The sequence below is a fragment of the Spermophilus citellus genome (genome assembly GCF_964194105.1).
Source record: "Spermophilus citellus genome assembly, chromosome: 13".
Taxonomy (NCBI): Eukaryota; Metazoa; Chordata; class Mammalia; order Rodentia; family Sciuridae; genus Spermophilus; species Spermophilus citellus.
The window spans coordinates 35254394-35398572 of record NC_138193.1 but is presented as its reverse complement, the minus strand read 5'-3'; positions in this window follow the sequence as shown (position 1 = coordinate 35398572).

The window sequence follows — 144179 nt, the reverse complement described above, 5'->3', positions numbered from 1 at the left end:
TGCTAGCTTCTTGAAACTTGACACAATAAAGTAGTTTCACGTTCTATCTCTACGTTTTGTTTCCTCTTGCTGTAGCCCTAAGCAGTGACTGGTGAGAAACACTTTCATGGAAAGGGGTTACCAAGCTTCCAAAAATTACGAATCTCCAGAAATCTCAGCAAATATTTTTCACCCAAACTGGATGATACTTTCAGGTAATGATCAGTACACTAAGGCGACTTGGTTCCCAAAATTTCGTTCTTCTATGTTGAAGCGTTCGTTTCCAGTAACAGTTTGAATTTTTAGGTTTCACTCTGTTTTCTCCTATATTGATACATGTATTTGGAACTCTAAATACAACACGGTTTGTGCTAGCTTCTTGAAACTTGACACAATAAAGTAGTTTCACGTTCTATCTCTATGTTTTGTTTCCTCTTGATGTAGCCCTAAGCAGTGACTGGCGAGAAACACTTTCATGGAAAGGGGTTGCCAAGCTTCCAAAATTTACGAATCTCCAGAAATCTCAGCAAATACTTTTTCACCCAAACTGGATGATACTTTCAGGTAATGATCAGTACACTAAGGCGACTTGGTTCCCCAAATTTAGTTCTTCTATGTTGAAGCATTCGTTTCCAGTAACAGTTTGAATTTTTAGGTTTCACTCTGTTTTCTCCTATATTGATAGATGTATTTGGAACTCTAATTCCAACAAGGTTTCTGCTAGCTTCTTGAAACTTGACAAAATAAAGTAGTTTTACATTCTGTCTCTATGTTTTGTTTCCTCTTGATGTAGCCCTAAGCAGTGACTGGCGAGAAACACTTTCATGGAAAGGGGTTGCCAAGCTTCCAAAAATTACGAATCTCCAGAAATCTCAGCAAATACTTTTTCACCCAAACTGGATGATTCTTTCAGGTAATGATCAGTAAACTAAGGCGACTTGGTTCCCAAAATTTCGTTCTTCTATGTTGAAGCATTCGTTTCCAGTAACAGTTTGAATTTTTAGGTTTCACTCTGTTTACTCCTATATTGATAGATGTATTTGGAACTCTAAATCCAACACGGTTTGTGCTAGCTTCTTGAAACTTGACACAATAAAGTAGTTTCACGTTCTATCTCTATGTTTTGTTTCCTCTTGCTGTAGCCCTAAGCAGTGACTGGCGAGAAACACTTTCATGGAAAGGGGTTGCCAAGCTTCCAAAATTTACGAATCTCCAGAAATCTCAGCAAATACTTTTTCACCCAAACTGGATGATACTTTCAGGTAATGATCAGTACACTAAGCCCACTTGCTTCAGCAAATTTCGTTCTTCTATGTTGAAGCCTTCGTTTCCAGTAACAGTTTGAATTTTTAGGTTTCTCGCTGTTTAGTCCTATATTGATAGATGTATTTGGAACTCTAAATCCAACACGGTTTATGCTAGCTTCTTGAAACTTGACACAGTACAGTAGTTTCACGTTCTATCTCTATGTTTTGTTTCCTCTTGCTGTAGCCCTAAGCAGTGACTGGCGAGAAACACTTTCATGGAAAGGGGTTGCCAAGCTTATAAAAATTACGAATCTCCAGAAATTTCAGCAAATACTTTTTCACCCAAACTGGATGATACTTTCAGGTAATGATCAGTACACTAAGGAGAATTGGTTTCCCAAATTTCGTTCTTCTATGTTGAAGCGTTCGTTTCCAGTAACAGTTTGAATTTTTAGGTTTCACTCTGTTTTCTCCTATATTGATAGATGTATTTGGAACTCTAAATCCAACACGGTTTGTGCTAGCTTCTTGAAACTTGACACAATAAAGTAGTTTCACGTTCTATCTCTATGTTTTGTTTCCTCTTGCTGTAGCCCTAAGCAGTGACTGGTGAGAAACACTTTCATGGAAAGGGGTTACCAAGCTTCCAAAAATTACGAATCTCCAGAAATCTCAGCAAATATTTTTCACCCAAACTGGATGATACTTTCAGGTAATGATCAGTACACTAAGGCGACTTGGTTCCCAAAATTTCGTTCTTCTATGTTGAAGCGTTCGTTTCCAGTAACAGTTTGAATTTTTAGGTTTCACTCTGTTTTCTCCTATATTGATACATGTATTTGGAACTCTAAATACAACACGGTTTGTGCTAGCTTCTTGAAACTTGACACAATAAAGTAGTTTCACGTTCTATCTCTATGTTTTGTTTCCTCTTGATGTAGCCCTAAGCAGTGACTGGCGAGAAACACTTTCATGGAAAGGGGTTGCCAAGCTTCCAAAATTTACGAATCTCCAGAAATCTCAGCAAATACTTTTTCACCCAAACTGGATGATACTTTCAGGTAATGATCAGTACACTAAGGCGACTTGGTTCCCCAAATTTAGTTCTTCTATGTTGAAGCATTCGTTTCCAGTAACAGTTTGAATTTTTAGGTTTCACTCTGTTTTCTCCTATATTGATAGATGTATTTGGAACTCTAATTCCAACAAGGTTTCTGCTAGCTTCTTGAAACTTGACAAAATAAAGTAGTTTTACATTCTGTCTCTATGTTTTGTTTCCTCTTGATGTAGCCCTAAGCAGTGACTGGCGAGAAACACTTTCATGGAAAGGGGTTGCCAAGCTTCCAAAAATTACGAATCTCCAGAAATCTCAGCAAATACTTTTTCACCCAAACTGGATGATTCTTTCAGGTAATGATCAGTAAACTAAGGCGACTTGGTTCCCAAAATTTCGTTCTTCTATGTTGAAGCATTCGTTTCCAGTAACAGTTTGAATTTTTAGGTTTCACTCTGTTTACTCCTATATTGATAGATGTATTTGGAACTCTAAATCCAACACGGTTTGTGCTAGCTTCTTGAAACTTGACACAATAAAGTAGTTTCACGTTCTATCTCTATGTTTTGTTTCCTCTTGCTGTAGCCCTAAGCAGTGACTGGCGAGAAACACTTTCATGGAAAGGGGTTGCCAAGCTTCCAAAATTTACGAATCTCCAGAAATCTCAGCAAATACTTTTTCACCCAAACTGGATGATACTTTCAGGTAATGATCAGTACACTAAGCCCACTTGCTTCAGCAAATTTCGTTCTTCTATGTTGAAGCCTTCGTTTCCAGTAACAGTTTGAATTTTTAGGTTTCTCGCTGTTTACTCCTATATTGATAGATGTATTTGGAACTCTAAATCCAACACGGTTTATGCTAGCTTCTTGAAACTTGACACAGTACAGTAGTTTCACGTTCTATCTCTATGTTTTGTTTCCTCTTGATGTAGCCCTAAGCAGTGACTGGCGAGAAACACTTTCATGGAAAGGGGTTGCCAAGCTTATAAAAATTACGAAACTCCAGAAATCTCAGCAAATACTTTTTCACCCAAACTGGAAGATACTTTCAGGTAATGATCAGTACACTAAGGCGACTTGGTTTCCCAAATTTCGTTCTTCTATGTTGAAGCGTTCATTTCCAGTAACAGTTTGAATTTTTAGGTTTCACTCTGTTTACTCCTATATTGATAGATGTATTTGGAACTCTAAATCCAACACGGTTTGTGCTAGCTTCTTGAAACTTGACACAATAAAGTAGTTTCACGTTCTATCTCTATGTTTTGTTTCCTCTTGCTGTAGCCCTAAGCAGTGACTGGCGAGAAACACTTTCATGGAAAGGGGTTGCCAAGCTTCCAAAATTTACGAATCTCCAGAAATCTCAGCAAATACTTTTTCACCCAAACTGGATGATACTTTCAGGTAATGATCAGTACACTAAGCCCACTTGCTTCAGCAAATTTCGTTCTTCTATGTTGAAGCCTTCGTTTCCAGTAACAGTTTGAATTTTTAGGTTTCACTCTGTTTTCTCCTATATTGATAGATGTATTTGGAACTCTAAATCCAACACGGTTTGTGCTAGCTTCTTGAAACTTGACACAATAAAGTAGTTTCACGTTCTATCTCTATGTTTTGTTTCCTCTTGCTGTAGCCCTAAGCAGTGACTGGTGAGAAACACTTTCATGGAAAGGGGTTGCCAAGCTTCCAAAAACTACGAATCTCCAGAAAACTCAGCAAATATTTTTCACCCAAACTGGATGATACTTTCAGGTAATGATCAGTACACTAAGGCGACTTGGTTCCCAAAATTTCGTTCTTCTATGTTGAAGCGTTCGTTTCCAGTAACAGTTTGAATTTTTAGGTTTCACTCTGTTTTCTCCTATATTGATAGATGTATTTGGAACTCTAAATACAACACGGTTTGTGCTAGCTTCTTGAAACTTGACACAATAAAGTAGTTTCACGTTCTATCTCTATGTTTTGTTTCCTCTTGATGTAGCCCTAAGCAGTGACTGGCGAGAAACACTTTCATGGAAAGGGGTTGCCAAGCTTCCAAAAATTACGAAACTCCAGAAATCTCAGCAAATACTTTTTCACCCAAACTGGAAGATACTTTCAGGTAATGATCAGTACACTAAGGCGACTTGGTTTCCCAAATTTCGTTCTTCTATGTTGAAGCGTTCATTTCCAGTAACAGTTTGAATTTTTAGGTTTCACTCTGTTTACTCCTATATTGATAGATGTATTTGGAACTCTAAATCCAACACGGTTTGTGCTATCTTCTTGAAACTTGACACAGTAAATTAGTTTCACGTTCTATCTCTATGTTTTGTTTCCTCTTGATGTAGCCCTAAGCAGTGACTGGCGAGAAACACTTTCATGGAAAGGGGTTGCCAAGCTTCCAAAAATTACGAATCTCCAGAAATCTCAGCAAATATTTTTTCACCCAAACTGGATGATACTTTCAGGTAATGATCAGTACACTAAGGCGACTTGGTTCCCCAAATTTAGTTCTTCTATGTTGAAGCATTCGTTTCCAGTAACAGTTTGAATTTTTAGGTTTCACTCTGTTTTCTCCTATATTGATAGATGTATTTGGAACTCTAATTCCAACAAGGTTTCTGCTAGCTTCTTGAAACTTGACAAAATAAAGTAGTTTTACATTCTGTCTCTATGTTTTGTTTCCTCTTGATGTATCCCTAAGCAGTGACTGGCGAGAAACACTTTCATGGAAAGGGGTTGCCAAGCTTCCAAAAATTACGAATCTCCAGAAATCTCAGCAAATACTTTTTCACCCAAACTGGATGATTCTTTCAGGTAATGATCAGTAAACTAAGGCGACTTGGTTCCCAAAATTTCGTTCTTCTATGTTGAAGCATTCGTTTCCAGTAACAGTTTGAATTTTTAGGTTTCACTCTGTTTTCTCCTATATTGATAGATGTATTTGGAACTCTAAATCCAACACGGTTTGTGCTAGCTTCTTGAAACTTGACACAATAAAGTAGTTTCACGTTCTATCTCTATGTTTTGTTTCCTCTTGCTGTAGCCCTAAGCAGTGACTGGCGAGAAACACTTTCATGGAAAGGGGTTGCCAAGCTTCCAAAATTTACGAATCTCCAGAAATCTCAGCAAATACTTTTTCACCCAAACTGGATGATACTTTCAGGTAATGATCAGTACACTAAGCCCACTTGCTTCAGCAAATTTCGTTCTTCTATGTTGAAGCCTTCGTTTCCAGTAACAGTTTGAATTTTTAGGTTTCACTCTGTTTTCTCCTATATTGATAGATGTATTTGGAACTCTAAATCCAACACGGTTTGTGCTAGCTTCTTGAAACTTGACACAATAAAGTAGTTTCACGTTCTATCTCTATGTTTTGTTTCCTCTTGCTGTAGCCCTAAGCAGTGACTGGTGAGAAACACTTTCATGGAAAGGGGTTGCCAAGCTTCCAAAAACTACGAATCTCCAGAAATCTCAGCAAATATTTTTCACCCAAACTGGATGATACTTTCAGGTAATGATCAGTACACTAAGGCGACTTGGTTCCCAAAATTTCGTTCTTCTATGTTGAAGCGTTCGTTTCCAGTAACAGTTTGAATTTTTAGGTTTCACTCTGTTTTCTCCTATATTGATAGATGTATTTGGAACTCTAAATACAACACGGTTTGTGCTAGCTTCTTGAAACTTGACACAATAAAGTAGTTTCACGTTCTATCTCTATGTTTTGTTTCCTCTTGATGTAGCCCTAAGCAGTGACTGGCGAGAAACACTTTCATGGAAAGGGGTTGCCAAGCTTCCAAAAATTACGAAACTCCAGAAATCTCAGCAAATACTTTTTCACCCAAACTGGAAGATACTTTCAGGTAATGATCAGTACACTAAGGCGACTTGGTTTCCCAAATTTCGTTCTTCTATGTTGAAGCGTTCATTTCCAGTAACAGTTTGAATTTTTAGGTTTCACTCTGTTTACTCCTATATTGATAGATGTATTTGGAACTCTAAATCCAACACGGTTTGTGCTATCTTCTTGAAACTTGACACAGTAAATTAGTTTCACGTTCTATCTCTATGTTTTGTTTCCTCTTGATGTAGCCCTAAGCAGTGACTGGCGAGAAACACTTTCATGGAAAGGGGTTGCCAAGCTTCCAAAAATTACGAATCTCCAGAAATCTCAGCAAATATTTTTTCACCCAAACTGGATGATACTTTCAGGTAATGATCAGTACACTAAGGCGACTTGGTTCCCCAAATTTAGTTCTTCTATGTTGAAGCATTCGTTTCCAGTAACAGTTTGAATTTTTAGGTTTCACTCTGTTTTCTCCTATATTGATAGATGTATTTGGAACTCTAAATCCAACACGGTTTGTGCTAGCTTCTTGAAACTTGACACAATAAAGTAGTTTCACGTTCTATCTCTATGTTTTGTTTCCTCTTGATGTAGCCCTAAGCAGTGACTGGCGAGAAACACTTTCATGGAAAGGGGTTGCCAAGCTTATAAAAATTACGAATCTCCAGAAATTTCAGCAAATACTTTTTGACCCAAACTGGATGATACTTTCAGGTAATGATCAGTACACTAAGGAGAATTGGTTTCCCAAATTTCGTTCTTCTATGTTGAAGCGTTCGTTTCCAGTAACAGTTTGAATTTTTAGGTTTCACTCTGTTTTCTCCTATATTGATAGATGTATTTGGAACTCTAAATCCAACACGGTTTGTGCTAGCTTCTTGAAACTTGACACAATAAAGTAGTTTCACGTTCTATCTCTATGTTTTGTTTCCTCTTGCTGTAGCCCTAAGCAGTGACTGGTGAGAAACACTTTCATGGAAAGGGGTTGCCAAGCTTCCAAAAATAACGAATCTCCAGAAATCTCAGCAAATATTTTTCACCCAAACTGGATGATACTTTCAGGTAATGATCAGTACACTAAGGCGACTTGGTTCCCCAAATTTCGTTCTTCTATGTTGAAGCGTTCGTTTCCAGTAACAGTTTGAATTTTTAGGTTTCACTCTGTTTTCTCCTATATTGATAGATGTATTTGGAACTCTAAATACAACACGGTTTGTGCTAGCTTCTTGAAACTTGACACAATAATGTAGTTTCACGTTCTATCTGTATGTTTTGTTTCCTCTTGATGTAGCCCTAAGCAGTGACTGGCGAGAAACACTTTCATGGAAAGGGGTTGCCAAGCTTCCAAAAATTACGAATCTCCAGAAATCTCAGCAAATACTTTTTCACCCAAACTGGATGATTCTTTCAGGTAATGATCTGTAAACTAAGGCGACTTGGTTCCCAAAATTTCGTTCTTCTATGTTAAAGCATTCGTTTCCAGTAACAGTTTGAATTTTTAGGTTTCACTCTGTTTACTCCTATATTGATAGATGTATTTGGAACTCTAAATCCAACACGGTTTGTGCTAGCTTCTTGAAACTTGACACAATAAAGTAGTTTCACGTTCTATCTCTATGTTTTGTTTCCTCTTGCTGTAGCCCTAAGCAGTGACTGGTGAGAAACACTTTCATGGAAAGGGGTTGCCAAGCTTCCAAAATTTACGAATCTCCAGAAATCTCAGCAAATACTTTTTCACCCAAACTGGATGATACTTTCAGGTAATGATCAGTACACTAAGCCCACTTGCTTCAGCAAATTTCGTTCTTCTATGTTGAAGCGTTCGTTTCCAGTAACAGTTTGAATTTTTAGGTTTCTCGCTGTTTACTCCTATATTGATAGATGTATTTGGAACTCTAAATCCAACACGGTTTATGCTAGCTTCTTGAAACTTGACACAGTACAGTAGTTTCACGTTCTATCTCTATGTATTGTTTCCTCTTGATGTAGCCCTAAGCAGTGACTGGCGAGAAACACTTTCATGGAAAGGGGTTGCCAAGCTTATAAAAATTACGAATCTCCAGAAATCTCAGCAAATACTTTTTCACCCAAACAGGATGATACTTTCAGGTAATGATCAGTACACTAAGGCGACTTGGTTTCCCAAATTTCGTTCTTCTATGTTGAAGCGTTCGTTTCCAGTAACAGTTTGAATTTTTAGGTTTCACTCTGTTTTCTCCTATATTGATAGATGTATTTGGAACTCTAAATTAAACACGGTTTGTGCTAGCTTCTTGAAACTTGACACAATAAAGTAGTTTCATGTTCTATCTCTATGTTTTGTTTCCTCTTGCTGTAGCCCTAAGAAGTGACTGGCGAGAAACACTTTCATGGAAAGGCGTTGCCAAGCTTCCAAAAATTACGAATCTCCAGAAATCTCAGCAAATATTTTTTCACCCAAACTGGATGATACTTTCAGGTAATGATCAGTACACTAAGGCGACTTGGTTCCCCACATTTCGTTCTTCTATGTTAAAGCGTTCGTTTCCAGTAACAGTTTGAATTTTTAGGTTTCACTCTGTTTTCTCCTATATTGATAGATGTATTTGGAACTCTAAATCCAACACGGTTTGTGCTAGCTTCTTGAAACTTGACACAATAAAGTAGTTTCACGTTCTATCTCTATGTTTTGTTTCCTCTTGATGTAGCCCTAAGCAGTGACTGGCGAGAAACACTTTCATGGAAAGGGGTTGCCAAGCTTCCAAAAATTACGAATCTCCAGAAATCTCAGCAAATACTTTTTCACCCAAACTGGATGATACTTTCAGGTAATGATCAGTACACTAAGGCGACTTGGTTTCCCAAATTTCGTTCTTCTATGTTGAAGCGTTCGTTTCCAGTAACAGTTTGAATTTTTAAGTTTCACTCTGTTTACTCCTATATTGATAGATGTATTTGGAACTCTAAATCCAACACAGTTTATGCTAGCTTCTTGAAACTTGACACAGTACAGTAGTTTCACGTTCTATCTCTATGTATTGTTTCCTCTTGATGTAGCCCTAAGCAGTGACTGGCGAGAAACACTTTCATGGAAAGGGGTTGCCAAGCTTCCAAAAATTACGAATCTCCAGAAATCTCAGCAAATACTTTTTCACCCAAACTGGATGATACTTTCTGGTAATGATCAGTACACTAAGCCGACTTGGTTCCCAAAATTTCGTTCTTCTATGTTGAAGCATTCGTTTCCAGTAACAGTTTGAATTTTTAGGTTTCACTCTGTTTTCTCCTATATTGATAGATGTATTTGGAACTCTAAATCCAACACGGTTTGTGCTAGCTTCTTGAAACTTGACAAAATAAAGTAGTTTTACATTCTGTCTCTATGTTTTGTTTCCTCTTGATGTAGCCCTAAGCAGTGACTGGCGAGAAACACTTTCATGGAAAGGGGTTGCCAAGCTTCCAAAAATTACGAATCTCCAGAAATCTCAGCAAATACTTTTTCACCCAAACTGGATGATTCTTTCAGGTAATGATCAGTAAACGAAGGCGACTTGGTTCCCAAAATTTCGTTCTTCTATGTTGAAGCATTCGTTTCCAGTAACAGTTTGAATTTTTAGGTTTCACTCTGTTTACTCCTATATTGATAGATGTATTTGGAACTCTAAATCCAACACGGTTTGTGCTAGCTTCTTGAAACTTGACACAATAAAGTAGTTTCACGTTCTATCTCTATGTTTTGTTTCCTCTTGCTGTAGCCCTAAGCAGTGACTGGCGAGAAACACTTTCATGGAAAGGGGTTGCCAAGCTTCCAAAATTTACGAATCTCCAGAAATCTCAGCAAATACTTTTTCACCCAAACTGGATGATACTTTCAGGTAATGATCAGTACACTAAGCCCACTTGCTTCAGCAAATTTCGTTCTTCTATGTTGAAGCCTTCGTTTCCAGTAACAGTTTGAATTTTTAGGTTTCTCGCTGTTTAGTCCTATATTGATAGATGTATTTGGAACTCTAAATCCAACACGGTTTATGCTAGCTTCTTGAAACTTGACACAGTACAGTAGTTTCACGTTCTATCTCTATGTTTTGTTTCCTCTTGCTGTAGCCCTAAGCAGTGACTGGCGAGAAACACTTTCATGGAAAGGGGTTGCCAAGCTTATAAAAATTACGAATCTCCAGAAATTTCAGCAAATACTTTTTCACCCAAACTGGATGATACTTTCAGGTAATGATCAGTACACTAAGGAGAATTGGTTTCCCAAATTTCGTTCTTCTATGTTGAAGCGTTCGTTTCCAGTAACAGTTTGAATTTTTAGGTTTCACTCTGTTTTCTCCTATATTGATAGATGTATTTGGAACTCTAAATCCAACACGGTTTGTGCTAGCTTCTTGAAACTTGACACAATAAAGTAGTTTCACGTTCTATCTCTATGTTTTGTTTCCTCTTGCTGTAGCCCTAAGCAGTGACTGGTGAGAAACACTTTCATGGAAAGGGGTTACCAAGCTTCCAAAAATTACGAATCTCCAGAAATCTCAGCAAATATTTTTCACCCAAACTGGATGATACTTTCAGGTAATGATCAGTACACTAAGGCGACTTGGTTCCCAAAATTTCGTTCTTCTATGTTGAAGCGTTCGTTTCCAGTAACAGTTTGAATTTTTAGGTTTCACTCTGTTTTCTCCTATATTGATACATGTATTTGGAACTCTAAATACAACACGGTTTGTGCTAGCTTCTTGAAACTTGACACAATAAAGTAGTTTCACGTTCTATCTCTATGTTTTGTTTCCTCTTGATGTAGCCCTAAGCAGTGACTGGCGAGAAACACTTTCATGGAAAGGGGTTGCCAAGCTTCCAAAATTTACGAATCTCCAGAAATCTCAGCAAATACTTTTTCACCCAAACTGGATGATACTTTCAGGTAATGATCAGTACACTAAGGCGACTTGGTTCCCCAAATTTAGTTCTTCTATGTTGAAGCATTCGTTTCCAGTAACAGTTTGAATTTTTAGGTTTCACTCTGTTTTCTCCTATATTGATAGATGTATTTGGAACTCTAATTCCAACAAGGTTTCTGCTAGCTTCTTGAAACTTGACAAAATAAAGTAGTTTTACATTCTGTTTCTATGTTTTGTTTCCTTTTGATGTAGCCCTAAGCAGTGACTGGCGAGAAACACTTTCATGGAAAGGGGTTGCCAAGCTTCCAAAAATTACGAATCTCCAGAAATCTCAGCAAATACTTTTTCACCCAAACTGGATGATTCTTTCAGGTAATGATCAGTAAACTAAGGCGACTTGGTTCCCAAAATTTCGTTCTTCTATGTTGAAGCATTCGTTTCCAGTAACAGTTTGAATTTTTAGGTTTCACTCTGTTTACTCCTATATTGATAGATGTATTTGGAACTCTAAATCCAACACGGTTTGTGCTAGCTTCTTGAAACTTGACACAATAAAGTAGTTTCACGTTCTATCTCTATGTTTTGTTTCCTCTTGCTGTAGCCCTAAGCAGTGACTGGCGAGAAACACTTTCATGGAAAGGGGTTGCCAAGCTTCCAAAATTTACGAATCTCCAGAAATCTCAGCAAATACTTTTTCACCCAAACTGGATGATACTTTCAGGTAATGATCAGTACACTATGCCCACTTGCTTCAGCAAATTTCGTTCTTCTATGTTGAAGCCTTCGTTTCCAGTAACAGTTTGAATTTTTAGGTTTCTCGCTGTTTACTCCTATATTGATAGATGTATTTGGAACTCTAAATCCAACACGGTTTATGCTAGCTTCTTGAAACTTGACACAGTACAGTAGTTTCACGTTCTATCTCTATGTTTTGTTTCCTCTTGATGTAGCCCTAAGCAGTGACTGGCGAGAAACACTTTCATGGAAAGGGGTTGCCAAGCTTATAAAAATTACGAAACTCCAGAAATCTCAGCAAATACTTTTTCACCCAAACTGGAAGATACTTTCAGGTAATGATCAGTACACTAAGGCGACTTGGTTTCCCAAATTTCGTTCTTCTATGTTGAAGCGTTCATTTCCAGTAACAGTTTGAATTTTTAGGTTTCACTCTGTTTACTCCTATATTGATAGATGTATTTGGAACTCTAAATCCAACACGGTTTGTGCTAGCTTCTTGAAACTTGACACAATAAAGTAGTTTCACGTTCTATCTCTATGTTTTGTTTCCTCTTGCTGTAGCCCTAAGCAGTGACTGGCGAGAAACACTTTCATGGAAAGGGGTTGCCAAGCTTCCAAAATTTACGAATCTCCAGAAATCTCAGCAAATACTTTTTCACCCAAACTGGATGATACTTTCAGGTAATGATCAGTACACTAAGCCCACTTGCTTCAGCAAATTTCGTTCTTCTATGTTGAAGCCTTCGTTTCCAGTAACAGTTTGAATTTTTAGGTTTCACTCTGTTTTCTCCTATATTGATAGATGTATTTGGAACTCTAAATCCAACACGGTTTGTGCTAGCTTCTTGAAACTTGACACAATAAAGTAGTTTCACGTTCTATCTCTATGTTTTGTTTCCTCTTGCTGTAGCCCTAAGCAGTGACTGGTGAGAAACACTTTCATGGAAAGGGGTTGCCAAGCTTCCAAAAACTACGAATCTCCAGAAATCTCAGCAAATATTTTTCACCCAAACTGGATGATACTTTCAGGTAATGATCAGTACACTAAGGCGACTTGGTTCCCAAAATTTCGTTCTTCTATGTTGAAGCGTTCGTTTCCAGTAACAGTTTGAATTTTTAGGTTTCACTCTGTTTTCTCCTATATTGATAGATGTATTTGGAACTCTAAATACAACACGGTTTGTGCTAGCTTCTTGAAACTTGACACAATAAAGTAGTTTCACGTTCTATCTCTATGTTTTGTTTCCTCTTGATGTAGCCCTAAGCAGTGACTGGCGAGAAACACTTTCATGGAAAGGGGTTGCCAAGCTTCCAAAAATTACGAAACTCCAGAAATCTCAGCAAATACTTTTTCACCCAAACTGGAAGATACTTTCAGGTAATGATCAGTACACTAAGGCAACTTGGTTTCCCAAATTTCGTTCTTCTATGTTGAAGCGTTCATTTCCAGTAACAGTTTGAATTTTTAGGTTTCACTCTGTTTACTCCTATATTGATAGATGTATTTGGAACTCTAAATCCAACACGGTTTGTGCTATCTTCTTGAAACTTGACACAGTAAATTAGTTTCACGTTCTATCTCTATGTTTTGTTTCCTCTTGATGTAGCCCTAAGCAGTGACTGGCGAGAAACACTTTCATGGAAAGGGGTTGCCAAGCTTCCAAAAATTACGAATCTCCAGAAATCTCAGCAAATATTTTTTCACCCAAACTGGATGATACTTTCAGGTAATGATCAGTACACTAAGGCGACTTGGTTCCCCAAATTTAGTTCTTCTATGTTGAAGCATTCGTTTCCAGTAACAGTTTGAATTTTTAGGTTTCACTCTGTTTTCTCCTATATTGATAGATGTATTTGGAACTCTAATTCCAACAAGGTTTCTGCTAGCTTCTTGAAACTTGACAAAATAAAGTAGTTTTACATTCTGTCTCTATGTTTTGTTTCCTCTTGATGTAGCCCTAAGCAGTGACTGGCGAGAAACACTTTCATGGAAAGGGGTTGCCAAGCTTCCAAAAATTACGAATCTCCAGAAATCTCAGCAAATACTTTTTCACCCAAACTGGATGATTCTTTCAGGTAATGATCAGTAAACTAAGGCGACTTGGTTCCCAAAATTTCGTTCTTCTATGTTGAAGCATTCGTTTCCAGTAACAGTTTGAATTTTTAGGTTTCACTCTGTTTACTCCTATATTGATAGATGTATTTGGAACTCTAAATCCAACACGGTTTGTGCTAGCTTCTTGAAACTTGACACAATAAAGTAGTTTCACGTTCTATCTCTATGTTTTGTTTCCTCTTGCTGTAGCCCTAAGCAGTGACTGGCGAGAAACACTTTCATGGAAAGGGGTTGCCAAGCTTCCAAAATTTACGAATCTCCAGAAATCTCAGCAAATACTTTTTCACCCAAACTGGATGATACTTTCAGGTAATGATCAGTACACTAAGCCCACTTGCTTCAGCAAATTTCGTTCTTCTATGTTGAAGCCTTCGTTTCCAGTAACAGTTTGAATTTTTAGGTTTCTCGCTGTTTAGTCCTATATTGATAGATGTATTTGGAACTCTAAATCCAACACGGTTTATGCTAGCTTCTTGAAACTTGACACAGTACAGTAGTTTCACGTTCTATCTCTATGTTTTGTTTCCTCTTGATGTAGCCCTAAGCAGTGACTGGCGAGAAACACTTTCATGGAAAGGGGTTGCCAAGCTTATAAAAATTACGAATCTCCAGAAATTTCAGCAAATACTTTTTCACCCAAACTGGATGATACTTTCAGGTAATGATCAGTACACTAAGGAGAATTGGTTTCCCAAATTTCGTTCTTCTATGTTGAAGCGTTCGTTTCCAGTAACAGTTTGAATTTTTAGGTTTCACTCTGTTTTCTCCTATATTGATAGATGTATTTGGAACTCTAAATCCAACACGGTTTGTGCTAGCTTCTTGAAACTTGACACAATAAAGTAGTTTCACGTTCTATCTCTATGTTTTGTTTCCTCTTGCTGTAGCCCTAAGCAGTGACTGGTGAGAAACACTTTCATGGAAAGGGGTTACCAAGCTTCCAAAAATTACGAATCTCCAGAAATCTCAGCAAATATTTTTCACCCAAACTGGATGATACTTTCAGGTAATGATCAGTACACTAAGGCGACTTGGTTCCCAAAATTTCGTTCTTCTATGTTGAAGCGTTCGTTTCCAGTAACAGTTTGAATTTTTAGGTTTCACTCTGTTTTCTCCTATATTGATACATGTATTTGGAACTCTAAATACAACACGGTTTGTGCTAGCTTCTTGAAACTTGACACAATAAAGTAGTTTCACGTTCTATCTCTATGTTTTGTTTCCTCTTGATGTAGCCCTAAGCAGTGACTGGCGAGAAACACTTTCATGGAAAGGGGTTGCCAAGCTTCCAAAATTTACGAATCTCCAGAAATCTCAGCAAATACTTTTTCACCCAAACTGGATGATACTTTCAGGTAATGATCAGTACACTAAGGCGACTTGGTTCCCCAAATTTAGTTCTTCTATGTTGAAGCATTCGTTTCCAGTAACAGTTTGAATTTTTAGGTTTCACTCTGTTTTCTCCTATATTGATAGATGTATTTGGAACTCTAATTCCAACAAGGTTTCTGCTAGCTTCTTGAAACTTGACAAAATAAAGTAGTTTTACATTCTGTCTCTATGTTTTGTTTCCTCTTGATGTAGCCCTAAGCAGTGACTGGCGAGAAACACTTTCATGGAAAGGGGTTGCCAAGCTTCCAAAAATTACGAATCTCCAGAAATCTCAGCAAATACTTTTTCACCCAAACTGGATGATTCTTTCAGGTAATGATCAGTAAACTAAGGCGACTTGGTTCCCAAAATTTCGTTCTTCTATGTTGAAGCATTCGTTTCCAGTAACAGTTTGAATTTTTAGGTTTCACTCTGTTTACTCCTATATTGATAGATGTATTTGGAACTCTAAATCCAACACGGTTTGTGCTAGCTTCTTGAAACTTGACACAATAAAGTAGTTTCACGTTCTATCTCTATGTTTTGTTTCCTCTTGCTGTAGCCCTAAGCAGTGACTGGCGAGAAACACTTTCATGGAAAGGGGTTGCCAAGCTTCCAAAATTTACGAATCTCCAGAAATCTCAGCAAATACTTTTTCACCCAAACTGGATGATACTTTCAGGTAATGATCAGTACACTAAGCCCACTTGCTTCAGCAAATTTCGTTCTTCTATGTTGAAGCCTTCGTTTCCAGTAACAGTTTGAATTTTTAGGTTTCTCGCTGTTTACTCCTATATTGATAGATGTATTTGGAACTCTAAATCCAACACGGTTTATGCTAGCTTCTTGAAACTTGACACAGTACAGTAGTTTCACGTTCTATCTCTATGTTTTCTTTCCTCTTGATGTAGCCCTAAGCAGTGACTGGCGAGAAACACTTTCATGGAAAGGGGTTGCCAAGCTTATAAAAATTACGAAACTCCAGAAATCTCAGCAAATACTTTTTCACCCAAACTGGAAGATACTTTCAGGTAATGATCAGTACACTAAGGCGACTTGGTTTCCCAAATTTCGTTCTTCTATGTTGAAGCGTTCATTTCCAGTAACAGTTTGAATTTTTAGGTTTCACTCTGTTTACTCCTATATTGATAGATGTATTTGGAACTCTAAATCCAACACGGTTTGTGCTAGCTTCTTGAAACTTGACACAATAAAGTAGTTTCACGTTCTCTCTCTATGTTTTGTTTCCTCTTGATGTAGCCCTAAGCAGTGACTGGCGAGAAACACTTTCATGGAAAGGGGTTGCCAAGCTTCCAAAATTTACGAATCTCCAGAAATCTCAGCAAATACTTTTTCACCCAAACTGGATGATACTTTCAGGTAATGATCAGTACACTAAGCCCACTTGCTTCAGCAAATTTCGTTCTTCTATGTTGAAGCCTTCGTTTCCAGTAACAGTTTGAATTTTTAGGTTTCACTCTGTTTTCTCCTATATTGATAGATGTATTTGGAACTCTAAATCCAACACGGTTTGTGCTAGCTTCTTGAAACTTGACACAATAAAGTAGTTTCACGTTCTATCTCTATGTTTTGTTTCCTCTTGCTGTAGCCCTAAGCAGTGACTGGTGAGAAACACTTTCATGGAAAGGGGTTGCCAAGCTTCCAAAAACTACGAATCTCCAGAAATCTCAGCAAATATTTTTCACCCAAACTGGATGATACTTTCAGGTAATGATCAGTACACTAAGGCGACTTGGTTCCCAAAATTTCGTTCTTCTATGTTGAAGCGTTCGTTTCCAGTAACAGTTTGAATTTTTAGGTTTCACTCTGTTTTCTCCTATATTGATAGATGTATTTGGAACTCTAAATACAACACGGTTTGTGCTAGCTTCTTGAAACTTGACACAATAAAGTAGTTTCACGTTCTATCTCTATGTTTTGTTTCCTCTTGATGTAGCCCTAAGCAGTGACTGGCGAGAAACACTTTCATGGAAAGGGGTTGCCAAGCTTCCAAAAATTACGAAACTCCAGAAATCTCAGCAAATACTTTTTCACCCAAACTGGAAGATACTTTCAGGTAATGATCAGTACACTAAGGCGACTTGGTTTCCCAAATTTCGTTCTTCTATGTTGAAGCGTTCATTTCCAGTAACAGTTTGAATTTTTAGGTTTCACTCTGTTTACTCCTATATTGATAGATGTATTTGGAACTCTAAATCCAACACGGTTTGTGCTATCTTCTTGAAACTTGACACAGTAAATTAGTTTCACGTTCTATCTCTATGTTTTGTTTCCTCTTGATGTAGCCCTAAGCAGTGACTGGCGAGAAACACTTTCATGGAAAGGGGTTGCCAAGCTTCCAAAAATTACGAATCTCCAGAAATCTCAGCAAATATTTTTTCACCCAAACTGGATGATACTTTCAGGTAATGATCAGTACACTAAGGCGACTTGGTTCCCCAAATTTAGTTCTTCTATGTTGAAGCATTCGTTTCCAGTAACAGTTTGAATTTTTAGGTTTCACTCTGTTTTCTCCTATATTGATAGATGTATTTGGAACTCTAATTCCAACAAGGTTTCTGCTAGCTTCTTGAAACTTGACAAAATAAAGTAGTTTTACATTCTGTCTCTATGTTTTGTTTCCTCTTGATGTAGCCCTAAGCAGTGACTGGCGAGAAACACTTTCATGGAAAGGGGTTGCCAAGCTTCCAAAAATTACGAATCTCCAGAAATCTCAGCAAATACTTTTTCACCCAAACTGGATGATTCTTTCAGGTAATGATCAGTAAACTAAGGCGACTTGGTTCCCAAAATTTCGTTCTTCTATGTTGAAGCATTCGTTTCCAGTAACAGTTTGAATTTTTAGGTTTCACTCTGTTTACTCCTATATTGATAGATGTATTTGGAACTCTAAATCCAACACGGTTTGTGCTAGCTTCTTGAAACTTGACACAATAAAGTAGTTTCACGTTCTATCTCTATGTTTTGTTTCCTCTTGCTGTAGCCCTAAGCAGTGACTGGCGAGAAACACTTTCATGGAAAGGGGTTGCCAAGCTTCCAAAATTTACGAATCTCCAGAAATCTCAGCAAATACTTTTTCACCCAAACTGGATGATACTTTCAGGTAATGATCAGTACACTAAGCCCACTTGCTTCAGCAAATTTCGTTCTTCTATGTTGAAGCCTTCGTTTCCAGTAACAGTTTGAATTTTTAGGTTTCTCGCTGTTTAGTCCTATATTGATAGATGTATTTGGAACTCTAAATCCAACACGGTTTATGCTAGCTTCTTGAAACTTGACACAGTACAGTAGTTTCACGTTCTATCTCTATGTTTTGTTTCCTCTTGATGTAGCCCTAAGCAGTGACTGGCGAGAAACACTTTCATGGAAAGGGGTTGCCAAGCTTATAAAAATTACGAATCTCCAGAAATTTCAGCAAATACTTTTTCACCCAAACTGGATGATACTTTCAGGTAATGATCAGTACACTAAGGAGAATTGGTTTCCCAAATTTCGTTCTTCTATGTTGAAGCGTTCGTTTCCAGTAACAGTTTGAATTTTTAGGTTTCACTCTGTTTTCTCCTATATTGATAGATGTATTTGGAACTCTAAATCCAACACGGTTTGTGCTAGCTTCTTGAAACTTGACACAATAAAGTAGTTTCACGTTCTATCTCTATGTTTTGTTTCCTCTTGCTGTAGCCCTAAGCAGTGACTGGTGAGAAACACTTTCATGGAAAGGGGTTACCAAGCTTCCAAAAATTACGAATCTCCAGAAATCTCAGCAAATATTTTTCACCCAAACTGGATGATACTTTCAGGTAATGATCAGTACACTAAGGCGACTTGGTTCCCAAAATTTCGTTCTTCTATGTTGAAGCGTTCGTTTCCAGTAACAGTTTGAATTTTTAGGTTTCACTCTGTTTTCTCCTATATTGATAGATGTATTTGGAACTCTAAATACAACACGGTTTGTGCTAGCTTCTTGAAACTTGACACAATAAAGTAGTTTCACGTTCTATCTCTATGTTTTGTTTCCTCTTGATGTAGCCCTAAGCAGTGACTGGCGAGAAACACTTTCATGGAAAGGGGTTGCCAAGCTTCCAAAAATTACGAAACTCCAGAAATCTCAGCAAATACTTTTTCACCCAAACTGGAAGATACTTTCAGGTAATGATCAGTACACTAAGGCGACTTGGTTTCCCAAATTTCGTTCTTCTATGTTGAAGCGTTCATTTCCAGTAACAGTTTGAATTTTTAGGTTTCACTCTGTTTACTCCTATATTGATAGATGTATTTGGAACTCTAAATCCAACACGGTTTGTGCTATCTTCTTGAAACTTGACACAGTAAATTAGTTTCACGTTCTATCTCTATGTTTTGTTTCCTCTTGATGTAGCCCTAAGCAGTGACTGGCGAGAAACACTTTCATGGAAAGGGGTTGCCAAGCTTCCAAAAATTACGAATCTCCAGAAATCTCAGCAAATACTTTTTCACCCAAACTGGATGATACTTTCAGGTAATGATCAGTACACTAAGGCGACTTGGTTCCCCAAATTTAGTTCTTCTATGCTGAAGCATTCGTTTCCAGTAACAGTTTGAATTTTTAGGTTTCACTCTGTTTTCTCCTATATTGATAGATGTATTTGGAACTCTAATTCCAACAAGGTTTCTGCTAGCTTCTTGAAACTTGACAAAATAAAGTAGTTTTACATTCTGTCTCTATGTTTTGTTTCCTCTTGATGTAGCCCTAAGCAGTGACTGGCGAGAAACACTTTCATGGAAAGGGGTTGCCAAGCTTCCAAAAATTACGAATCTCCAGAAATCTCAGCAAATACTTTTTCACCCAAACTGGATGATTCTTTCAGGTAATGATCAGTAAACTAAGGCGACTTGGTTCCCAAAATTTCGTTCTTCTATGTTGAAGCATTCGTTTCCAGTAACAGTTTGAATTTTTAGGTTTCACTCTGTTTACTCCTATATTGATAGATGTATTTGGAACTCTAAATCCAACACGGTTTGTGCTAGCTTCTTGAAACTTGACACAATAAAGTAGATTCACGTTCTATCTCTATGTTTTGTTTCCTCTTGCTGTAGCCCTAAGCAGTGACTGGCGAGAAACACTTTCATGGAAAGGGGTTGCCAAGCTTCCAAAATTTACGAATCTCCAGAAATCTCAGCAAATACTTTTTCACCCAAACTGGATGATACTTTCAGGTAATGATCAGTACACTAAGCCCACTTGCTTCAGCAAATTTCGTTCTTCTATGTTGAAGCCTTCGTTTCCAGTAACAGTTTGAATTTTTAGGTTTCTCGCTGTTTACTCCTATATTGATAGATGTATTTGGAACTCTAAATCCAACACGGTTTATGCTAGCTTCTTGAAACTTGACACAGTACAGTAGTTTCACGTTCTATCTCTATGTTTTGTTTCCTCTTGATGTAGCCCTAAGCAGTGACTGGCGAGAAACACTTTCATGGAAAGGGGTTGCCAAGCTTATAAAAATTACGAAACTCCAGAAATCTCAGCAAATACTTTTTCACCCAAACTGGAAGATACTTTCAGGTAATGATCAGTACACTAAGGCGACTTGGTTTCCCAAATTTCGTTCTTCTATGTTGAAGCGTTCATTTCCAGTAACAGTTTGAATTTTTAGGTTTCACTCTGTTTACTCCTATATTGATAGATGTATTTGGAACTCTAAATCCAACACGGTTTGTGCTATCTTCTTGAAACTTGACACAGTAAATTAGTTTCACGTTCTATCTCTATGTTTTGTTTCCTCTTGATGTAGCCCTAAGCAGTGACTGGCGAGAAACACTTTCATGGAAAGGGGTTGCCAAGCTTCCAAAAATTACGAATCTCCAGAAATCTCAGCAAATATTTTTTCACCCAAACTGGATGATACTTTCAGGTAATGATCAGTACACTAAGGCGACTTGGTTCCCCAAATTTAGTTCTTCTATGTTGAAGCATTCGTTTCCAGTAACAGTTTGAATTTTTAGGTTTCACTCTGTTTTCTCCTATATTGATAGATGTATTTGGAACTCTAATTCCAACAAGGTTTCTGCTAGCTTCTTGAAACTTGACAAAATAAAGTAGTTTTACATTCTGTCTCTATGTTTTGTTTCCTCTTGATGTAGCCCTAAGCAGTGACTGGCGAGAAACACTTTCATGGAAAGGGGTTGCCAAGCTTCCAAAAATTACGAATCTCCAGAAATCTCAGCAAATACTTTTTCACCCAAACTGGATGATTCTTTCAGGTAATGATCAGTAAACTAAGGCGACATGGTTCCCAAAATTTCGTTCTTCTATGTTGAAGCATTCGTTTCCAGGAACAGTTTGAATTTTTAGGTTTCACTCTGTTTACTCCTATATTGATAGATGTATTTGGAACTCTAAATCCAACACGGTTTGTGCTAGCTTCTTGAAACTTGACACAATAAAGTAGTTTCACGTTCTATCTCTATGTTTTGTTTCCTCTTGCTGTAGCCCTAAGCAGTGACTGGCGAGAAACACTTTCATGGAAAGGGGTTGCCAAGCTTCCAAAATTTACGAATCTCCAGAAATCTCAGCAAATACTTTTTCACCCAAACTGGATGATACTTTCAGGTAATGATCAGTACACTAAGCCCACTTGCTTCAGCAAATTTCGTTCTTCTATGTTGAAGCCTTCGTTTCCAGTAACAGTTTGAATTTTTAGGTTTCTCGCTGTTTACTCCTATATTGATAGATGTATTTGGAACTCTAAATCCAACACGGTTTATGCTAGCTTCTTGAAACTTGACACAGTACAGTAGTTTCACGTTCTATCTCTATGTTTTGTTTCCTCTTGATGTAGCCCTAAGTAGTGACTGGCGAGAAACACTTTCATGGAAAGGGGTTGCCAAGCTTATAAAAATTACGAATCTCCAGAAATCTCAGCAAATACTTTTTCACCCAAACTGGATGATACTTTCAGGTAATGATCAGTACACTAAGGAGAATTGGTTTCCCAAATTTCGTTCTTCTATGTTGAAGCGTTCGTTTCCAGTAACAGTTTGAATTTTTAGGTTTCACTCTGTTTTCTCCTATATTGATAGATGTATTTGGAACTCTAAATCCAACACGGTTTGTGCTAGCTTCTTGAAACTTGACACAATAAAGTAGTTTCACGTTCTATCTCTATGTTTTGTTTCCTCTTGCTGTAGCCCTAAGCAGTGACTGGTGAGAAACACTTTCATGGAAAGGGGTTGCCAAGCTTCCAAAAATTACGAAATCTCCAGAAATCTCAGCAAATACTTTTTCACCCAAACTGGAAGATACTTTCAGGTAATGATCAGTACACTAAGGCGACTTGGTTTCCCAAATTTCGTTCTTCTATGTTGAAGCGTTCATTTCCAGTAACAGTTTGAATTTTTAGGTTTCACTCTGTTTACTCCTATATTGATAGATGTATTTGGAACTCTAAATCCAACACGGTTTGTGCTATCTTCTTGAAACTTGACACAGTAAATTAGTTTCACGTTCTATCTCTATGTTTTGTTTCCTCTTGATGTAGCCCTAAGCAGTGACTGGCGAGAAACACTTTCATGGAAAGGGGTTGCCAAGCTTCCAAAAATTACGAATCTCCAGAAATTTCAGCAAATATTTTTTCACCCAAACTGGATGATACTTTCAGGTAATGATCAGTACACTAAGGCGACTTGGTTCCCCAAATTTAGTTCTTCTATGTTGAAGCATTCGTTTCCAGTAACAGTTTGAATTTTTAGGTTTCACTCTGTTTTCTCCTATATTGATAGATGTATTTGGAACTCTAATTCCAACAAGGTTTCTGCTAGCTTCTTGAAACTTGACAAAATAAAGTAGTTTTACATTCTGTCTCTATGTTTTGTTTCCTCTTGATGTAGCCCTAAGCAGTGACTGGCGAGAAACACTTTCATGGAAAGGGGTTGCCAAGCTTCCAAAAATTACGAATCTCCAGAAATCTCAGCAAATACTTTTTCACCCAAACTGGATGATTCTTTCAGGTAATGATCAGTAAACTAAGGCGACTTGGTTCCCAAAATTTCGTTCTTCTATGTTGAAGCATTCGTTTCCAGTAACAGTTTGAATTTTTAGGTTTCACTCTGTTTACTCCTATATTGATAGATGTATTTGGAACTCTAAATCCAACACGGTTTGTGCTAGCTTCTTGAAACTTGACACAATAAAGTAGATTCACGTTCTATCTCTATGTTTTGTTTCCTCTTGCTGTAGCCCTAAGCAGTGACTGGCGAGAAACACTTTCATGGAAAGGGGTTGCCAAGCTTCCAAAATTTACGAATCTCCAGAAATCTCAGCAAATACTTTTTCACCCAAACTGGATGATACTTTCAGGTAATGATCAGTACACTAAGCCCACTTGCTTCAGCAAATTTCGTTCTTCTATGTTGAAGCCTTCGTTTCCAGTAACAGTTTGAATTTTTAGGTTTCTCGCTGTTTACTCCTATATTGATAGATGTATTTGGAACTCTAAATCCAACACGGTTTATGCTAGCTTCTTGAAACTTGACACAGTACAGTAGTTTCACGTTCTATCTCTATGTTTTGTTTCCTCTTGATGTAGCCCTAAGCAGTGACTGGCGAGAAACACTTTCATGGAAAGGGGTTGCCAAGCTTATAAAAATTACGAAACTCCAGAAATCTCAGCAAATACTTTTTCACCCAAACTGGAAGATACTTTCAGGTAATGATCAGTACACTAAGGCGACTTGGTTTCCCAAATTTCGTTCTTCTATGTTGAAGCGTTCATTTCCAGTAACAGTTTGAATTTTTAGGTTTCACTCTGTTTACTCCTATATTGATAGATGTATTTGGAACTCTAAATCCAACACGGTTTGTGCTATCTTCTTGAAACTTGACACAGTAAATTAGTTTCACGTTCTATCTCTATGTTTTGTTTCCTCTTGATGTAGCCCTAAGCAGTGACTGGCGAGAAACACTTTCATGGAAAGGGGTTGCCAAGCTTCCAAAAATTACGAATCTCCAGAAATCTCAGCAAATATTTTTTCACCCAAACTGGATGATACTTTCAGGTAATGATCAGTACACTAAGGCGACTTGGTTCCCCAAATTTAGTTCTTCTATGTTGAAGCATTCGTTTCCAGTAACAGTTTGAATTTTTAGGTTTCACTCTGTTTTCTCCTATATTGATAGATGTATTTGGAACTCTAATTCCAACAAGGTTTCTGCTAGCTTCTTGAAACTTGACAAAATAAAGTAGTTTTACATTCTGTCTCTATGTTTTGTTTCCTCTTGATGTAGCCCTAAGCAGTGACTGGCGAGAAACACTTTCATGGAAAGGGGTTGCCAAGCTTCCAAAAATTACGAATCTCCAGAAATCTCAGCAAATACTTTTTCACCCAAACTGGATGATTCTTTCAGGTAATGATCAGTAAACTAAGGCGACATGGTTCCCAAAATTTCGTTCTTCTATGTTGAAGCATTCGTTTCCAGGAACAGTTTGAATTTTTAGGTTTCACTCTGTTTACTCCTATATTGATAGATGTATTTGGAACTCTAAATCCAACACGGTTTGTGCTAGCTTCTTGAAACTTGACACAATAAAGTAGTTTCACGTTCTATCTCTATGTTTTGTTTCCTCTTGCTGTAGCCCTAAGCAGTGACTGGCGAGAAACACTTTCATGGAAAGGGGTTGCCAAGCTTCCAAAATTTACGAATCTCCAGAAATCTCAGCAAATACTTTTTCACCCAAACTGGATGATACTTTCAGGTAATGATCAGTACACTAAGCCCACTTGCTTCAGCAAATTTCGTTCTTCTATGTTGAAGCCTTCGTTTCCAGTAACAGTTTGAATTTTTAGGTTTCTCGCTGTTTACTCCTATATTGATAGATGTATTTGGAACTCTAAATCCAACACGGTTTATGCTAGCTTCTTGAAACTTGACACAGTACAGTAGTTTCACGTTCTATCTCTATGTTTTGTTTCCTCTTGATGTAGCCCTAAGTAGTGACTGGCGAGAAACACTTTCATGGAAAGGGGTTGCCAAGCTTATAAAAATTACGAATCTCCAGAAATCTCAGCAAATACTTTTTCACCCAAACTGGATGATACTTTCAGGTAATGATCAGTACACTAAGGAGAATTGGTTTCCCAAATTTCGTTCTTCTATGTTGAAGCGTTCGTTTCCAGTAACAGTTTGAATTTTTAGGTTTCACTCTGTTTTCTCCTATATTGATAGATGTATTTGGAACTCTAAATCCAACACGGTTTGTGCTAGCTTCTTGAAACTTGACACAATAAAGTAGTTTCACGTTCTATCTCTATGTTTTGTTTCCTCTTGCTGTAGCCCTAAGCAGTGACTGGTGAGAAACACTTTCATGGAAAGGGGTTGCCAAGCTTCCAAAAATTACGAAATCTCCAGAAATCTCAGCAAATACTTTTTCACCCAAACTGGAAGATACTTTCAGGTAATGATCAGTACACTAAGGCGACTTGGTTTCCCAAATTTCGTTCTTCTATGTTGAAGCGTTCATTTCCAGTAACAGTTTGAATTTTTAGGTTTCACTCTGTTTACTCCTATATTGATAGATGTATTTGGAACTCTAAATCCAACACGGTTTGTGCTATCTTCTTGAAACTTGACACAGTAAATTAGTTTCACGTTCTATCTCTATGTTTTGTTTCCTCTTGATGTAGCCCTAAGCAGTGACTGGCGAGAAACACTTTCATGGAAAGGGGTTGCCAAGCTTCCAAAAATTACGAATCTCCAGAAATTTCAGCAAATATTTTTTCACCCAAACTGGATGATACTTTCAGGTAATGATCAGTACACTAAGGCGACTTGGTTCCCCAAATTTAGTTCTTCTATGTTGAAGCATTCGTTTCCAGTAACAGTTTGAATTTTTAGGTTTCACTCTGTTTTCTCCTATATTGATAGATGTATTTGGAACTCTAATTCCAACAAGGTTTCTGCTAGCTTCTTGAAACTTGACAAAATAAAGTAGTTTTACATTCTGTCTCTATGTTTTGTTTCCTCTTGATGTAGCCCTAAGCAGTGACTGGCGAGAAACACTTTCATGGAAAGGGGTTGCCAAGCTTCCAAAAATTACGAATCTCCAGAAATCTCAGCAAATACTTTTTCACCCAAACTGGATGATTCTTTCAGGTAATGATCAGTAAACTAAGGCGACTTGGTTCCCAAAATTTCGTTCTTCTATGTTGAAGCATTCGTTTCCAGTAACAGTTTGAATTTTTAGGTTTCACTCTGTTTACTCCTATATTGATAGATGTATTTGGAACTCTAAATCCAACACGGTTTGTGCTAGCTTCTTGAAACTTGACACAATAAAGTAGTTTCACGTTCTATCTCTATGTTTTGTTTCCTCTTGCTGTAGCCCTAAGCAGTGACTGGCGAGAAACACTTTCATGGAAAGGGGTTGCCAAGCTTCCAAAATTTACGAATCTCCAGAAATCTCAGCAAATACTTTTTCACCCAAACTGGATGATACTTTCAGGTAATGATCAGTACACTAAGCCCACTTGCTTCAGCAAATTTCGTTCTTCTATGTTGAAGCCTTCGTTTCCAGTAACAGTTTGAATTTTTAGGTTTCTCGCTGTTTACTCCTATATTGATAGATGTATTTGGAACTCTAAATCCAACACGGTTTATGCTAGCTTCTTGAAACTTGACACAGTACAGTAGTTTCACGTTCTATCTCTATGTTTTGTTTCCTCTTGATGTAGCCCTAAGCAGTGACTGGCGAGAAACACTTTCATGGAAAGGGGTTGCCAAGCTTATAAAAATTACGAAACTCCAGAAATCTCAGCAAATACTTTTTCACCCAAACTGGAAGATACTTTCAGGTAATGATCAGTACACTAAGGCGACTTGGTTTCCCAAATTTCGTTCTTCTATGTTGAAGCGTTCATTTCCAGTAACAGTTTGAATTTTTAGGTTTCACTCTGTTTACTCCTATATTGATAGATGTATTTGGAACTCTAAATCCAACACGGTTTGTGCTAGCTTCTTGAAACTTGACACAATAAAGTAGTTTCACGTTCTATCTCTATGTTTTGTTTCCTCTTGCTGTAGCCCTAAGCAGTGACTGGCGAGAAACACTTTCATGGAAAGGGGTTGCCAAGCTTCCAAAATTTACGAATCTCCAGAAATCTCAGCAAATACTTTTTCACCCAAACTGGATGATACTTTCAGGTAATGATCAGTACACTAAGCCCACTTGCTTCAGCAAATTTCGTTCTTCTATGTTGAAGCCTTCGTTTCCAGTAACAGTTTGAATTTTTAGGTTTCTCGCTGTTTACTCCTATATTGATAGATGTATTTGGAACTCTAAATCCAACACGGTTTGTGCTATCTTCTTGAAACTTGACACAGTAAATTAGTTTCACGTTCTATCTCTATGTTTTGTTTCCTCTTGATGTAGCCCTAAGCAGTGACTGGCGAGAAACACTTTCATGGAAAGGGGTTGCCAAGCTTCCAAAAATTACGAATCTCCAGAAATCTCAGCAAATATTTTTTCACCCAAACTGGATGATACTTTCAGGTAATGATCAGTACACTAAGGCGACTTGGTTCCCCAAATTTAGTTCTTCTATGTTGAAGCATTAGTTTCCAGTAACAGTTTGAATTTTTAGGTTTCACTCTGTTTTCTCCTATATTGATAGATGTATTTGGAACTCTAATTCCAACAAGGTTTCTGCTAGCTTCTTGAAACTTGACAAAATAAAGTAGTTTTACATTCTGTCTCTATGTTTTGTTTCCTCTTGATGTAGCCCTAAGCAGTGACTGGCGAGAAACACTTTCATGGAAAGGGGTTGCCAAGCTTCCAAAAATTACGAATCTCCAGAAATCTCAGCAAATACTTTTTCACCCAAACTGGATGATTCTTTCAGGTAATGATCAGTAAACTAAGGCGACATGGTTCCCAAAATTTCGTTCTTCTATGTTGAAGCATTCGTTTCCAGGAACAGTTTGAATTTTTAGGTTTCACTCTGTTTACTCCTATATTGATAGATGTATTTGGAACTCTAAATCCAACACGGTTTGTGCTAGCTTCTTGAAACTTGACACAATAAAGTAGTTTCACGTTCTATCTCTATGTTTTGTTTCCTCTTGCTGTAGCCCTAAGCAGTGACTGGCGAGAAACACTTTCATGGAAAGGGGTTGCCAAGCTTCCAAAATTTACGAATCTCCAGAAATCTCAGCAAATACTTTTTCACCCAAACTGGATGATACTTTCAGGTAATGATCAGTACACTAAGCCCACTTGCTTCAGCAAATTTCGTTCTTCTATGTTGAAGCCTTCGTTTCCAGTAACAGTTTGAATTTTTAGGTTTCTCGCTGTTTACTCCTATATTGATAGATGTATTTGGAACTCTAAATCCAACACGGTTTATGCTAGCTTCTTGAAACTTGACACAGTACAGTAGTTTCACGTTCTATCTCTATGTTTTGTTTCCTCTTGATGTAGCCCTAAGTAGTGACTGGCGAGAAACACTTTCATGGAAAGGGGTTGCCAAGCTTATAAAAATTACGAATCTCCAGAAATCTCAGCAAATACTTTTTCACCCAAACTGGATGATACTTTCAGGTAATGATCAGTACACTAAGGAGAATTGGTTTCCCAAATTTCGTTCTTCTATATTGAAGCGTTCGTTTCCAGTAACAGTTTGAATTTTTAGGTTTCACTCTGTTTTCTCCTATATTGATAGATGTATTTGGAACTCTAAATCCAACACGGTTTGTGCTAGCTTCTTGAAACTTGACACAATAAAGTAGTTTCACGTTCTATCTCTATGTTTTGTTTCCTCTTGCTGTAGCCCTAAGCAGTGACTGGTGAGAAACACTTTCATGGAAAGGGGTTGCCAAGCTTCCAAAAATTACGAAATCTCCAGAAATCTCAGCAAATACTTTTTCACCCAAACTGGATGATACTTTCAGGTAATGATCAGTACACTAAGGCGACTTGGTTCCCAAAATTTCGTTCTTCTATGTTGAAGCGTTCGTTTCCAGTAACAGTTTGAATTTTTAGGTTTCACTCTGTTTTCTCCTATATTGATAGATGTATTTGGAACTCTAAATACAACACGGTTTGTGCTAGCTTCTTGAAACTTGACACAATAAAGTAGTTTCACGTTCTATCTCTATGTTTTGTTTCCTCTTGATGTAGCCCTAAGCAGTGACTGGCGAGAAACACTTTCATGGAAAGGGGTTGCCAAGCTTCCAAAAATTACGAAACTCCAGAAATCTCAGCAAATACTTTTTCACCCAAACTGGAAGATACTTTCAGGTAATGATCAGTACACTAAGGCGACTTGGTTTCCCAAATTTCGTTCTTCTATGTTGAAGCGTTCATTTCCAGTAACAGTTTGAATTTTTAGGTTTCACTCTGTTTACTCCTATATTGATAGATGTATTTGGAACTCTAAATCCAACACGGTTTGTGCTATCTTCTTGAAACTTGACACAGTAAATTAGTTTCACGTTCTATCTCTATGTTTTGTTTCCTCTTGATGTAGCCCTAAGCAGTGACTGGCGAGAAACACTTTCATGGAAAGGGGTTGCCAAGCTTCCAAAAATTACGAATCTCCAGAAATTTCAGCAAATATTTTTTCACCCAAACTGGATGATACTTTCAGGTAATGATCAGTACACTAAGGCGACTTGGTTCCCCAAATTTAGTTCTTCTATGTTGAAGCATTCGTTTCCAGTAACAGTTTGAATTTTTAGGTTTCACTCTGTTTTCTCCTATATTGATAGATGTATTTGGAACTCTAATTCCAACAAGGTTTCTGCTAGCTTCTTGAAACTTGACAAAATAAAGTAGTTTTACATTCTGTCTCTATGTTTTGTTTCCTCTTGATGTAGCCCTAAGCAGTGACTGGCGAGAAACACTTTCATGGAAAGGGGTTGCCAAGCTTCCAAAAATTACGAATCTCCAGAAATCTCAGCAAATACTTTTTCACCCAAACTGGATGATTCTTTCAGGTAATGATCAGTAAACTAAGGCGACTTGGTTCCCAAAATTTCGTTCTTCTATGTTGAAGCATTCGTTTCCAGTAACAGTTTGAATTTTTAGGTTTCACTCTGTTTACTCCTATATTGATAGATGTATTTGGAACTCTAAATCCAACACGGTTTGTGCTAGCTTCTTGAAACTTGACACAATAAAGTAGTTTCACGTTCTATCTCTATGTTTTGTTTCCTCTTGCTGTAGCCCTAAGCAGTGACTGGCGAGAAACACTTTCATGGAAAGGGGTTGCCAAGCTTCCAAAATTTACGAATCTCCAGAAATCTCAGCAAATACTTTTTCACCCAAACTGGATGATACTTTCAGGTAATGATCAGTACACTAAGCCCACTTGCTTCAGCAAATTTCGTTCTTCTATGTTGAAGCCTTCGTTTCCAGTAACAGTTTGAATTTTTAGGTTTCTCGCTGTTTACTCCTATATTGATAGATGTATTTGGAACTCTAAATCCAACACGGTTTATGCTAGCTTCTTGAAACTTGACACAGTACAGTAGTTTCACGTTCTATCTCTATGTTTTGTTTCCTCTTGATGTAGCCCTAAGCAGTGACTGGCAAGAAACACTTTCATGGAAAGGGGTTGCCAAGCTTATAAAAATTACGAAACTCCAGAAATCTCAGCAAATACTTTTTCACCCAAACTGGAAGATACTTTCAGGTAATGATCAGTACACTAAGGCGACTTGGTTTCCCAAATTTCGTTCTTCTATGTTGAAGCGTTCATTTCCAGTAACAGTTTGAATTTTTAGGTTTCACTCTGTTTACTCCTATATTGATAGATGTATTTGGAACTCTAAATCCAACACGGTTTGTGCTAGCTTCTTGAAACTTGACACAATAAAGTAGTTTCACGTTCTATCTCTATGTTTTGTTTCCTCTTGCTGTAGCCCTAAGCAGTGACTGGCGAGAAACACTTTCATGGAAAGGGGTTGCCAAGCTTCCAAAATTTACGAATCTCCAGAAATCTCAGCAAATACTTTTTCACCCAAACTGGATGATACTTTCAGGTAATGATCAGTACACTAAGCCCACTTGCTTCAGCAAATTTCGTTCTTCTATGTTGAAGCCTTCGTTTCCAGTAACAGTTTGAATTTTTAGGTTTCTCGCTGTTTACTCCTATATTGATAGATGTATTTGGAACTCTAAATCCAACACGGTTTATGCTAGCTTCTTGAAACTTGACACAGTACAGTAGTTTCACGTTCTATCTCTATGTTTTGTTTCCTCTTGATGTAGCCCTAAGCAGTGACTGGCGAGAAACACTTTCATGGAAAGGGGTTGCCAAGCTTATAAAAATTACGAATCTCCAGAAATTTCAGCAAATACTTTTTCACCCAAACTGGATGATACTTTCAGGTAATGATCAGTACACTAAGGAGAATTGGTTTCCCAAATTTCGTTCTTCTATGTTGAAGCGTTCGTTTCCAGTAACAGTTTGAATTTTTAGGTTTCACTCTGTTTTCTCCTATATTGATAGATGTATTTGGAACTCTAAATCCAACACGGTTTGTGCTAGCTTCTTGAAACTTGACACAATAAAGTAGTTTCACGTTCTATCTCTATGTTTTGTTTCCTCTTGCTGTAGCCCTAAGCAGTGACTGGTGAGAAACACTTTCATGGAAAGGGGTTACCAAGCTTCCAAAAATTACGAATCTCCAGAAATCTCAGCAAATATTTTTCACCCAAACTGGATGATACTTTCAGGTAATGATCAGTACACTAAGGCGACTTGGTTCCCAAAATTTCGTTCTTCTATGTTGAAGCGTTCGTTTCCAGTAACAGTTTGAATTTTTAGGTTTCACTCTGTTTTCTCCTCTATTGATAGATGTATTTGGAACTCTAAATACAACACGGTTTGTGCTAGCTTCTTGAAACTTGACACAATAAAGTAGTTTCACGTTCTATCTCTATGTTTTGTTTCCTCTTGATGTAGCCCTAAGCAGTGACTGGCGAGAAACACTTTCATGGAAAGGGGTTGCCAAGCTTCCAAAAATTACGAAACTCCAGAAATCTCAGCAAATACTTTTTCACCCAAACTGGAAGATACTTTCAGGTAATGATCAGTACACTAAGGCGACTTGGTTTCCCAAATTTCGTTCTTCTATGTTGAAGCGTTCATTTCCAGTAACAGTTTGAATTTTTAGGTTTCACTCTGTTTACTCCTATATTGATAGATGTATTTGGAACTCTAAATCCAACACGGTTTGTGCTATCTTCTTGAAACTTGACACAGTAAATTAATTTCACGTTCTATCTCTATGTTTTGTTTCCTCTTGATGTAGCCCTAAGCAGTGACTGGCGAGAAACACTTTCATGGAAAGGGGTTGCCAAGCTTCCAAAAATTACGAATCTCCAGAAATCTCAGCAAATATTTTTTCACCCAAACTGGATGATACTTTCAGGTAATGATCAGTACACTAAGGCGACTTGGTTCCCCAAATTTAGTTCTTCTATGTGGAAGCATTCGTTTCCAGTAACAGTTTGAATTTTTAGGTTTCACTCTGTTTTCTCCTATATTGATAGATGTATTTGGAACTCTAATTCCAACAAGGTTTCTGCTAGCTTCTTGAAACTTGACAAAATAAAGTAGTTTTACATTCTGTCTCTATGTTTTGTTTCCTCTTGATGTAGCCCTAAGCAGTGACTGGCGAGAAACACTTTCATGGAAAGGGGTTGCCAAGCTTCCAAAAATTACGAATCTCCAGAAATCTCAGCAAATACTTTTTCACCCAAACTGGATGATTCTTTCAGGTAATGATCAGTAAACTAAGGCGACTTGGTTCCCAAAATTTCGTTCTTCTATGTTGAAGCATTCGTTTCCAGTAACAGTTTGAATTTTTAGGTTTCACTCTGTTTACTCCTATATTGATAGATGTATTTGGAACTCTAAATCCAACACGGTTTGTGCTAGCTTCTTGAAACTTGACACAATAAAGTAGTTTCACGTTCTATCTCTATGTTTTGTTTCCTCTTGCTGTAGCCCTAAGCAGTGACTGGCGAGAAACACTTTCATGGAAAGGGGTTGCCAAGCTTCCAAAATTTACGAATCTCCAGAAATCTCAGCAAATACTTTTTCACCCAAACTGGATGATACTTTCAGGTAATGATCAGTACACTAAGCCCACTTGCTTCAGCAAATTTCGTTCTTCTATGTTGAAGCCTTCGTTTCCAGTAACAGTTTGAATTTTTAGGTTTCTCGCTGTTTACTCCTATATTGATAGATGTATTTGGAACTCTAAATCCAACACGGTTTGTGCTATCTTCTTGAAACTTGACACAGTAAATTAGTTTCACGTTCTATCTCTATGTTTTGTTTCCTCTTGATGTAGCCCTAAGCAGTGACTGGCGAGAAACACTTTCATGGAAAGGGGTTGCCAAGCTTCCAAAAATTACGAATCTCCAGAAATCTCAGCAAATATTTTTTCACCCAAACTGGATGATACTTTCAGGTAATGATCAGTACACTAAGGCGACTTGGTTCCCCAAATTTAGTTCTTCTATGTTGAAGCATTCGTTTCCAGTAACAGTTTGAATTTTTAGGTTTCACTCTGTTTACTCCTATATTGATAGATGTATTTGGAACTCTAAATCCAACACGGTTTGTGCTAGCTTCTTGAAACTTGACACAATAAAGTAGTTTCACGTTCTATCTCTATGTTTTGTTTCCTCTTGCTGTAGCCCTAAGCAGTGACTGGCGAGAAACACTTTCATGGAAAGGGGTTGCCAAGCTTCCAAAATTTACGAATCTCCAGAAATCTCAGCAAATACTTTTTCACCCAAACTGGATGATACTTTCAGGTAATGATCAGTACACTAAGCCCACTTGCTTCAGCAAATTTCGTTCTTCTATGTTGAAGCCTTCGTTTCCAGTAACAGTTTGAATTTTTAGGTTTCTCGCTGTTTACTCCTATATTGATAGATGTATTTGGAACTCTAAATCCAACACGGTTTATGCTAGCTTCTTGAAACTTGACACAATAAAGTAGTTTTACATTCTGTCTCTATGTTTTGTTTCCTCTTGATGTAGCCCTAAGCAGTGACTGGCGAGAAACACTTTCATGGAAAGGGGTTGCCAAGCTTCCAAAAATTACGAATCTCCAGAAATCTCAGCAAATACTTTTTCACCCAAACTGGATGATTCTTTCAGGTAATGATCAGTACACTAAGGCGACTTGGTTCCCAAAATTTCGTTCTTCTATGTTGAAGCGTTCGTTTCCAGTAACAGTTTGAATTTTTAGGTTTCACTCTGTTTTCTCCTATATTGATAGATGTATTTGGAACTCTAAATACAACACGGTTTGTGCTAGCTTCTTGAAACTTGACACAATAAAGTAGTTTCACGTTCTATCTCTATGTTTTGTTTCCTCTTGATGTAGCCCTAAGCAGTGACTGGCGAGAAACACTTTCATGGAAAGGGGTTGCCAAGCTTCCAAAAATTACGAAACTCCAGAAATCTCAGCAAATACTTTTTCACCCAAACTGGAAGATACTTTCAGGTAATGATCAGTACACTAAGGCGACTTGGTTTCCCAAATTTCGTTCTTCTATGTTGAAGCGTTCATTTCCAGTAACAGTTTGAATTTTTAGGTTTCACTCTGTTTACTCCTATATTGATAGATGTATTTGGAACTCTAAATCCAACACGGTTTGTGCTATCTTCTTGAAACTTGACATAGTAAATTAGTTTCACGTTCTATCTCTATGTTTTGTTTCCTCTTGATGTAGCCCTAAGCAGTGACTGGCGAGAAACACTTTCATGGAAAGGGGTTGCCAAGCTTCCAAAAATTACGAATCTCCAGAAATTTCAGCAAATATTTTTTCACCCAAACTGGATGATACTTTCAGGTAATGATCAGTACACTAAGGCGACTTGGTTCCCCAAATTTAGTTCTTCTATGTTGAAGCATTCGTTTCCAGTAACAGTTTGAATTTTTAGGTTTCACTCTGTTTTCTCCTATATTGATAGATGTATTTGGAACTCTAATTCCAACAAGGTTTCTGCTAGCTTCTTGAAACTTGACAAAATAAAGTAGTTTTACATTCTGTCTCTATGTTTTGTTTCCTCTTGATGTAGCCCTAAGCAGTGACTGGCGAGAAACACTTTCATGGAAAGGGGTTGCCAAGCTTCCAAAATTTACGAATCTCCAGAAATCTCAGCAAATACTTTTTCACCCAAACTGGATGATACTTTCAGGTAATGATCAGTACACTAAGCCCACTTGCTTCAGCAAATTTCGTTCTTCTATGTTGAAGCGTTCGTTTCCAGTAACAGTTTGAATTTTAGGTTTCTCGCTGTTTACTCCTATATTGATAGATATATTTGGAACTCTAAATCCAACACGGTTTATGCTAGCTTCTTGAAACTTGACACAGTACAGTAGTTTCACGTTCTATCTCTATGTATTGTTTCCTCTTGATGTAGCCCTAAGCAGTGACTGGCGAGAAACACTTTCATGGAAAGGGGTTGCCAAGCTTATAAAAATTACGAATCTCCAGAAATCTCAGCAAATACTTTTTCACCCAAACTGGATGATACTTCCAGGTAATGATCAGTACACTAAGGAGAATTGGTTTCCCAAATTTAGTTCTTCTATGTTGAAGCGTTCGTTTCCAGTAACAGTTTGAATTTTTAGGTTTCACTCTGTTTTCTCCTATATTGATAGATATATTTTGAACTCTAAATCCAACACGGTTTGTGCTAGCTTCTTGAAACTTGACACAATAAAGTAGTTTCACGTTCTATCTCTATGTTTTGTTTCCTCTTGCTGTAGCCCTAAGCAGTGACTGGTGAGAAACACTTTCATGGAAAGGGGTTGCCAAGCTTCCAAAAATTACGAATCTCCAGAAATCTCAGCAAATATTTTTCACCCAAACTGGATGATACTTTCAGGTAATGATCAGTACACTAAGGCGACTTGGTTCCCAAAATTTCGTTCTTCTATGTTGAAGCGTTCGTTTCCAGTAACAGTTTGAATTTTTAGGTTTCACTCTGTTTTCTCCTATATTGATAGATGTATTTGGAACTCTAAATACAACACGGTTTGTGCTAGCTTCTTGAAACTTGACACAATAAAGTAGTTTCACGTTCTATCTCTATGTTTTGTTTCCTCTTGATGTAGCCCTAAGCAGTGACTGGCGAGAAACACTTTCATGGAAAGGGGTTGCCAAGCTTCCAAAAATTACGAAACTCCAGAAATCTCAGCAAATACTTTTTCACCCAAACTGGAAGATACTTTCAGGTAATGATCAGTACACTAAGGCGACTTGGTTTCCCAAATTTCGTTCTTCTATGTTGAAGCGTTCATTTCCAGTAACAGTTTGAATTTTTAGGTTTCACTCTGTTTACTCCTATATTGATAGATGTATTTGGAACTCTAAATCCAACACGGTTTGTGCTATCTTCTTGAAACTGGACACAGTAAATTAGTTTCACGTTCTATCTCTATGTTTTGTTTCCTCTTGATGTAGCCCTAAGCAGTGACTGGCGAGAAACACTTTCATGGAAAGGGGTTGCCAAGCTTCCAAAAATTACGAATCTCCAGAAATTTCAGCAAATATTTTTTCACCCAAACTGGATGATACTTTCAGGTAATGATCAGTACACTAAGGCGACTTGGTTCCCCAAATTTAGTTCTTCTATGTTGAAGCATTCGTTTCCAGTAACAGTTTGAATTTTTAGGTTTCACTCTGTTTTCTCCTATATTGATAGATGTATTTGGAACTCTAAATCCAACACGGTTTATGCTAGCTTCTTGAAACTTGACAAAATAAAGTAGTTTTACATTCTGTCTCTATGTTTTGTTTCCTCTTGATGTAGCCCTAAGCAGTGACTGGCGAGAAACACTTTCATGGAAAGGGGTTGCCAAGCTTCCAAAAATTACGAATCTCCAGAAATCTCAGCAAATACTTTTTCACCCAAACTGGATGATTCTTTCAGGTAATGATCAGTACACTAAGCCCACTTGCTTCAGCAAATTTCGTTCTTCTATGTTGAAGCCTTCGTTTCCAGTAACAGTTTGAATTTTTAGGTTTCTCGCTGTTTACTCCTATATTGATAGATGTATTTGGAACTCTAAATCCAACACGGTTTATGCTAGCTTCTTGAAACTTGACACAGTACAGTAGTTTCACGTTCTATCTCTATGTTTTGTTTCCTCTTGATGTAGCCCTAAGCAGTGACTGGCGAGAAACACTTTCATGGAAAGGGGTTGCCAAGCTTATAAAAATTACGAAACTCCAGAAATCTCAGCAAATACTTTTTCACCCAAACTGGAAGATACTTTCAGGTAATGATCAGTACACTAAGGCGACTTGGTTTCCCAAATTTCGTTCTTCTATGTTGAAGCGTTCATTTCCAGTAACAGTTTGAATTTTTAGGTTTCACTCTGTTTACTCCTATATTGATAGATGTATTTGGAACTCTAAATCCAACACGGTTTGTGCTATCTTCTTGAAACTTGACACAGTAAATTAGTTTCACGTTCTATCTCTATGTTTTGTTTCCTCTTGATGTAGCCCTAAGCAGTGACTGGCGAGAAACACTTTCATGGAAAGGGGTTGCCAAGCTTCCAAAAATTACGAATCTCCAGAAATCTCAGCAAATATTTTTTCACCCAAACTGGATGATACTTTCAGGTAATGATCAGGACACTAAGGCGACTTGGTTCCCCAAATTTAGTTCTTCTATGTTGAAGCATTCGTTTCCAGTAACAGTTTGAATTTTTAGGTTTCACTCTGTTTTCTCCTATATTGATAGATGTATTTGGAACTCTAATTCCAACAAGGTTTCTGCTAGCTTCTTGAAACTTGACAAAATAAAGTAGTTTTACATTCTGTCTCTATGTTTTGTTTCCTCTTGATGTAGCCCTAAGCAGTGACTGGCGAGAAACACTTTCATGGAAAGGGGTTGCCAAGCTTCCAAAAATTACGAATCTCCAGAAATCTCAGCAAATACTTTTTCACCCAAACTGGATGATTCTTTCAGGTAATGATCAGTAAACTAAGGCGACTTGGTTCCCAAAATTTCGTTCTTCTATGTTGAAGCATTCGTTTCCAGGAACAGTTTGAATTTTTAGGTTTCACTCTGTTTACTCCTATATTGATAGATGTATTTGGAACTCTAAATCCAACACGGTTTGTGCTAGCTTCTTGAAACTTGACACAATAAAGTAGTTTCACGTTCTATCTCTATGTTTTGTTTCCTCTTGCTGTAGCCCTAAGCAGTGACTGGCGAGAAACACTTTCATGGAAAGGGGTTGCCAAGCTTCCAAAAATTACGAAATCTCCAGAAATCTCAGCAAATACTTTTTCACCCAAACTGGATGATACTTTCAGGTAATGATCAGTACACTAAGGCGACTTGGTTCCCAAAATTTCGTTCTTCTATGTTGAAGCGTTCGTTTCCAGTAACAGTTTGAATTTTTAGGTTTCACTCTGTTTTCTCCTATATTGATAGATGTATTTGGAACTCTAAATACAACACGGTTTGTGCTAGCTTCTTGAAACTTGACACAATAAAGTAGTTTCACGTTCTATCTCTATGTTTTGTTTCCTCTTGATGTAGCCCTAAGCAGTGACTGGCGAGAAACACTTTCATGGAAAGGGGTTGCCAAGCTTCCAAAAATTACGAAACTCCAGAAATCTCAGCAAATACTTTTTCACCCAAACTGGAAGATACTTTCAGGTAATGATCAGTACACTAAGGCGACTTGGTTTCCCAAATTTCGTTCTTCTATGTTGAAGCGTTCATTTCCAGTAACAGTTTGAATTTTTAGGTTTCACTCTGTTTACTCCTATATTGATAGATGTATTTGGAACTCTAAATCCAACACGGTTTGTGCTATCTTCTTGAAACTTGACACAGTAAATTAGTTTCACGTTCTATCTCTATGTTTTGTTTCCTCTTGATGTAGCCCTAAGCAGTGACTGGCGAGAAACACTTTCATGGAAAGGGGTTGCCAAGCTTCCAAAAATTACGAATCTCCAGAAATTTCAGCAAATATTTTTTCACCCAAACTGGATGATACTTTCAGGTAATGATCAGTACACTAAGGCGACTTGGTTCCCCAAATTTAGTTCTTCTATGTTGAAGCATTCGTTTCCAGTAACAGTTTGAATTTTTAGGTTTCACTCTGTTTTCTCCTATATTGATAGATGTATTTGGAACTCTAATTCCAACAAGGTTTCTGCTAGCTTCTTGAAACTTGACAAAATAAAGTAGTTTTACATTCTGTCTCTATGTTTTGTTTCCTCTTGCTGTAGCCCTAAGCAGTGACTGGCGAGAAACACTTTCATGGAAAGGGGTTGCCAAGCTTCCAAAATTTACGAATCTCCAGAAATCTCAGCAAATACTTTTTCACCCAAACTGGATGATACTTTCAGGTAATGATCAGTACACTAAGCCCACTTGCTTCAGCAAATTTCGTTCTTCTATGTTGAAGCGTTCGTTTCCAGTAACAGTTTGAATTTTTAGGTTTCTCGCTGTTTACTCCTATATTGATAGATGTATTTGGAACTCTAAATCCAACACGGTTTATGCTAGCTTCTTGAAACTTGACACAGTACAGTAGTTTCACGTTCTATCTCTATGTATTGTTTCCTCTTGATGTAGCCCTAAGCAGTGACTGGCGAGAAACACTTTCATGGAAAGGGGTTGCCAAGCTTATAAAAATTACGAATCTCCAGAAATCTCAGCAAATACTTTTTCACCCAAACTGGATGATACTTCCAGGTAATGATCAGTACACTAAGGAGAATTGGTTTCCCAAATTTAGTTCTTCTATGTTGAAGCGTTCGTTTCCAGTAACAGTTTGAATTTTTAGGTTTCACTCTGTTTTCTCCTATATTGATAGATATATTTTGAACTCTAAATCCAACACGGTTTGTGCTAGCTTCTTGAAACTTGACACAATAAAGTAGTTTCACGTTCTATCTCTATGTTTTGTTTCCTCTTGATGTAGCCCTAAGCAGTGACTGGCGAGAAACACTTTCATGGAAAGGGGTTGCCAAGCTTCCAAAAATTACGAAACTCCAGAAATCTCAGCAAATACTTTTTCACCCAAACTGGAAGATACTTTCAGGTAATGATCAGTACACTAAGGCGACTTGGTTTCCCAAATTTCGTTCTTCTATGTTGAAGCGTTCATTTCCAGTAACAGTTTGAATTTTTAGGTTTCACTCTGTTTACTCCTATATTGATAGATGTATTTGGAACTCTAAATCCAACACGGTTTGTGCTATCTTCTTGAAACTTGACACAGTAAATTAGTTTCACATTCGATCTCTATGTTTTGTTTCCTCTTGATGTAGCCCTAAGCAGTGACTGGCGAGAAACACTTTCATGGAAAGGGGTTGCCAAGCTTCCAAAAATTACGAATCTCCAGAAATCTCAGCAAATATTTTTTCACCCAAACTGGATGATACTTTCAGGTAATGATCAGTACACTAAGGCGACTTGGTTCCCCAAATTTAGTTCTTCTATGTTGAAGCATTCGTTTCCAGTAACAGTTTGAATTTTTAGGTTTCTCGCTGTTTACTCCTATATTGATAGATGTATTTGGAACTCTAAATCCAACACGGTTTATGCTAGCTTCTTGAAACTTGACACAGTACAGTAGTTTCACGTTCTATCTCTATGTATTGTTTCCTCTTGATGTAGCCCTAAGCAGTGACTGGCGAGAAACACTTTCATGGAAAGGGGTTGCCAAGCTTATAAAAATTACGAATCTCCAGAAATCTCAGCAAATACTTTTTCACCCAAACTGGATGATACTTCCAGGTAATGATCAGTACACTAAGGAGAATTGGTTTCCCAAATTTAGTTCTTCTATGTTGAAGCGTTCGTTTCCAGTAACAGTTTGAATTTTCAGGTTTCACTCTGTTTTCTCCTATATTGATAGATGTATTTTGAACTCTAAATCCAACACGGTTTGTGCTAGCTTCTTGAAACTTGACACAATAAAGTAGTTTCACGTTCTATCTCTATGTTTTGTTTCCTCTTGCTGTAGCCCTAAGCAGTGACTGGTGAGAAACACTTTCATGGAAAGGGGTTGCCAAGCTTCCAAAAATTACGAATCTCCAGAAATCTCAGCAAATATTTTTCACCCAAACTGGATGATACTTTCAGGTAATGATCAGTACACTAAGGCGACTTGGTTCCCAAAATTTCGTTCTTCTATGTTGAAGCGTTCGTTTCCAGTAACAGTTTGAATTTTTAGGTTTCACTCTGTTTTCTCCTATATTGATAGATGTATTTGGAACTCTAAATACAACACGGTTTGTGCTAGCTTCTTGAAACTTGACACAATAAAGTAGTTTCACGTTCTATCTCTATGTTTTGTTTCCTCTTGATGTAGCCCTAAGCAGTGACTGGCGAGAAACACTTTCATGGAAAGGGGTTGCCAAGCTTCCAAAAATTACGAAACTCCAGAAATCTCAGCAAATACTTTTTCACCCAAACTGGAAGATACTTTCAGGTAATGATCAGTACACTAAGGCGACTTGGTTTCCCAAATTTCGTTCTTCTATGTTGAAGCGTTCATTTCCAGTAACAGTTTGAATTTTTAGGTTTCACTCTGTTTACTCCTATATTGATAGATGTATTTGGAACTCTAAATCCAACACGGTTTGTGCTATCTTCTTGAAACTTGACACAGTAAATTAGTTTCACGTTCTATCTCTATGTTTTGTTTCCTCTTGATGTAGCCCTAAGCAGTGACTGGCGAGAAACACTTTCATGGAAAGGGGTTGCCAAGCTTCCAAAAATTACGAATCTCCAGAAATCTCAGCAAATATTTTTTCACCCAAACTGGATGATACTTTCAGGTAATGATCAGTACACTAAGGCGACTTGGTTCCCCAAATTTAGTTCTTCTATGTTGAAGCATTCGTTTCCAGTAACAGTTTGAATTTTTAGGTTTCACTCTGTTTTCTCCTATATTGATAGATGTATTTGGAACTCTAATTCCAACAAGGTTTCTGCTAGCTTCTTGAAACTTGACAAAATAAAGTAGTTTTACATTCTGTCTCTATGTTTTGTTTCCTCTTGATGTAGCCCTAAGCAGTGACTGGCGAGAAACACTTTCATGGAAAGGGGTTGCCAAGCTTCCAAAAATTACGAATCTCCAGAAATCTCAGCAAATACTTTTTCACCCAAACTGGATGATTCTTTCAGGTAATGATCAGTAAACTAAGGCGACTTGGTTCCCAAAATTTCGTTCTTCTATGTTGAAGCATTCGTTTCCAGTAACAGTTTGAATTTTTAGGTTTCACTCTGTTTACTCCTATATTGATAGATGTATTTGGAACTCTAAATCCAACACGGTTTGTGCTAGCTTCTTGAAACTTGACACAATAAAGTAGTTTCACGTTCTATCTCTATGTTTTGTTTCCTCTTGCTGTAGCCCTAAGCAGTGACTGGTGAGAAACACTTTCATGGAAAGGGGTTGCCAAGCTTCCAAAATTTACGAATCTCCAGAAATCTCAGCAAATACTTTTTCACCCAAACTGGATGATACTTTCAGGTAATGATCAGTACACTAAGCCCACTTGCTTCAGCAAATTTCGTTCTTCTATGTTGAAGCGTTCGTTTCCAGTAACAGTTTGAATTTTTAGGTTTCTCGCTGTTTACTCCTATATTGATAGATGTATTTGGAACTCTAAATCCAACACGGTTTATGCTAGCTTCTTGAAACTTGACACAGTACAGTAGTTTCACGTTCTATCTCTATGTATTGTTTCCTTTGATGTAGCCCTAAGCAGTGACTGGCGAGAAACACTTTCATGGAAAGGGGTTGCCAAGCTTATAAAAATTACGAATCTCCAGAAATCTCAGCAAATACTTTTTCACCCAAACTGGATGATACTTTCAGGTAATGATCAGTACACTAAGGAGAATTGGTTTCCCAAATTTAGTTCTTCTATGTTGAAGCGTTCGTTTCCAGTAACAGTTTGAATTTTTAGGTTTCACTCTGTTTTCTCCTATATTGATAGACGTATTTGGAACTCTAAATCCAACACGGTTTGTGCTAGCTTCTTGAAACTTGACACAATAAAGTAGTTTCACGTTCTATCTCTATGTTTTGTTTCCTCTTGCTGTAGCCCTAAGCAGTGACTGGTGAGAAACACTTTCATGGAAAGGAGTTGCCAAGCTTCCAAAAATTACGAATCTCCAGAAATCTCAGCAAATATTTTTCACCCAAACTGGATGATACTTTCAGGTAATGATCAGTACACTAAGGCGACTTGGTTCCCAAAATTTCGTTCTTCTATGTTGAAGCGTTCGTTTCCAGTAACAGTTTGAATTTTTAGGTTTCACTCTGTTTTCTCCTATATTGATAGATGTATTTGGAACTCTAAATAAAACACGGTTTGTGCTAGCTTCTTGAAACTTGACACAATAAAGTAGTTTCACGTTCTATCTCTATGTTTTGTTTCCTCTTGCTGTAGCCCTAAGCAGTGACTGGTGAGAAACACTTTCATGGAAAGGGGTTGCCAAGCTTCCAAAATTTACGAATCTCCAGAAATCTCAGCAAATATTTTTTCACCCAAACTGGATGATACTTTCAGGTAATGATCAGTACACTAAGACGACTTGGTTCCCCACATTTCGTTTTTCTACGTTGAAGCGTTCGTTTCCAGTAACAGTTTGAATTTTTAGGTTTCACTCTGTTTTCTCCTATATTGATAGATGTATTTGGAACTCTAAATCCAACACGGTTTGTGCTAGCTTCTTGAAACTTGACACAATAAAGTAGTTTCACGTTCTATCTCTATGTTTTGTTTCCTCTTGATGTAGCCCTAAGCAGTGACTGGCGAGAAACCCTTTCATGGAAAGGGGTTGCCAAGCTTCCAAAAATTACGAATCTCCAGAAATCTCAGCAAATACTTTTTCACCCAAACTGGATGATACTTTCAGGTAATGATCAGTACACTAAGGTGACTTGGTTTCCCAAATTTCGTTCTTCTATGTTGAAGCGTTCGTTTCCAGTAACAGTTTGAATTTTTAGGTTTCACTCTGTTTACTCCTATATTGATAGATGTATTTGGAACTCTAAATCCAACACGGTTTGTGCTATCTTCTTGAAACTTGACACAGTAAATTAGTTTCACGTTCTATCTCTATGTTTTGTTTCCTCTTGATGTAGCCCTAAGCAGTGACTGGCGAGAAACACTTTCATGGAAAGGGGTTGCCAAGCTTCCAAAAATTACGAATCTCCAGAAATCTCAGCAAATATTTTTTCACCCAAACTGGATGATACTTTCAGGTAATGATCAGTACACTAAGGCGACTTGGTTCCCCAAATTTAGTTCTTCTATGTTGAAGCATTCGTTTCCAGTAACAGTTTGAATTTTTAGGTTTCACTCTGTTTTCTCCTATATTGATAGATGTATTTGGAACTCTAATTCCAACAAGGTTTCTGCTAGCTTCTTGAAACTTGACAAAATAAAGTAGTTTTACATTCTGTCTCTATGTTTTGTTTCCTCTTGATGTAGCCCTAAGCAGTGACTGGCGAGAAACACTTTCATGGAAAGGGGTTGCCAAGCTTCCAAAAATTACGAATCTCCAGAAATCTCAGCAAATACTTTTTCACCCAAACTGGATGATTCTTTCAGGTAATGATCAGTAAACTAAGGCGACTTGGTTCCCAAAATTTCGTTCTTCTATGTTGAAGCATTCGTTTCCAGTAACAGTTTGAATTTTTAGGTTTCACTCTGTTTACTCCTATATTGATAGATGTATTTGGAACTCTAAATCCAACACGGTTTGTGCTAGCTTCTTGAAACTTGACACAATAAAGTAGTTTCACGTTCTATCTCTATGTTTTGTTTCCTCTTGCTGTAGCCCTAAGCAGTGACTGGTGAGAAACACTTTCATGGAAAGGGGTTGCCAAGCTTCCAAAATTTACGAATCTCCAGAAATCTCAGCAAATACTTTTTCACCCAAACTGGATGATACTTTCAGGTAATGATCAGTACACTAAGGCGACTTGGTTCCCAAAATTTCGTTCTTCTATGTTGAAGCGTTCGTTTCCAGTAACAGTTTGAATTTTTAGGTTTCTCGCTGTTTACTCCTATATTGATAGATGTATTTGGAACTCTAAATCCAACACGGTTTATGCTAGCTTCTTGAAACTTGACACAGTACAGTAGTTTCACGTTCTATCTCTATGTATTGTTTCCTTTGATGTAGCCCTAAGCAGTGACTGGCGAGAAACACTTTCATGGAAAGGGGTTGCCAAGCTTATAAAAATTACGAATCTCCAGAAATCTCAGCAAATACTTTTTCACCCAAACTGGATGATACTTTCAGGTAATGATCAGTACACTAAGGAGAATTGGTTTCCCAAATTTAGTTCTTCTATGTTGAAGCGTTCGTTTCCAGTAACAGTTTGAATTTTTAGGTTTCACTCTGTTTTCTCCTATATTGATAGACGTATTTGGAACTCTAAATCCAACACGGTTTGTGCTAGCTTCTTGAAACTTGACACAATAAAGTAGTTTCACGTTCTATCTCTATGTTTTGTTTCCTCTTGCTGTAGCCCTAAGCAGTGACTGGTGAGAAACACTTTCATGGAAAGGAGTTGCCAAGCTTCCAAAAATTACGAATCTCCAGAAATCTCAGCAAATATTTTTCACCCAAACTGGATGATACTTTCAGGTAATGATCAGTACACTAAGGCGACTTGGTTCCCAAAATTTCGTTCTTCTATGTTGAAGCGTTCGTTTCCAGTAACAGTTTGAATTTTTAGGTTTCACTCTGTTTTCTCCTATATTGATAGATGTATTTGGAACTCTAAATAAAACACGGTTTGTGCTAGCTTCTTGAAACTTGACACAATAAAGTAGTTTCACGTTCTATCTCTATGTTTTGTTTCCTCTTGCTGTAGCCCTAAGCAGTGACTGGTGAGAAACACTTTCATGGAAAGGGGTTGCCAAGCTTCCAAAATTTACGAATCTCCAGAAATCTCAGCAAATATTTTTTCACCCAAACTGGATGATACTTTCAGGTAATGATCAGTACACTAAGACGACTTGGTTCCCCACATTTCGTTTTTCTACGTTGAAGCGTTCGTTTCCAGTAACAGTTTGAATTTTTAGGTTTCACTCTGTTTTCTCCTATATTGATAGATGTATTTGGAACTCTAAATCCAACACGGTTTGTGCTAGCTTCTTGAAACTTGACACAATAAAGTAGTTTCACGTTCTATCTCTATGTTTTGTTTCCTCTTGATGTAGCCCTAAGCAGTGACTGGCGAGAAACCCTTTCATGGAAAGGGGTTGCCAAGCTTCCAAAAATTACGAATCTCCAGAAATCTCAGCAAATACTTTTTCACCCAAACTGGATGATACTTTCAGGTAATGATCAGTACACTAAGGTGACTTGGTTTCCCAAATTTCGTTCTTCTATGTTGAAGCGTTCGTTTCCAGTAACAGTTTGAATTTTTAGGTTTCACTCTGTTTACTCCTATATTGATAGATGTATTTGGAACTCTAAATCCAACACGGTTTGTGCTAGCTTCTTGAAATTTGACACAGTACAGTAGTTTCACGTTCTATCTCTATGTTTTGTTTCCTCTTGATGTAGCCCTAAGCAGTGACTGGCGAGAAACACTTTCATGGAAAGGGGTTGCCAAGCTTCCAAAAATTACGAATCTCCAGAAATCTCAGCAAATACTTTTTCACCCAAACTGGATGATACTTTCAGGTAATGATCAGTACACTAAGGCGACTTGGTTCCCAAAATTTCGTTCTTCTATGTTGAAGCGTTCGTTTCCAGTAACAGTTTGAATTTTTAGGTTTCACTCTGTTTTCTCCTATATTGATAGATGTATTTGGAACTCTAAATCCAACACGGTTTGTGCTAGCTTCTTGAAACTTGACACAATAAAGTAGTTTCACGTTCTATCTCTATGTTTTGTTTCCTCTTGCTGTAGCCCTAAGCAGTGACTGGTGAGAAACACTTTCATGGAAAGGGGTTGCCAAGCTTCCAAAAATTACGAATCTCCAGAAATCTCAGCAAATATTTTTCACCCAAACTGGATGATACTTTCAGGTAATGATCAGTACACTAAGGCGACTTGGTTCCCAAAATTTCGTTCTTCTATGTTGAAGCGTTCGTTTCCAGTAACAGTTTGAATTTTTAGGTTTCACTCTGTTTTCTCCTATATTGATAGATGTATTTGGAACTCTAAATAAAACACGGTTTGTGCTAGCTTCTTGAAACTTGACACAATAAAGTAGTTTCACGTTCTATCTCTATGTTTTGTTTCCTCTTGATGTAGCCCTAAGCAGTGACTGGCGAGAAACACTTTCATGGAAAGGGGTTGCCAAGCTTCCAAAAATTACGAATCTCCAGAAATCTCAGCAAATACTTTTTCACCCAAACAGGATGATACTTTCAGGTAATGATCAGTACACTAAGGCGACTTGGTTTCCCAAATTTCGTTCTTCTATGTTGAAGCGTTCGTTTCCAGTAACAGTTTGAATTTTTAGGTTTCACTCTGTTTACTCCTATATTGATAGATGTATTTGGAACTCTAAATCCAACACGGTTTGTGCTAGCTTCTTGAAACTTGACACAATAAATTAGTTTCACGTTCTATCTCTATGTTTTGTTTCCTCTTGATGTAGCCCTAAGCAGTGACTGGCGAGAAACACTTTCATGGAAAGGGGTTGCCAAGCTTCCAAAAATTACGAATCTCCAGAAATCTCAGCAAATACTTTTTCACCCAAACTGGATGATACTTTCAGGTAATGATCAGTACACTAAGGCGACTTGGTTTCCCAAATTTCGTTCTTCTATGTTGAAGCGTTCGTTTCCAGTAACAGTTTGAATTTTTAGGTTTCACTCTGTTTACTCCTATATTGATAGATGTATTTGGAACTCTAAATCCAACACGGTTTGTGCTAGCTTCTTGAAATTTGACACAGTACAGTAGTTTCACGTTCTCTCTCTATGTTTTGTTTCCTCTTGATGTAGCCCTAAGCAGTGACTGGCGAGAAACACTTTCATGGAAAGGGGTTGCCAAGCTTCCAAAAATTACGAATCTCCAGAAATCTCAGCAAATACTTTTTCACCCAAACTGGATGATACTTTCAGGTAATGATCAGTACACTAAGCCCACTTGCTTCAGCAAATTTCGTTCTTCTATGTTGAAGCCTTCGTTTCCAGTAACAGTTTGAATTTTTAGGTTTCTCGCTGTTTACTCCTATATTGATAGATGTATTTGGAACTCTAAATCCAACACGGTTTATGCTAGCTTCTTGAAACTTGACACAATAAAGTAGTTTTACATTCTGTCTCTATGTTTTGTTTCCTCTTGATGTAGCCCTAAGCAGTGACTGGCGAGAAACACTTTCATGGAAAGGGGTTGCCAAGCTTCCAAAAATTACGAATCTCCAGAAATCTCAGCAAATACTTTTTCACCCAAACTGGATGATTCTTTCAGGTAATGATCAGTACACTAAGGCGACTTGGTTCCCAAAATTTCGTTCTTCTATGTTGAAGCGTTCGTTTCCAGTAACAGTTTGAATTTTTAGGTTTCACTCTGTTTTCTCCTATATTGATAGATGTATTTGGAACTCTAAATACAACACGGTTTGTGCTAGCTTCTTGAAACTTGACACAATAAAGTAGTTTCACGTTCTATCTCTATGTTTTGTTTCCTCTTGATGTAGCCCTAAGCAGTGACTGGCGAGAAACACTTTCATGGAAAGGGGTTGCCAAGCTTCCAAAAATTACGAAACTCCAGAAATCTCAGCATATACTTTTTCACCCAAACTGGAAGATACTTTCAGGTAATGATCAGTACACTAAGGCGACTTGGTTTCCCAAATTTCGTTCTTCTATGTTGAAGCGTTCATTTCCAGTAACAGTTTGAATTTTTAGGTTTCACTCTGTTTACTCCTATATTGATAGATGTATTTGGAACTCTAAATCCAACACGGTTTGTGCTATCTTCTTGAAACTTGACACAGTAAATTAGTTTCACGTTCTATCTCTATGTTTTGTTTCCTCTTGATGTAGCCCTAAGCAGTGACTGGCGAGAAACACTTTCATGGAAAGGGGTTGCCAAGCTTCCAAAAATTACGAATCTCCAGAAATTTCAGCAAATATTTTTTCACCCAAACTGGATGATACTTTCAGGTAATGATCAGTACACTAAGGCGACTTGGTTCCCCAAATTTAGTTCTTCTATGTTGAAGCATTCGTTTCCAGTAACAGTTTGAATTTTTAGGTTTCACTCTGTTTTCTCCTATATTGATAGATGTATTTGGAACTCTAATTCCAACAAGGTTTCTGCTAGCTTCTTGAAACTTGACAAAATAAAGTAGTTTTACATTCTGTCTCTATGTTTTGTTTCCTCTTGATGTAGCCCTAAGCAGTGACTGGCGAGAAACACTTTCATGGAAAGGGGTTGCCAAGCTTCCAAAATTTACGAATCTCCAGAAATCTCAGCAAATACTTTTTCACCCAAACTGGATGATACTTTCAGGTAATGATCAGTACACTAAGCCCACTTGCTTCAGCAAATTTCGTTCTTCTATGTTGAAGCGTTCGTTTCCAGTAACAGTTTGAATTTTAGGTTTCTCGCTGTTTACTCCTATATTGATAGATGTATTTGGAACTCTAAATCCAACACGGTTTATGCTAGCTTCTTGAAACTTGACACAGTACAGTAGTTTCACGTTCTATCTCTATGTATTGTTTCCTCTTGATGTAGCCCTAAGCAGTGACTGGCGAGAAACACTTTCATGGAAAGGGGTTGCCAAGCTTATAAAAATTACGAATCTCCAGAAATCTCAGCAAATACTTTTTCACCCAAACTGGATGATACTTCCAGGTAATGATCAGTACACTAAGGAGAATTGGTTTCCCAAATTTAGTTCTTCTATGTTGAAGCGTTCGTTTCCAGTAACAGTTTGAATTTTTAGGTTTCACTCTGTTTTCTCCTATATTGATAGATATATTTTGAACTCTAAATCCAACACGGTTTGTGCTAGCTTCTTGAAACTTGACACAATAAAGTAGTTTCACGTTCTATCTCTATGTTTTGTTTCCTCTTGCTGTAGCCCTAAGCAGTGACTGGTGAGAAACACTTTCATGGAAAGGGGTTGCCAAGCTTCCAAAAATTACGAATCTCCAGAAATCTCAGCAAATATTTTTCACCCAAACTGGATGATACTTTCAGGTAATGATCAGTACACTAAGGCGACTTGGTTCCCAAAATTTCGTTCTTCTATGTTGAAGCGTTCGTTTCCAGTAACAGTTTGAATTTTTAGGTTTCACTCTGTTTTCTCCTATATTGATAGATGTATTTGGAACTCTAAATACAACACGGTTTGTGCTAGCTTCTTGAAACTTGACACAATAAAGTAGTTTCACGTTCTATCTCTATGTTTTGTTTCCTCTTGATGTAGCCCTAAGCAGTGACTGGCGAGAAACACTTTCATGGAAAGGGGTTGCCAAGCTTCCAAAAATTACGAAACTCCAGAAATCTCAGCAAATACTTTTTCACCCAAACTGGAAGATACTTTCAGGTAATGATCAGTACACTAAGGCGACTTGGTTTCCCAAATTTCGTTCTTCTATGTTGAAGCGTTCATTTCCAGTAACAGTTTGAATTTTTAGGTTTCACTCTGTTTACTCCTATATTGATAGATGTATTTGGAACTCTAAATCCAACACGGTTTGTGCTATCTTCTTGAAACTGGACACAGTAAATTAGTTTCACGTTCTATCTCTATGTTTTGTTTCCTCTTGATGTAGCCCTAAGCAGTGACTGGCGAGAAACACTTTCATGGAAAGGGGTTGCCAAGCTTCCAAAAATTACGAATCTCCAGAAATTTCAGCAAATATTTTTTCACCCAAACTGGATGATACTTTCAGGTAATGATCAGTACACTAAGGCGACTTGGTTCCCCAAATTTAGTTCTTCTATGTTGAAGCATTCGTTTCCAGTAACAGTTTGAATTTTTAGGTTTCACTCTGTTTTCTCCTATATTGATAGATGTATTTGGAACTCTAAATCCAACACGGTTTATGCTAGCTTCTTGAAACTTGACAAAATAAAGTAGTTTTACATTCTGTCTCTATGTTTTGTTTCCTCTTGATGTAGCCCTAAGCAGTGACTGGCGAGAAACACTTTCATGGAAAGGGGTTGCCAAGCTTCCAAAAATTACGAATCTCCAGAAATCTCAGCAAATACTTTTTCACCCAAACTGGATGATTCTTTCAGGTAATGATCAGTACACTAAGCCCACTTGCTTCAGCAAATTTCGTTCTTCTATGTTGAAGCCTTCGTTTCCAGTAACAGTTTGAATTTTTAGGTTTCTCGCTGTTTACTCCTATATTGATAGATGTATTTGGAACTCTAAATCCAACACGGTTTATGCTAGCTTCTTGAAACTTGACACAGTACAGTAGTTTCACGTTCTATCTCTATGTTTTGTTTCCTCTTGATGTAGCCCTAAGCAGTGACTGGCGAGAAACACTTTCATGGAAAGGGGTTGCCAAGCTTATAAAAATTACGAAACTCCAGAAATCTCAGCAAATACTTTTTCACCCAAACTGGAAGATACTTTCAGGTAATGATCAGTACACTAAGGCGACTTGGTTTCCCAAATTTCGTTCTTCTATGTTGAAGCGTTCATTTCCAGTAACAGTTTGAATTTTTAGGTTTCACTCTGTTTACTCCTATATTGATAGATGTATTTGGAACTCTAAATCCAACACGGTTTGTGCTATCTTCTTGAAACTTGACACAGTAAATTAGTTTCACGTTCTATCTCTATGTTTTGTTTCCTCTTGATGTAGCCCTAAGCAGTGACTGGCGAGAAACACTTTCATGGAAAGGGGTTGCCAAGCTTCCAAAAATTACGAATCTCCAGAAATCTCAGCAAATATTTTTTCACCCAAACTGGATGATACTTTCAGGTAATGATCAGGACACTAAGGCGACTTGGTTCCCCAAATTTAGTTCTTCTATGTTGAAGCATTCGTTTCCAGTAACAGTTTGAATTTTTAGGTTTCACTCTGTTTTCTCCTATATTGATAGATGTATTTGGAACTCTAATTCCAACAAGGTTTCTGCTAGCTTCTTGAAACTTGACAAAATAAAGTAGTTTTACATTCTGTCTCTATGTTTTGTTTCCTCTTGATGTAGCCCTAAGCAGTGACTGGCGAGAAACACTTTCATGGAAAGGGGTTGCCAAGCTTCCAAAAATTACGAATCTCCAGAAATCTCAGCAAATACTTTTTCACCCAAACTGGATGATTCTTTCAGGTAATGATCAGTAAACTAAGGCGACTTGGTTCCCAAAATTTCGTTCTTCTATGTTGAAGCATTCGTTTCCAGGAACAGTTTGAATTTTTAGGTTTCACTCTGTTTACTCCTATATTGATAGATGTATTTGGAACTCTAAATCCAACACGGTTTGTGCTAGCTTCTTGAAACTTGACACAATAAAGTAGTTTCACGTTCTATCTCTATGTTTTGTTTCCTCTTGCTGTAGCCCTAAGCAGTGACTGGCGAGAAACACTTTCATGGAAAGGGGTTGCCAAGCTTCCAAAATTTACGAATCTCCAGAAATCTCAGCAAATACTTTTTCACCCAAACTGGATGATACTTTCAGGTAATGATCAGTACACTAAGCCCACTTGCTTCAGCAAATTTCGTTCTTCTATGTTGAAGCCTTCGTTTCCAGTAACAGTTTGAATTTTTAGGTTTCTCGCTGTTTACTCCTATATTGATAGATGTATTTGGAACTCTAAATCCAACACGGTTTATGCTAGCTTCTTGAAACTTGACACAGTACAGTAGTTTCACGTTCTATCTCTATGTTTTGTTTCCTCTTGATGTAGCCCTAAGTAGTGACTGGCGAGAAACACTTTCATGGAAAGGGGTTGCCAAGCTTATAAAAATTACGAATCTCCAGAAATCTCAGCAAATACTTTTTCACCCAAACTGGATGATACTTTCAGGTAATGATCAGTACACTAAGGAGAATTGGTTTCCCAAATTTCGTTCTTCTATGTTGAAGCGTTCGTTTCCAGTAACAGTTTGAATTTTTAGGTTTCACTCTGTTTTCTCCTATATTGATAGATGTATTTGGAACTCTAAATCCAACACGGTTTGTGCTAGCTTCTTGAAACTTGACACAATAAAGTAGTTTCACGTTCTATCTCTATGTTTTGTTTCCTCTTGCTGTAGCCCTAAGCAGTGACTGGTGAGAAACACTTTCATGGAAAGGGGTTGCCAAGCTTCCAAAAATTACGAAATCTCCAGAAATCTCAGCAAATACTTTTTCACCCAAACTGGATGATACTTTCAGGTAATGATCAGTACACTAAGGCGACTTGGTTCCCAAAATTTCGTTCTTCTATGTTGAAGCGTTCGTTTCCAGTAACAGTTTGAATTTTTAGGTTTCACTCTGTTTTCTCCTATATTGATAGATGTATTTGGAACTCTAAATACAACACGGTTTGTGCTAGCTTCTTGAAACTTGACACAATAAAGTAGTTTCACGTTCTATCTCTATGTTTTGTTTCCTCTTGATGTAGCCCTAAGCAGTGACTGGCGAGAAACACTTTCATGGAAAGGGGTTGCCAAGCTTCCAAAAATTACGAAACTCCAGAAATCTCAGCAAATACTTTTTCACCCAAACTGGAAGATACTTTCAGGTAATGATCAGTACACTAAGGCGACTTGGTTTCCCAAATTTCGTTCTTCTATGTTGAAGCGTTCATTTCCAGTAACAGTTTGAATTTTTAGGTTTCACTCTGTTTACTCCTATATTGATAGATGTATTTGGAACTCTAAATCCAACACGGTTTGTGCTATCTTCTTGAAACTTGACACAGTAAATTAGTTTCACGTTCTATCTCTATGTTTTGTTTCCTCTTGATGTAGCCCTAAGCAGTGACTGGCGAGAAACACTTTCATGGAAAGGGGTTGCCAAGCTTCCAAAAATTACGAATCTCCAGAAATTTCAGCAAATATTTTTTCACCCAAACTGGATGATACTTTCAGGTAATGATCAGTACACTAAGGCGACTTGGTTCCCCAAATTTAGTTCTTCTATGTTGAAGCATTCGTTTCCAGTAACAGTTTGAATTTTTAGGTTTCACTCTGTTTTCTCCTATATTGATAGATGTATTTGGAACTCTAATTCCAACAAGGTTTCTGCTAGCTTCTTGAAACTTGACAAAATAAAGTAGTTTTACATTCTGTCTCTATGTTTTGTTTCCTCTTGCTGTAGCCCTAAGCAGTGACTGGCGAGAAACACTTTCATGGAAAGGGGTTGCCAAGCTTCCAAAATTTACGAATCTCCAGAAATCTCAGCAAATACTTTTTCACCCAAACTGGATGATACTTTCAGGTAATGATCAGTACACTAAGCCCACTTGCTTCAGCAAATTTCGTTCTTCTATGTTGAAGCGTTCGTTTCCAGTAACAGTTTGAATTTTTAGGTTTCTCGCTGTTTACTCCTATATTGATAGATGTATTTGGAACTCTAAATCCAACACGGTTTATGCTAGCTTCTTGAAACTTGACACAGTACAGTAGTTTCACGTTCTATCTCTATGTATTGTTTCCTCTTGATGTAGCCCTAAGCAGTGACTGGCGAGAAACACTTTCATGGAAAGGGGTTGCCAAGCTTATAAAAATTACGAATCTCCAGAAATCTCAGCAAATACTTTTTCACCCAAACTGGATGATACTTCCAGGTAATGATCAGTACACTAAGGAGAATTGGTTTCCCAAATTTAGTTCTTCTATGTTGAAGCGTTCGTTTCCAGTAACAGTTTGAATTTTTAGGTTTCACTCTGTTTTCTCCTATATTGATAGATATATTTTGAACTCTAAATCCAACACGGTTTGTGCTAGCTTCTTGAAACTTGACACAATAAAGTAGTTTCACGTTCTATCTCTATGTTTTGTTTCCTCTTGCTGTAGCCCTAAGCAGTGACTGGTGAGAAACACTTTCATGGAAAGGGGTTGCCAAGCTTCCAAAAATTACGAATCTCCAGAAATCTCAGCAAATATTTTTCACCCAAACTGGATGATACTTTCAGGTAATGATCAGTACACTAAGGCGACTTGGTTCCCAAAATTTCGTTCTTCTATGTTGAAGCGTTCGTTTCCAGTAACAGTTTGAATTTTTAGGTTTCACTCTGTTTTCTCCTATATTGATAGATGTATTTGGAACTCTAAATACAACACGGTTTGTGCTAGCTTCTTGAAACTTGACACAATAAAGTAGTTTCACGTTCTATCTCTATGTTTTGTTTCCTCTTGATGTAGCCCTAAGCAGTGACTGGCGAGAAACACTTTCATGGAAAGGGGTTGCCAAGCTTCCAAAAATTACGAAACTCCAGAAATCTCAGCAAATACTTTTTCACCCAAACTGGAAGATACTTTCAGGTAATGATCAGTACACTAAGGCGACTTGGTTTCCCAAATTTCGTTCTTCTATGTTGAAGCGTTCATTTCCAGTAACAGTTTGAATTTTTAGGTTTCACTCTGTTTACTCCTATATTGATAGATGTATTTGGAACTCTAAATCCAACACGGTTTGTGCTATCTTCTTGAAACTTGACACAGTAAATTAGTTTCACATTCGATCTCTATGTTTTGTTTCCTCTTGATGTAGCCCTAAGCAGTGACTGGCGAGAAACACTTTCATGGAAAGGGGTTGCCAAGCTTCCAAAAATTACGAATCTCCAGAAATCTCAGCAAATATTTTTTCACCCAAACTGGATGATACTTTCAGGTAATGATCAGTACACTAAGGCGACTTGGTTCCCCAAATTTAGTTCTTCTATGTTGAAGCATTCGTTTCCAGTAACAGTTTGAATTTTTAGGTTTCTCGCTGTTTACTCCTATATTGATAGATGTATTTGGAACTCTAAATCCAACACGGTTTATGCTAGCTTCTTGAAACTTGACACAGTACAGTAGTTTCACGTTCTATCTCTATGTATTGTTTCCTCTTGATGTAGCCCTAAGCAGTGACTGGCGAGAAACACTTTCATGGAAAGGGGTTGCCAAGCTTATAAAAATTACGAATCTCCAGAAATCTCAGCAAATACTTTTTCACCCAAACTGGATGATACTTCCAGGTAATGATCAGTACACTAAGGAGAATTGGTTTCCCAAATTTAGTTCTTCTATGTTGAAGCGTTCGTTTCCAGTAACAGTTTGAATTTTCAGGTTTCACTCTGTTTTCTCCTATATTGATAGATGTATTTTGAACTCTAAATCCAACACGGTTTGTGCTAGCTTCTTGAAACTTGACACAATAAAGTAGTTTCACGTTCTATCTCTATGTTTTGTTTCCTCTTGCTGTAGCCCTAAGCAGTGACTGGTGAGAAACACTTTCATGGAAAGGGGTTGCCAAGCTTCCAAAAATTACGAATCTCCAGAAATCTCAGCAAATATTTTTCACCCAAACTGGATGATACTTTCAGGTAATGATCAGTACACTAAGGCGACTTGGTTCCCAAAATTTCGTTCTTCTATGTTGAAGCGTTCGTTTCCAGTAACAGTTTGAATTTTTAGGTTTCACTCTGTTTTCTCCTATATTGATAGATGTATTTGGAACTCTAAATACAACACGGTTTGTGCTAGCTTCTTGAAACTTGACACAATAAAGTAGTTTCACGTTCTATCTCTATGTTTTGTTTCCTCTTGATGTAGCCCTAAGCAGTGACTGGCGAGAAACACTTTCATGGAAAGGGGTTGCCAAGCTTCCAAAAATTACGAAACTCCAGAAATCTCAGCAAATACTTTTTCACCCAAACTGGAAGATACTTTCAGGTAATGATCAGTACACTAAGGCGACTTGGTTTCCCAAATTTCGTTCTTCTATGTTGAAGCGTTCATTTCCAGTAACAGTTTGAATTTTTAGGTTTCACTCTGTTTACTCCTATATTGATAGATGTATTTGGAACTCTAAATCCAACACGGTTTGTGCTATCTTCTTGAAACTTGACACAGTAAATTAGTTTCACGTTCTATCTCTATGTTTTGTTTCCTCTTGATGTAGCCCTAAGCAGTGACTGGCGAGAAACACTTTCATGGAAAGGGGTTGCCAAGCTTCCAAAAATTACGAATCTCCAGAAATCTCAGCAAATATTTTTTCACCCAAACTGGATGATACTTTCAGGTAATGATCAGTACACTAAGGCGACTTGGTTCCCCAAATTTAGTTCTTCTATGTTGAAGCATTCGTTTCCAGTAACAGTTTGAATTTTTAGGTTTCACTCTGTTTTCTCCTATATTGATAGATGTATTTGGAACTCTAATTCCAACAAGGTTTCTGCTAGCTTCTTGAAACTTGACAAAATAAAGTAGTTTTACATTCTGTCTCTATGTTTTGTTTCCTCTTGATGTAGCCCTAAGCAGTGACTGGCGAGAAACACTTTCATGGAAAGGGGTTGCCAAGCTTCCAAAAATTACGAATCTCCAGAAATCTCAGCAAATACTTTTTCACCCAAACTGGATGATTCTTTCAGGTAATGATCAGTAAACTAAGGCGACTTGGTTCCCAAAATTTCGTTCTTCTATGTTGAAGCATTCGTTTCCAGTAACAGTTTGAATTTTTAGGTTTCACTCTGTTTACTCCTATATTGATAGATGTATTTGGAACTCTAAATCCAACACGGTTTGTGCTAGCTTCTTGAAACTTGACACAATAAAGTAGTTTCACGTTCTATCTCTATGTTTTGTTTCCTCTTGCTGTAGCCCTAAGCAGTGACTGGTGAGAAACACTTTCATGGAAAGGGGTTGCCAAGCTTCCAAAATTTACGAATCTCCAGAAATCTCAGCAAATACTTTTTCACCCAAACTGGATGATACTTTCAGGTAATGATCAGTACACTAAGCCCACTTGCTTCAGCAAATTTCGTTCTTCTATGTTGAAGCGTTCGTTTCCAGTAACAGTTTGAATTTTTAGGTTTCTCGCTGTTTACTCCTATATTGATAGATGTATTTGGAACTCTAAATCCAACACGGTTTATGCTAGCTTCTTGAAACTTGACACAGTACAGTAGTTTCACGTTCTATCTCTATGTATTGTTTCCTTTGATGTAGCCCTAAGCAGTGACTGGCGAGAAACACTTTCATGGAAAGGGGTTGCCAAGCTTATAAAAATTACGAATCTCCAGAAATCTCAGCAAATACTTTTTCACCCAAACTGGATGATACTTTCAGGTAATGATCAGTACACTAAGGAGAATTGGTTTCCCAAATTTAGTTCTTCTATGTTGAAGCGTTCGTTTCCAGTAACAGTTTGAATTTTCAGGTTTCACTCTGTTTTCTCCTATATTGATAGATGTATTTTGAACTCTAAATCCAACACGGTTTGTGCTAGCTTCTTGAAACTTGACACAATAAAGTAGTTTCACGTTCTATCTCTATGTTTTGTTTCCTCTTGCTGTAGCCCTAAGCAGTGACTGGTGAGAAACACTTTCATGGAAAGGGGTTGCCAAGCTTCCAAAAATTACGAAACTCCAGAAATCTCAGCAAATACTTTTTCACCCAAACTGGAAGATACTTTCAGGTAATGATCAGTACACTAAGGCGACTTGGTTTCCCAAATTTCGTTCTTCTATGTTGAAGCGTTCATTTCCAGTAACAGTTTGAATTTTTAGGTTTCACTCTGTTTACTCCTATATTGATAGATGTATTTGGAACTCTAAATCCAACACGGTTTGTGCTATCTTCTTGAAACTTGACACAGTAAATTAGTTTCACGTTCTATCTCTATGTTTTGTTTCCTCTTGATGTAGCCCTAAGCAGTGACTGGCGAGAAACACTTTCATGGAAAGGGGTTGCCAAGCTTCCAAAAATTACGAATCTCCAGAAATCTCAGCAAATATTTTTTCACCCAAACTGGATGATACTTTCAGGTAATGATCAGTACACTAAGGCGACTTGGTTCCCCAAATTTAGTTCTTCTATGTTGAAGCATTCGTTTCCAGTAACAGTTTGAATTTTTAGGTTTCACTCTGTTTTCTCCTATATTGATAGATGTATTTGGAACTCTAATTCCAACAAGGTTTCTGCTAGCTTCTTGAAACTTGACAAAATAAAGTAGTTTTACATTCTGTCTCTATGTTTTGTTTCCTCTTGATGTAGCCCTAAGCAGTGACTGGCGAGAAACACTTTCATGGAAAGGGGTTGCCAAGCTTCCAAAAATTACGAATCTCCAGAAATCTCAGCAAATACTTTTTCACCCAAACTGGATGATTCTTTCAGGTAATGATCAGTAAACTAAGGCGACTTGGTTCCCAAAATTTCGTTCTTCTATGTTGAAGCATTCGTTTCCAGTAACAGTTTGAATTTTTAGGTTTCACTCTGTTTACTCCTATATTGATAGATGTATTTGGAACTCTAAATCCAACACGGTTTGTGCTAGCTTCTTGAAACTTGACACAATAAAGTAGTTTCACGTTCTATCTCTATGTTTTGTTTCCTCTTGCTGTAGCCCTAAGCAGTGACTGGTGAGAAACACTTTCATGGAAAGGGGTTGCCAAGCTTCCAAAATTTACGAATCTCCAGAAATCTCAGCAAATACTTTTTCACCCAAACTGGATGATACTTTCAGGTAATGATCAGTACACTAAGCCCACTTGCTTCAGCAAATTTCGTTCTTCTATGTTGAAGCGTTCGTTTCCAGTAACAGTTTGAATTTTTAGGTTTCTCGCTGTTTACTCCTATATTGATAGATGTATTTGGAACTCTAAATCCAACACGGTTTATGCTAGCTTCTTGAAACTTGACACAGTACAGTAGTTTCACGTTCTATCTCTATGTATTGTTTCCTTTGATGTAGCCCTAAGCAGTGACTGGCGAGAAACACTTTCATGGAAAGGGGTTGCCAAGCTTATAAAAATTACGAATCTCCAGAAATCTCAGCAAATACTTTTTCACCCAAACTGGATGATACTTTCAGGTAATGATCAGTACACTAAGGAGAATTGGTTTCCCAAATTTAGTTCTTCTATGTTGAAGCGTTCGTTTCCAGTAACAGTTTGAATTTTTAGGTTTCACTCTGTTTTCTCCTATATTGATAGACGTATTTGGAACTCTAAATCCAACACGGTTTGTGCTAGCTTCTTGAAACTTGACACAATAAAGTAGTTTCACGTTCTATCTCTATGTTTTGTTTCCTCTTGCTGTAGCCCTAAGCAGTGACTGGTGAGAAACACTTTCATGGAAAGGAGTTGCCAAGCTTCCAAAAATTACGAATCTCCAGAAATCTCAGCAAATATTTTTCACCCAAACTGGATGATACTTTCAGGTAATGATCAGTACACTAAGGCGACTTGGTTCCCAAAATTTCGTTCTTCTATGTTGAAGCGTTCGTTTCCAGTAACAGTTTGAATTTTTAGGTTTCACTCTGTTTTCTCCTATATTGATAGATGTATTTGGAACTCTAAATAAAACACGGTTTGTGCTAGCTTCTTGAAACTTGACACAATAAAGTAGTTTCACGTTCTATCTCTATGTTTTGTTTCCTCTTGCTGTAGCCCTAAGCAGTGACTGGTGAGAAACACTTTCATGGAAAGGGGTTGCCAAGCTTCCAAAATTTACGAATCTCCAGAAATCTCAGCAAATATTTTTTCACCCAAACTGGATGATACTTTCAGGTAATGATCAGTACACTAAGACGACTTGGTTCCCCACATTTCGTTTTTCTACGTTGAAGCGTTCGTTTCCAGTAACAGTTTGAATTTTTAGGTTTCACTCTGTTTTCTCCTATATTGATAGATGTATTTGGAACTCTAAATCCAACACGGTTTGTGCTAGCTTCTTGAAACTTGACACAATAAAGTAGTTTCACGTTCTATCTCTATGTTTTGTTTCCTCTTGATGTAGCCCTAAGCAGTGACTGGCGAGAAACCCTTTCATGGAAAGGGGTTGCCAAGCTTCCAAAAATTACGAATCTCCAGAAATCTCAGCAAATACTTTTTCACCCAAACTGGATGATACTTTCAGGTAATGATCAGTACACTAAGGCGACTTGGTTCCCAAAATTTCGTTCTTCTATGTTGAAGCGTTCGTTTCCAGTAACAGTTTGAATTTTTAGGTTTCACTCTGTTTTCTCCTATATTGATAGATGTATTTGGAACTCTAAATAAAACACGGTTTGTGCTAGCTTCTTGAAACTTGACACAATAAAGTAGTTTCACGTTCTATCTCTATGTTTTGTTTCCTCTTGATGTAGCCCTAAGCAGTGACTGGCGAGAAACACTTTCATGGAAAGGGGTTGCCAAGCTTCCAAAAATTACGAATCTCCAGAAATCTCAGCAAATACTTTTTCACCCAAACAGGATGATACTTTCAGGTAATGATCAGTACACTAAGGCGACTTGGTTTCCCAAATTTCGTTCTTCTATGTTGAAGCGTTCGTTTCCAGTAACAGTTTGAATTTTTAGGTTTCACTCTGTTTACTCCTATATTGATAGATGTATTTGGAACTCTAAATCCAACACGGTTTGTGCTAGCTTCTTGAAACTTGACACAATAAATTAGTTTCACGTTCTATCTCTATGTTTTGTTTCCTCTTGATGTAGCCCTAAGCAGTGACTGGCGAGAAACACTTTCATGGAAAGGGGTTGCCAAGCTTCCAAAAATTACGAATCTCCAGAAATCTCAGCAAATACTTTTTCACCCAAACTGGATGATACTTTCAGGTAATGATCAGTACACTAAGGCGACTTGGTTTCCCAAATTTCGTTCTTCTATGTTGAAGCGTTCGTTTCCAGTAACAGTTTGAATTTTTAGGTTTCACTCTGTTTACTCCTATATTGATAGATGTATTTGGAACTCTAAATCCAACACGGTTTGTGCTAGCTTCTTGAAATTTGACACAGTACAGTAGTTTCACGTTCTCTCTCTATGTTTTGTTTCCTCTTGATGTAGCCCTAAGCAGTGACTGGCGAGAAACACTTTCATGGAAAGGGGTTGCCAAGCTTCCAAAAATTACGAATCTCCAGAAATCTCAGCAAATACTTTTTCACCCAAACTGGATGATACTTTCAGGTAATGATCAGTACACTAAGGCGACTTGGTTGCCAAAATTTCGTTCTTCTATGTTGAAGCGTTCGTTTCCAGTAACAGTTTGAATTTTTAGGTTTCACTCTGTTTTCTCCTATATTGATAGATGTATTTGGAACTCTAAATCCAACACGGTTTGTGCTAGCTTCTTGAAACTTGACACAATAAAGTAGTTTCACGTTCTATCTCTATGTTTTGTTTCCTCTTGCTGTAGCCCTAAGCAGTGACTGGTGAGAAACACTTTCATGGAAAGGGGTTGCCAAGCTTCCAAAAATTACGAATCTCCAGAAATCTCAGCAAATATTTTTCACCCAAACTGGATGATACTTTCAGGTAATGATCAGTACACTAAGGCGACTTGGTTCCCAAAATTTCGTTCTTCTATGTTGAAGCGTTCGTTTCCAGTAACAGTTTGAATTTTTAGGTTTCACTCTGTTTTCTCCTATATTGATAGATGTATTTGGAACTCTAAATACAACACGGTTTGTGCTAGCTTCTTGAAACTTGACACAATAAAGTAGTTTCACGTTCTATCTCTATGTTTTGTTTCCTCTTGATGTAGCCCTAAGCAGTGACTGGCGAGAAACACTTTCATGGAAAGGGGTTGCCAAGCTTCCAAAAATTACGAAACTCCAGAAATCTCAGCAAATACTTTTTCACCCAAACTGGAAGATACTTTCAGGTAATGATCAGTACACTAAGGCGACTTGGTTTCCCAAATTTCGTTCTTCTATGTTGAAGCGTTCATTTCCAGTAACAGTTTGAATTTTTAGGTTTCACTCTGTTTACTCCTATATTGATAGATGTATTTGGAACTCTAAATCCAACACGGTTTGTGCTATCTTCTTGAAACTGGACACAGTAAATTAGTTTCACGTTCTATCTCTATGTTTTGTTTCCTCTTGATGTAGCCCTAAGCAGTGACTGGCGAGAAACACTTTCATGGAAAGGGGTTGCCAAGCTTCCAAAAATTACGAATCTCCAGAAATTTCAGCAAATATTTTTTCACCCAAACTGGATGATACTTTCAGGTAATGATCAGTACACTAAGGCGACTTGGTTCCCCAAATTTAGTTCTTCTATGTTGAAGCATTCGTTTCCAGTAACAGTTTGAATTTTTAGGTTTCACTCTGTTTTCTCCTATATTGATAGATGTATTTGGAACTCTAATTCCAACAAGGTTTCTGCTAGCTTCTTGAAACTTGACAAAATAAAGTAGTTTTACATTCTGTCTCTATGTTTTGTTTCCTCTTGATGTAGCCCTAAGCAGTGACTGGCGAGAAACACTTTCATGGAAAGGGGTTGCCAAGCTTCCAAAAATTACGAATCTCCAGAAATCTCAGCAAATACTTTTTCACCCAAACTGGATGATTCTTTCAGGTAATGATCAGTAAACTAAGGCGACTTGGTTCCCAAAATTTCGTTCTTCTATGTTGAAGCATTCGTTTCCAGTAACAGTTTGAATTTTTAGGTTTCACTCTGTTTACTCCTATATTGATAGATGTATTTGGAACTCTAAATCCAACACGGTTTGTGCTAGCTTCTTGAAACTTGACACAATAGTTTCACGTTCTATCTCTATGTTTTGTTTCCTCTTGCTGTAGCCCTAAGCAGTGACTGGCGAGAAACACTTTCATGGAAAGGGGTTGCCAAGCTTCCAAAATTTACGAATCTCCAGAAATCTCAGCAAATACTTTTTCACCCAAACTGGATGATACTTTCAGGTAATGATCAGTACACTAAGCCCACTTGCTTCAGCAAATTTCGTTCTTCTATGTTGAAGCGTTCGTTTCCAGTAACAGTTTGAATTTTTAGGTTTCTCGCTGTTTACTCCTATATTGATAGATGTATTTGGAACTCTAAATCCAACACGGTTTATGCTAGCTTCTTGAAACTTGACACAGTACAGTAGTTTCACGTTCTATCTCTATGTATTGTTTCCTCTTGATGTAGCCCTAAGCAGTGACTGGCGAGAAACACTTTCATGGAAAGGGGTTGCCAAGCTTATAAAAATTACGAATCTCCAGAAATCTCAGCAAATACTTTTTCACCCAAACTGGATGATACTTCCAGGTAATGATCAGTACACTAAGGAGAATTGGTTTCCCAAATTTAGTTCTTCTATGTTGAAGCGTTCGTTTCCAGTAACAGTTTGAATTTTTAGGTTTCACTCTGTTTTCTCCTATATTGATAGATGTATTTTGAACTCTAAATCCAACACGGTTTGTGCTAGCTTCTTGAAACTTGACACAATAAAGTAGTTTCACGTTCTATCTCTATGTTTTGTTTCCTCTTGCTGTAGCCCTAAGCAGTGACTGGTGAGAAACACTTTCATGGAAAGGGGTTGCCAAGCTTCCAAAAATTACGAATCTCCAGAAATCTCAGCAAATATTTTTCACCCAAACTGGATGATACTTTCAGGTAATGATCAGTACACTAAGGCGACTTGGTTCCCAAAATTTCGTTCTTCTATGTTGAAGCGTTCGTTTCCAGTAACAGTTTGAATTTTTAGGTTTCACTCTGTTTTCTCCTATATTGATAGATGTATTTGGAACTCTAAATACAACACGGTTTGTGCTAGCTTCTTGAAACTTGACACAATAAAGTAGTTTCACGTTCTATCTCTATGTTTTGTTTCCTCTTGATGTAGCCCTAAGCAGTGACTGGCGAGAAACACTTTCATGGAAAGGGGTTGCCAAGCTTCCAAAAATTACGAAACTCCAGAAATCTCAGCAAATACTTTTTCACCCAAACTGGAAGATACTTTCAGGTAATGATCAGTACACTAAGGCGACTTGGTTTCCCAAATTTCGTTCTTCTATGTTGAAGCGTTCATTTCCAGTAACAGTTTGAATTTTTAGGTTTCACTCTGTTTACTCCTATATTGATAGATGTATTTGGAACTCTAAATACAACACGGTTTGTGCTATCTTCTTGAAACTTGACACAGTAAATTAGTTTCACATTCTATCTCTATGTTTTGTTTCCTCTTGATGTAGCCCTAAGCAGTGACTGGCGAGAAACACTTTCATGGAAAGGGGTTGCCAAGCTTCCAAAAATTACGAATCTCCAGAAATCTCAGCAAATATTTTTTCACCCAAACTGGATGATACTTTCAGGTAATGATCAGTACACTAAGGCGACTTGGTTCCCCAAATTTAGTTCTTCTATGTTGAAGCATTCGTTTCCAGTAACAGTTTGAATTTTTAGGTTTCACTCTGTTTTCTCCTATATTGATAGATGTATTTGGAACTCTAATTCCAACAAGGTTTCTGCTAGCTTCTTGAAACTTGACAAAATAAAGTAGTTTTACATTCTGTCTCTATGTTTTGTTTCCTCTTGATGTAGCCCTAAGCAGTGACTGGCGAGAAACACTTTCATGGAAAGGGGTTGCCAAGCTTCCAAAAATTACGAATCTCCAGAAATCTCAGCAAATACTTTTTCACCCAAACTGGATGATTCTTTCAGGTAATGATCAGTAAACTAAGGCGACTTGGTTCCCAAAATTTCGTTCTTCTATGTTGAAGCATTCGTTTCCAGTAACAGTTTGAATTTTTAGGTTTCACTCTGTTTACTCCTATATTGATAGATGTATTTGGAACTCTAAATCCAACACGGTTTGTGCTAGCTTCTTGAAACTTGACACAATAAAGTAGTTTCACGTTCTATCTCTATGTTTTGTTTCCTCTTGCTGTAGCCCTAAGCAGTGACTGGCGAGAAACACTTTCATGGAAAGGGGTTGCCAAGCTTCCAAAATTTACGAATCTCCAGAAATCTCAGCAAATACTTTTTCACCCAAACTGGATGATACTTTCAGGTAATGATCAGTACACTAAGCCCACTTGCTTCAGCAAATTTCGTTCTTCTATGTTGAAGCGTTCGTTTCCAGTAACAGTTTGAATTTTTAGGTTTCTCGCTGTTTACTCCTATATTGATAGATGTATTTGGAACTCTAAATCCAACACGGTTTATGCTAGCTTCTTGAAACTTGACACAGTACAGTAGTTTCACGTTCTATCTCTATGTATTGTTTCTTCTTGATGTAGCCCTAAGCAGTGACTGGCGAGAAACACTTTCATGGAAAGGGGTTGCCAAGCTTATAAAAATTACGAATCTCCAGAAATCTCAGCAAATACTTTTTCACCCAAACTGGATGATACTTCCAGGTAATGATCAGTACACTAAGGAGAATTGGTTTCCCAAATTTAGTTCTTCTATGTTGAAGCGTTCGTTTCCAGTAACAGTTTGAATTTTCAGGTTTCACTCTGTTTTCTCCTATATTGATAGATGTATTTTGAACTCTAAATCCAACACGGTTTGTGCTAGCTTCTTGAAACTTGACACAATAAAGTAGTTTCACGTTCTATCTCTATGTTTTGTTTCCTCTTGCTGTAGCCCTAAGCAGTGACTGGTGAGAAACACTTTCATGGAAAGGGGTTGCCAAGCTTCCAAAAATTACGAATCTCCAGAAATCTCAGCAAATATTTTTCACCCAAACTGGATGATACTTTCAGGTAATGATCAGTACACTAAGGCGACTTGGTTCCCAAAATTTCGTTCTTCTATGTTGAAGCGTTCGTTTCCAGTAACAGTTTGAATTTTTAGGTTTCACTCTGTTTTCTCCTATATTGATAGATGTATTTGGAACTCTAAATACAACACGGTTTGTGCTAGCTTCTTGAAACTTGACACAATAAAGTAGTTTCACGTTCTATCTCTATGTTTTGTTTCCTCTTGATGTAGCCCTAAGCAGTGACTGGTGAGAAACACTTTCATGGAAAGGGGTTGCCAAGCTTCCAAAAATTACGAATCTCCAGAAATCTCAGCAAATATTTTTCACCCAAACTGGATGATACTTTCAGGTAATGATCAGTACACTAAGGCGACTTGGTTCCCAAAATTTCGTTCTTCTATGTTGAAGCGTTCGTTTCCAGTAACAGTTTGAATTTTTAGGTTTCACTCTGTTTTCTCCTATATTGATAGATGTATTTGGAACTCTAAATACAACACGGTTTGTGCTAGCTTCTTGAAACTTGACACAATAAAGTAGTTTCACGTTCTATCTCTATGTTTTGTTTCCTCTTGATGTAGCCCTAAGCAGTGACTGGCGAGAAACACTTTCATGGAAAGGGGTTGCCAAGCTTCCAAAAATTACGAAACTCCAGAAATCTCAGCAAATACTTTTTCACCCAAACTGGAAGATACTTTCAGGTAATGATCAGTACACTAAGGCGACTTGGTTTCCCAAATTTCGTTCTTCTATGTTGAAGCGTTCATTTCCAGTAACAGTTTGAATTTTTAGGTTTCACTCTGTTTACTCCTATATTGATAGATGTATTTGGAACTCTAATTCCAACAAGGTTTCTGCTAGCTTCTTGAAACTTGACAAAATAAAGTAGTTTTACATTCTGTCTCTATGTTTTGTTTCCTCTTGATGTAGCCCTAAGCAGTGACTGGCGAGAAACACTTTCATGGAAAGGGGTTGCCAAGCTTCCAAAAATTACGAATCTCCAGAAATCTCAGCAAATATTTTTTCACCCAAACTGGATGATACTTTCAGGTAATGATCAGTACACTAAGGCGACTTGGTTCCCCAAATTTAGTTCTTCTATGTTGAAGCATTCGTTTCCAGTAACAGTTTGAATTTTTAGGTTTCACTCTGTTTTCTCCTATATTGATAGATGTATTTGGAACTCTAATTCCAACAAGGTTTCTGCTAGCTTCTTGAAACTTGACAAAATAAAGTAGTTTTACATTCTGTCTCTATGTTTTGTTTCCTCTTGATGTAGCCCTAAGCAGTGACTGGCGAGAAACACTTTCATGGAAAGGGGTTGCCAAGCTTCCAAAAATTACGAATCTCCAGAAATCTCAGCAAATACTTTTTCACCCAAACTGGATGATTCTTTCAGGTAATGATCAGTAAACTAAGGCGACTTGGTTCCCAAAATTTCGTTCTTCTATGTTGAAGCATTCGTTTCCAGTAACAGTTTGAATTTTTAGGTTTCACTCTGTTTACTCCTATATTGATAGATGTATTTGGAACTCTAAATCCAACACGGTTTGTGCTAGCTTCTTGAAACTTGACACAATAAAGTAGTTTCACGTTCTATCTCTATGTTTTGTTTCCTCTTGCTGTAGCCCTAAGCAGTGACTGGCGAGAAACACTTTCATGGAAAGGGGTTGCCAAGCTTCCAAAATTTACGAATCTCCAGAAATCTCAGCAAATACTTTTTCACCCAAACTGGATGATACTTTCAGGTAATGATCAGTACACTAAGCCCACTTGCTTCAGCAAATTTCGTTCTTCTATGTTGAAGCCTTCGTTTCCAGTAACAGTTTGAATTTTTAGGTTTCTCGCTGTTTACTCCTATATTGATAGATGTATTTGGAACTCTAAATCCAACACGGTTTGTGCTATCTTCTTGAAACTTGACACAGTAAATTAGTTTCACGTTCTATCTCTATGTTTTGTTTCCTCTTGATGTAGCCCTAAGCAGTGACTGGCGAGAAACACTTTCATGGAAAGGGGTTGCCAAGCTTCCAAAAATTACGAATCTCCAGAAATCTCAGCAAATATTTTTTCACCCAAACTGGATGATACTTTCAGGTAATGATCAGTACACTAAGGCGACTTGGTTCCCCAAATTTAGTTCTTCTATGTTGAAGCATTCGTTTCCAGTAACAGTTTGAATTTTTAGGTTTCACTCTGTTTACTCCTATATTGATAGATGTATTTGGAACTCTAAATCCAACACGGTTTGTGCTAGCTTCTTGAAACTTGACACAATAAAGTAGTTTCACGTTCTATCTCTATGTTTTGTTTCCTCTTGCTGTAGCCCTAAGCAGTGACTGGCGAGAAACACTTTCATGGAAAGGGGTTGCCAAGCTTCCAAAATTTACGAATCTCCAGAAATCTCAGCAAATACTTTTTCACCCAAACTGGATGATACTTTCAGGTAATGATCAGTACACTAAGCCCACTTGCTTCAGCAAATTTCGTTCTTCTATGTTGAAGCCTTCGTTTCCAGTAACAGTTTGAATTTTTAGGTTTCTCGCTGTTTACTCCTATATTGATAGATGTATTTGGAACTCTAAATCCAACACGGTTTGTGCTATCTTCTTGAAACTTGACACAGTAAATTAGTTTCACGTTCTATCTCTATGTTTTGTTTCCTCTTGATGTAGCCCTAAGCAGTGACTGGCGAGAAACACTTTCATGGAAAGGGGTTGCCAAGCTTCCAAAAATTACGAATCTCCAGAAATTTCAGCAAATATTTTTTCACCCAAACTGGATGATACTTTCAGGTAATGATCAGTACACTAAGGCGACTTGGTTCCCCAAATTTAGTTCTTCTATGTTGAAGCATTCGTTTCCAGTAACAGTTTGAATTTTTAGGTTTCACTCTGTTTTCTCCTATATTGATAGATGTATTTGGAACTCTAATTCCAACAAGGTTTCTGCTAGCTTCTTGAAACTTGACAAAATAAAGTAGTTTTACATTCTGTCTCTATGTTTTGTTTCCTCTTGATGTAGCCCTAAGCAGTGACTGGCGAGAAACACTTTCATGGAAAGGGGTTGCCAAGCTTCCAAAATTTACGAATCTCCAGAAATCTCAGCAAATACTTTTTCACCCAAACTGGATGATACTTTCAGGTAATGATCAGTACACTAAGCCCACTTGCTTCAGCAAATTTCGTTCTTCTATGTTGAAGCGTTCGTTTCCAGTAACAGTTTGAATTTTAGGTTTCTCGCTGTTTACTCCTATATTGATAGATGTATTTGGAACTCTAAATCCAACACGGTTTATGCTAGCTTCTTGAAACTTGACACAGTACAGTAGTTTCACGTTCTATCTCTATGTATTGTTTCCTCTTGATGTAGCCCTAAGCAGTGACTGGCGAGAAACACTTTCATGGAAAGGGGTTGCCAAGCTTATAAAAATTACGAATCTCCAGAAATCTCAGCAAATACTTTTTCACCCAAACTGGATGATACTTCCAGGTAATGATCAGTACACTAAGGAGAATTGGTTTCCCAAATTTAGTTCTTCTATGTTGAAGCGTTCGTTTCCAGTAACAGTTTGAATTTTTAGGTTTCACTCTGTTTTCTCCTATATTGATAGATATATTTTGAACTCTAAATCCAACACGGTTTGTGCTAGCTTCTTGAAACTTGACACAATAAAGTAGTTTCACGTTCTATCTCTATGTTTTGTTTCCTCTTGCTGTAGCCCTAAGCAGTGACTGGTGAGAAACACTTTCATGGAAAGGGGTTGCCAAGCTTCCAAAAATTACGAATCTCCAGAAATCTCAGCAAATATTTTTCACCCAAACTGGATGATACTTTCAGGTAATGATCAGTACACTAAGGCGACTTGGTTCCCAAAATTTCGTTCTTCTATGTTGAAGCGTTCGTTTCCAGTAACAGTTTGAATTTTTAGGTTTCACTCTGTTTTCTCCTATATTGATAGATGTATTTGGAACTCTAAATACAACACGGTTTGTGCTAGCTTCTTGAAACTTCACACAATAAAGTAGTTTCACGTTCTAACTCTATGTTTTGTTTCCTCTTGATGTAGCCCTAAGCAGTGACTGGCGAGAAACACTTTCATGGAAAGGGGTTGCCAAGCTTCCAAAAATTACGAAACTCCAGAAATCTCAGCAAATACTTTTTCACCCAAACTGGAAGATACTTTCAGGTAATGATCAGTACACTAAGGCGACTTGGTTTCCCAAATTTCGTTCTTCTATGTTGAAGCGTTCATTTCCAGTAACAGTTTGAATTTTTAGGTTTCACTCTGTTTACTCCTATATTGATAGATGTATTTGGAACTCTAAATCCAACACGGTTTGTGCTATCTTCTTGAAACTGGACACAGTAAATTAGTTTCACGTTCTATCTCTATGTTTTGTTTCCTCTTGATGTAGCCCTAAGCAGTGACTGGCGAGAAACACTTTCATGGAAAGGGGTTGCCAAGCTTCCAAAAATTACGAATCTCCAGAAATTTCAGCAAATATTTTTTCACCCAAACTGGATGATACTTTCAGGTAATGATCAGTACACTAAGGCGACTTGGTTCCCCAAATTTAGTTCTTCTATGTTGAAGCATTCGTTTCCAGTAACAGTTTGAATTTTTAGGTTTCACTCTGTTTTCTCCTATATTGATAGATGTATTTGGAACTCTAAATCCAACACGGTTTATGCTAGCTTCTTGAAACTTGACAAAATAAAGTAGTTTTACATTCTGTCTCTATGTTTTGTTTCCTCTTGATGTAGCCCTAAGCAGTGACTGGCGAGAAACACTTTCATGGAAAGGGGTTGCCAAGCTTCCAAAAATTACGAATCTCCAGAAATCTCAGCAAATACTTTTTCACCCAAACTGGATGATACTTTCAGGTAATGATCAGTACACTAAGCCCACTTGCTTCAGCAAATTTCGTTCTTCTATGTTGAAGCCTTCGTTTCCAGTAACAGTTTGAATTTTTAGGTTTCTCGCTGTTTACTCCTATATTGATAGATGTATTTGGAACTCTAAATCCAACACGGTTTATGCTAGCTTCTTGAAACTTGACACAGTACAGTAGTTTCACGTTCTATCTCTATGTTTTGTTTCCTCTTGATGTAGCCCTAAGCAGTGACTGGCGAGAAACACTTTCATGGAAAGGGGTTGCCAAGCTTATAAAAATTACGAAACTCCAGAAATCTCAGCAAATACTTTTTCACCCAAACTGGAAGATACTTTCAGGTAATGATCAGTACACTAAGGCGACTTGGTTTCCCAAATTTCGTTCTTCTATGTTGAAGCGTTCATTTCCAGTAACAGTTTGAATTTTTAGGTTTCACTCTGTTTACTCCTATATTGATAGATGTATTTGGAACTCTAAATCCAACACGGTTTGTGCTATCTTCTTGAAACTTGACACAGTAAATTAGTTTCACGTTCTATCTCTATGTTTTGTTTCCTCTTGATGTAGCCCTAAGCAGTGACTGGCGAGAAACACTTTCATGGAAAGGGGTTGCCAAGCTTCCAAAAATTACGAATCTCCAGAAATCTCAGCAAATATTTTTTCACCCAAACTGGATGATACTTTCAGGTAATGATCAGGACACTAAGGCGACTTGGTTCCCCAAATTTAGTTCTTCTATGTTGAAGCATTCGTTTCCAGTAACAGTTTGAATTTTTAGGTTTCACTCTGTTTTCTCCTATATTGATAGATGTATTTGGAACTCTAATTCCAACAAGGTTTCTGCTAGCTTCTTGAAACTTGACAAAATAAAGTAGTTTTACATTCTGTCTCTATGTTTTGTTTCCTCTTGCTGTAGCCCTAAGCAGTGACTGGCGAGAAACACTTTCATGGAAAGGGGTTGCCAAGCTTCCAAAATTTACGAATCTCCAGAAATCTCAGCAAATACTTTTTCACCCAAACTGGATGATACTTTCAGGTAATGATCAGTACACTAAGCCCACTTGCTTCAGCAAATTTCGTTCTTCTATGTTGAAGCGTTCGTTTCCAGTAACAGTTTGAATTTTTAGGTTTCTCGCTGTTTACTCCTATATTGATAGATGTATTTGGAACTCTAAATCCAACACGGTTTATGCTAGCTTCTTGAAACTTGACACAGTACAGTAGTTTCACGTTCTATCTCTATGTATTGTTTCCTCTTGATGTAGCCCTAAGCAGTGACTGGCGAGAAACACTTTCATGGAAAGGGGTTGCCAAGCTTATAAAAATTACGAATCTCCAGAAATCTCAGCAAATACTTTTTCACCCAAACTGGATGATACTTCCAGGTAATGATCAGTACACTAAGGAGAATTGGTTTCCCAAATTTAGTTCTTCTATGTTGAAGCGTTCGTTTCCAGTAACAGTTTGAATTTTTAGGTTTCACTCTGTTTTCTCCTATATTGATAGATATATTTTGAACTCTAAATCCAACACGGTTTGTGCTAGCTTCTTGAAACTTGACACAATAAAGTAGTTTCACGTTCTATCTCTATGTTTTGTTTCCTCTTGCTGTAGCCCTAAGCAGTGACTGGTGAGAAACACTTTCATGGAAAGGGGTTGCCAAGCTTCCAAAAATTACGAATCTCCAGAAATCTCAGCAAATATTTTTCACCCAAACTGGATGATACTTTCAGGTAATGATCAGTACACTAAGGCGACTTGGTTCCCAAAATTTCGTTCTTCTATGTTGAAGCGTTCGTTTCCAGTAACAGTTTGAATTTTTAGGTTTCACTCTGTTTTCTCCTATATTGATAGATGTATTTGGAACTCTAAATACAACACGGTTTGTGCTAGCTTCTTGAAACTTGACACAATAAAGTAGTTTCACGTTCTATCTCTATGTTTTGTTTCCTCTTGATGTAGCCCTAAGCAGTGACTGGCGAGAAACACTTTCATGGAAAGGGGTTGCCAAGCTTCCAAAAATTACGAAACTCCAGAAATCTCAGCAAATACTTTTTCACCCAAACTGGAAGATACTTTCAGGTAATGATCAGTACACTAAGGCGACTTGGTTTCCCAAATTTCGTTCTTCTATGTTGAAGCGTTCATTTCCAGTAACAGTTTGAATTTTTAGGTTTCACTCTGTTTACTCCTATATTGATAGATGTATTTGGAACTCTAAATCCAACACGGTTTGTGCTATCTTCTTGAAACTTGACACAGTAAATTAGTTTCACATTCGATCTCTATGTTTTGTTTCCTCTTGATGTAGCCCTAAGCAGTGACTGGCGAGAAACACTTTCATGGAAAGGGGTTGCCAAGCTTCCAAAAATTACGAATCTCCAGAAATCTCAGCAAATATTTTTTCACCCAAACTGGATGATACTTTCAGGTAATGATCAGTACACTAAGGCGACTTGGTTCCCCAAATTTAGTTCTTCTATGTTGAAGCATTCGTTTCCAGTAACAGTTTGAATTTTTAGGTTTCTCGCTGTTTACTCCTATATTGATAGATGTATTTGGAACTCTAAATCCAACACGGTTTATGCTAGCTTCTTGAAACTTGACACAGTACAGTAGTTTCACGTTCTATCTCTATGTATTGTTTCCTCTTGATGTAGCCCTAAGCAGTGACTGGCGAGAAACACTTTCATGGAAAGGGGTTGCCAAGCTTATAAAAATTACGAATCTCCAGAAATCTCAGCAAATACTTTTTCACCCAAACTGGATGATACTTCCAGGTAATGATCAGTACACTAAGGAGAATTGGTTTCCCAAATTTAGTTCTTCTATGTTGAAGCGTTCGTTTCCAGTAACAGTTTGAATTTTCAGGTTTCACTCTGTTTTCTCCTATATTGATAGATGTATTTTGAACTCTAAATCCAACACGGTTTGTGCTAGCTTCTTGAAACTTGACACAATAAAGTAGTTTCACGTTCTATCTCTATGTTTTGTTTCCTCTTGCTGTAGCCCTAAGCAGTGACTGGTGAGAAACACTTTCATGGAAAGGGGTTGCCAAGCTTCCAAAAATTACGAATCTCCAGAAATCTCAGCAAATATTTTTCACCCAAACTGGATGATACTTTCAGGTAATGATCAGTACACTAAGGCGACTTGGTTCCCAAAATTTCGTTCTTCTATGTTGAAGCGTTCGTTTCCAGTAACAGTTTGAATTTTTAGGTTTCACTCTGTTTTCTCCTATATTGATAGATGTATTTGGAACTCTAAATACAACACGGTTTGTGCTAGCTTCTTGAAACTTGACACAATAAAGTAGTTTCACGTTCTATCTCTATGTTTTGTTTCCTCTTGATGTAGCCCTAAGCAGTGACTGGCGAGAAACACTTTCATGGAAAGGGGTTGCCAAGCTTCCAAAAATTACGAAACTCCAGAAATCTCAGCAAATACTTTTTCACCCAAACTGGAAGATACTTTCAGGTAATGATCAGTACACTAAGGCGACTTGGTTTCCCAAATTTCGTTCTTCTATGTTGAAGCGTTCATTTCCAGTAACAGTTTGAATTTTTAGGTTTCACTCTGTTTACTCCTATATTGATAGATGTATTTGGAACTCTAAATCCAACACGGTTTGTGCTATCTTCTTGAAACTTGACACAGTAAATTAGTTTCACGTTCTATCTCTATGTTTTGTTTCCTCTTGATGTAGCCCTAAGCAGTGACTGGCGAGAAACACTTTCATGGAAAGGGGTTGCCAAGCTTCCAAAAATTACGAATCTCCAGAAATCTCAGCAAATATTTTTTCACCCAAACTGGATGATACTTTCAGGTAATGATCAGTACACTAAGGCGACTTGGTTCCCCAAATTTAGTTCTTCTATGTTGAAGCATTCGTTTCCAGTAACAGTTTGAATTTTTAGGTTTCACTCTGTTTTCTCCTATATTGATAGATGTATTTGGAACTCTAATTCCAACAAGGTTTCTGCTAGCTTCTTGAAACTTGACAAAATAAAGTAGTTTTACATTCTGTCTCTATGTTTTGTTTCCTCTTGATGTAGCCCTAAGCAGTGACTGGCGAGAAACACTTTCATGGAAAGGGGTTGCCAAGCTTCCAAAAATTACGAATCTCCAGAAATCTCAGCAAATACTTTTTCACCCAAACTGGATGATTCTTTCAGGTAATGATCAGTAAACTAAGGCGACTTGGTTCCCAAAATTTCGTTCTTCTATGTTGAAGCATTCGTTTCCAGTAACAGTTTGAATTTTTAGGTTTCACTCTGTTTACTCCTATATTGATAGATGTATTTGGAACTCTAAATCCAACACGGTTTGTGCTAGCTTCTTGAAACTTGACACAATAAAGTAGTTTCACGTTCTATCTCTATGTTTTGTTTCCTCTTGCTGTAGCCCTAAGCAGTGACTGGTGAGAAACACTTTCATGGAAAGGGGTTGCCAAGCTTCCAAAATTTACGAATCTCCAGAAATCTCAGCAAATACTTTTTCACCCAAACTGGATGATACTTTCAGGTAATGATCAGTACACTAAGCCCACTTGCTTCAGCAAATTTCGTTCTTCTATGTTGAAGCATTCGTTTCCAGTAACAGTTTGAATTTTTAGGTTTCTCGCTGTTTACTCCTATATTGATAGATGTATTTGGAACTCTAAATCCAACACGGTTTATGCTAGCTTCTTGAAACTTGACACAGTACAGTAGTTTCACGTTCTATCTCTATGTATTGTTTCCTTTGATGTAGCCCTAAGCAGTGACTGGCGAGAAACACTTTCATGGAAAGGGGTTGCCAAGCTTATAAAAATTACGAATCTCCAGAAATCTCAGCAAATACTTTTTCACCCAAACTGGATGATACTTTCAGGTAATGATCAGTACACTAAGGAGAATTGGTTTCCCAAATTTAGTTCTTCTATGTTGAAGCGTTCGTTTCCAGTAACAGTTTGAATTTTTAGGTTTCACTCTGTTTTCTCCTATATTGATAGACGTATTTGGAACTCTAAATCCAACACGGTTTGTGCTAGCTTCTTGAAACTTGACACAATAAAGTAGTTTCACGTTCTATCTCTATGTTTTGTTTCCTCTTGCTGTAGCCCTAAGCAGTGACTGGTGAGAAACACTTTCATGGAAAGGAGTTGCCAAGCTTCCAAAAATTACGAATCTCCAGAAATCTCAGCAAATATTTTTCACCCAAACTGGATGATACTTTCAGGTAATGATCAGTACACTAAGGCGACTTGGTTCCCAAAATTTCGTTCTTCTATGTTGAAGTGTTCGTTTCCAGTAACAGTTTGAATTTTTAGGTTTCACTCTGTTTTCTCCTATATTGATAGATGTATTTGGAACTCTAAATCCAACACGGTTTGTGCTAGCTTCTTGAAACTTGACACAATAAAGTAGTTTCACGTTCTATCTCTATGTTTTGTTTCCTCTTGATGTAGCCCTAAGCAGTGACTGGCGAGAAACCCTTTCATGGAAAGGGGTTGCCAAGCTTCCAAAAATTACGAATCTCCAGAAATCTCAGCAAATACTTTTTCACCCAAACTGGATGATACTTTCAGGTAATGATCAGTACACTAAGGTGACTTGGTTTCCCAAATTTCGTTCTTCTATGTTGAAGCGTTCGTTTCCAGTAACAGTTTGAATTTTTAGGTTTCACTCTGTTTACTCCTATATTGATAGATGTATTTGGAACTCTAAATCCAACACGGTTTGTGCTAGCTTCTTGAAATTTGACACAGTACAGTAGTTTCACGTTCTATCTCTATGTTTTGTTTCCTCTTGATGTAGCCCTAAGCAGTGACTGGCGAGAAACACTTTCATGGAAAGGGGTTGCCAAGCTTCCAAAAATTACGAATCTCCAGAAATCTCAGCAAATACTTTTTCACCCAAACTGGATGATACTTTCAGGTAATGATCAGTACACTAAGGCGACTTGGTTCCCAAAATTTCGTTCTTCTATGTTGAAGCGTTCGTTTCCAGTAACAGTTTGAATTTTTAGGTTTCACTCTGTTTTCTCCTATATTGATAGATGTATTTGGAACTCTAAATCCAACACGGTTTGTGCTAGCTTCTTGAAACTTGACACAATAAAGTAGTTTCACGTTCTATCTCTATGTTTTGTTTCCTCTTGCTGTAGCCCTAAGCAGTGACTGGTGAGAAACACTTTCATGGAAAGGGGTTGCCAAGCTTCCAAAAATTACGAATCTCCAGAAATCTCAGCAAATATTTTTCACCCAAACTGGATGATACTTTCAGGTAATGATCAGTACACTAAGGCGACTTGGTTCCCAAAATTTCGTTCTTCTATGTTGAAGCGTTCGTTTCCAGTAACAGTTTGAATTTTTAGGTTTCACTCTGTTTTCTCCTATATTGATAGATGTATTTGGAACTCTAAATAAAACACGGTTTGTGCTAGCTTCTTGAAACTTGACACAATAAAGTAGTTTCACGTTCTATCTCTATGTTTTGTTTCCTCTTGATGTAGCCCTAAGCAGTGACTGGCGAGAAACACTTTCATGGAAAGGGGTTGCCAAGCTTCCAAAAATTACGAATCTCCAGAAATCTCAGCAAATACTTTTTCACCCAAACAGGATGATACTTTCAGGTAATGATCAGTACACTAAGGCGACTTGGTTTCCCAAATTTCGTTCTTCTATGTTGAAGCGTTCGTTTCCAGTAACAGTTTGAATTTTTAGGTTTCACTCTGTTTACTCCTATATTGATAGATGTATTTGGAACTCTAAATCCAACACGGTTTGTGCTAGCTTCTTGAAACTTGACACAATAAATTAGTTTCACGTTCTATCTCTATGTTTTGTTTCCTCTTGATGTAGCCCTAAGCAGTGACTGGCGAGAAACACTTTCATGGAAAGGGGTTGCCAAGCTTCCAAAAATTACGAATCTCCAGAAATCTCAGCAAATACTTTTTCACCCAAACTGGATGATACTTTCAGGTAATGATCAGTACACTAAGGCGACTTGGTTTCCCAAATTTCGTTCTTCTATGTTGAAGCGTTCGTTTCCAGTAACAGTTTGAATTTTTAGGTTTCACTCTGTTTACTCCTATATTGATAGATGTATTTGGAACTCTAAATCCAACACGGTTTGTGCTAGCTTCTTGAAATTTGACACAGTACAGTAGTTTCACGTTCTATCTCTATGTTTTGTTTCCTCTTGATGTAGCCCTAAGCAGTGACTGGCGAGAAACACTTTCATGGAAAGGGGTTGCCAAGCTTCCAAAAATTACGAATCTCCAGAAATCTCAGCAAATACTTTTTCACCCAAACTGGATGATACTTTCAGGTAATGATCAGTACACTAAGGCGACTTGGTTGCCAAAATTTCGTTCTTCTATGTTGAAGCGTTCGTTTCCAGTAACAGTTTGAATTTTTAGGTTTCACTCTGTTTTCTCCTATATTGATAGATGTATTTGGAACTCTAAATCCAACACGGTTTGTGCTAGCTTCTTGAAACTTGACACAATAAAGTAGTTTCACGTTCTATCTCTATGTTTTCTTTCCTCTTGCTGTAGCCCTAAGCAGTGACTGGTGAGAAACACTTTCATGGAAAGGGGTTGCCAAGCTTCCAAAAATTACGAATCTCCAGAAATCTCAGCAAATATTTTTCACCCAAACTGGATGATACTTTCAGGTAATGATCAGTACACTAAGGCGACTTGGTTCCCAAAATTTCGTTCTTCTATGTTGAAGCGTTCGTTTCCAGTAACAGTTTGAATTTTTAGGTTTCACTCTGTTTTCTCCTATATTGATAGATGTATTTGGAACTCTAAATACAACACGGTTTGTGCTAGCTTCTTGAAACTTGACACAATAAAGTAGTTTCACGTTCTATCTCTATGTTTTGTTTCCTCTTGATGTAGCCCTAAGCAGTGACTGGCGAGAAACACTTTCATGGAAAGGGGTTGCCAAGCTTCCAAAAATTACGAAACTCCAGAAATCTCAGCAAATACTTTTTCACCCAAACTGGAAGATACTTTCAGGTAATGATCAGTACACTAAGGCGACTTGGTTTCCCAAATTTCGTTCTTCTATGTTGAAGCGTTCATTTCCAGTAACAGTTTGAATTTTTAGGTTTCACTCTGTTTACTCCTATATTGATAGATGTATTTGGAACTCTAAATCCAACACGGTTTGTGCTATCTTCTTGAAACTGGACACAGTAAATTAGTTTCACGTTCTATCTCTATGTTTTGTTTCCTCTTGATGTAGCCCTAAGCAGTGACTGGCGAGAAACACTTTCATGGAAAGGGGTTGCCAAGCTTCCAAAAATTACGAATCTCCAGAAATTTCAGCAAATATTTTTTCACCCAAACTGGATGATACTTTCAGGTAATGATCAGTACACTAAGGCGACTTGGTTCCCCAAATTTAGTTCTTCTATGTTGAAGCATTCGTTTCCAGTAACAGTTTGAATTTTTAGGTTTCACTCTGTTTTCTCCTATATTGATAGATGTATTTGGAACTCTAATTCCAACAAGGTTTCTGCTAGCTTCTTGAAACTTGACAAAATAAAGTAGTTTTACATTCTGTCTCTATGTTTTGTTTCCTCTTGATGTAGCCCTAAGCAGTGACTGGCGAGAAACACTTTCATGGAAAGGGGTTGCCAAGCTTCCAAAAATTACGAATCTCCAGAAATCTCAGCAAATACTTTTTCACCCAAACTGGATGATTCTTTCAGGTAATGATCAGTAAACTAAGGCGACTTGGTTCCCAAAATTTCGTTCTTCTATGTTGAAGCATTCGTTTCCAGTAACAGTTTGAATTTTTAGGTTTCACTCTGTTTACTCCTATATTGATAGATGTATTTGGAACTCTAAATCCAACACGGTTTGTGCTAGCTTCTTGAAACTTGACACAATAGTTTCACGTTCTATCTCTATGTTTTGTTTCCTCTTGCTGTAGCCCTAAGCAGTGACTGGCGAGAAACACTTTCATGGAAAGGGGTTGCCAAGCTTCCAAAATTTACGAATCTCCAGAAATCTCAGCAAATACTTTTTCACCCAAACTGGATGATACTTTCAGGTAATGATCAGTACACTAAGCCCACTTGCTTCAGCAAATTTCGTTCTTCTATGTTGAAGCGTTCGTTTCCAGTAACAGTTTGAATTTTTAGGTTTCTCGCTGTTTACTCCTATATTGATAGATGTATTTGGAACTCTAAATCCAACACGGTTTATGCTAGCTTCTTGAAACTTGACACAGTACAGTAGTTTCACGTTCTATCTCTATGTATTGTTTCCTCTTGATGTAGCCCTAAGCAGTGACTGGCGAGAAACACTTTCATGGAAAGGGGTTGCCAAGCTTATAAAAATTACGAATCTCCAGAAATCTCAGCAAATACTTTTTCACCCAAACTGGATGATACTTCCAGGTAATGATCAGTACACTAAGGAGAATTGGTTTCCCAAATTTAGTTCTTCTATGTTGAAGCGTTCGTTTCCAGTAACAGTTTGAATTTTTAGGTTTCACTCTGTTTTCTCCTATATTGATAGATGTATTTTGAACTCTAAATCCAACACGGTTTGTGCTAGCTTCTTGAAACTTGACACAATAAAGTAGTTTCACGTTCTATCTCTATGTTTTGTTTCCTCTTGCTGTAGCCCTAAGCAGTGACTGGTGAGAAACACTTTCATGGAAAGGGGTTGCCAAGCTTCCAAAAATTACGAATCTCCAGAAATCTCAGCAAATATTTTTCACCCAAACTGGATGATACTTTCAGGTAATGATCAGTACACTAAGGCGACTTGGTTCCCAAAATTTCGTTCTTCTATGTTGAAGCGTTCGTTTCCAGTAACAGTTTGAATTTTTAGGTTTCACTCTGTTTTCTCCTATATTGATAGATGTATTTGGAACTCTAAATACAACACGGTTTGTGCTAGCTTCTTGAAACTTGACACAATAAAGTAGTTTCACGTTCTATCTCTATGTTTTGTTTCCTCTTGATGTAGCCCTAAGCAGTGACTGGCGAGAAACACTTTCATGGAAAGGGGTTGCCAAGCTTCCAAAAATTACGAAACTCCAGAAATCTCAGCAAATACTTTTTCACCCAAACTGGAAGATACTTTCAGGTAATGATCAGTACGCTAAGGCGACTTGGTTTCCCAAATTTCGTTCTTCTATGTTGAAGCGTTCATTTCCAGTAACAGTTTGAATTTTTAGGTTTCACTCTGTTTACTCCTATATTGATAGATGTATTTGGAACTCTAAATACAACACGGTTTGTGCTATCTTCTTGAAACTTGACACAGTAAATTAGTTTCACATTCTATCTCTAGGTTTTGTTTCCTCTTGATGTAGCCCTAAGCAGTGACTGGCGAGAAACACTTTCATGGAAAGGGTTTGCCAAGCTTCCAAAAATTACGAATCTCCAGAAATCTCAGCAAATATTTTTTCACCCAAACTGGATGATACTTTCAGGTAATGATCAGTACACTAAGGCGACTTGGTTCCCCAAATTTAGTTCTTCTATGTTGAAGCATTCGTTTCCAGTAACAGTTTGAATTTTTAGGTTTCACTCTGTTTTCTCCTATATTGATAGATGTATTTGGAACTCTAATTCCAACAAGGTTTCTGCTAGCTTCTTGAAACTTGACAAAATAAAGTAGTTTTACATTCTGTCTCTATGTTTTGTTTCCTCTTGATGTAGCCCTAAGCAGTGACTGGCGAGAAACACTTTCATGGAAAGGGGTTGCCAAGCTTCCAAAAATTACGAATCTCCAGAAATCTCAGCAAATACTTTTTCACCCAAACTGGATGATTCTTTCAGGTAATGATCAGTAAACTAAGGCGACTTGGTTCCCAAAATTTCGTTCTTCTATGTTGAAGCATTCGTTTCCAGTAACAGTTTGAATTTTTAGGTTTCACTCTGTTTACTCCTATATTGATAGATGTATTTGGAACTCTAAATCCAACACGGTTTGTGCTAGCTTCTTGAAACTTGACACAATAAAGTAGTTTCACGTTCTATCTCTATGTTTTGTTTCCTCTTGCTGTAGCCCTAAGCAGTGACTGGCGAGAAACACTTTCATGGAAAGGGGTTGCCAAGCTTCCAAAATTTACGAATCTCCAGAAATCTCAGCAAATACTTTTTCACCCAAACTGGATGATACTTTCAGGTAATGATCAGTACACTAAGCCCACTTGCTTCAGCAAATTTCGTTCTTCTATGTTGAAGCGTTCGTTTCCAGTAACAGTTTGAATTTTTAGGTTTCTCGCTGTTTACTCCTATATTGATAGATGTATTTGGAACTCTAAATCCAACACGGTTTATGCTAGCTTCTTGAAACTTGACACAGTACAGTAGTTTCACGTTCTATCTCTATGTATTGTTTCCTCTTGATGTAGCCCTAAGCAGTGACTGGCGAGAAACACTTTCATGGAAAGGGGTTGCCAAGCTTATAAAAATTACGAATCTCCAGAAATCTCAGCAAATACTTTTTCACCCAAACTGGATGATACTTCCAGGTAATGATCAGTACACTAAGGAGAATTGGTTTCCCAAATTTAGTTCTTCTATGTTGAAGCGTTCGTTTCCAGTAACAGTTTGAATTTTCAGGTTTCACTCTGTTTTCTCCTATATTGATAGATGTATTTTGAACTCTAAATCCAACACGGTTTGTGCTAGCTTCTTGAAACTTGACACAATAAAGTAGTTTCACGTTCTATCTCTATGTTTTGTTTCCTCTTGCTGTAGCCCTAAGCAGTGACTGGTGAGAAACACTTTCATGGAAAGGGGTTGCCAAGCTTCCAAAAATTACGAATCTCCAGAAATCTCAGCAAATATTTTTCACCCAAACTGGATGATACTTTCAGGTAATGATCAGTACACTAAGGCGACTTGGTTCCCAAAATTTCGTTCTTCTATGTTGAAGCGTTCGTTTCCAGTAACAGTTTGAATTTTTAGGTTTCACTCTGTTTTCTCCTATATTGATAGATGTATTTGGAACTCTAAATACAACACGGTTTGTGCTAGCTTCTTGAAACTTGACACAATAAAGTAGTTTCACGTTCTATCTCTATGTTTTGTTTCCTCTTGATGTAGCCCTAAGCAGTGACTGGTGAGAAACACTTTCATGGAAAGGGGTTGCCAAGCTTCCAAAAATTACGAATCTCCAGAAATCTCAGCAAATATTTTTCACCCAAACTGGATGATACTTTCAGGTAATGATCAGTACACTAAGGCGACTTGGTTCCCAAAATTTCGTTCTTCTATGTTGAAGCGTTCGTTTCCAGTAACAGTTTGAATTTTTAGGTTTCACTCTGTTTTCTCCTATATTGATAGATGTATTTGGAACTCTAAATACAACACGGTTTGTGCTAGCTTCTTGAAACTTGACACAATAAAGTAGTTTCACGTTCTATCTCTATGTTTTGTTTCCTCTTGATGTAGCCCTAAGCAGTGACTGGCGAGAAACACTTTCATGGAAAGGGGTTGCCAAGCTTCCAAAAATTACGAAACTCCAGAAATCTCAGCAAATACTTTTTCACCCAAACTGGAAGATACTTTCAGGTAATGATCAGTACACTAAGGCGACTTGGTTTCCCAAATTTCGTTCTTCTATGTTGAAGCGTTCATTTCCAGTAACAGTTTGAATTTTTAGGTTTCACTCTGTTTACTCCTATATTGATAGATGTATTTGGAACTCTAAATCCAACACGGTTTGTGCTATCTTCTTGAAACTTGACACAGTAAATTAGTTTCACGTTCTATCTCTATGTTTTGTTTCCTCTTGATGTAGCCCTAAGCAGTGACTGGCGAGAAACACTTTCATGGAAAGGGGTTGCCAAGCTTCCAAAAATTACGAATCTCCAGAAATTTCAGCAAATATTTTTTCACCCAAACTGGATGATACTTTCAGGTAATGATCAGTACACTAAGGCGACTTGGTTCCCCAAATTTAGTTCTTCTATGTTGAAGCATTCGTTTCCAGTAACAGTTTGAATTTTTAGGTTTCACTCTGTTTTCTCCTATATTGATAGATGTATTTGGAACTCTAATTCCAACAAGGTTTCTGCTAGCTTCTTGAAACTTGACAAAATAAAGTAGTTTTACATTCTGTCTCTATGTTTTGTTTCCTCTTGATGTAGCCCTAAGCAGTGACTGGCGAGAAACACTTTCATGGAAAGGGGTTGCCAAGCTTCCAAAAATTACGAATCTCCAGAAATCTCAGCAAATACTTTTTCACCCAAACTGGATGATTCTTTCAGGTAATGATCAGTAAACTAAGGCGACTTGGTTCCCAAAATTTCGTTCTTCTATGTTGAAGCATTCGTTTCCAGTAACAGTTTGAATTTTTAGGTTTCACTCTGTTTACTCCTATATTGATAGATGTATTTGGAACTCTAAATCCAACACGGTTTGTGCTAGCTTCTTGAAACTTGACACAATAGTTTCACGTTCTATCTCTATGTTTTGTTTCCTCTTGCTGTAGCCCTAAGCAGTGACTGGCGAGAAACACTTTCATGGAAAGGGGTTGCCAAGCTTCCAAAATTTACGAATCTCCAGAAATCTCAGCAAATACTTTTTCACCCAAACTGGATGATACTTTCAGGTAATGATCAGTACACTAAGCCCACTTGCTTCAGCAAATTTCGTTCTTCTATGTTGAAGCGTTCGTTTCCAGTAACAGTTTGAATTTTTAGGTTTCTCGCTGTTTACTCCTATATTGATAGATGTATTTGGAACTCTAAATCCAACACGGTTTATGCTAGCTTCTTGAAACTTGACACAGTACAGTAGTTTCACGTTCTATCTCTATGTTTTGTTTCCTCTTGATGTAGCCCTAAGCAGTGACTGGCGAGAAACACTTTCATGGAAAGGGGTTGCCAAGCTTCCAAAAATTACGAATCTCCAGAAATTTCAGCAAATATTTTTTCACCCAAACTGGATGATACTTTCAGGTAATGATCAGTACACTAAGGCAACTTGGTTCCCCAAATTTAGTTCTTCTATGTTGAAGCATTCGTTTCCAGTAACAGTTTGAATTTTTAGGTTTCACTCTGTTTTCTCCTATATTGATAGATGTATTTGGAACTCTAATTCCAACAAGGTTTCTGCTAGCTTCTTGAAACTTGACAAAATAAAGTAGTTTTACATTCTGTCTCTATGTTTTGTTTCCTCTTGATGTAGCCCTAAGCAGTGACTGGCGAGAAACACTTTCATGGAAAGGGGTTGCCAAGCTTCCAAAAATTACGAATCTCCAGAAATCTCAGCAAATACTTTTTCACCCAAACTGGATGATTCTTTCAGGTAATGATCAGTAAACTAAGGCGACTTGGTTCCCAAAATTTCGTTCTTCTATGTTGAAGCATTCGTTTCCAGTAACAGTTTGAATTTTTAGGTTTCACTCTGTTTACTCCTATATTGATAGATGTATTTGGAACTCTAAATCCAACACGGTTTGTGCTAGCTTCTTGAAACTTGACACAATAGTTTCACGTTCTATCTCTATGTTTTGTTTCCTCTTGCTGTAGCCCTAAGCAGTGACTGGCGAGAAACACTTTCATGGAAAGGGGTTGCCAAGCTTCCAAAAATTACGAATCTCCAGAAATCTCAGCAAATACTTTTTCACCCAAACTGGATGATACTTTCAGGTAATGATCAGTACACTAAGCCCACTTGCTTCAGCAAATTTCGTTCTTCTATGTTGAAGCGTTCGTTTCCAGTAACAGTTTGAATTTTTAGGTTTCTCGCTGTTTACTCCTATATTGATAGATGTATTTGGAACTCTAAATCCAACACGGTTTATGCTAGCTTCTTGAAACTTGACACAGTACAGTAGTTTCACGTTCTATCTCTATGTATTGTTTCCTCTTGATGTAGCCCTAAGCAGTGACTGGCGAGAAACACTTTCATGGAAAGGGGTTGCCAAGCTTATAAAAATTACGAATCTCCAGAAATCTCAGCAAATACTTTTTCACCCAAACTGGATGATACTTCCAGGTAATGATCAGTACACTAAGGAGAATTGGTTTCCCAAATTTAGTTCTTCTATGTTGAAGCGTTCGTTTCCAGTAACAGTTTGAATTTTTAGGTTTCACTCTGTTTTCTCCTATATTGATAGATGTATTTTGAACTCTAAATCCAACACGGTTTGTGCTAGCTTCTTGAAACTTGACACAATAAAGTAGTTTCACGTTCTATCTCTATGTTTTGTTTCCTCTTGCTGTAGCCCTAAGCAGTGACTGGTGAGAAACACTTTCATGGAAAGGGGTTGCCAAGCTTCCAAAAATTACGAATCTCCAGAAATCTCAGCAAATATTTTTCACCCAAACTGGATGATACTTTCAGGTAATGATCAGTACACTAAGGCGACTTGGTTCCCAAAATTTCGTTCTTCTATGTTGAAGCGTTCGTTTCCAGTAACAGTTTGAATTTTTAGGTTTCACTCTGTTTTCTCCTATATTGATAGATGTATTTGGAACTCTAAATACAACACGGTTTGTGCTAGCTTCTTGAAACTTGACACAATAAAGTAGTTTCACGTTCTATCTCTATGTTTTGTTTCCTCTTGATGTAGCCCTAAGCAGTGACTGGCGAGAAACACTTTCATGGAAAGGGGTTGCCAAGCTTCCAAAAATTACGAAACTCCAGAAATCTCAGCAAATACTTTTTCACCCAAACTGGAAGATACTTTCAGGTAATGATCAGTACACTAAGGCGACTTGGTTTCCCAAATTTCGTTCTTCTATGTTGAAGCGTTCATTTCCAGTAACAGTTTGAATTTTTAGGTTTCACTCTGTTTACTCCTATATTGATAGATGTATTTGGAACTCTAAATCCAACACGGTTTGTGCTATCTTCTTGAAACTTGACACAGTAAATTAGTTTCACATTCTATCTCTATGTTTTGTTTCCTCTTGATGTAGCCCTAAGCAGTGACTGGCGAGAAACACTTTCATGGAAAGGGGTTGCCAAGCTTCCAAAAATTACGAATCTCCAGAAATCTCAGCAAATATTTTTTCACCCAAACTGGATGATACTTTCAGGTAATGATCAGTACACTAAGGCGACTTGGTTCCCCAAATTTAGTTCTTCTATGTTGAAGCATTCGTTTCCAGTAACAGTTTGAATTTTTAGGTTTCACTCTGTTTTCTCCTATATTGATAGATGTATTTGGAACTCTAATTCCAACAAGGTTTCTGCTAGCTTCTTGAAACTTGACAAAATAAAGTAGTTTTACATTCTGTCTCTATGTTTTGTTTCCTCTTGATGTAGCCCTAAGCAGTGACTGGCGAGAAACACTTTCATGGAAAGGGGTTGCCAAGCTTCCAAAAATTACGAATCTCCAGAAATCTCAGCAAATACTTTTTCACCCAAACTGGATGATTCTTTCAGGTAATGATCAGTAAACTAAGGCGACTTGGTTCCCAAAATTTCGTTCTTCTATGTTGAAGCATTCGTTTCCAGTAACAGTTTGAATTTTTAGGTTTCACTCTGTTTACTCCTATATTGATAGATGTATTTGGAACTCTAAATCCAACACGGTTTGTGCTAGCTTCTTGAAACTTGACACAATAAAGTAGTTTCACGTTCTATCTCTATGTTTTGTTTCCTCTTGCTGTAGCCCTAAGCAGTGACTGGTGAGAAACACTTTCATGGAAAGGGGTTGCCAAGCTTCCAAAATTTACGAATCTCCAGAAATCTCAGCAAATACTTTTTCACCCAAACTGGATGATACTTTCAGGTAATGATCAGTACACTAAGCCCACTTGCTTCAGCAAATTTCGTTCTTCTATGTTGAAGCGTTCGTTTCCAGTAACAGTTTGAATTTTTAGGTTTCTCGCTGTTTACTCCTATATTGATAGATGTATTTGGAACTCTAAATCCAACACGGTTTATGCTAGCTTCTTGAAACTTGACACAGTACAGTAGTTTCACGTTCTATCTCTATGTATTGTTTCCTTTGATGTAGCCCTAAGCAGTGACTGGCGAGAAACACTTTCATGGAAAGGGGTTGCCAAGCTTATAAAAATTACGAATCTCCAGAAATCTCAGCAAATACTTTTTCACCCAAACTGGATGATACTTTCAGGTAATGATCAGTACACTAAGGAGAATTGGTTTCCCAAATTTAGTTCTTCTATGTTGAAGCGTTCGTTTCCAGTAACAGTTTGAATTTTTAGGTTTCACTCTGTTTTCTCCTATATTGATAGACGTATTTGGAACTCTAAATCCAACACGGTTTGTGCTAGCTTCTTGAAACTTGACACAATAAAGTAGTTTCACGTTCTATCTCTATGTTTTGTTTCCTCTTGCTGTAGCCCTAAGCAGTGACTGGTGAGAAACACTTTCATGGAAAGGAGTTGCCAAGCTTCCAAAAATTACGAATCTCCAGAAATCTCAGCAAATATTTTTCACCCAAACTGGATGATACTTTCAGGTAATGATCAGTACACTAAGGCGACTTGGTTCCCAAAATTTCGTTCTTCTATGTTGAAGCGTTCGTTTCCAGTAACAGTTTGAATTTTTAGGTTTCACTCTGTTTTCTCCTATATTGATAGATGTATTTGGAACTCTAAATAAAACACGGTTTGTGCTAGCTTCTTGAAACTTGACACAATAAAGTAGTTTCACGTTCTATCTCTATGTTTTGTTTCCTCTTGCTGTAGCCCTAAGCAGTGACTGGTGAGAAACACTTTCATGGAAAGGGGTTGCCAAGCTTCCAAAATTTACGAATCTCCAGAAATCTCAGCAAATATTTTTTCACCCAAACTGGATGATACTTTCAGGTAATGATCAGTACACTAAGACGACTTGGTTCCCCACATTTCGTTTTTCTACGTTGAAGCGTTCGTTTCCAGTAACAGTTTGAATTTTTAGGTTTCACTCTGTTTTCTCCTATATTGATAGATGTATTTGGAACTCTAAATCCAACACGGTTTGTGCTAGCTTCTTGAAACTTGACACAATAAAGTAGTTTCACGTTCTATCTCTATGTTTTGTTTCCTCTTGATGTAGCCCTAAGCAGTGACTGGCGAGAAACCCTTTCATGGAAAGGGGTTGCCAAGCTTCCAAAAATTACGAATCTCCAGAAATCTCAGCAAATACTTTTTCACCCAAACTGGATGATACTTTCAGGTAATGATCAGTACACTAAGGTGACTTGGTTTCCCAAATTTCGTTCTTCTATGTTGAAGCGTTCGTTTCCAGTAACAGTTTGAATTTTTAGGTTTCACTCTGTTTACTCCTATATTGATAGATGTATTTGGAACTCTAAATCCAACACGGTTTGTGCTAGCTTCTTGAAATTTGACACAGTACAGTAGTTTCACGTTCTATCTCTATGTTTTGTTTCCTCTTGATGTAGCCCTAAGCAGTGACTGGCGAGAAACACTTTCATGGAAAGGGGTTGCCAAGCTTCCAAAAATTACGAATCTCCAGAAATCTCAGCAAATACTTTTTCACCCAAACTGGATGATACTTTCAGGTAATGATCAGTACACTAAGGCGACTTGGTTCCCAAAATTTCGTTCTTCTATGTTGAAGCGTTCGTTTCCAGTAACAGTTTGAATTTTTAGGTTTCACTCTGTTTTCTCCTATATTGATAGATGTATTTGGAACTCTAAATCCAACACGGTTTGTGCTAGCTTCTTGAAACTTGACACAATAAAGTAGTTTCACGTTCTATCTCTATGTTTTGTTTCCTCTTGCTGTAGCCCTAAGCAGTGACTGGTGAGAAACACTTTCATGGAAAGGGGTTGCCAAGCTTCCAAAAATTACGAATCTCCAGAAATCTCAGCAAATATTTTTCACCCAAACTGGATGATACTTTCAGGTAATGATCAGTACACTAAGGCGACTTGGTTCCCAAAATTTCGTTCTTCTATGTTGAAGCGTTCGTTTCCAGTAACAGTTTGAATTTTTAGGTTTCACTCTGTTTTCTCCTATATTGATAGATGTATTTGGAACTCTAAATAAAACACGGTTTGTGCTAGCTTCTTGAAACTTGACACAATAAAGTAGTTTCACGTTCTATCTCTATGTTTTGTTTCCTCTTGATGTAGCCCTAAGCAGTGACTGGCGAGAAACACTTTCATGGAAAGGGGTTGCCAAGCTTCCTAAAATTACGAATCTCCAGAAATCTCAGCAAATACTTTTTCACCCAAACTGGAAGATACTTTCAGGTAATGATCAGTACACTAAGGCGACTTGGTTTCCCAAATTTCGTTCTTCTATGTTGAAGCGTTCATTTCCAGTAACAGTTTGAATTTTTAGGTTTCACTCTGTTTACTCCTATATTGATAGATGTATTTGGAACTCTAAATCCAACACGGTTTGTGCTATCTTCTTGAAACTTGACACAGTAAATTAGTTTCACGTTCTATCTCTATGTTTTGTTTCCTCTTGATGTAGCCCTAAGCAGTGACTGGCGAGAAACACTTTCATGGAAAGGGGTTGCCAAGCTTCCAAAAATTACGAATCTCCAGAAATCTCAGCAAATATTTTTTCACCCAAACTGGATGATACTTTCAGGTAATGATCAGTACACTAAGGCGACTTGGTTCCCCAAATTTAGTTCTTCTATGTTGAAGCATTCGTTTCCAGTAACAGTTTGAATTTTTAGGTTTCACTCTGTTTTCTCCTATATTGATAGATGTATTTGGAACTCTAATTCCAACAAGGTTTCTGCTAGCTTCTTGAAACTTGACAAAATAAAGTAGTTTTACATTCTGTCTCTATGTTTTGTTTCCTCTTGATGTAGCCCTAAGCAGTGACTGGCGAGAAACACTTTCATGGAAAGGGGTTGCCAAGCTTCCAAAAATTACGAATCTCCAGAAATCTCAGCAAATACTTTTTCACCCAAACTGGATGATTCTTTCAGGTAATGATCAGTAAACTAAGGCGACTTGGTTCCCAAAATTTCGTTCTTCTATGTTGAAGCATTCGTTTCCAGTAACAGTTTGAATTTTTAGGTTTCACTCTGTTTACTCCTATATTGATAGATGTATTTGGAACTCTAAATCCAACACGGTTTGTGCTAGCTTCTTGAAACTTGACACAATAAAGTAGTTTCACGTTCTATCTCTATGTTTTGTTTCCTCTTGCTGTAGCCCTAAGCAGTGACTGGTGAGAAACACTTTCATGGAAAGGGGTTGCCAAGCTTCCAAAATTTACGAATCTCCAGAAATCTCAGCAAATACTTTTTCACCCAAACTTGATGATACTTTCAGGTAATGATCAGTACACTAAGCCCACTTGCTTCAGCAAATTTCGTTCTTCTATGTTGAAGCGTTCGTTTCCAGTAACAGTTTGAATTTTTAGGTTTCTCGCTGTTTACTCCTATATTGATAGATGTATTTGGAACTCTAAATCCAACACGGTTTATGCTAGCTTCTTGAAACTTGACACAGTACAGTAGTTTCACGTTCTATCTCTATGTATTGTTTCCTTTGATGTAGCCCTAAGCAGTGACTGGCGAGAAACACTTTCATGGAAAGGGGTTGCCAAGCTTATAAAAATTACGAATCTCCAGAAATCTCAGCAAATACTTTTTCACCCAAACTGGATGATACTTTCAGGTAATGATCAGTACACTAAGGAGAATTGGTTTCCCAAATTTAGTTCTTCTATGTTGAAGCGTTCGTTTCCAGTAACAGTTTGAATTTTTAGGTTTCACTCTGTTTTCTCCTATATTGATAGACGTATTTGGAACTCTAAATCCAACACGGTTTGTGCTAGCTTCTTGAAACTTGACACAATAAAGTAGTTTCACGTTCTATCTCTATGTTTTGTTTCCTCTTGCTGTAGCCCTAAGCAGTGACTGGTGAGAAACACTTTCATGGAAAGGAGTTGCCAAGCTTCCAAAAATTACGAATCTCCAGAAATCTCAGCAAATATTTTTCACCCAAACTGGATGATACTTTCAGGTAATGATCAGTACACTAAGGCGACTTGGTTGCCAAAATTTCGTTCTTCTATGTTGAAGCGTTCGTTTCCAGTAACAGTTTGAATTTTTAGGTTTCACTCTGTTTTCTCCTATATTGATAGATGTATTTGGAACTCTAAATAAAACACGGTTTGTGCTAGCTTCTTGAAACTTGACACAATAAAGTAGTTTCACGTTCTATCTCTATGTTTTGTTTCCTCTTGCTGTAGCCCTAAGCAGTGACTGGTGAGAAACACTTTCATGGAAAGGGGTTGCCAAGCTTCCAAAATTTACGAATCTCCAGAAATCTCAGCAAATATTTTTTCACCCAAACTGGATGATACTTTCAGGTAATGATCAGTACACTAAGACGACTTGGTTCCCCACATTTCGTTTTTCTACGTTGAAGCGTTCGTTTCCAGTAACAGTTTGAATTTTTAGGTTTCACTCTGTTTTCTCCTATATTGATAGATGTATTTGGAACTCTAAATCCAACACGGTTTGTGCTAGCTTCTTGAAACTTGACACAATAAAGTAGTTTCACGTTCTATCTCTATGTTTTGTTTCCTCTTGATGTAGCCCTAAGCAGTGACTGGCGAGAAACCCTTTCATGGAAAGGGGTTGCCAAGCTTCCAAAAATTACGAATCTCCAGAAATCTCAGCAAATACTTTTTCACCCAAACTGGATGATACTTTCAGGTAATGATCAGTACACTAAGGTGACTTGGTTTCCCAAATTTCGTTCTTCTATGTTGAAGCGTTCGTTTCCAGTAACAGTTTGAATTTTTAGGTTTCACTCTGTTTACTCCTATATTGATAGATGTATTTGGAACTCTAAATCCAACACGGTTTGTGCTAGCTTCTTGAAATTTGACACAGTACAGTAGTTTCACGTTCTATCTCTATGTTTTGTTTCCTCTTGATGTAGCCCTAAGCAGTGACTGGCGAGAAACACTTTCATGGAAAGGGGTTGCCAAGCTTCCAAAAATTACGAATCTCCAGAAATCTCAGCAAATACTTTTTCACCCAAACTGGATGATACTTTCAGGTAATGATCAGTACACTAAGGCGACTTGGTTCCCAAAATTTCGTTCTTCTATGTTGAAGCGTTCGTTTCCAGTAACAGTTTGAATTTTTAGGTTTCACTCTGTTTTCTCCTATATTGATAGATGTATTTGGAACTCTAAATCCAACACGGTTTGTGCTAGCTTCTTGAAACTTGACACAATAAAGTAGTTTCACGTTCTATCTCTATGTTTTGTTTCCTCTTGCTGTAGCCCTAAGCAGTGACTGGCGAGAAACACTTTCATGGAAAGGGGTTGCCAAGCTTCCAAAATTTACGAATCTCCAGAAATCTCAGCAAATACTTTTTCACCCAAACTGGATGATACTTTCAGGTAATGATCAGTACACTAAGCCCACTTGCTTCAGCAAATTTCGTTCTTCTATGTTGAAGCGTTCGTTTCCAGTAACAGTTTGAATTTTTAGGTTTCTCGCTGTTTACTCCTATATTGATAGATGTATTTGGAACTCTAAATCCAACACGGTTTATGCTAGCTTCTTGAAACTTGACACAGTACAGTAGTTTCACGTTCTATCTCTATGTATTGTTTCCTCTTGATGTAGCCCTAAGCAGTGACTGGCGAGAAACACTTTCATGGAAAGGGGTTGCCAAGCTTATAAAAATTACGAATCTCCAGAAATCTCAGCAAATACTTTTTCACCCAAACTGGATGATACTTCCAGGTAATGATCAGTACACTAAGGAGAATTGGTTTCCCAAATTTAGTTCTTCTATGTTGAAGCGTTCGTTTCCAGTAACAGTTTGAATTTTCAGGTTTCACTCTGTTTTCTCCTATATTGATAGATGTATTTTGAACTCTAAATCCAACACGGTTTGTGCTAGCTTCTTGAAACTTGACACAATAAAGTAGTTTCACGTTCTATCTCTATGTTTTGTTTCCTCTTGCTGTAGCCCTAAGCAGTGACTGGTGAGAAACACTTTCATGGAAAGGGGTTGCCAAGCTTCCAAAAATTACGAATCTCCAGAAATCTCAGCAAATATTTTTCACCCAAACTGGATGATACTTTCAGGTAATGATCAGTACACTAAGGCGACTTGGTTCCCAAAATTTCGTTCTTCTATGTTGAAGCGTTCGTTTCCAGTAACAGTTTGAATTTTTAGGTTTCACTCTGTTTTCTCCTATATTGATAGATGTATTTGGAACTCTAAATACAACACGGTTTGTGCTAGCTTCTTGAAACTTGACACAATAAAGTAGTTTCACGTTCTATCTCTATGTTTTGTTTCCTCTTGATGTAGCCCTAAGCAGTGACTGGTGAGAAACACTTTCATGGAAAGGGGTTGCCAAGCTTCCAAAAATTACGAATCTCCAGAAATCTCAGCAAATATTTTTCACCCAAACTGGATGATACTTTCAGGTAATGATCAGTACACTAAGGCGACTTGGTTCCCAAAATTTCGTTCTTCTATGTTGAAGCGTTCGTTTCCAGTAACAGTTTGAATTTTTAGGTTTCACTCTGTTTTCTCCTATATTGATAGATGTATTTGGAACTCTAAATACAACACGGTTTGTGCTAGCTTCTTGAAACTTGACACAATAAAGTAGTTTCACGTTCTATCTCTATGTTTTGTTTCCTCTTGATGTAGCCCTAAGCAGTGACTGGCGAGAAACACTTTCATGGAAAGGGGTTGCCAAGCTTCCAAAAATTACGAAACTCCAGAAATCTCAGCAAATACTTTTTCACCCAAACTGGAAGATACTTTCAGGTAATGATCAGTACACTAAGGCGACTTGGTTTCCCAAATTTCGTTCTTCTATGTTGAAGCGTTCATTTCCAGTAACAGTTTGAATTTTTAGGTTTCACTCTGTTTACTCCTATATTGATAGATGTATTTGGAACTCTAAATCCAACACGGTTTGTGCTATCTTCTTGAAACTTGACACAGTAAATTAGTTTCACGTTCTATCTCTATGTTTTGTTTCCTCTTGATGTAGCCCTAAGCAGTGACTGGCGAGAAACACTTTCATGGAAAGGGGTTGCCAAGCTTCCAAAAATTACGAATCTCCAGAAATCTCAGCAAATATTTTTTCACCCAAACTGGATGATACTTTCAGGTAATGATCAGTACACTAAGGCGACTTGGTTCCCCAAATTTAGTTCTTCTATGTTGAAGCATTCGTTTCCAGTAACAGTTTGAATTTTTAGGTTTCACTCTGTTTTCTCCTATATTGATAGATGTATTTGGAACTCTAATTCCAACAAGGTTTCTGCTAGCTTCTTGAAACTTGACAAAATAAAGTAGTTTTACATTCTGTCTCTATGTTTTGTTTCCTCTTGATGTAGCCCTAAGCAGTGACTGGCGAGAAACACTTTCATGGAAAGGGGTTGCCAAGCTTCCAAAAATTACGAATCTCCAGAAATCTCAGCAAATACTTTTTCACCCAAACTGGATGATTCTTTCAGGTAATGATCAGTAAACTAAGGCGACTTGGTTCCCAAAATTTCGTTCTTCTATGTTGAAGCATTCGTTTCCAGTAACAGTTTGAATTTTTAGGTTTCACTCTGTTTACTCCTATATTGATAGATGTATTTGGAACTCTAAATCCAACACGGTTTGTGCTAGCTTCTTGAAACTTGACACAATAAAGTAGTTTCACGTTCTATCTCTATGTTTTGTTTCCTCTTGCTGTAGCCCTAAGCAGTGACTGGTGAGAAACACTTTCATGGAAAGGGGTTGCCAAGCTTCCAAAATTTACGAATCTCCAGAAATCTCAGCAAATACTTTTTCACCCAAACTGGATGATACTTTCAGGTAATGATCAGTACACTAAGCCCACTTGCTTCAGCAAATTTCGTTCTTCTATGTTGAAGCGTTCGTTTCCAGTAACAGTTTGAATTTTTAGGTTTCTCGCTGTTTACTCCTATATTGATAGATGTATTTGGAACTCTAAATCCAACACGGTTTATGCTAGCTTCTTGAAACTTGACACAGTACAGTAGTTTCACGTTCTATCTCTATGTATTGTTTCCTTTGATGTAGCCCTAAGCAGTGACTGGCGAGAAACACTTTCATGGAAAGGGGTTGCCAAGCTTATAAAAATTACGAATCTCCAGAAATCTCAGCAAATACTTTTTCACCCAAACTGGATGATACTTTCAGGTAATGATCAGTACACTAAGGAGAATTGGTTTCCCAAATTTAGTTCTTCTATGTTGAAGCGTTCGTTTCCAGTAACAGTTTGAATTTTTAGGTTTCACTCTGTTTTCTCCTATATTGATAGACGTATTTGGAACTCTAAATCCAACACGGTTTGTGCTAGCTTCTTGAAACTTGACACAATAAAGTAGTTTCACGTTCTATCTCTATGTTTTGTTTCCTCTTGCTGTAGCCCTAAGCAGTGACTGGTGAGAAACACTTTCATGGAAAGGAGTTGCCAAGCTTCCAAAAATTACGAATCTCCAGAAATCTCAGCAAATATTTTTCACCCAAACTGGATGATACTTTCAGGTAATGATCAGTACACTAAGGCGACTTGGTTCCCAAAATTTCGTTCTTCTATGTTGAAGCGTTCGTTTCCAGTAACAGTTTGAATTTTTAGGTTTCACTCTGTTTTCTCCTATATTGATAGATGTATTTGGAACTCTAAATAAAACACGGTTTGTGCTAGCTTCTTGAAACTTGACACAATAAAGTAGTTTCACGTTCTATCTCTATGTTTTGTTTCCTCTTGCTGTAGCCCTAAGCAGTGACTGGTGAGAAACACTTTCATGGAAAGGGGTTGCCAAGCTTCCAAAATTTACGAATCTCCAGAAATCTCAGCAAATATTTTTTCACCCAAACTGGATGATACTTTCAGGTAATGATCAGTACACTAAGACGACTTGGTTCCCCACATTTCGTTTTTCTACGTTGAAGCGTTCGTTTCCAGTAACAGTTTGAATTTTTAGGTTTCACTCTGTTTTCTCCTATATTGATAGATGTATTTGGAACTCTAAATCCAACACGGTTTGTGCTAGCTTCTTGAAACTTGACACAATAAAGTAGTTTCACGTTCTATCTCTATGTTTTGTTTCCTCTTGATGTAGCCCTAAGCAGTGACTGGCGAGAAACCCTTTCATGGAAAGGGGTTGCCAAGCTTCCAAAAATTACGAATCTCCAGAAATCTCAGCAAATACTTTTTCACCCAAACTGGATGATACTTTCAGGTAATGATCAGTACACTAAGGTGACTTGGTTTCCCAAATTTCGTTCTTCTATGTTGAAGCGTTCGTTTCCAGTAACAGTTTGAATTTTTAGGTTTCACTCTGTTTACTCCTATATTGATAGATGTATTTGGAACTCTAAATCCAACACGGTTTGTGCTAGCTTCTTGAAATTTGACACAGTACAGTAGTTTCACGTTCTATCTCTATGTTTTGTTTCCTCTTGATGTAGCCCTAAGCAGTGACTGGCGAGAAACACTTTCATGGAAAGGGGTTGCCAAGCTTCCAAAAATTACGAATCTCCAGAAATCTCAGCAAATACTTTTTCACCCAAACTGGATGATACTTTCAGGTAATGATCAGTACACTAAGGCGACTTGGTTCCCAAAATTTCGTTCTTCTATGTTGAAGCGTTCGTTTCCAGTAACAGTTTGAATTTTTAGGTTTCACTCTGTTTTCTCCTATATTGATAGATGTATTTGGAACTCTAAATCCAACACGGTTTGTGCTAGCTTCTTGAAACTTGACACAATAAAGTAGTTTCACGTTCTATCTCTATGTTTTGTTTCCTCTTGCTGTAGCCCTAAGCAGTGACTGGTGAGAAACACTTTCATGGAAAGGGGTTGCCAAGCTTCCAAAAATTACGAATCTCCAGAAATCTCAGCAAATATTTTTCACCCAAACTGGATGATACTTTCAGGTAATGATCAGTACACTAAGGCGACTTGGTTCCCAAAATTTCGTTCTTCTATGTTGAAGCGTTCGTTTCCAGTAACAGTTTGAATTTTTAGGTTTCACTCTGTTTTCTCCTATATTGATAGATGTATTTGGAACTCTAAATAAAACACGGTTTGTGCTAGCTTCTTGAAACTTGACACAATAAAGTAGTTTCACGTTCTATCTCTATGTTTTGTTTCCTCTTGATGTAGCCCTAAGCATTGACTGGCGAGAAACACTTTCATGGAAAGGGGTTGCCAAGCTTCCTAAAATTACGAATCTCCAGAAATCTCAGCAAATACTTTTTCACCCAAACTGGAAGATACTTTCAGGTAATGATCAGTACACTAAGGCGACTTGGTTTCCCAAATTTCGTTCTTCTATGTTGAAGCGTTCATTTCCAGTAACAGTTTGAATTTTTAGGTTTCACTCTGTTTACTCCTATATTGATAGATGTATTTGGAACTCTAAATCCAACACGGTTTGTGCTATCTTCTTGAAACTTGACACAGTAAATTAGTTTCACGTTCTATCTCTATGTTTTGTTTCCTCTTGATGTAGCCCTAAGCAGTGACTGGCGAGAAACACTTTCATGGAAAGGGGTTGCCAAGCTTCCAAAAATTACGAATCTCCAGAAATCTCAGCAAATATTTTTTCACCCAAACTGGATGATACTTTCAGGTAATGATCAGTACACTAAGGCGACTTGGTTCCCCAAATTTAGTTCTTCTATGTTGAAGCATTCGTTTCCAGTAACAGTTTGAATTTTTAGGTTTCACTCTGTTTTCTCCTATATTGATAGATGTATTTGGAACTCTAATTCCAACAAGGTTTCTGCTAGCTTCTTGAAACTTGACAAAATAAAGTAGTTTTACATTCTGTCTCTATGTTTTGTTTCCTCTTGATGTAGCCCTAAGCAGTGACTGGCGAGAAACACTTTCATGGAAAGGGGTTGCCAAGCTTCCAAAAATTACGAATCTCCAGAAATCTCAGCAAATACTTTTTCACCCAAACTGGATGATTCTTTCAGGTAATGATCAGTAAACTAAGGCGACTTGGTTCCCAAAATTTCGTTCTTCTATGTTGAAGCATTCGTTTCCAGTAACAGTTTGAATTTTTAGGTTTCACTCTGTTTACTCCTATATTGATAGATGTATTTGGAACTCTAAATCCAACACGGTTTGTGCTAGCTTCTTGAAACTTGACACAATAAAGTAGTTTCACGTTCTATCTCTATGTTTTGTTTCCTCTTGCTGTAGCCCTAAGCAGTGACTGGTGAGAAACACTTTCATGGAAAGGGGTTGCCAAGCTTCCAAAATTTACGAATCTCCAGAAATCTCAGCAAATACTTTTTCACCCAAACTTGATGATACTTTCAGGTAATGATCAGTACACTAAGCCCACTTGCTTCAGCAAATTTCGTTCTTCTATGTTGAAGCGTTCGTTTCCAGTAACAGTTTGAATTTTTAGGTTTCTCGCTGTTTACTCCTATATTGATAGATGTATTTGGAACTCTAAATCCAACACGGTTTATGCTAGCTTCTTGAAACTTGACACAGTACAGTAGTTTCACGTTCTATCTCTATGTATTGTTTCCTTTGATGTAGCCCTAAGCAGTGACTGGCGAGAAACACTTTCATGGAAAGGGGTTGCCAAGCTTATAAAAATTACGAATCTCCAGAAATCTCAGCAAATACTTTTTCACCCAAACTGGATGATACTTTCAGGTAATGATCAGTACACTAAGGAGAATTGGTTTCCCAAATTTAGTTCTTCTATGTTGAAGCGTTCGTTTCCAGTAACAGTTTGAATTTTTAGGTTTCACTCTGTTTTCTCCTATATTGATAGACGTATTTGGAACTCTAAATCCAACACGGTTTGTGCTAGCTTCTTGAAACTTGACACAATAAAGTAGTTTCACGTTCTATCTCTATGTTTTGTTTCCTCTTGCTGTAGCCCTAAGCAGTGACTGGTGAGAAACACTTTCATGGAAAGGAGTTGCCAAGCTTCCAAAAATTACGAATCTCCAGAAATCTCAGCAAATATTTTTCACCCAAACTGGATGATACTTTCAGGTAATGATCAGTACACTAAGGCGACTTGGTTCCCAAAATTTCGTTCTTCTATGTTGAAGCGTTCGTTTCCAGTAACAGTTTGAATTTTTAGGTTTCACTCTGTTTTCTCCTATATTGATAGATGTATTTGGAACTCTAAATAAAACACGGTTTGTGCTAGCTTCTTGAAACTTGACACAATAAAGTAGTTTCACGTTCTATCTCTATGTTTTGTTTCCTCTTGCTGTAGCCCTAAGCAGTGACTGGTGAGAAACACTTTCATGGAAAGGGGTTGCCAAGCTTCCAAAATTTACGAATCTCCAGAAATCTCAGCAAATATTTTTTCACCCAAACTGGATGATACTTTCAGGTAATGATCAGTACACTAAGACGACTTGGTTCCCCACATTTCGTTTTTCTACGTTGAAGCGTTCGTTTCCAGTAACAGTTTGAATTTTTAGGTTTCACTCTGTTTTCTCCTATATTGATAGATGTATTTGGAACTCTAAATCCAACACGGTTTGTGCTAGCTTCTTGAAACTTGACACAATAAAGTAGTTTCACGTTCTATCTCTATGTTTTGTTTCCTCTTGATGTAGCCCTAAGCAGTGACTGGCGAGAAACCCTTTCATGGAAAGGGGTTGCCAAGCTTCCAAAAATTACGAATCTCCAGAAATCTCAGCAAATACTTTTTCACCCAAACTGGATGATACTTTCAGGTAATGATCAGTACACTAAGGTGACTTGGTTTCCCAAATTTCGTTCTTCTATGTTGAAGCGTTCGTTTCCAGTAACAGTTTGAATTTTTAGGTTTCACTCTGTTTACTCCTATATTGATAGATGTATTTGGAACTCTAAATCCAACACGGTTTGTGCTAGCTTCTTGAAATTTGACACAGTACAGTAGTTTCACGTTCTATCTCTATGTTTTGTTTCCTCTTGATGTAGCCCTAAGCAGTGACTGGCGAGAAACACTTTCATGGAAAGGGGTTGCCAAGCTTCCAAAAATTACGAATCTCCAGAAATCTCAGCAAATACTTTTTCACCCAAACTGGATGATACTTTCAGGTAATGATCAGTACACTAAGGCGACTTGGTTCCCAAAATTTCGTTCTTCTATGTTGAAGCGTTCGTTTCCAGTAACAGTTTGAATTTTTAGGTTTCACTCTGTTTTCTCCTATATTGATAGATGTATTTGGAACTCTAAATCCAACACGGTTTGTGCTAGCTTCTTGAAACTTGACACAATAAAGTAGTTTCACGTTCTATCTCTATGTTTTGTTTCCTCTTGCTGTAGCCCTAAGCAGTGACTGGTGAGAAACACTTTCATGGAAAGGGGTTGCCAAGCTTCCAAAAATTACGAATCTCCAGAAATCTCAGCAAATATTTTTCACCCAAACTGGATGATACTTTCAGGTAATGATCAGTACACTAAGGCGACTTGGTTCCCAAAATTTCGTTCTTCTATGTTGAAGCGTTCGTTTCCAGTAACAGTTTGAATTTTTAGGTTTCACTCTGTTTTCTCCTATATTGATAGATGTATTTGGAACTCTAAATAAAACACGGTTTGTGCTAGCTTCTTGAAACTTGACACAATAAAGTAGTTTCACGTTCTATCTCTATGTTTTGTTTCCTCTTGATGTAGCCCTAAGCAGTGACTGGCGAGAAACACTTTCATGGAAAGGGGTTGCCAAGCTTCCAAAAATTACGAATCTCCAGAAATCTCAGCAAATACTTTTTCACCCAAACAGGATGATACTTTCAGGTAATGATCAGTACACTAAGGCGACTTGGTTTCCCAAATTTCGTTCTTCTATGTTGAAGCGTTCGTTTCCAGTAACAGTTTGAATTTTTAGGTTTCACTCTGTTTACTCCTATATTGATAGATGTATTTGGAACTCTAAATCCAACACGGTTTGTGCTAGCTTCTTGAAACTTGACACAATAAATTAGTTTCACGTTCTATCTCTATGTTTTGTTTCCTCTTGATGTAGCCCTAAGCAGTGACTGGCGAGAAACACTTTCATGGAAAGGGGTTGCCAAGCTTCCAAAAATTACGAATCTCCAGAAATCTCAGCAAATACTTTTTCACCCAAACTGGATGATACTTTCAGGTAATGATCAGTACACTAAGGCGACTTGGTTTCCCAAATTTCGTTCTTCTATGTTGAAGCGTTCGTTTCCAGTAACAGTTTGAATTTTTAGGTTTCACTCTGTTTACTCCTATATTGATAGATGTATTTGGAACTCTAAATCCAACACGGTTTGTGCTAGCTTCTTGAAATTTGACACAGTACAGTAGTTTCACGTTCTATCTCTATGTTTTGTTTCCTCTTGATGTAGCCCTAAGCAGTGACTGGCGAGAAACACTTTCATGGAAAGGGGTTGCCAAGCTTCCAAAAATTACGAATCTCCAGAAATCTCAGCAAATACTTTTTCACCCAAACTGGATGATACTTTCAGGTAATGATCAGTACACTAAGGCGACTTGGTTGCCAAAATTTCGTTCTTCTATGTTGAAGCGTTCGTTTCCAGTAACAGTTTGAATTTTTAGGTTTCACTCTGTTTTCTCCTATATTGATAGATGTATTTGGAACTCTAAATCCAACACGGTTTGTGCTAGCTTCTTGAAACTTGACACAATAAAGTAGTTTCACGTTCTATCTCTATGTTTTGTTTCCTCTTGCTGTAGCCCTAAGCAGTGACTGGTGAGAAACACTTTCATGGAAAGGGGTTGCCAAGCTTCCAAAAATTACGAATCTCCAGAAATCTCAGCAAATATTTTTTCACCCAAACTGCATGATACTTTCAGGTAATGATCAGTACACTAAGGCGACTTGGTTCCCAAAATTTTGTTCTTCTATGTTGAAGCGTTCGTTTCCAGTAACAGTTTGAATTTTTAGGTTTCACTCTGTTTTCTCCTATATTGATAGATGTATTTGGAAATCTAAATCCAACACGGTTTGTGCTAGCTTCTTGAAACTTGACACAATAAAGTAGTTTCACGTTCTATCTCTATGTTTTGTTTCCTCTTGCTGTAGCCCTAAGCAGTGACTGGTGAGAAACACTTTCATGGAAAGGGGTTGCCAAGCTTCCAAAAATTACGAATCTCCAGAAATCTCAGCAAATATTTTTCACCCAAACTGGATGATACTTTCAGGTAATGATCAGTACACTAAGGCGACTTGGTTCCCAAAATTTCGTTCTTCTATGTTGAAGCGTTCGTTTCCAGTAACAGTTTGAATTTTTAGGTTTCACTCTGTTTTCTCCTATATTGATAGATGTATTTGGAACTCTAAATACAACACGGTTTGTGCTAGCTTCTTGAAACTTGACACAATAAAGTAGTTTCACGTTCTATCTCTATGTTTTGTTTCCTCTTGATGTAGCCCTAAGCAGTGACTGGCGAGAAACACTTTCATGGAAAGGGGTTGCCAAGCTTCCAAAAATTACGAAACTCCAGAAATCTCAGCAAATACTTTTTCACCCAAACTGGAAGATACTTTCAGGTAATGATCAGTACACTAAGGCGACTTGGTTTCCCAAATTTCGTTCTTCTATGTTGAAGCGTTCATTTCCAGTAACAGTTTGAATTTTTAGGTTTCACTCTGTTTACTCCTATATTGATAGATGTATTTGGAACTCTAAATCCAACACGGTTTGTGCTAGCTTCTTGAAATTTGACACAGTACAGTAGTTTCACGTTCTATCTCTATGTTTTGTTTTCTCTTGATGTAGCCCTAAGCAGTGACTGGCGAGAAACACTTTCATGGAAAGGGGTTGCCAAGCTTCCAAAAATTACGAATCTCCAGAAATCTCAGCAAATACTTTTTCACCCAAACTGGATGATACTTTCAGGTAATGATCAGTACACTAAGGCGACTTGGTTCCCAAAATTTCGTTCTTCTATGTTGAAGCGTTCGTTTCCAGTAACAGTTTGAATTTTTAGGTTTCACTCTGTTTTCTCCTATATTGATAGATGTATTTGGAACTCTAAATCCAACACGGTTTGTGCTAGCTTCTTGAAACTTGACACAATAAAGTAGTTTCACGTTCTATCTCTATGTTTTGTTTCCTCTTGCTGTAGCCCTAAGCAGTGACTGGTGAGAAACACTTTCATGGAAAGGGGTTGCCAAGCTTCCAAAAATTACGAATCTCCAGAAATCTCAGCAAATATTTTTCACCCAAACTGGATGATACTTTCAGGTAATGATCAGTACACTAAGGCGACTTGGTTCCCAAAATTTCGTTCTTCTATGTTGAAGCGTTCGTTTCCAGTAACAGTTTGAATTTTTAGGTTTCACTCTGTTTTCTCCTATATTGATAGATGTATTTGGAACTCTAAATAAAACACGGTTTGTGCTAGCTTCTTGAAACTTGACACAATAAAGTAGTTTCACGTTCTATCTCTATGTTTTGTTTCCTCTTGATGTAGCCCTAAGCAGTGACTGGCGAGAAACACTTTCATGGAAAGGGGTTGCCAAGCTTCCAAAAATTACGAATCTCCAGAAATCTCAGCAAATACTTTTTCACCCAAACAGGATGATACTTTCAGGTAATGATCAGTACACTAAGGCGACTTGGTTTCCCAAATTTCGTTCTTCTATGTTGAAGCGTTCGTTTCCAGTAACAGTTTGAATTTTTAGGTTTCACTCTGTTTACTCCTATATTGATAGATGTATTTGGAACTCTAAATCCAACACGGTTTGTGCTAGCTTCTTGAAACTTGACACAATAAATTAGTTTCACGTTCTATCTCTATGTTTTGTTTCCTCTTGATGTAGCCCTAAGCAGTGACTGGCGAGAAACACTTTCATGGAAAGGGGTTGCCAAGCTTCCAAAAATTACGAATCTCCAGAAATCTCAGCAAATACTTTTTCACCCAAACTGGATGATACTTTCAGGTAATGATCAGTACACTAAGGCGACTTGGTTTCCCAAATTTCGTTCTTCTATGTTGAAGCGTTCGTTTCCAGTAACAGTTTGAATTTTTAGGTTTCACTCTGTTTACTCCTATATTGATAGATGTATTTGGAACTCTAAATCCAACACGGTTTGTGCTAGCTTCTTGAAATTTGACACAGTACAGTAGTTTCACGTTCTATCTCTATGTTTTGTTTCCTCTTGATGTAGCCCTAAGCAGTGACTGGCGAGAAACACTTTCATGGAAAGGGGTTGCCAAGCTTCCAAAAATTACGAATCTCCAGAAATCTCAGCAAATACTTTTTCACCCAAACTGGATGATACTTTCAGGTAATGATCAGTACACTAAGGCGACTTGGTTGCCAAAATTTCGTTCTTCTATGTTGAAGCGTTCGTTTCCAGTAACAGTTTGAATTTTTAGGTTTCACTCTGTTTTCTCCTATATTGATAGATGTATTTGGAACTCTAAATCCAACACGGTTTGTGCTAGCTTCTTGAAACTTGACACAATAAAGTAGTTTCACGTTCTATCTCTATGTTTTGTTTCCTCTTGCTGTAGCCCTAAGCAGTGACTGGTGAGAAACACTTTCATGGAAAGGGGTTGCCAAGCTTCCAAAAATTACGAATCTCCAGAAATCTCAGCAAATATTTTTTCACCCAAACTGCATGATACTTTCAGGTAATGATCAGTACACTAAGGCGACTTGGTTCCCAAAATTTTGTTCTTCTATGTTGAAGCGTTCGTTTCCAGTAACAGTTTGAATTTTTAGGTTTCACTCTGTTTTCTCCTATATTGATAGATGTATTTGGAAATCTAAATCCAACACGGTTTGTGCTAGCTTCTTGAAACTTGACACAATAAAGTAGTTTCACGTTCTATCTCTATGTTTTGTTTCCTCTTGCTGTAGCCCTAAGCAGTGACTGGTGAGAAACACTTTCATGGAAAGGGGTTGCCAAGCTTCCAAAAATTACGAATCTCCAGAAATCTCAGCAAATATTTTTCACCCAAACTGGATGATACTTTCAGGTAATGATCAGTACACTAAGGCGACTTGGTTCCCAAAATTTCGTTCTTCTATGTTGAAGCGTTCGTTTCCAGTAACAGTTTGAATTTTTAGGTTTCACTCTGTTTTCTCCTATATTGATAGATGTATTTGGAACTCTAAATACAACACGGTTTGTGCTAGCTTCTTGAAACTTGACACAATAAAGTAGTTTCACGTTCTATCTCTATGTTTTGTTTCCTCTTGATGTAGCCCTAAGCAGTGACTGGCGAGAAACACTTTCATGGAAAGGGGTTGCCAAGCTTCCAAAAATTACGAAACTCCAGAAATCTCAGCAAATACTTTTTCACCCAAACTGGAAGATACTTTCAGGTAATGATCAGTACACTAAGGCGACTTGGTTTCCCAAATTTCGTTCTTCTATGTTGAAGCGTTCATTTCCAGTAACAGTTTGAATTTTTAGGTTTCACTCTGTTTACTCCTATATTGATAGATGTATTTGGAACTCTAAATCCAACATGGTTTGTGCTATCTTCTTGAAACTTGACACAGTAAATTAGTTTCACGTTCTATCTCTATGTTTTGTTTCCTCTTGATGTAGCCCTAAGCAGTGACTGGCGAGAAACACTTTCATGGAAAGGGGTTGCCAAGCTTCCAAAAATTACGAATCTCCAGAAATCTCAGCAAATATTTTTTCACCCAAACTGGATGATACTTTCAGGTAATGATCAGTACACTAAGGCGACTTGGTTCCCCAAATTTAGTTCTTCTATGTTGAAGCATTCGTTTCCAGTAACAGTTTGAATTTTTAGGTTTCACTCTGTTTTCTCCTATATTGATAGATGTATTTGGAACTCTAATTCCAACAAGGTTTCTGCTAGCTTCTTGAAACTTGACAAAATAAAGTAGTTTTACATTCTGTCTCTATGTTTTGTTTCCTCTTGATGTAGCCCTAAGCAGTGACTGGCGAGAAACACTTTCATGGAAAGGGGTTGCCAAGCTTCCAAAAATTACGAATCTCCAGAAATCTCAGCAAATACTTTTTCACCCAAACTGGATGATTCTTTCAGGTAATGATCAGTAAACTAAGGCGACTTGGTTCCCAAAATTTCGTTCTTCTATGTTGAAGCATTCGTTTCCAGTAACAGTTTGAATTTTTAGGTTTCACTCTGTTTACTCCTATATTGATAGATGTATTTGGAACTCTAAATCCAACACGGTTTGTGCTAGCTTCTTGAAACTTGACACAATAAAGTAGTTTCACGTTCTATCTCTATGTTTTGTTTCCTCTTGCTGTAGCCCTAAGCAGTGACTGGTGAGAAACACTTTCATGGAAAGGGGTTGCCAAGCTTCCAAAATTTACGAATCTCCAGAAATCTCAGCAAATACTTTTTCACCCAAACTTGATGATACTTTCAGGTAATGATCAGTACACTAAGCCCACTTGCTTCAGCAAATTTCGTTCTTCTATGTTGAAGCGTTCGTTTCCAGTAACAGTTTGAATTTTTAGGTTTCTCGCTGTTTACTCCTATATTGATAGATGTATTTGGAACTCTAAATCCAACACGGTTTATGCTAGCTTCTTGAAACTTGACACAGTACAGTAGTTTCACGTTCTATCTCTATGTATTGTTTCCTTTGATGTAGCCCTAAGCAGTGACTGGCGAGAAACACTTTCATGGAAAGGGGTTGCCAAGCTTATAAAAATTACGAATCTCCAGAAATCTCAGCAAATACTTTTTCACCCAAACTGGATGATACTTTCAGGTAATGATCAGTACACTAAGGAGAATTGGTTTCCCAAATTTAGTTCTTCTATGTTGAAGCGTTCGTTTCCAGTAACAGTTTGAATTTTTAGGTTTCACTCTGTTTTCTCCTATATTGATAGACGTATTTGGAACTCTAAATCCAACACGGTTTGTGCTAGCTTCTTGAAACTTGACACAATAAAGTAGTTTCACGTTCTATCTCTATGTTTTGTTTCCTCTTGCTGTAGCCCTAAGCAGTGACTGGTGAGAAACACTTTCATGGAAAGGAGTTGCCAAGCTTCCAAAAATTACGAATCTCCAGAAATCTCAGCAAATATTTTTCACCCAAACTGGATGATACTTTCAGGTAATGATCAGTACACTAAGGCGACTTGGTTCCCAAAATTTCGTTCTTCTATGTTGAAGCGTTCGTTTCCAGTAACAGTTTGAATTTTTAGGTTTCACTCTGTTTTCTCCTATATTGATAGATGTATTTGGAACTCTAAATAAAACACGGTTTGTGCTAGCTTCTTGAAACTTGACACAATAAAGTAGTTTCACGTTCTATCTCTATGTTTTGTTTCCTCTTGCTGTAGCCCTAAGCAGTGACTGGTGAGAAACACTTTCATGGAAAGGGGTTGCCAAGCTTCCAAAATTTACGAATCTCCAGAAATCTCAGCAAATATTTTTTCACCCAAACTGGATGATACTTTCAGGTAATGATCAGTACACTAAGACGACTTGGTTCCCCACATTTCGTTTTTCTACGTTGAAGCGTTCGTTTCCAGTAACAGTTTGAATTTTTAGGTTTCACTCTGTTTTCTCCTATATTGATAGATGTATTTGGAACTCTAAATCCAACACGGTTTGTGCTAGCTTCTTGAAACTTGACACAATAAAGTAGTTTCACGTTCTATCTCTATGTTTTGTTTCCTCTTGATGTAGCCCTAAGCAGTGACTGGCGAGAAACCCTTTCATGGAAAGGGGTTGCCAAGCTTCCAAAAATTACGAATCTCCAGAAATCTCAGCAAATACTTTTTCACCCAAACTGGATGATACTTTCAGGTAATGATCAGTACACTAAGGTGACTTGGTTTCCCAAATTTCGTTCTTCTATGTTGAAGCGTTCGTTTCCAGTAACAGTTTGAATTTTTAGGTTTCACTCTGTTTACTCCTATATTGATAGATGTATTTGGAACTCTAAATCCAACACGGTTTGTGCTAGCTTCTTGAAATTTGACACAGTACAGTAGTTTCACGTTCTATCTCTACGTTTTGTTTCCTCTTGATGTAGCCCTAAGCAGTGACTGGCGAGAAACACTTTCATGGAAAGGGGTTGCCAAGCTTCCAAAAATTACGAATCTCCAGAAATCTCAGCAAATACTTTTTCACCCAAACTGGATGATACTTTCAGGTAATGATCAGTACACTAAGGCGACTTGGTTCCCAAAATTTCGTTCTTCTATGTTGAAGCGTTCGTTTCCAGTAACAGTTTGAATTTTTAGGTTTCACTCTGTTTTCTCCTATATTGATAGATGTATTTGGAACTCTAAATCCAACACGGTTTGTGCTAGCTTCTTGAAACTTGACACAATAAAGTAGTTTCACGTTCTATCTCTATGTTTTGTTTCCTCTTGCTGTAGCCCTAAGGAGTGACTGGTGAGAAACACTTTCATGGAAAGGGGTTGCCAAGCTTCCAAAAATTACGAATCTCCAGAAATCTCAGCAAATATTTTTCACACAAACTGGATGATACTTTCAGGTAATGATCAGTACACTAAGGCGACTTGGTTCCCAAAATTTCGTTCTTCTATGTTGAAGCGTTCGTTTCCAGTAACAGTTTGAATTTTTAGGTTTCACTCTGTTTTCTCCTATATTGATAGATGTATTTGGAACTCTAAATAAAACACGGTTTGTGCTAGCTTCTTGAAACTTGACACAATAAAGTAGTTTCACGTTCTATCTCTATGTTTTGTTTCCTCTTGATGTAGCCCTAAGCAGTGACTGGCGAGAAACACTTTCATGGAAAGGGGTTGCCAAGCTTCCTAAAATTACGAATCTCCAGAAATCTCAGCAAATACTTTTTCACCCAAACTGGAAGATACTTTCAGGTAATGATCAGTACACTAAGGCGACTTGGTTTCCCAAATTTCGTTCTTCTATGTTGAAGCGTTCATTTCCAGTAACAGTTTGAATTTTTAGGTTTCACTCTGTTTACTCCTATATTGATAGATGTATTTGGAACTCTAAATCCAACACGGTTTGTGCTATCTTCTTGAAACTTGACACAGTAAATTAGTTTCACGTTCTATCTCTATGTTTTGTTTCCTCTTGATGTAGCCCTAAGCAGTGACTGGCGAGAAACACTTTCATGGAAAGGGGTTGCCAAGCTTCCAAAAATTACGAATCTCCAGAAATCTCAGCAAATATTTTTTCACCCAAACTGGATGATACTTTCAGGTAATGATCAGTACACTAAGGCGACTTGGTTCCCCAAATTTAGTTCTTCTATGTTGAAGCATTCGTTTCCAGTAACAGTTTGAATTTTTAGGTTTCACTCTGTTTTCTCCTATATTGATAGATGTATTTGGAACTCTAATTCCAACAAGGTTTCTGCTAGCTTCTTGAAACTTGACAAAATAAAGTAGTTTTACATTCTGTCTCTATGTTTTGTTTCCTCTTGATGTAGCCCTAAGCAGTGACTGGCGAGAAACACTTTCATGGAAAGGGGTTGCCAAGCTTCCAAAAATTACGAATCTCCAGAAATCTCAGCAAATACTTTTTCACCCAAACTGGATGATTCTTTCAGGTAATGATCAGTAAACTAAGGCGACTTGGTTCCCAAAATTTCGTTCTTCTATGTTGAAGCATTCGTTTCCAGTAACAGTTTGAATTTTTAGGTTTCACTCTGTTTACTCCTATATTGATAGATGTATTTGGAACTCTAAATCCAACACGGTTTGTGCTAGCTTCTTGAAACTTGACACAATAAAGTAGTTTCACGTTCTATCTCTATGTTTTGTTTCCTCTTGCTGTAGCCCTAAGCAGTGACTGGTGAGAAACACTTTCATGGAAAGGGGTTGCCAAGCTTCCAAAATTTACGAATCTCCAGAAATCTCAGCAAATACTTTTTCACCCAAACTTGATGATACTTTCAGGTAATGATCAGTACACTAAGCCCACTTGCTTCAGCAAATTTCGTTCTTCTATGTTGAAGCGTTCGTTTCCAGTAACAGTTTGAATTTTTAGGTTTCTCGCTGTTTACTCCTATATTGATAGATGTATTTGGAACTCTAAATCCAACACGGTTTATGCTAGCTTCTTGAAACTTGACACAGTACAGTAGTTTCACGTTCTATCTCTATGTATTGTTTCCTTTGATGTAGCCCTAAGCAGTGACTGGCGAGAAACACTTTCATGGAAAGGGGTTGCCAAGCTTATAAAAATTACGAATCTCCAGAAATCTCAGCAAATACTTTTTCACCCAAACTGGATGATACTTTCAGGTAATGATCAGTACACTAAGGAGAATTGGTTTCCCAAATTTAGTTCTTCTATGTTGAAGCGTTCGTTTCCAGTAACAGTTTGAATTTTTAGGTTTCACTCTGTTTTCTCCTATATTGATAGACGTATTTGGAACTCTAAATCCAACACGGTTTGTGCTAGCTTCTTGAAACTTGACACAATAAAGTAGTTTCACGTTCTATCTCTATGTTTTGTTTCCTCTTGCTGTAGCCCTAAGCAGTGACTGGTGAGAAACACTTTCATGGAAAGGAGTTGCCAAGCTTCCAAAAATTACGAATCTCCAGAAATCTCAGCAAATATTTTTCACCCAAACTGGATGATACTTTCAGGTAATGATCAGTACACTAAGGCGACTTGGTTCCCAAAATTTCGTTCTTCTATGTTGAAGCGTTCGTTTCCAGTAACAGTTTGAATTTTTAGGTTTCACTCTGTTTTCTCCTATATTGATAGATGTATTTGGAACTCTAAATAAAACACGGTTTGTGCTAGCTTCTTGAAACTTGACACAATAAAGTAGTTTCACGTTCTATCTCTATGTTTTGTTTCCTCTTGCTGTAGCCCTAAGCAGTGACTGGTGAGAAACACTTTCATGGAAAGGGGTTGCCAAGCTTCCAAAATTTACGAATCTCCAGAAATCTCAGCAAATATTTTTTCACCCAAACTGGATGATACTTTCAGGTAATGATCAGTACACTAAGACGACTTGGTTCCCCACATTTCGTTTTTCTACGTTGAAGCGTTCGTTTCCAGTAACAGTTTGAATTTTTAGGTTTCACTCTGTTTTCTCCTATATTGATAGATGTATTTGGAACTCTAAATCCAACACGGTTTGTGCTAGCTTCTTGAAACTTGACACAATAAAGTAGTTTCACGTTCTATCTCTATGTTTTGTTTCCTCTTGATGTAGCCCTAAGCAGTGACTGGCGAGAAACCCTTTCATGGAAAGGGGTTGCCAAGCTTCCAAAAATTACGAATCTCCAGAAATCTCAGCAAATACTTTTTCACCCAAACTGGATGATACTTTCAGGTAATGATCAGTACACTAAGGTGACTTGGTTTCCCAAATTTCGTTCTTCTATGTTGAAGCGTTCGTTTCCAGTAACAGTTTGAATTTTTAGGTTTCACTCTGTTTACTCCTATATTGATAGATGTATTTGGAACTCTAAATCCAACACGGTTTGTGCTAGCTTCTTGAAATTTGACACAGTACAGTAGTTTCACGTTCTATCTCTATGTTTTGTTTCCTCTTGATGTAGCCCTAAGCAGTGACTGGCGAGAAACACTTTCATGGAAAGGGGTTGCCAAGCTTCCAAAAATTACGAATCTCCAGAAATCTCAGCAAATACTTTTTCACCCAAACTGGATGATACTTTCAGGTAATGATCAGTACACTAAGGCGACTTGGTTCCCAAAATTTCGTTCTTCTATGTTGAAGCGTTCGTTTCCAGTAACAGTTTGAATTTTTAGGTTTCACTCTGTTTTCTCCTATATTGATAGATGTATTTGGAACTCTAAATCCAACACGGTTTGTGCTAGCTTCTTGAAACTTGACACAATAAAGTAGTTTCACGTTCTATCTCTATGTTTTGTTTCCTCTTGCTGTAGCCCTAAGCAGTGACTGGTGAGAAACACTTTCATGGAAAGGGGTTGCCAAGCTTCCAAAAATTACGAATCTCCAGAAATCTCAGCAAATATTTTTCACCCAAACTGGATGATACTTTCAGGTAATGATCAGTACACTAAGGCGACTTGGTTCCCAAAATTTCGTTCTTCTATGTTGAAGCGTTCGTTTCCAGTAACAGTTTGAATTTTTAGGTTTCACTCTGTTTTCTCCTATATTGATAGATGTATTTGGAACTCTAAATAAAACACGGTTTGTGCTAGCTTCTTGAAACTTGACACAATAAAGTAGTTTCACGTTCTATCTCTATGTTTTGTTTCCTCTTGATGTAGCCCTAAGCAGTGACTGGCGAGAAACACTTTCATGGAAAGGGGTTGCCAAGCTTCCAAAAATTACGAATCTCCAGAAATCTCAGCAAATACTTTTTCACCCAAACAGGATGATACTTTCAGGTAATGATCAGTACACTAAGGCGACTTGGTTTCCCAAATTTCGTTCTTCTATGTTGAAGCGTTCGTTTCCAGTAACAGTTTGAATTTTTAGGTTTCACTCTGTTTACTCCTATATTGATAGATGTATTTGGAACTCTAAATCCAACACGGTTTGTGCTAGCTTCTTGAAACTTGACACAATAAATTAGTTTCACGTTCTATCTCTATGTTTTGTTTCCTCTTGATGTAGCCCTAAGCAGTGACTGGCGAGAAACACTTTCATGGAAAGGGGTTGCCAAGCTTCCAAAAATTACGAATCTCCAGAAATCTCAGCAAATACTTTTTCACCCAAACTGGATGATACTTTCAGGTAATGATCAGTACACTAAGGCGACTTGGTTTCCCAAATTTCGTTCTTCTATGTTGAAGCGTTCGTTTCCAGTAACAGTTTGAATTTTTAGGTTTCACTCTGTTTACTCCTATATTGATAGATGTATTTGGAACTCTAAATCCAACACGGTTTGTGCTAGCTTCTTGAAATTTGACACAGTACAGTAGTTTCACGTTCTATCTCTATGTTTTGTTTCCTCTTGATGTAGCCCTAAGCAGTGACTGGCGAGAAACACTTTCATGGAAAGGGGTTGCCAAGCTTCCAAAAATTACGAATCTCCAGAAATCTCAGCAAATACTTTTTCACCCAAACTGGATGATACTTTCAGGTAATGATCAGTACACTAAGGCGACTTGGTTGCCAAAATTTCGTTCTTCTATGTTGAAGCGTTCGTTTCCAGTAACAGTTTGAATTTTTAGGTTTCACTCTGTTTTCTCCTATATTGATAGATGTATTTGGAACTCTAAATCCAACACGGTTTGTGCTAGCTTCTTGAAACTTGACACAATAAAGTAGTTTCACGTTCTATCTCTATGTTTTGTTTCCTCTTGCTGTAGCCCTAAGCAGTGACTGGTGAGAAACACTTTCATGGAAAGGGGTTGCCAAGCTTCCAAAAATTACGAATCTCCAGAAATCTCAGCAAATATTTTTTCACCCAAACTGCATGATACTTTCAGGTAATGATCAGTACACTAAGGCGACTTGGTTCCCAAAATTTTGTTCTTCTATGTTGAAGCGTTCGTTTCCAGTAACAGTTTGAATTTTTAGGTTTCACTCTGTTTTCTCCTATATTGATAGATGTATTTGGAAATCTAAATCCAACACGGTTTGTGCTAGCTTCTTGAAACTTGACACAATAAAGTAGTTTCACGTTCTCTCTCTATGTTTTGTTTCCTCTTGCTGTAGCCCTAAGCAGTGACTGGTGAGAAACACTTTCATGGAAAGGGGTTGCCAAGCTTCCAAAAATTACGAATCTCCAGAAATCTCAGCAAATATTTTTCACCCAAACTGGATGATACTTTCAGGTAATGATCAGTACACTAAGGCGACTTGGTTCCCAAAATTTCGTTCTTCTATGTTGAAGCGTTCGTTTCCAGTAACAGTTTGAATTTTTAGGTTTCACTCTGTTTTCTCCTATATTGATAGATGTATTTGGAACTCTAAATACAACACGGTTTGTGCTAGCTTCTTGAAACTTGACACAATAAAGTAGTTTCACGTTCTATCTCTATGTTTTGTTTCCTCTTGATGTAGCCCTAAGCAGTGACTGGCGAGAAACACTTTCATGGAAAGGGGTTGCCAAGCTTCCAAAAATTACGAAACTCCAGAAATCTCAGCAAATACTTTTTCACCCAAACTGGAAGATACTTTCAGGTAATGATCAGTACACTAAGGCGACTTGGTTTCCCAAATTTCGTTCTTCTATGTTGAAGCGTTCATTTCCAGTAACAGTTTGAATTTTTAGGTTTCACTCTGTTTACTCCTATATTGATAGATGTATTTGGAACTCTAAATCCAACACGGTTTGTGCTAGCTTCTTGAAATTTGACACAGTACAGTAGTTTCACGTTCTATCTCTATGTTTTGTTTCCTCTTGATGTAGCCCTAAGCAGTGACTGGCGAGAAACACTTTCATGGAAAGGGGTTGCCAAGCTTCCAAAAATTACGAATCTCCAGAAATCTCAGCAAATACTTTTTCACCCAAACTGGATGATACTTTCAGGTAATGATCAGTACACTAAGGCGACTTGGTTCCCAAAATTTCGTTCTTCTATGTTGAAGCGTTCGTTTCCAGTAACAGTTTGAATTTTTAGGTTTCACTCTGTTTTCTCCTATATTGATAGATGTATTTGGAACTCTAAATCCAACACGGTTTGTGCTAGCTTCTTGAAACTTGACACAATAAAGTAGTTTCACGTTCTATCTCTATGTTTTGTTTCCTCTTGCTGTAGCCCTAAGCAGTGACTGGTGAGAAACACTTTCATGGAAAGGGGTTGCCAAGCTTCCAAAAATTACGAATCTCCAGAAATCTCAGCAAATATTTTTCACCCAAACTGGATGATACTTTCAGGTAATGATCAGTACACTAAGGCGACTTGGTTCCCAAAATTTCGTTCTTCTATGTTGAAGCGTTCGTTTCCAGTAACAGTTTGAATTTTTAGGTTTCACTCTGTTTTCTCCTATATTGATAGATGTATTTGGAACTCTAAATAAAACACAATTTGTGCTAGCTTCTTGAAACTTGACACAATAAAGTAGTTTCACGTTCTATCTCTATGTTTTGTTTCCTCTTGATGTAGCCCTAAGCAGTGACTGGCGAGAAACACTTTCATGGAAAGGGGTTGCCAAGCTTCCAAAAATTACGAATCTCCAGAAATCTCAGCAAATACTTTTTCACCCAAACAGGATGATACTTTCAGGTAATGATCAGTACACTAAGGCGACTTGGTTTCCCAAATTTCGTTCTTCTATGTTGAAGCGTTCGTTTCCAGTAACAGTTTGAATTTTTAGGTTTCACTCTGTTTACTCCTATATTGATAGATGTATTTGGAACTCTAAATCCAACACGGTTTGTGCTAGCTTCTTGAAACTTGACACAATAAATTAGTTTCACGTTCTATCTCTATGTTTTGTTTCCTCTTGATGTAGCCCTAAGCAGTGACTGGCGAGAAACACTTTCATGGAAAGGGGTTGCCAAGCTTCCAAAAATTACGAATCTCCAGAAATCTCAGCAAATACTTTTTCACCCAAACTGGATGATACTTTCAGGTAATGATCAGTACACTAAGGCGACTTGGTTTCCCAAATTTCGTTCTTCTATGTTGAAGCGTTCGTTTCCAGTAACAGTTTGAATTTTTAGGTTTCACTCTGTTTACTCCTATATTGATAGATGTATTTGGAACTCTAAATCCAACACGGTTTGTGCTAGCTTCTTGAAATTTGACACAGTACAGTAGTTTCACGTTCTATCTCTATGTTTTGTTTCCTCTTGATGTAGCCCTAAGCAGTGACTGGCGAGAAACACTTTCATGGAAAGGGGTTGCCAAGCTTCCAAAAATTACGAATCTCCAGAAATCTCAGCAAATACTTTTTCACCCAAACTGGATGATACTTTCAGGTAATGATCAGTACACTAAGGCGACTTGGTTGCCAAAATTTCGTTCTTCTATGTTGAAGCGTTCGTTTCCAGTAACAGTTTGAATTTTTAGGTTTCACTCTGTTTTCTCCTATATTGATAGATGTATTTGGAACTCTAAATCCAACACGGTTTGTGCTAGCTTCTTGAAACTTGACACAATAAAGTAGTTTCACGTTCTATCTCTATGTTTTGTTTCCTCTTGCTGTAGCCCTAAGCAGTGACTGGTGAGAAACACTTTCATGGAAAGGGGTTGCCAAGCTTCCAAAAATTACGATTCTCCAGAAATCTCAGCAAATATTTTTTCACCCAAACTGCATGATACTTTCAGGTAATGATCAGTACACTAAGGCGACTTGGTTCCCAAAATTTTGTTCTTCTATGTTGAAGCGTTCGTTTCCAGTAACAGTTTGAATTTTTAGGTTTCACTCTGTTTTCTCCTATATTGATAGATGTATTTGGAAATCTAAATCCAACACGGTTTGTGCTAGCTTCTTGAAACTTGACACAATAAAGTAGTTTCACGTTCTATCTCTATGTTTTGTTTCCTCTTGCTGTAGCCCTAAGCAGTGACTGGTGAGAAACACTTTCATGGAAAGGGGTTGCCAAGCTTCCAAAAATTACGAATCTCCAGAAATCTCAGCAAATATTTTTCACCCAAACTGGATGATACTTTCAGGTAATGATCAGTACACTAAGGCGACTTGGTTCCCAAAATTTCGTTCTTCTATGTTGAAGCGTTCGTTTCCAGTAACAGTTTGAATTTTTAGGTTTCACTCTGTTTTCTCCTATATTGATAGATGTATTTGGAACTCTAAATACAACACGGTTTGTGCTAGCTTCTTGAAACTTGACACAATAAAGTAGTTTCACGTTCTATCTCTATGTTTTGTTTCCTCTTGATGTAGCCCTAAGCAGTGACTGGCGAGAAACACTTTCATGGAAAGGGGTTGCCAAGCTTCCAAAAATTACGAAACTCCAGAAATCTCAGCAAATACTTTTTCACCCAAACTGGAAGATACTTTCAGGTAATGATCAGTACACTAAGGCGACTTGGTTTCCCAAATTTCGTTCTTCTATGTTGAAGCGTTCATTTCCAGTAACAGTTTGAATTTTTAGGTTTCACTCTGTTTACTCCTATATTGATAGATGTATTTGGAACTCTAAATCCAACACGGTTTGTGCTATCTTCTTGAAACTTGACACAGTAAATTAGTTTCACGTTCTATCTCTATGTTTTGTTTCCTCTTGATGTAGCCCTAAGCAGTGACTGGCGAGAAACACTTTCATGGAAAGGGGTTGCCAAGCTTCCAAAAATTACGAATCTCCAGAAATCTCAGCAAATATTTTTTCACCCAAACTGGATGATACTTTCAGGTAATGATCAGTACACTAAGGCGACTTGGTTCCCCAAATTTAGTTCTTCTATGTTGAAGCATTCGTTTCCAGTAACAGTTTGAATTTTTAGGTTTCACTCTGTTTTCTCCTATATTGATAGATGTATTTGGAACTCTAATTCCAACAAGGTTTCTGCTAGCTTCTTGAAACTTGACAAAATAAAGTAGTTTTACATTCTGTCTCTATGTTTTGTTTCCTCTTGATGTAGCCCTAAGCAGTGACTGGCGAGAAACACTTTCATGGAAAGGGGTTGCCAAGCTTCCAAAAATTACGAATCTCCAGAAATCTCAGCAAATACTTTTTCACCCAAACTGGATGATTCTTTCAGGTAATGATCAGTAAACTAAGGCGACTTGGTTCCCAAAATTTCGTTCTTCTATGTTGAAGCATTCGTTTCCAGTAACAGTTTGAATTTTTAGGTTTCACTCTGTTTTCTCCTATATTGATAGATGTATTTGGAACTCTAAATCCAACACGGTTTGTGCTAGCTTCTTGAAACTTGACACAATAAAGTAGTTTCACGTTCTATCTCTATGTTTTGTTTCCTCTTGCTGTAGCCCTAAGCAGTGACTGGCGAGAAACACTTTCATGGAAAGGGGTTGCCAAGCTTCCAAAATTTACGAATCTCCAGAAATCTCAGCAAATACTTTTTCACCCAAACTGGATGATACTTTCAGGTAATGATCAGTACACTAAGCCCACTTGCTTCAGCAAATTTCGTTCTTCTATGTTGAAGCGTTCGTTTCCAGTAACAGTTTGAATTTTTAGGTTTCTCGCTGTTTACTCCTATATTGATAGATGTATTTGGAACTCTAAATCCAACACGGTTTATGCTAGCTTCTTGAAACTTGACACAGTACAGTAGTTTCACGTTCTATCTCTATGTATTGTTTCCTCTTGATGTAGCCCTAAGCAGTGACTGGCGAGAAACACTTTCATGGAAAGGGGTTGCCAAGCTTATAAAAATTACGAATCTCCAGAAATCTCAGCAAATACTTTTTCACCCAAACTGGATGATACTTCCAGGTAATGATCAGTACACTAAGGAGAATTGGTTTCCCAAATTTAGTTCTTCTATGTTGAAGCGTTCGTTTCCAGTAACAGTTTGAATTTTTAGGTTTCACTCTGTTTTCTCCTATATTGATAGATGTATTTTGAACTCTAAATCCAACACGGTTTGTGCTAGCTTCTTGAAACTTGACACAATAAAGTAGTTTCACGTTCTATCTCTATGTTTTGTTTCCTCTTGCTGTAGCCCTAAGCAGTGACTGGTGAGAAACACTTTCATGGAAAGGGGTTGCCAAGCTTCCAAAAATTACGAATCTCCAGAAATCTCAGCAAATATTTTTCACCCAAACTGGATGATACTTTCAGGTAATGATCAGTACACTAAGGCGACTTGGTTCCCAAAATTTCGTTCTTCTATGTTGAAGCGTTCGTTTCCAGTAACAGTTTGAATTTTTAGGTTTCACTCTGTTTTCTCCTATATTGATAGATGTATTTGGAACTCTAAATACAACACGGTTTGTGCTAGCTTCTTGAAACTTGACACAATAAAGTAGTTTCACGTTCTATCTCTATGTTTTGTTTCCTCTTGATGTAGCCCTAAGCAGTGACTGGCGAGAAACACTTTCATGGAAAGGGGTTGCCAAGCTTCCAAAAATTACGAAACTCCAGAAATCTCAGCAAATACTTTTTCACCCAAACTGGAAGATACTTTCAGGTAATGATCAGTACACTAAGGCGACTTGGTTTCCCAAATTTCGTTCTTCTATGTTGAAGCGTTCATTTCCAGTAACAGTTTGAATTTTTAGGTTTCACTCTGTTTACTCCTATATTGATAGATGTATTTGGAACTCTAAATCCAACACGGTTTGTGCTATCTTCTTGAAACTTGACACAGTAAATTAGTTTCACATTCTATCTCTATGTTTTGTTTCCTCTTGATGTAGCCCTAAGCAGTGACTGGCGAGAAACACTTTCATGGAAAGGGGTTGCCAAGCTTCCAAAAATTACGAATCTCCAGAAATCTCAGCAAATATTTTTTCACCCAAACTGGATGATACTTTCAGGTAATGATCAGTACACTAAGGCGACTTGGTTCCCCAAATTTAGTTCTTCTATGTTGAAGCATTCGTTTCCAGTAACAGTTTGAATTTTTAGGTTTCACTCTGTTTTCTCCTATATTGATAGATGTATTTGGAACTCTAATTCCAACAAGGTTTCTGCTAGCTTCTTGAAACTTGACAAAATAAAGTAGTTTTACATTCTGTCTCTATGTTTTGTTTCCTCTTGATGTAGCCCTAAGCAGTGACTGGCGAGAAACACTTTCATGGAAAGGGGTTGCCAATCTTCCAAAAATTACGAATCTCCAGAAATCTCAGCAAATACTTTTTCACCCAAATTGGATGATTCTTTCAGGTAATGATCAGTAAACTAAGGCGACTTGGTTCCCAAAATTGCGTTCTTCTATGTTGAAGCATTCGTTTCCAGTAACAGTTTGAATTTTTAGGTTTCACTCTGTTTACTCCTGTATTGATAGATGTATTTGGAACTCTAAATCCAACACGGTTTGTGCTAGCTTCTTGAAACTTGACACAATAAAGTAGTTTCACGTTCTATCTCTATGTTTTGTTTCCTCTTGCTGTAGCCCTAAGCAGTGACTGGTGAGAAACACTTTCATGGAAAGGGGTTGCCAAGCTTCCAAAATTTACGAATCTCCAGAAATCTCAGCAAATACTTTTTCACCCAAACTGGATGATACTTTCAGGTAATGATCAGTACACTAAGCCCACTTGCTTCAGCAAATTTCGTTCTTCTATGTAGAAGCGTTCGTTTCCAGTAACAGTTTGAATTTTTAGGTTTCTCGCTGTTTACTCCTATATTGATAGATGTATTTGGAACTCTAAATCCAACACGGTTTATGCTAGCTTCTTGAAACTTGACACAGTACAGTAGTTTCACGTTCTATCTCTATGTATTGTTTCCTCTTGATGTAGCCCTAAGCAGTGACTGGCGAGAAACACTTTCATGGAAAGGGGTTGCCAAGCTTATAAAAATTACGAATCTCCAGAAATCTCAGCAAATACTTTTTCACCCAAACTGGATGATACTTTCAGGTAATGATCAGTACACTAAGGAGAATTGGTTTCCCAAATTTAGTTCTTCTATGTTGAAGCGTTCGTTTCCAGTAACAGTTTGAATTTTTAGGTTTCACTCTGTTTTCTCCTATATTGATAGACGTATTTGGAACTCTAAATCCAACACGGTTTGTGCTAGCTTCTTGAAACTTGACACAATAAAGTAGTTTCACGTTCTATCTCTATGTTTTGTTTCCTCTTGCTGTAGCCCTAAGCAGTGACTGGTGAGAAACACTTTCATGGAAAGGGGTTGCCAAGCTTCCAAAAATTACGAATCTCCAGAAATCTCAGCAAATATTTTTCACCCAAACTGGATGATACTTTCAGGTAATGATCAGTACACTAAGGCGACTTGGTTCCCAAAATTTCGTTTTCTATGTTGAAGCGTTCGTTTCCAGTAACAGTTTGAATTTTTAGGTTTCACTCTGTTTTCTCCTATATTGATAGATGTATTTGGAACTCTAAATAAAACACGGTTTGTGCTAGCTTCTTGAAACTTGACACAATAAAGTAGTTTCACGTTCTATCTCTATGTTTTGTTTCCTCTTGCTGTAGCCCTAAGCAGTGACTGGTGAGAAACACTTTCATGGAAAGGGGTTGCCAAGCTTCCAAAATTTACGAATCTCCAGAAATCTCAGCAAATATTTTTTCACCCAAACTGGATGATACTTTCAGGTAATGATCAGTACACTAAGACGACTTGGTTCCCCACATTTCGTTTTTCTACGTTGAAGCGTTCGTTTCCAGTAACAGTTTGAATTTTTAGGTTTCACTCTGTTTTCTCCTATATTGATAGATGTATTTGGAACTCTAAATCCAACACGGTTTGTGCTAGCTTCTTGAAACTTGACACAATAAAGTAGTTTCACGTTCTACCTCTATGTTTTGTTTCCTCTTGATGTAGCCCTAAGCAGTGACTGGCGAGAAACACTTTCATGGAAAGGGGTTGCCAAGCTTCCAAAAATTACGAAACTCCAGAAATCTCAGCAAATACTTTTTCACCCAAACTGGAAGATACTTTCAGGTAATGATCAGTACACTAAGGCGACTTGGTTTCCCAAATTTCGTTCTTCTATGTTGAAGCGTTCATTTCCAGTAACAGTTTGAATTTTTAGGTTTCACTCTGTTTACTCCTATATTGATAGATGTATTTGGAACTCTAAATCCAACACGGTTTGTGCTATCTTCTTGAAACTTGACACAGTAAATTAGTTTCACTTTCTATCGCTATGTTTTGTTTCCTCTTGATGTAGCCCTAAGCAGTGACTGGCGAGAAACACTTTCATGGAAAGGGGTTGCCAAGTTTCCAAAAATTACGAATCTCCAGAAATCTCAGCAAATATTTTTTCACCCAAACTGGATGATACTTTCAGGTAATGATCAGTACACTAAGGCGACTTGGTTCCCCAAATTTAGTTCTTCTATGTTGAAGCATTCGTTTCCAGTAACAGTTTGAATTTTTAGGTTTCACTCTGTTTTCTCCTATATTGATAGATGTATTTGGAACTCTAATTCCAACAAGGTTTCTGCTAGCTTCTTGAAACTTGACAAAATAAAGTAGTTTTACATTCTGTCTCTATGTTTTGTTTCCTCTTGATGTAGCCCTAAGCAGTGACTGGCGAGAAACACTTTCATGGAAAGGGGTTGCCAAGCTTCCAAAAATTACGAATCTCCAGAAATCTCAGCAAATACTTTTTCACCCAAACTGGATGATTCTTTCAGGTAATGATCAGTAAACTAAGGCGACTTGATTCCCAAAATTTCGTTCTTCTATGTTGAAGCATTCGTTTCCAGTAACAGTTTGAATTTTTAGGTTTCACTCTGTTTACTCCTATATTGATAGATGTATTTGGAACTCTAAATCCAACACGGTTTGTGCTAGCTTCTTGAAACTTGACACAATAAAGTAGTTTCACGTTCTATCTCTATGTTTTGTTTCCTCTTGCTGTAGCCCTAAGCAGTGACTGGCGAGAAACACTTTCATGGAAAGGGGTTGCCAAGCTTCCAAAATTTACGAATCTCCAGAAATCTCAGCAAATACTTTTTCACCCAAACTGGATGATACTTTCAGGTAATGATCAGTACACTAAGCCCACTTGCTTCAGCAAATTTCGTTCTTCTATGTTGAAGCGTTCGTTTCCAGTAACAGTTTGAATTTTTAGGTTTCTCGCTGTTTACTCCTATATTGATAGATGTATTTGGAACTCTAAATCCAACACGGTTTATGCTAGCTTCTTGAAACTTGACACAGTACAGTAGTTTCACGTTCTAACTCTATGTATTGTTTCCTCTTGATGTAGCCCTAAGCAGTGACTGGCGAGAAACACTTTCATGGAAAGGGGTTGCCAAGCTTATAAAAATTACGAATCTCCAGAAATCTCAGCAAATACTTTTTCACCCAAACTGGATGATACTTCCAGGTAATGATCAGTACACTAAGGAGAATTGGTTTCCCAAATTTAGTTCTTCTATGTTGAAGCGTTCGTTTCCAGTAACAGTTTGAATTTTTAGGTTTCACTCTGTTTTCTCCTATATTGATAGATGTATTTTGAACTCTAAATCCAACACGGTTTGTGCTAGCTTCTTGAAACTTGACACAATAAAGTAGTTTCACGTTCTATCTCTATGTTTTGTTTCCTCTTGCTGTAGCCCTAAGCAGTGACTGGTGAGAAACACTTTCATGGAAAGGGGTTGCCAAGCTTCCAAAAATTACGAATCTCCAGAAATCTCAGCAAATATTTTTCACCCAAACTGGATGATACTTTCAGGTAATGATCAGTACACTAAGGCGACTTGGTTCCCAAAATTTCGTTCTTCTATGTTGAAGCGTTCGTTTCCAGTAACAGTTTGAATTTTTAGGTTTCACTCTGTTTTCTCCTATATTGATAGATGTATTTGGAACTCTAAATACAACACGGTTTGTGCTAGCTTCTTGAAACTTGACACAATAAAGTAGTTTCACGTTCTATCTCTATGTTTTGTTTCCTCTTGATGTAGCCCTAAGCAGTGACTGGCGAGAAACACTTTCATGGAAAGGGGTTGCCAAGCTTCCAAAAATTACGAAACTCCAGAAATCTCAGCAAATACTTTTTCACCCAAACTGGAAGATACTTTCAGGTAATGATCAGTACACTAAGGCGACTTGGTTTCCCAAATTTCGTTCTTCTATGTTGAAGCGTTCATTTCCAGTAACAGTTTGAATTTTTAGGTTTCACTCTGTTTACTCCTATATTGATAGATGTATTTGGAACTCTAAATCCAACACGGTTTGTGCTATCTTCTTGAAACTTGACACAGTAAATTAGTTTCACATTCTATCTCTATGTTTTGTTTCCTCTTGATGTAGCCCTAAGCAGTGACTGGCGAGAAACACTTTCATGGAAAGGGGTTGCCAAGCTTCCAAAAATTACGAATCTCCAGAAATCTCAGCAAATATTTTTTCACCCAAACTGGATGATACTTTCAGGTAATGATCAGTACACTAAGGCGACTTGGTTCCCCAAATTTAGTTCTTCTATGTTGAAGCATTCGTTTCCAGTAACAGTTTGAATTTTTAGGTTTCACTCTGTTTTCTCCTATATTGATAGATGTATTTGGAACTCTAATTCCAACAAGGTTTCTGCTAGCTTCTTGAAACTTGACAAAATAAAGTAGTTTTACATTCTGTCTCTATGTTTTGTTTCCTCTTGATGTAGCCCTAAGCAGTGACTGGCGAGAAACACTTTCATGGAAAGGGGTTGCCAAGCTTCCAAAAATTACGAATCTCCAGAAATCTCAGCAAATACTTTTTCACCCAAACTGGATGATTCTTTCAGGTAATGATCAGTAAACAAAGGCGACTTGGTTCCCAAAATTTCGTTCTTCTATGTTGAAGCATTCGTTTCCAGTAACAGTTTGAATTTTTAGGTTTCACTCTGTTTACTCCTATATTGATAGATGTATTTGGAACTCTAAATCCAACACGGTTTGTGCTAGCTTCTTGAAACTTGACACAATAAAGTAGTTTCACGTTCTATCTCTATGTTTTGTTTCCTCTTGCTGTAGCCCTAAGCAGTGACTGGTGAGAAACACTTTCATGGAAAGGGGTTGCCAAGCTTCCAAAATTTACGAATCTCCAGAAATCTCAGCAAATACTTTTTCACCCAAACTGGATGATACTTTCAGGTAATGATCAGTACACTAAGCCCACTTGCTTCAGCAAATTTCGTTCTTCTATGTTGAAGCGTTCGTTTCCAGTAACAGTTTGAATTTTTAGGTTTCTCGCTGTTTACTCCTATATTGATAGATGTATTTGGAACTCTAAATCCAACACGGTTTATGCTAGCTTCTTGAAACTTGACACAGTACAGTAGTTTCACGTTCTATCTCTATGTATTGTTTCCTTTGATGTAGCCCTAAGCAGTGACTGGCGAGAAACACTTTCATGGAAAGGGGTTGCCAAGCTTATAAAAATTACGAATCTCCAGAAATCTCAGCAAATACTTTTTCACCCAAACTGGATGATACTTTCAGGTAATGATCAGTACACTAAGGAGAATTGGTTTCCCAAATTTAGTTCTTCTATGTTGAAGCGTTCGTTTCCAGTAACAGTTTGAATTTTTAGGTTTCACTCTGTTTTCTCCTATATTGATAGACGTATTTGGAACTCTAAATCCAACACGGTTTGTGCTAGCTTCTTGAAACTTGACACAATAAAGTAGTTTCACGTTCTATCTCTATGTTTTGTTTCCTCTTGCTGTAGCCCTAAGCAGTGACTGGTGAGAAACACTTTCATGGAAAGGAGTTGCCAAGCTTCCAAAAATTACGAATCTCCAGAAATCTCAGCAAATATTTTTCACCCAAACTGGATGATACTTTCAGGTAATGATCAGTACACTAAGGCGACTTGGTTCCCAAAATTTCGTTCTTCTATGTTGAAGCGTTCGTTTCCAGTAACAGTTTGAATTTTTAGGTTTCACTCTGTTTTCTCCTATATTGATAGATGTATTTGGAACTCTAAATAAAACACGGTTTGTGCTAGCTTCTTGAAACTTGACACAATAAAGTAGTTTCACGTTCTATCTCTATGTTTTGTTTCCTCTTGCTGTAGCCCTAAGCAGTGACTGGTGAGAAACACTTTCATGGAAAGGGGTTGCCAAGCTTCCAAAATTTACGAATCTCCAGAAATCTCAGCAAATATTTTTTCACCCAAACTGGATGATACTTTCAGGTAATGATCAGTACACTAAGACGACTTGGTTCCCCACATTTCGTTTTTCTACGTTGAAGCGTTCGTTTCCAGTAACAGTTTGAATTTTTAGGTTTCACTCTGTTTTCTCCTATATTGATAGATGTATTTGGAACTCTAAATCCAACACGGTTTGTGCTAGCTTCTTGAAACTTGACACAATAAAGTAGTTTCACGTTCTATCTCTATGTTTTGTTTCCTCTTGATGTAGCCCTAAGCAGTGACTGGCGAGAAACCCTTTCATGGAAAGGGGTTGCCAAGCTTCCAAAAATTACGAATCTCCAGAAATCTCAGCAAATACTTTTTCACCCAAACTGGATGATACTTTCAGGTAATGATCAGTACACTAAGGTGACTTGGTTTCCCAAATTTCGTTCTTCTATGTTGAAGCGTTCGTTTCCAGTAACAGTTTGAATTTTTAGGTTTCACTCTGTTTACTCCTATATTGATAGATGTATTTGGAACTCTAAATCCAACACGGTTTGTGCTAGCTTCTTGAAATTTGACACAGTACAGTAGTTTCACGTTCTATCTCTATGTTTTGTTTCCTCTTGATGTAGCCCTAAGCAGTGACTGGCGAGAAACACTTTCATGGAAAGGGGTTGCCAAGCTTCCAAAAATTACGAATCTCCAGAAATCTCAGCAAATACTTTTTCACCCAAACTGGATGATACTTTCAGGTAATGATCAGTACACTAAGGCGACTTGGTTCCCAAAATTTCGTTCTTCTATGTTGAAGCGTTCGTTTCCAGTAACAGTTTGAATTTTTAGGTTTCACTCTGTTTTCTCCTATATTGATAGATGTATTTGGAACTCTAAATCCAACACGGTTTGTGCTAGCTTCTTGAAACTTGACACAATAAAGTAGTTTCACGTTCTATCTCTATGTTTTGTTTCCTCTTGCTGTAGCCCTAAGCAGTGACTGGTGAGAAACACTTTCATGGAAAGGGGTTGCCAAGCTTCCAAAAATTACGAATCTCCAGAAATCTCAGCAAATATTTTTCACCCAAACTGGATGATACTTTCAGGTAATGATCAGTACACTAAGGCGACTTGGTTCCCAAAATTTCGTTCTTCTATGTTGAAGCGTTCGTTTCCAGTAACAGTTTGAATTTTTAGGTTTCACTCTGTTTTCTCCTATATTGATAGATGTATTTGGAACTCTAAATACAACACGGTTTGTGCTAGCTTCTTGAAACTTGACACAATAAAGTAGTTTCACGTTCTATCTCTATGTTTTGTTTCCTCTTGATGTAGCCCTAAGCAGTGACTGGCGAGAAACACTTTCATGGAAAGGGGTTGCCAAGCTTCCAAAAATTACGAAACTCCAGAAATCTCAGCAAATACTTTTTCACCCAAACTGGAAGATACTTTCAGGTAATGATCAGTACACTAAGGCGACTTGGTTTCCCAAATTTCGTTCTTCTATGTTGAAGCGTTCATTTCCAGTAACAGTTTGAATTTTTAGGTTTCACTCTGTTTACTCCTATATTGATAGATGTATTTGGAACTCTAAATCCAACACGGTTTGTGCTATCTTCTTGAAACTTGACACAGTAAATTAGTTTCACATTCTATCTCTATGTTTTGTTTCCTCTTGATGTAGCCCTAAGCAGTGACTGGCGAGAAACACTTTCATGGAAAGGGGTTGCCAAGCTTCCAAAAATTACGAATCTCCAGAAATCTCAGCAAATATTTTTTCACCCAAACTGGATGATACTTTCAGGTAATGATCAGTACACTAAGGCGACTTGGTTCCCCAAATTTAGTTCTTCTATGTTGAAGCATTCGTTTCCAGTAACAGTTTGAATTTTTAGGTTTCACTCTGTTTTCTCCTATATTGATAGATGTATTTGGAACTCTAATTCCAACAAGGTTTCTGCTAGCTTCTTGAAACTTGACAAAATAAAGTAGTTTTACATTCTGTCTCTATGTTTTGTTTCCTCTTGATGTAGCCCTAAGCAGTGACTGGCGAGAAACACTTTCATGGAAAGGGGTTGCCAAGCTTCCAAAAATTACGAATCTCCAGAAATCTCAGCAAATACTTTTTCACCCAAACTGGATGATTCTTTCAGGTAATGATCAGTAAACAAAGGCGACTTGGTTCCCAAAATTTCGTTCTTCTATGTTGAAGCATTCGTTTCCAGTAACAGTTTGAATTTTTAGGTTTCACTCTGTTTACTCCTATATTGATAGATGTATTTGGAACTCTAAATCCAACACGGTTTGTGCTAGCTTCTTGAAACTTGACACAATAAAGTAGTTTCACGTTCTATCTCTATGTTTTGTTTCCTCTTGCTGTAGCCCTAAGCAGTGACTGGTGAGAAACACTTTCATGGAAAGGGGTTGCCAAGCTTCCAAAATTTACGAATCTCCAGAAATCTCAGCAAATACTTTTTCACCCAAACTGGATGATACTTTCAGGTAATGATCAGTACACTAAGCCCACTTGCTTCAGCAAATTTCGTTCTTCTATGTTGAAGCGTTCGTTTCCAGTAACAGTTTGAATTTTTAGGTTTCTCGCTGTTTACTCCTATATTGATAGATGTATTTGGAACTCTAAATCCAACACGGTTTATGCTAGCTTCTTGAAACTTGACACAGTACAGTAGTTTCACGTTCTATCTCTATGTATTGTTTCCTTTGATGTAGCCCTAAGCAGTGACTGGCGAGAAACACTTTCATGGAAAGGGGTTGCCAAGCTTATAAAAATTACGAATCTCCAGAAATCTCAGCAAATACTTTTTCACCCAAACTGGATGATACTTTCAGGTAATGATCAGTACACTAAGGAGAATTGGTTTCCCAAATTTAGTTCTTCTATGTTGAAGCGTTCGTTTCCAGTAACAGTTTGAATTTTTAGGTTTCACTCTGTTTTCTCCTATATTGATAGACGTATTTGGAACTCTAAATCCAACACGGTTTGTGCTAGCTTCTTGAAACTTGACACAATAAAGTAGTTTCACGTTCTATCTCTATGTTTTGTTTCCTCTTGCTGTAGCCCTAAGCAGTGACTGGTGAGAAACACTTTCATGGAAAGGAGTTGCCAAGCTTCCAAAAATTACGAATCTCCAGAAATCTCAGCAAATATTTTTCACCCAAACTGGATGATACTTTCAGGTAATGATCAGTACACTAAGGCGACTTGGTTCCCAAAATTTCGTTCTTCTATGTTGAAGCGTTCGTTTCCAGTAACAGTTTGAATTTTTAGGTTTCACTCTGTTTTCTCCTATATTGATAGATGTATTTGGAACTCTAAATAAAACACGGTTTGTGCTAGCTTCTTGAAACTTGACACAATAAAGTAGTTTCACGTTCTATCTCTATGTTTTGTTTCCTCTTGCTGTAGCCCTAAGCAGTGACTGGTGAGAAACACTTTCATGGAAAGGGGTTGCCAAGCTTCCAAAATTTACGAATCTCCAGAAATCTCAGCAAATATTTTTTCACCCAAACTGGATGATACTTTCAGGTAATGATCAGTACACTAAGACGACTTGGTTCCCCACATTTCGTTTTTCTACGTTGAAGCGTTCGTTTCCAGTAACAGTTTGAATTTTTAGGTTTCACTCTGTTTTCTCCTATATTGATAGATGTATTTGGAACTCTAAATCCAACACGGTTTGTGCTAGCTTCTTGAAACTTGACACAATAAAGTAGTTTCACGTTCTATCTCTATGTTTTGTTTCCTCTTGATGTAGCCCTAAGCAGTGACTGGCGAGAAACCCTTTCATGGAAAGGGGTTGCCAAGCTTCCAAAAATTACGAATCTCCAGAAATCTCAGCAAATACTTTTTCACCCAAACTGGATGATACTTTCAGGTAATGATCAGTACACTAAGGTGACTTGGTTTCCCAAATTTCGTTCTTCTATGTTGAAGCGTTCGTTTCCAGTAACAGTTTGAATTTTTAGGTTTCACTCTGTTTACTCCTATATTGATAGATGTATTTGGAACTCTAAATCCAACACGGTTTGTGCTAGCTTCTTGAAATTTGACACAGTACAGTAGTTTCACGTTCTATCTCTATGTTTTGTTTCCTCTTGATGTAGCCCTAAGCAGTGACTGGCGAGAAACACTTTCATGGAAAGGGGTTGCCAAGCTTCCAAAAATTACGAATCTCCAGAAATCTCAGCAAATACTTTTTCACCCAAACTGGATGATACTTTCAGGTAATGATCAGTACACTAAGGCGACTTGGTTCCCAAAATTTCGTTCTTCTATGTTGAAGCGTTCGTTTCCAGTAACAGTTTGAATTTTTAGGTTTCACTCTGTTTTCTCCTATATTGATAGATGTATTTGGAACTCTAAATCCAACACGGTTTGTGCTAGCTTCTTGAAACTTGACACAATAAAGTAGTTTCACGTTCTATCTCTATGTTTTGTTTCCTCTTGCTGTAGCCCTAAGCAGTGACTGGTGAGAAACACTTTCATGGAAAGGGGTTGCCAAGCTTCCAAAAATTACGAATCTCCAGAAATCTCAGCAAATATTTTTCACCCAAACTGGATGATACTTTCAGGTAATGATCAGTACACTAAGGCGACTTGGTTCCCAAAATTTCGTTCTTCTATGTTGAAGCGTTCGTTTCCAGTAACAGTTTGAATTTTTAGGTTTCACTCTGTTTTCTCCTATATTGATAGATGTATTTGGAACTCTAAATACAACACGGTTTGTGCTAGCTTCTTGAAACTTGACACAATAAAGTAGTTTCACGTTCTATCTCTATGTTTTGTTTCCTCTTGCTGTAGCCCTAAGCAGTGACTGGTGAGAAACACTTTCATGGAAAGGGGTTGCCAAGCTTCCAAAAATTACGAATCTCCAGAAATCTCAGCAAATATTTTTCACCCAAACTGGATGATACTTTCAGGTAATGATCAGTACACTAAGGCGACTTGGTTCCCAAAATTTCGTTCTTCTATGTTGAAGCGTTCGTTTCCAGTAACAGTTTGAATTTTTAGGTTTCACTCTGTTTTCTCCTATATTGATAGATGTATTTGGAACTCTAAATACAACACGGTTTGTGCTAGCTTCTTGAAACTTGACACAATAAAGTAGTTTCACGTTCTATCTCTATGTTTTGTTTCCTCTTGCTGTAGCCCTAAGCAGTGACTGGTGAGAAACACTTTCATGGAAAGGGGTTGCCAAGCTTCCAAAATTTACGAATCTCCAGAAATCTCAGCAAATACTTTTTCACCCAAACTGGATGATACTTTCAGGTAATGATCAGTACACTAAGCCCACTTGCTTCAGCAAATTTCGTTCTTCTATGTTGAAGCGTTCGTTTCCAGTAACAGTTTGAATTTTTAGGTTTCTCGCTGTTTACTCCTATATTGATAGATGTATTTGGAACTCTAAATCCAACACGGTTTATGCTAGCTTCTTGAAACTTGACACAGTACAGTAGTTTCACGTTCTATCTCTATGTATTGTTTCCTTTGATGTAGCCCTAAGCAGTGACTGGCGAGAAACACTTTCATGGAAAGGGGTTGCCAAGCTTATAAAAATTACGAATCTCCAGAAATCTCAGCAAATACTTTTTCACCCAAACTGGATGATACTTTCAGGTAATGATCAGTACACTAAGGAGAATTGGTTTCCCAAATTTAGTTCTTCTATGTTGAAGCGTTCGTTTCCAGTAACAGTTTGAATTTTTAGGTTTCACTCTGTTTTCTCCTATATTGATAGACGTATTAGGAACTCTAAATCCAACACGGTTTGTGCTAGCTTCTTGAAACTTGACACAATAAAGTAGTTTCACGTTCTATCTCTATGTTTTGTTTCCTCTTGCTGTAGCCCTAAGCAGTGACTGGTGAGAAACACTTTCATGGAAAGGAGTTGCCAAGCTTCCAAAAATTACGAATCTCCAGAAATCTCAGCAAATATTTTTCACCCAAACTGGATGATACTTTCAGGTAATGATCAGTACACTAAGGCGACTTGGTTCCCAAAATTTCGTTCTTCTATGTTGAAGCGTTCGTTTCCAGTAACAGTTTGAATTTTTAGGTTTCACTCTGTTTTCTCCTATATTGATAGATGTATTTGGAACTCTAAATAAAACACGGTTTGTGCTAGCTTCTTGAAACTTGACACAATAAAGTAGTTTCACGTTCTATCTCTATGTTTTGTTTCCTCTTGCTGTAGCCCTAAGCAGTGACTGGTGAGAAACACTTTCATTGAAAGGGGTTGCCAAGCTTCCAAAATTTACGAATCTCCAGAAATCTCACAAATATTTTTTCACCCAAACTGGATGATACTTTCAGGTAATGATCAGTACACTAAGACGACTTGGTTCCCCACATTTCGTTTTTCTACGTTGAAGCGTTCGTTTCCAGTAACAGTTTGAATTTTTAGGTTTCACTCTGTTTTCTCCTATATTGATAGATGTATTTGGAACTCTAAATCCAACACGGTTTGTGCTAGCTTCTTGAAACTTGACACAATAAAGTAGTTTCACGTTCTATCTCTATGTTTTGTTTCCTCTTGATGTAGCCCTAAGCAGTGACTGGCGAGAAACCCTTTCATGGAAAGGGGTTGCCAAGCTTCCAAAAATTACGAATCTCCAGAAATCTCAGCAAATACTTTTTCACCCAAACTGGATGATACTTTCAGGTAATGATCAGTACACTAAGGTGACTTGGTTTCCCAAATTTCGTTCTTCTATGTTGAAGCGTTCGTTTCCAGTAACAGTTTGAATTTTTAGGTTTCACTCTGTTTACTCCTATATTGATAGATGTATTTGGAACTCTAAATCCAACACGGTTTGTGCTAGCTTCTTGAAATTTGACACAGTACAGTAGTTTCACGTTCTATCTCTATGTTTTGTTTCCTCTTGATGTAGCCCTAAGCAGTGACTGGCGAGAAACACTTTCATGGAAAGGGGTTGCCAAGCTTCCAAAAATTACGAATCTCCAGAAATCTCAGCAAATACTTTTTCACCCAAACTGGATGATACTTTCAGGTAATGATCAGTACACTAAGGCGACTTGGTTCCCAAAATTTCGTTCTTCTATGTTGAAGCGTTCGTTTCCAGTAACAGTTTGAATTTTTAGGTTTCACTCTGTTTTCTCCTATATTGATAGATGTATTTGGAACTCTAAATCCAACACGGTTTGTGCTAGCTTCTTGAAACTTGACACAATAAAGTAGTTTCACGTTCTATCTCTATGTTTTGTTTCCTCTTGCTGTAGCCCTAAGCAGTGACTGGTGAGAAACACTTTCATGGAAAGGGGTTGCCAAGCTTCCAAAAATTACGAATCTCCAGAAATCTCAGCAAATATTTTTCACCCAAACTGGATGATACTTTCAGGTAATGATCAGTACACTAAGGCGACTTGGTTCCCAAAATTTCGTTCTTCTATGTTGAAGCGTTCGTTTCCAGTAACAGTTTGAATTTTTAGGTTTCACTCTGTTTTCTCCTATATTGATAGATGTATTTGGAACTCTAAATAAAACACGGTTTGTGCTAGCTTCTTGAAACTTGACACAATAAAGTAGTTTCACGTTCTATCTCTATGTTTTGTTTCCTCTTGATGTAGCCCTAAGCAGTGACTGGCGAGAAACACTTTCATGGAAAGGGGTTGCCAAGCTTCCAAAAATTACGAATCTCCAGAAATCTCAGCAAATACGTTTTCACCCAAACAGGATGATACTTTCAGGTAATGATCAGTACACTAAGGCGACTTGGTTTCCCAAATTTCGTTCTTCTATGTTGAAGCGTTCGTTTCCAGTAACAGTTTGAATTTTTAGGTTTCACTCTGTTTACTCCTATATTGATAGATGTATTTGGAACTCTAAATCCAACACGGTTTGTGCTAGCTTCTTGAAACTTGACACAATAAATTAGTTTCACGTTCTATCTCTATGTTTTGTTTCCTCTTGATGTAGCCCTAAGCAGTGACTGGCGAGAAACACTTTCATGGAAAGGGGTTGCCAAGCTTCCAAAAATTACGAATCTCCAGAAATCTCAGCAAATACTTTTTCACCCAAACTGGATGATACTTTCAGGTAATGATCAGTACACTAAGGCGACTTGGTTTCCCAAATTTCGTTCTTCTATGTTGAAGCGTTCGTTTCCAGTAACAGTTTGAATTTTTAGGTTTCACTCTGTTTACTCCTATATTGATAGATGTATTTGGAACTCTAAATCCAACACGGTTTGTGCTAGCTTCTTGAAATTTGACACAGTACAGTAGTTTCACGTTCTATCTCTATGTTTTGTTTCCTCTTGATGTAGCCCTAAGCAGTGACTGGCGAGAAACACTTTCATGGAAAGGGGTTGCCAAGCTTCCAAAAATTACGAATCTCCAGAAATCTCAGCAAATACTTTTTCACCCAAACTGGATGATACTTTCAGGTAATGATCAGTACACTAAGGCGACTTGGTTGCCAAAATTTCGTTCTTCTATGTTGAAGCGTTCGTTTCCAGTAACAGTTTGAATTTTTAGGTTTCACTCTGTTTTCTCCTATATTGATAGATGTATTTGGAACTCTAAATCCAACACGGTTTGTGCTAGCTTCTTGAAACTTGACACAATAAAGTAGTTTCACGTTCTATCTCTATGTTTTGTTTCCTCTTGCTGTAGCCCTAAGCAGTGACTGGTGAGAAACACTTTCATGGAAAGGGGTTGCCAAGCTTCCAAAAATTACGAATCTCCAGAAATCTCAGCAAATATTTTTCACCCAAACTGGATGATACTTTCAGGTAATGATCAGTACACTAAGGCGACTTGGTTCCCAAAATTTCGTTCTTCTATGTTGAAGCGTTCGTTTCCAGTAACAGTTTGAATTTTTAGGTTTCACTCTGTTTTCTCCTATATTGATAGATGTATTTGGAACTCTAAATACAACACGGTTTGTGCTAGCTTCTTGAAACTTGACACAATAAAGTAGTTTCACGTTCTATCTCTATGTTTTGTTTCCTCTTGATGTAGCCCTAAGCAGTGACTGGCGAGAAACACTTTCATGGAAAGGGGTTGCCAAGCTTCCAAAAATTACGAAACTCCAGAAATCTCAGCAAATACTTTTTCACCCAAACTGGAAGATACTTTCAGGTAATGATCAGTACACTAAGGCGACTTGGTTTCCCAAATTTCGTTCTTCTATGTTGAAGCGTTCATTTCCAGTAACAGTTTGAATTTTTAGGTTTCACTCTGTTTACTCCTATATTGATAGATGTATTTGGAACTCTAAATCCAACACGGTTTGTGCTATCTTCTTGAAACTGGACACAGTAAATTAGTTTCACGTTCTATCTCTATGTTTTGTTTCCTCTTGATGTAGCCCTAAGCAGTGACTGGCGAGAAACACTTTCATGGAAAGGGGTTGCCAAGCTTCCAAAAATTACGAATCTCCAGAAATTTCAGCAAATATTTTTTCACCCAAACTGGATGATACTTTCAGGTAATGATCAGTACACTAAGGCGACTTGGTTCCCCAAATTTAGTTCTTCTATGTTGAAGCATTCGTTTCCAGTAACAGTTTGAATTTTTAGGTTTCACTCTGTTTTCTCCTATATTGATAGATGTATTTGGAACTCTAATTCCAACAAGGTTTCTGCTAGCTTCTTGAAACTTGACAAAATAAAGTAGTTTTACATTCTGTCTCTATGTTTTGTTTCCTCTTGATGTAGCCCTAAGCAGTGACTGGCGAGAAACACTTTCATGGAAAGGGGTTGCCAAGCTTCCAAAAATTACGAATCTCCAGAAATCTCAGCAAATACTTTTTCACCCAAACTGGATGATTCTTTCAGGTAATGATCAGTAAACTAAGGCGACTTGGTTCCCAAAATTTCGTTCTTCTATGTTGAAGCATTCGTTTCCAGTAACAGTTTGAATTTTTAGGTTTCACTCTGTTTACTCCTATATTGATAGATGTATTTGGAACTCTAAATCCAACACGGTTTGTGCTAGCTTCTTGAAACTTGACACAATAGTTTCACGTTCTATCTCTATGTTTTGTTTCCTCTTGCTGTAGCCCTAAGCAGTGACTGGCGAGAAACACTTTCATGGAAAGGGGTTGCCAAGCTTCCAAAATTTACGAATCTCCAGAAATCTCAGCAAATACTTTTTCACCCAAACTGGATGATACTTTCAGGTAATGATCAGTACACTAAGCCCACTTGCTTCAGCAAATTTCGTTCTTCTATGTTGAAGCGTTCGTTTCCAGTAACAGTTTGAATTTTTAGGTTTCTCGCTGTTTACTCCTATATTGATAGATGTATTTGGAACTCTAAATCCAACACGGTTTATGCTAGCTTCTTGAAACTTGACACAGTACAGTAGTTTCACGTTCTATCTCTATGTATTGTTTCCTCTTGATGTAGCCCTAAGCAGTGACTGGCGAGAAACACTTTCATGGAAAGGGGTTGCCAAGCTTATAAAAATTACGAATCTCCAGAAATCTCAGCAAATACTTTTTCACCCAAACTGGATGATACTTCCAGGTAATGATCAGTACACTAAGGAGAATTGGTTTCCCAAATTTAGTTCTTCTATGTTGAAGCGTTCGTTTCCAGTAACAGTTTGAATTTTTAGGTTTCACTCTGTTTTCTCCTATATTGATAGATGTATTTTGAACTCTAAATCCAACACGGTTTGTGCTAGCTTCTTGAAACTTGACACAATAAAGTAGTTTCACGTTCTATCTCTATGTTTTGTTTCCTCTTGCTGTAGCCCTAAGCAGTGACTGGTGAGAAACACTTTCATGGAAAGGGGTTGCCAAGCTTCCAAAAATTACGAATCTCCAGAAATCTCAGCAAATATTTTTCACCCAAACTGGATGATACTTTCAGGTAATGATCAGTACACTAAGGCGACTTGGTTCCCAAAATTTCGTTCTTCTATGTTGAAGCGTTCGTTTCCAGTAACAGTTTGAATTTTTAGGTTTCACTCTGTTTTCTCCTATATTGATAGATGTATTTGGAACTCTAAATACAACACGGTTTGTGCTAGCTTCTTGAAACTTGACACAATAAAGTAGTTTCACGTTCTATCTCTATGTTTTGTTTCCTCTTGATGTAGCCCTAAGCAGTGACTGGCGAGAAACACTTTCATGGAAAGGGGTTGCCAAGCTTCCAAAAATTACGAAACTCCAGAAATCTCAGCAAATACTTTTTCACCCAAACTGGAAGATACTTTCAGGTAATGATCAGTACACTAAGGCGACTTGGTTTCCCAAATTTCGTTCTTCTATGTTGAAGCGTTCATTTCCAGTAACAGTTTGAATTTTTAGGTTTCACTCTGTTTACTCCTATATTGATAGATGTATTTGGAACTCTAAATACAACACGGTTTGTGCTATCTTCTTGAAACTTGACACAGTAAATTAGTTTCACATTCTATCTCTATGTTTTGTTTCCTCTTGATGTAGCCCTAAGCAGTGACTGGCGAGAAACACTTTCATGGAAAGGGGTTGCCAAGCTTCCAAAAATTACGAATCTCCAGAAATCTCAGCAAATATTTTTTCACCCAAACTGGATGATACTTTCAGGTAATGATCAGTACACTAAGGCGACTTGGTTCCCCAAATTTAGTTCTTCTATGTTGAAGCATTCGTTTCCAGTAACAGTTTGAATTTTTAGGTTTCACTCTGTTTTCTCCTATATTGATAGATGTATTTGGAACTCTAATTCCAACAAGGTTTCTGCTAGCTTCTTGAAACTTGACAAAATAAAGTAGTTTTACATTCTGTCTCTATGTTTTGTTTCCTCTTGATGTAGCCCTAAGCAGTGACTGGCGAGAAACACTTTCATGGAAAGGGGTTGCCAAGCTTCCAAAAATTACGAATCTCCAGAAATCTCAGCAAATACTTTTTCACCCAAACTGGATGATACTTTCAGGTAATGATCAGTACACTAAGGTGACTTGGTTTCCCAAATTTCGTTCTTCTATGTTGAAGCGTTCGTTTCCAGTAACAGTTTGAATTTTTAGGTTTCACTCTGTTTACTCCTATATTGATAGATGTATTTGGAACTCTAAATCCAACACGGTTTGTGCTAGCTTCTTGAAATTTGACACAGTACAGTAGTTTCACGTTCTATCTCTATGTTTTGTTTCCTCTTGCTGTAGCCCTAAGCAGTGACTGGCGAGAAACACTTTCATGGAAAGGGGTTGCCAAGCTTCCAAAAATTACGAATCTCCAGAAATCTCAGCAAATACTTTTTCACCCAAACTGGATGATACTTTCAGGTAATGATCAGTACACTAAGGCGACTTGGTTCCCAAAATTTCGTTCTTCTATGTTGAAGCGTTCGTTTCCAGTAACAGTTTGAATTTTTAGGTTTCACTCTGTTTTCTCCTATATTGATAGATGTATTTGGAACTCTAAATCCAACACGGTTTGTGCTAGCTTCTTGAAACTTGACACAATAAAGTAGTTTCACGTTCTATCTCTATGTTTTGTTTCCTCTTGCTGTAGCCCTAAGCAGTGACTGGTGAGAAACACTTTCATGGAAAGGGGTTGCCAAGCTTCCAAAAATTACGAATCTCCAGAAATCTCAGCAAATATTTTTCACCCAAACTGGATGATACTTTCAGGTAATGATCAGTACACTAAGGCGACTTGGTTCCCAAAATTTCGTTCTTCTATGTTGAAGCGTTCGTTTCCAGTAACAGTTTGAATTTTTAGGTTTCACTCTGTTTTCTCCTATATTGATAGATGTATTTGGAACTCTAAATAAAACACGGTTTGTGCTAGCTTCTTGAAACTTGACACAATAAAGTAGTTTCACGTTCTATCTCTATGTTTTGTTTCCTCTTGATGTAGCCCTAAGCAGTGACTGGCGAGAAACACTTTCATGGAAAGGGGTTGCCAAGCTTCCAAAAATTACGAATCTCCAGAAATCTCAGCAAATACTTTTTCACCCAAACAGGATGATACTTTCAGGTAATGATCAGTACACTAAGGCGACTTGGTTTCCCAAATTTCGTTCTTCTATGTTGAAGCGTTCGTTTCCAGTAACAGTTTGAATTTTTAGGTTTCACTCTGTTTACTCCTATATTGATAGATGTATTTGGAACTCTAAATCCAACACGGTTTGTGCTAGCTTCTTGAAACTTGACACAATAAATTAGTTTCACGTTCTATCTCTATGTTTTGTTTCCTCTTGATGTAGCCCTAAGCAGTGACTGGCGAGAAACACTTTCATGGAAAGGGGTTGCCAAGCTTCCAAAAATTACGAATCTCCAGAAATCTCAGCAAATACTTTTTCACCCAAACTGGATGATACTTTCAGGTAATGATCAGTACACTAAGGCGACTTGGTTTCCCAAATTTCGTTCTTCTATGTTGAAGCGTTCGTTTCCAGTAACAGTTTGAATTTTTAGGTTTCACTCTGTTTACTCCTATATTGATAGATGTATTTGGAACTCTAAATCCAACACGGTTTGTGCTAGCTTCTTGAAATTTGACACAGTACAGTAGTTTCACGTTCTATCTCTATGTTTTGTTTCCTCTTGATGTAGCCCTAAGCAGTGACTGGCGAGAAACACTTTCATGGAAAGGGGTTGCCAAGCTTCCAAAAATTACGAATCTCCAGAAATCTCAGCAAATACTTTTTCACCCAAACTGGATGATACTTTCAGGTAATGATCAGTACACTAAGGCGACTTGGTTGCCAAAATTTCGTTCTTCTATGTTGAAGCGTTCGTTTCCAGTAACAGTTTGAATTTTTAGGTTTCACTCTGTTTTCTCCTATATTGATAGATGTATTTGGAACTCTAAATCCAACACGGTTTGTGCTAGCTTCTTGAAACTTGACACAATAAAGTAGTTTCACGTTCTATCTCTATGTTTTGTTTCCTCTTGCTGTAGCCCTAAGCAGTGACTGGTGAGAAACACTTTCATGGAAAGGGGTTGCCAAGCTTCCAAAAATTACGAATCTCCAGAAATCTCAGCAAATATTTTTCACCCAAACTGGATGATACTTTCAGGTAATGATCAGTACACTAAGGCGACTTGGTTCCCAAAATTTCGTTCTTCTATGTTGAAGCGTTCGTTTCCAGTAACAGTTTGAATTTTTAGGTTTCACTCTGTTTTCTCCTATATTGATAGATGTATTTGGAACTCTAAATACACCACGGTTTGTGCTAGCTTCTTGAAACTTGACACAATAAAGTAGTTTCACGTTCTATCTCTATGTTTTGTTTCCTCTTGATGTAGCCCTAAGCAGTGACTGGCGAGAAACACTTTCATGGAAAGGGGTTGCCAAGCTTCCAAAAATTACGAAACTCCAGAAATCTCAGCAAATACTTTTTCACCCAAACTGGAAGATACTTTCAGGTAATGATCAGTACACTAAGGCGACTTGGTTTCCCAAATTTCGTTCTTCTATGTTGAAGCGTTCATTTCCAGTAACAGTTTGAATTTTTAGGTTTCACTCTGTTTACTCCTATATTGATAGATGTATTTGGAACTCTAAATCCAACACGGTTTGTGCTATCTTCTTGAAACTGGACACAGTAAATTAGTTTCACGTTCTATCTCTATGTTTTGTTTCCTCTTGATGTAGCCCTAAGCAGTGACTGGCGAGAAACACTTTCATGGAAAGGGGTTGCCAAGCTTCCAAAAATTACGAATCTCCAGAAATTTCAGCAAATATTTTTTCACCCAAACTGGATGATACTTTCAGGTAATGATCAGTACACTAAGGCGACTTGGTTCCCCAAATTTAGTTCTTCTATGTTGAAGCATTCGTTTCCAGTAACAGTTTGAATTTTTAGGTTTCACTCTGTTTTCTCCTATATTGATAGATGTATTTGGAACTCTAATTCCAACAAGGTTTCTGCTAGCTTCTTGAAACTTGACAAAATAAAGTAGTTTTACATTCTGTCTCTATGTTTTGTTTCCTCTTGATGTAGCCCTAAGCAGTGACTGGCGAGAAACACTTTCATGGAAAGGGGTTGCCAAGCTTCCAAAAATTACGAATCTCCAGAAATCTCAGCAAATACTTTTTCACCCAAACTGGATGATTCTTTCAGGTAATGATCAGTAAACTAAGGCGACTTGGTTCCCAAAATTTCGTTCTTCTATGTTGAAGCATTCGTTTCCAGTAACAGTTTGAATTTTTAGGTTTCACTCTGTTTACTCCTATATTGATAGATGTATTTGGAACTCTAAATCCAACACGGTTTGTGCTAGCTTCTTGAAACTTGACACAATAGTTTCACGTTCTATCTCTATGTTTTGTTTCCTCTTGCTGTAGCCCTAAGCAGTGACTGGCGAGAAACACTTTCATGGAAAGGGGTTGCCAAGCTTCCAAAATTTACGAATCTCCAGAAATCTCAGCAAATACTTTTTCACCCAAACTGGATGATACTTTCAGGTAATGATCAGTACACTAAGCCCACTTGCTTCAGCAAATTTCGTTCTTCTATGTTGAAGCGTTCGTTTCCAGTAACAGTTTGAATTTTTAGGTTTCTCGCTGTTTACTCCTATATTGATAGATGTATTTGGAACTCTAAATCCAACACGGTTTATGCTAGCTTCTTGAAACTTGACACAGTACAGTAGTTTCACGTTCTATCTCTATGTATTGTTTCCTCTTGATGTAGCCCTAAGCAGTGACTGGCGAGAAACACTTTCATGGAAAGGGGTTGCCAAGCTTATAAAAATTACGAATCTCCAGAAATCTCAGCAAATACTTTTTCACCCAAACTGGATGATACTTCCAGGTAATGATCAGTACACTAAGGAGAATTGGTTTCCCAAATTTAGTTCTTCTATGTTGAAGCGTTCGTTTCCAGTAACAGTTTGAATTTTTAGGTTTCACTCTGTTTTCTCCTATATTGATAGATGTATTTTGAACTCTAAATCCAACACGGTTTGTGCTAGCTTCTTGAAACTTGACACAATAAAGTAGTTTCACGTTCTATCTCTATGTTTTGTTTCCTCTTGCTGTAGCCCTAAGCAGTGACTGGTGAGAAACACTTTCATGGAAAGGGGTTGCCAAGCTTCCAAAAATTACGAATCTCCAGAAATCTCAGCAAATATTTTTCACCCAAACTGGATGATACTTTCAGGTAATGATCAGTACACTAAGGCGACTTGGTTCCCAAAATTTCGTTCTTCTATGTTGAAGCGTTCGTTTCCAGTAACAGTTTGAATTTTTAGGTTTCACTCTGTTTTCTCCTATATTGATAGATGTATTTGGAACTCTAAATACAACACGGTTTGTGCTAGCTTCTTGAAACTTGACACAATAAAGTAGTTTCACGTTCTATCTCTATGTTTTGTTTCCTCTTGATGTAGCCCTAAGCAGTGACTGGCGAGAAACACTTTCATGGAAAGGGGTTGCCAAGCTTCCAAAAATTACGAAACTCCAGAAATCTCAGCAAATACTTTTTCACCCAAACTGGAAGATACTTTCAGGTAATGATCAGTACACTAAGGCGACTTGGTTTCCCAAATTTCGTTCTTCTATGTTGAAGCGTTCATTTCCAGTAACAGTTTGAATTTTTAGGTTTCACTCTGTTTACTCCTATATTGATAGATGTATTTGGAACTCTAAATACAACACGGTTTGTGCTATCTTCTTGAAACTTGACACAGTAAATTAGTTTCACATTCTATCTCTATGTTTTGTTTCCTCTTGATGTAGCCCTAAGCAGTGACTGGCGAGAAACACTTTCATGGAAAGGGGTTGCCAAGCTTCCAAAAATTACGAATCTCCAGAAATCTCAGCAAATATTTTTTCACCCAAACTGGATGATACTTTCAGGTAATGATCAGTACACTAAGGCGACTTGGTTCCCCAAATTTAGTTCTTCTATGTTGAAGCATTCGTTTCCAGTAACAGTTTGAATTTTTAGGTTTCACTCTGTTTTCTCCTATATTGATAGATGTATTTGGAACTCTAATTCCAACAAGGTTTCTGCTAGCTTCTTGAAACTTGACAAAATAAAGTAGTTTTACATTCTGTCTCTATGTTTTGTTTCCTCTTGATGTAGCCCTAAGCAGTGACTGGCGAGAAACACTTTCATGGAAAGGGGTTGCCAAGCTTCCAAAAATTACGAATCTCCAGAAATC